Below are 144,179 nucleotides of genomic sequence, written 5' to 3'. Positions count from 1 at the left end.
GGCCTCAGAAATCCTTTCCTTCCTGGTGGCAAAACCTTTCACATGAAAGATTAATTAATCATCAAGGTCTATATTTCAGAATTTTTGGGGCTTTAGGAGCAGTTTTCATCTGCTCAGATGGATTTTGAACTGAGCTTGGAACCCGACTACACAGAACTTTGACATTTTGAACTTTTATTTTAAATCGACAGGAAAGCAGTCATCAAATATTGAAATGCTCCAGGAGCTGGTATTAACTTTTTCAACCCAGGTCCAATGATTTCTGTTTACGGATCACTTTGCAGCCAGATATCCCTCATTCTCTGAGTTCTTCTAGGCAAGAGTTTTGGCTGAAAAAAAGCTGCAGATATTATCTCTGTTATTGTGTCATTTCAGTCACAGAAAGGTATGGCTCTCCTGCACCATAAATCCCAATTAATCACCAAATCCCTGGAGTCAGGTCTTGAGAATTAGGCTTCATAGTAAAATGAAGGTACTTAAAGAACTTGAACCATAAGAAATTGAATGAGATACAGGTCCCGTAAAAAAATAAGACTGTTTTAACTGGTAAGACTACAGGGTCTTGTGGCAACCAGTTCCACTCATAAACTCAGTGTACCTCATCATTCAAGGAAGCAGAGCAAAGGGTTCCAAGCTGCTAACTACACATGTACTGCTATTAAGTTAAGGAGACTTCTTCTCTGGGGACAACAAAGCACTAATACAAGGAATTAGAGAACACATCTTTTACTGAACTAAGCAGTGGGATATAAAAAAACAGTTGGTGAGACTTCTCTAATTTAGTATGGCAGGTACATCACCTGAGATTAGTCCTTTCAAGAGATCAGTTTGGAGATACTCTTGAGCAGCCACAGATACCAGGTGATGCAAAAACGGTGCTGCCGCTGCAGCTGCTGTGGCTGCTGCTGCTGCTGTTAGGCAAAGACAGAAGCAGACCTGGAAGCAGGCTTGGAAGCAGACCTGCATTAGCACCTGGATCTCAAATACTCCCCAGCCCCCCAGATGCAGAGACACTGGAAAAGGTTCAGTCACGACAGGGCTCTATCCCAATGGTGCCCCAAGGCTCTTCCACTGCTGTCCTGGCAGGGACCTCACTGCCATGTCTGGCTCTCTATCTCCTTGCTTTACTCATCCCACCCATCTCTCAAGACAATAATGACATTGGGCTGACATATTTTTCTGGGAAGTACAGGCTCTCAGCACTTATGCCCATTGCTGTAAGGCAGGGAATAGTCTTGGCTGCCAGGGGAGGCTGAAGGTATTCCCAGCTCTGTTTATGCGGCAACAGGGTTTTCAGGTGCTTGTTCCCCAAACCACTAATTCAGCTCTAAATGGTGTAAGCACAGCCTGTTGGCAAGAGCATCTCAGAGGTCCATATGGGCTGGGCAGAGAACAGCAAGAGACTGGAATATTTCTCAGGGCCTGGCACTCTTCCTGTAGTTCCTTGCATGTGCTCAGTCTTGGATTCCCTAGAAATCAGCCCAAATTATGCCTGTAAAACAAACTCCAAAACCTGTACTGCATGTATGAGCTATTCATAGGGAAGTTTGCTGATGTTCCCAATGATGTTCTGGGATTTTTTTTATACCATACAAAAATTTTCATTATTAAATAATTGAAAAGAACAAAACAATAAAAACTCGTAGTGGTATATCCTTCTCAGATGAAACTTAAAAAAAAAAAAAAAAGAGAGATTTGAAAGAGTATTTTTGGATGCTTTTTAACTCCCCATATTTTAACAGGACTGCTTAGGCTATGTGAAAGTCAGTGCTAACACAAACTGTACCAATGCCAATACACCAAGCTAGGCGATCCTCAGCTAACTCCAGCAGCTGCTGGTGCCATATAAACATACTGTCAGCTGTTTTCTCAATTTCCCCAAAGTCCCTTTTGCCTTGAAACCTCCGTCTTCCCAGGATCGTCTATGTTTAAACAAAAATATGTTTTCTGACTCCTAACAATGACATCTTAAATAAAATAACTTCCTGTTATTCTGATAACAGCTACCACCCTTATTTCCATAGCTTTCATCATTCACCTTTAATCCTCTTTCTTTCTTGCTTGTCATTATTTGTCTTTGCCTTTATTCTTTCTGATCACTATTGTTATCCAATTTCCTTTCTTCTTTCATCTTTCCCTAGCTCCCAATGCATTTATGTCCTGTCACTCTATGATTTGGTTTTGACTCCCCACATAGCTTTCTATCAAATATAGAACTTTGTAACTGACTTTACCTTCATCTTCCTACCTTTTCCCCCTTTTTTTTAAGTCATGCTCTGAGGATCAGACAAAGACCAGCAGTGCAGGCAGTTGCAGACTTTTCTCACACAAAATCCACAGGGCACAGCTGCTCAGTCTCTTTTCCTGATGAATGGAAGAGCAGCCTTTGGCTTAGTTTGTTATTCATATTAGGCTGGGCTGTTATCCCTGGAGGATAACAAATCTCTCTTACACTGGAGCAGGCTCCCCAGGGAAGTGGCCACAGCACCAAGCCTGCCAGAGTTCAAGAAGAATCTGGGTAACACTGTCAGGCACACGGTGTGATTCTTGGGGTGTCCTGTGCAGGGCCAGGAGCTGGACTTTGGTGATCCTTGCGGATACCTTCCAGCTGAGATTATAATTCTATGATTATCTGCAGTGTGCAGTGCCTGGGATGTGGGAGCGCTAATTGTAAATGGAGTAGATGCCATCATAGTAATAATATCAGGAATTGGGTTCTGGCTTCACTGTCAGGCTTTGGCTCACTCAAGTGATGTGGGAAGGGCTTGGAAGACACATCTGAGCTACATGAGCTTATCAAGCATTTATTTATTCTTTTACTTAGGCTATTAAAAGCGAGGGGGAAAGTGAGGTAAGAAAATATCCATAACTCTTAAAAATCTTTGCCATGCATTTGAATAGCAGCAAAGTAATGATCAGAAGTGAAAATTTCCACCACCAGTCTAGTAAAAACGGAACCAAGGTAATCCAAAATCACTTCAGAGATTACTCCATCCCAAGAATCATTTAGTTTAACATGAGGTCCATGACATGACCTGATGATATGTAAGAAAGAAGAGGTCAGAGGTCAATAAGATTTTTTTTTCAGTTTCTTCCACAAAATTTTGGTATCTAGGATGTATCTGTCTTACTTCATTGAATTTGGTATTTTAGCCCAGTTGGCAGTATATGACATGCAGCTATTTCTGAGGGGAAGGATTGCTCTCATGCCAGCAATTACACAAAATGGAATAAATTTCTTCTGAATAAATGAGGGAATTCCCCTTTCTCCTTTTTCTCTTCCCTAAGGGAAATGGCCTTCCAAGTTCAGGGGTACACTCTGAAACAGATCCGAAATGAATATTTAATGCACCTTATTTGGCATTCAAGATAATGGAAAATGGGTCATCAGCTTTATCTGCAATTCTAAAAATTTCCGCGATACCAAGTTACTTAGCTGAAGTTCTGGAGTACAGCTGTATTTCTCTTAGTTGTCAAACATGGCCATACTGAATGATGTCTTGTGCAGTTCCAAGAAAAAGAGATCGTATCCTTCTCTTGAGAGAAACTTGTCCTGACAGAGGTGTCAGGGACAATCTAGTTCACTCAATTCAGGATTCAGCTCTTTGTCCCTGAAGCCGTTTGCTCAGCGGAGACAGACAACTCCAAGATGTTTCTCGAGAAAATTGAGCTCACAGACTGTGAGATTGGCAACAGACCTGTCCTAAAATACTCATATTTGGGATGAAATCCCACTCGCCTGTACATTAATCATTCTTTGGGCTTAAATAGCTAATGTCAGCAAGGCTCAGACCTAGAAGGTATTGCCCAAACAAAGGGTCTGTGCTGGATTGCACCCACTGACTAAATTCACTATCCAAACACACAGGACCACAGGCTCCCCTGATCTTGCAATCCTCAGTCACTCTTATCTGCCATTTTTGTCCTTGTTCTTGCTGCAGCTCTCTTTCCTCTGTGCCACTGTCTCAAACAAGGAGTGTTTGGTTACAGAGAGGTTGGGTTTCAGGGGCTCAGGTTGCAGAATTGTTCACAGACTGAAGAAACTCCCTCCTTGTGCTAGTAAGCACCGACTCTGTAACTCTCGCTGATGTATTTTCAGGAGCTGTAGAAGAACAGAATGACTGTAGGGGTCTGCACATATGTTGTTTGGGTGTAGAAATCCACCACCCAAATACAGGAACATATGTACCTCCTGGCTGAGCAGGCAAGCCCTTAAAACTTATGGTTTGATTCTGAACCGATACTGTCCTAAAACATTTGTAAGAGTTTTAGGGTGCCAACTTCAAGCACATGAATTAATCAACTGAGTTAGGCAGGTGGCCTCCCTTTGCAGCAAATGAAAATGAGAAGGTACCCCTTGAGGGACCATCCCAGACCTAAAAGCACTGTTTGCAGTAGCCCTGTTGATGGGAGCTGTCCTTAGAATGCACTCATGGAGATCAGCACTGTGGGCTTGTGTTGAAGTAGCACAGTGATTAACCAACCCCTGCAGTGGGGGGAAGCAGCCAGTGCAACACACCCAAGGGTGAAGAACAAGAACACCATGTTCCCCGGAGTCTGTGGGTCAGAGCTGGTGAGCTCTTGTCTTGGAAGAGGGCAGGTTGCAGGCATGGTGAGGATGGGAAGGATGTGAAGTTAAACAGATGCTTGCCTGTCTTTTAACCTGGAGAACACAGTTCAGTGTAGAGTGCTCATTAGGAGGAACAACAGTTTCCTCCTCCAGCTTGGTAAATCTGCTTTCACTCAGACTGCAAGCTCGATAAAGTTATTTGTCCTGTAATGAATACCAATTTAAACTTTCATGCAAAATTTTGTACTGTATAGTTGTCCTGCTGCATGGGGAGTAAGCATGGAAAGCATCTCTTTGCATTCATGTTTGTGCAGCACCATGTGCCAGTGTTTTCAGGCTGGAAGTAGGGTTCTTGGCCCTGCAATAATGAAAGCAAAATTGACATTATTTGTTTTGTGGTACTGCCTCTAGGCCTCAATCAAAAATGACACAAGACAACAGATGGAGGCAAGTACACGGGGGAAACACAAGACAAAACATTTATTCATTTAGTAAGCATCGGCCACAGTGCACCAGCTGCTTAGGTATTAAATATTTTGTAGGCATCATTGTATAGATATAAAAATCATAATAATTGTTGTTATAACCCAGCCTATATGAGAGACAGAAAGGGTTTTTTCAGACTATTGTACCATGGGAATGGAAAATGTGGCCATGAAAAGCAAACATTTCTCTAAGTGTAAGCATTCAGTCATTCTTCAGCTGTAAACGTTACATTATCCTAGATTGTGTTGAAGCTGATAGTGGTGTTCTCATTTAAAAGCTGATAAATGTCATATCAGAATTTTCTGACAAGTTTGTCTGGAGTACACAACTGGTTATACTGTCAATGTTGGCTAATTTTACATCTGTTCAGATATTTAAACTGTTTTGTAAAGAAAATTTACTCCTTCCAAAAACACCCCAAACATATTAAAGTGTCACTGGTACATGAAACATATAAGAAGGAAAAATGGATAACTAATTTCATTGCAGACTTTAGAACACTATTTTAAAGATGAACTTATGGAAATGTGGAGCATGTGATTTTATATTTTATGATTTCAATCAATATTTTATTGATTATATTTGTGAAGCCTGGCTAAAACAGAAAAATATTAGGCCCCAAACTTATTGCTCATCAACCCCTTGAATGGCTTGGCTGTTTTGCTGAGTCCATGGAACCACAGGGAAATTTCCAGTGAATTTTCTTTTTTCAGCTGGAAAAACCAAAAGTGCTCTTTTTCAGGGCAATGTTCCAAGATTGATTAAATTCTTCACAGGGTTATTTTCTCAGACATATCATTTTATTTCTGCTGCAATCACAGGAGAAGAGTTAGGTGTGCCTGATTTCCACATTTCTTTTCGTGTCAGAGGTCCATGCTCATGCTGTGGGTGGCCCATCAGGTATGACTATTGTGTATGATTCCCATTTCCAAAAGTTAAGCTGAAAGATGCTTCCCTAATATGGAAAGACAATGACATTTAGTTTCGGCCCAATTCATTTATGTCTAAAGCAAATATATTTTCCCAGGTGATTTTTCTGCCCACTTACCTTGTTTGAAGCTTAAAATTTCCATTTACTTGCTCTTAAATTTTATAACTGTTTTCATCTAAGGTAGTTTTTGTCATCTTCTTTTTCGTTTTTAAGAGACAGAAAACATTAATGGAAATTATTCCCCCTAACTATTCATGGATGACCTAAAGCAATTTTACAGGAAGCACATGAAGCAAGTGAAAACATATGGAGTGAGGAGTTTATGTATGTAGTACATGGTATGCTTTGCCAACATACAGAACATTTATTCATTGTTCCAGCTATTTCTTCATTTTTTTCTTTTTTCTTTTTTTTTTCTTTAAGAACGGGAAGAACGACAGCAATATTGAATTCATTGAATTGGTTCCATGTGTGTCAAATAATCTGGAACATATTTCCAACTAATATAACAAACCACCAACTCCAGAGAAGGCACATCACATAAGGCAGCAGACTTTGAATCTTTGCAAACACTAGGGAAACATGACATGAAATTTGGAACTGCTTATGGTAACTTTCTCTCATCAATAAACAATAACAATCTTTCAGGTACTAATTATGTGTTTTGACAGCTGACAAAATCTGTAAAGTCCAAGGTATATGGATCATGTGAGATTCAGATGTACTTTTTCTTTATAAAAATCAAACTGTAAAATTTGCTATGCACTCCCTAATATTTTCCTTAGTTATGTTTTTTCTCTGAAAGTGACTCTCTTTTTAGGACAAATGGAAGTAGCAAGAACCTTGGCTTGTTCCCAAGTGACAGAATGTTTGCACATTGAGTATGCAAGTGCGAAGCATTTACATGTACTTGAAAGTGAACATATATTACAGTAATTTTAATCTTTTTTTCCAAATAGGTATTTTTTTAAAATTCTTGTCTTTCATTGGTTTTAATATGTACTTTGGAAAGGCTGAATGTTGGAATATCTATAACCTCCCCTCTTACAGCTTGTCCCATCTCTTATTCTGGCTGACATCTAGACTAAATTACCCAATAGAGGGGCAATTCCCATTTTTGAATAAATTCTCATCTTAGTGCTGAATTAAGGCTTCAGAAAGACAATGGCATTCCCCAGTAGTGCAAAATAAAAGCTGAATACATTTGCCACCAATTAAATGCTGGGATTTTGGTGGATGGAGTTAATTACTTAAATTTCTGTCTCATGTTTACATTATCAGCACCTGTCCTTTGGAATTGCAGCCTTGTTACACACACCAAGCAGTCCAAAATCTTCCCCTCATGGACTAAGAAAAATTTTTGAATTTTGGCCTGAATTTTGAATCTGCTGGATTTTTGACAACAGAAGAGTTTTTTGCTCTTCAGAGCCTATTGAGATGGTCTGAGTAAACTCTTAAGACTCTTCCTGCCCATGGTAATTGCTCCCCACCATGAGGAAGCCAAAGTCTCCTTCAGCAGGATATGATCTGCAGTTCAGGTTACCACAAGGGGTCAGTAGAAATCAGTGAGAAATATTCCCTCTTTCTCCACCCCAGAAACTAGGGAACGCTCGCAGCCACTGTGTCATTCCCTGTTAATTTCAGGAATCCAGTGAGGGAAAACCAGACGTGATTTTTTTTTTTCCTTTATAACCAGACAGCTTTTCCCACTAAAATATATGAGTGATTTTCTAACATTATATAGAAGTTTGCTTTTGATCAAAGCTAGCTGGGGTTCAAAAGCGGGGCTTCAATAATTTTTCCAGGACAATTTTTCTCTGTATTTGTTCATTACATTTGTTAAAATGAGTGCTTCAAACATAGCACAGATTCGTGATCAGGAGTAAAATTTTTGTTTCTTCCAAACTAGGTTTTGAAGAATTACTCTTTGTTTCTTTCTAAGCTAATAAGATTGAATTTAAAATAAATTTAAAATTGAATTAAATCATATGTTCTAAGGAAGCAGTTGAGAGCAGTTGCACATATTTTCTCTCCAAATGTTTATGTAACTCTTTTCTATTTTATTCATGACTGCCCCATGAAAAGTATTCATCACACTTGCACTCTTCTCTCTGTATCACATTCCCTTCATTCCAAAGGATGCTGGGGAAAAGTGGGGAAAAAATAATCACCAATTTGAAGTCTGATTCTCTGTCACTTCTGTGACAAAGCTGTATGCCTAGGGAGCATTACAGTCATAAATGACAGCAAATTAAAGACCTGCCTACACCACAGTGGGAACCTGCATCTCATAAACTTTACCAAATACCATCAGACCATTTTCCTTCAGGCAAGTAGCAGGTCGAGCTGATGTCAGTTAATCTTATACTGCAGTGGTACACTAGGCAGCGTTCATGGAGCCCTTGAAATTCCTCTCACCTTTTCTTGCTGCAGCCATTCATCCTGAGCAATCCAGACATAATGCAGGGAAATTGATTTGGAAATATTCAGACTTTAATTTATTGCAGACATGTACGAAAAGGCTCAAAATATGTTAAAAAATAAGTCCAGTAGTTGAAGCTGTCAGGGAATTATGGGTTTGTAGAGTCATTTGCTGGAAGTATTATTGTACTTTGGTTAATTTATATGATGCAGACAGAATAAGTGATAGAAAATTAAACTAGATGGGGAATTTTGCCTCCAACAAATAAGAGTTTGGCTAGTCCTCTTGATGATTCAGAAAAAAATTTCCATTGGTATCACTGTGCTTTGTGCAGAGCTGGTGTATAATGAATGTTCAGTGTGTTGTGCAGAAAATGTATGCAGAGTGAAAAAGGCTGATTTTTTTATGCATATTGCAAAACCAAAGCAACATTACTCTTTTAACCCAGGCAGTGACATTCCCTAAGCCTCTTGTGGCTAATATGTGCAGCAAGCAGAGGCTCTGAAACACCATTTTTCTTTTGCAACATTTGCAATTCATTATGACTGTAAAATGCATGCTCATCAAAAACAGTTTAAAAAACTTAATTGCAGCTGAAGACATAAGAAGCAGTAGATTTAGAGTTGCATTCTGTTTTGTGCATTGAATGTTGTGGGAATTCCTGCTGAAAATGTGGCAGAAACTGATCCCAATCTATGTTGGAGGGCAAAAAGTGCAAGTTCCTGCCACATGCACTGCATGAAGCTCATCAGCCGATGGCAGATGGAAGTGGGATTGGGGTATTGGGATGCTGGTTGCAGACACTGTGTTCAGCAGAAACCTGTAAGAAACTGCTTCCTTCCCTGCTCCCAAGAGAACCTGGAGAGTCACCTCTATGGATGGTAGTAAAGGAAAACTGAAAATAAAATCAGGAGGCCCTGAGCTATTGGTGGTGAAGAAGTGCTGTGTCTGCCCCTTGTAAGCAAGAGAGGTGCACAGACAAAGGAAGTTATGTCTTGGATTCAGAAGATAATAAAATGGCTTTTATTTATAAGAGAAAATATTATTTCATCTTTTTTTTTCTTCTTTTTTCTTCTTTTTTTTTTTTTAATATGATATCCTAGAAACCTCAAACCTAGATTTTTTGGGCACCAGAACTCGTTTCCTCCACTGTGCAGAATGTCATTCTTACTTGTGAAGATCTCCTCAAAGTCATAGGGTTCAAAAAGCTTTTTGAGGAATGGTTGTGTCTGGAGGCCCAGAGTGAGACTGGACCCTTGATGTGCTGCCTGATGTAAGCAAATATTGCAGGTGATAGCTCAGCCACTACAGACTGAGTAACCACTGTGGAGGCAAACTACAACCATCACCATGCAGGCGTGGAGAGCGGAGATACAGGTAATGACTACATGACTTGCCTCAAGTCACATCAGAGCTCAAAACTGAACTCCAACATCCTGAATCTCCCTTCTGCCTCTCAGACATCCTGTCTTTATGTGCTTACTCCTGGAGGCATGATCCTGACTGACACATGTGGCCTGACAAATGCACCTGACCGAGGACAGACATTGCGCCGGTGTCCTCAGGAGGGAAGGTGGAAGGGACCTCTGGATTGGAGCTCCAGCGTGCCAGGTGCTGAGAAAGGAGCTCAGGTTGAAAGCTTCAGAGAAGCTGTGAGGTGAGGGAAAAAAAGGAAAAGTTTATACTCAGTAGGGGGGGAAAAGGAAACTTGCTTGATAAATACAAACTCAAGACATATTTAGAAGCCGGGTATGCAAGCTGAACTTTCCCTGGGGCTAATTGCTGTAATGGCATGTTAAATAAATCCTTTCTAAACTTGGCTGTACCACATGAACTGCTGAAGCTGTTTAAATAACGAAGTGCTCATGGACAAATTATCAAAAGTATTAAGCAGAAAAAGGCTTTAATTTAACTGGAATTGAAATACACAGTGGCTTTTTTCCATCTAGTTATTGTGACCATCACAAATCAGTTTGGTTTTTTTTTTTCTGTTGATCTTGGGGCTTCCTCTCCTTTTGCTGTCCTGGTTAACCACAAATACAACACATGCTTTTCTTCTTTGCTGTTTTGTACTGTTCCATGGCAGACACAGGAATGTTCTTTCTTCTTTATTGAGTAGTTGGTCACTCCTGGGCCTTTCCTTTTCCCTTGTGCATACTCAAGACAAGGCAAAGCTGCTGGGAAATAGAAGATATTTATGAAATGGTAGTCTCCATGGCCAAGCTTCTTGAAGAAGGGTACTTCAGCTGATGCGTTAGAGCAGTCTGTGCCCCAGTTAAATCTGAATGATGGTGGTCCATTCTGAGAAAAATATAAAAGAAAAAAACTAAGGAGTAGAGGATATTTCTGCAATCTAAAATTCTTAAATCTGGAAAGTTTCTCTCATTCTGGGAATATGGAAATAACTAGATTTCTATATACAAATTTATATGTATAAACTTACAAATAAGCATTAGCTCATAATTTTAGATATCATATATATACAATACATAAATTTATACAACCTTTTTATCTATTAGATATGCATGAATATTTATATATTTTATAGAAATATGGAAATAACTAGATTATCGGTCACAGATTTCCTGTCATGCTTATGGTACTGGACAAATGACTCTAAAAAACTGCAGAGGCTCAAAAGGCTGATTGCTCCTGAGGACTAACAGACTGCTAATGGAATTCTATATTCTTTTCAAAGGTTTCCCTAGTCAATGAAATTATAGGAATGACCACCCTAACTGGAGAACCCTTGCAAAACTACCTAGTAAAAGGAGGTGCTTTGTACAGGTTCACCCTTATTTCTTACCTGTCTGGTGGCCACTTGTGTTGCTATAATGCAGTGGAATCACCATTTTTAAAATGTCCACATGAAGGGTCTTTGCAAGTGATAAGAAGGAGAATCTCTTCTGATATTCACCCTCATGATCGGACATGATGTAGTCACAGAATATCTCAAGTTGGAAGGGACCCATAAGGATCATCAAATCCAAATCCTTACTCCTCACAGGACTACCCCACACTAAACCATGAGACTGAGTGTCCTCCAGACAGCCTTGGTGCCGCTTCACACAGCAGAAACCCTGCAATGTCTTTTAGTGTTCAGAGACGCCTTTTATTTAAGTAAATATAAGGTAAAATTAGGAACGTATACATAAGCAATGTGAAAATGTAAGTTATATGTGGTGGCTTTTTTATCTGGGAACATACACAACATTTCATTTAATTCTTTTGATAAAGTATTTCCTTCAAGTGTTTTCAAAATACAGGAGAAATAAAAGTATATGATTCTTCTAAGCCTTAGAATAATGTGTTTACATATCAAGGAACCTCTTTCACAGAAATCAATATCTTTTCATTTCATCTGGGGAAAAATAATATTAGACACTTGTTGGTTCTTGGCATTCTTAACACTCGTTTGCAAAGGGAAACAAAAAATTTTACAGCAGCTTCCAAGAAAGCATATTATTAGATCTTAATACTTAACAGCATTTCCTCACAAACATTGATTTACTGTTGTTATTGTTGTGAGTGCATCCAGGTGGCCATATAGTTTGAAGGAAATATGCAATTAAATTGATATCACTAGATTGTACTTGGTACATTTGCACCTGGCTAGGTCTCAGAGTGAAAAGCAAATCATTTGACTTTTCTTCAGAAATGGGAAATTCAATTCCCTCTTATGAACTTCTTGACGGTTAACAACCATCAGGAGTGATAGGGAGGGAGACTGCTTCTAACTAATAGGCTTCTGGGAGGTACCATGGGGCCAGCAGAGAGGTAGACATCCTCATTTAGATTCCCAGGCACATTCCAGAAAACTGCCACTACCCCAGGCATGGTTTGGGCTGAGTTAGGGGCAAGAAGAGAGTGTGAGGCAGAGGAGCTGGGTCAAGGCATTGTACAGCTCTGAATGTGCCCCTCAAAGTGCTTCCCACTTCCCACTTCCAGCAGGGGTCTGGGCACTCTGAACCAGAGGGCCAGGCCCCTTGACAAAATGAGCTATAGAAATGATTTTCTCTTCCTTCTCCCCAGAGGCAGCTGCAGTCAGTGGATAATTGGTTGAACATGCACTTTCACCAGGAATTTTTTCCACGCAGAAACTGTATATAAAGTATTGATGAAAGCTTTCCTTCACAAACCATTTTTTTCTGTCTGAAAAATGACTTCCTCTAAACATGCCCAGCCAACTCCATTGTGTATTTGATAAGATGTGAATGCATATGCATTTTTTTTTATTATTATTAGACTTTTCACTCTGCTGACCTTTATTCTGTGTCTGTTCTAATATCAGACTTGCAAAGACCATGTGCTGTGAATATTTAAATATCTTACCTAGAATGCATTAAAAGAGCCTGAATTTCAGAAATATGGGCTGTGGTTTCCCAACATGAGCCTCATGTAGAAGTTTTGCAGTCCATTTGAGCTTTCAGGCAAGGAATCTCTCCAACCATTTTTACATAGGTTGCAGCAAGGACATGAATTTTAATTTTCTCTAAACATCCCCGTGGATTTTAATTGCAGAGTAATAGGATGTGATATTCTTTCTTCTTAAAGGTTTGTTCTTACATCAACATTGATCACAGTCATCAGAAGTCCTGTCCAAGAAACAATCATTTAAACCCAGCCTTAGCTCCGTGGTCTCTGGATGAAAACCTCCTCAGGTGTGTGGTTATGGCACCTTGTCTTTCATCCGCTGCTGCAGGGAATGTCTGCCCACACCGAAGGACAGTGGGAGAGGATCAGCTTTGGCAGAACAAAGCTCATTGAAAATTCATGTATTTGTTCTTCCTGTGGGACCGTGACCCTGCTGATAGAATGCGCTCTGCGGTGCCGCAGCCAGACACGGAGCAGTCCGAGGGCAGGGATGGGTTACACCACCTTGGTACTACCCTCAGCCATCCATCCTGGCTGCAGCTGCAGTTTGCCACCTGGGCCATGCACAGAAATGAGGCTCCTAGGGCAGGGGCAGGTGGCATGGGATGAGGTGTCACTGGGCAGAAAGGTCAGTCACTCCTGCCCGTGGGTCTGGGCGCACAAAGACCACGTGTGCAGCGAGCCGGAGCACATCGCGCTTCCTGGCGGGGCTTCAGCTCACAGAGTTAACTTTACTCAAGAGAAAACTATGCCAGATTCTGGCCTTTGAAGATTTCGGTAAGCTCCTTTTCAGGGAAAAAGGGTTGCCAAGTGGGATTTTTCGTGAGTCGACTGCTTTTCAAAGATCTTTGTGAAGGGGCTTGGTTAAGGGCATTGCTGGGGGAAACCAATTATAATTTTTAAATATGTTAGACTTAAATAAACATTTAATTAAAATAAGACCAGCTTTTTCAGCCATTGCCTGTCTTCTCCTGTTTGTAGAGTTGGGGAGTTCTGGGGAATTCCTGATACTACACATTTTTTGAGAGTGTCAGCAAACTTCTCAAACTAACCTTCAATACTTCCCTCCCTTTCTCTTCCCTCCCTTGCAACCCTTTTCCTCAGACACTTTAACCTACTTTTTAGTCTCTCATTTTTCTTTTTTCCCCCATTTTTGCAATATCAAGTTTTCTTATAACCTTTTCCTCCTTCCCCATTTCTCCCTGGTCCCTTTTCCATACATTTTCTCCCCCAGTTCAACTGAACCTCACCACAACCCATATTATCTCCATAACAGCCCCTTTCTAATGATGAAGGGAAATACCCTGGAACATCAGCTTTCAGCAGCTGGAAGCCATGAGGGTATCTGTGACATGACTTTTCATTTTCCACCTCAATCTGTATAATACTTCTTCAAAAGTCTGCCTACCTTTGGAGGCACCAAGAGATGTATCTGGGCTAGCAAGGGGAAGAATGAAAAAAGAAGATGATTTCATCACTTGAGCAGCTCCAAACCACTGTATTTATTTATGGCATTGTCATCATTGTTACCACAACCGAGAATGCTGCATTAGACGCTGAATGTGAGACTTTGCACTTATTAAAACCTATAAATATCTTTGATAAAAGCAAAGAGAAAATATTTGCCACACGAGGATTTTCTTTCCAAATAATTCAACTGATATTAGTTTGACCTAGGTTGAAAGTCCCCTCACCTGCCAAAATGATTTAATTCCAAATTGTCCTGCTCTTTTTTTCCCCTTTTTTTCCCCCACTCTTCTTCAGTGACTTCCAGTGCTTGCGTGCCTGCTTGATAGATATGATTAAGGATCACCATATCACACTGAGATAGACTCTAAACAGTATTTTCATCCCTGTTTTGCTGAGACACAAACATGGTTTTGTGCAGCAGCTTTACACTGGCTGTTACTGGACTGTCCTGGTTTTGTCTAGAATAGAGTTAACTTTCCTCCTAGCGATGTGTTTTGGAATCAGTATTGGAATAACACTGACCAAACACTGTAGAGAGCATTAAGATGGTTTAGTTGTTGCTAAGCAGTGCTTACCCTAAGTCATGAACTGTTCAGTTCCCCAGCCTCTACCAGTGAGCAGGTGTGCAGGAAGATGGGAGGAGTATGGGCAGAACAGGTGACCTGAACTGGCCAAGGGGTATTTCACACTGTAGGACATTTTGCTCGGTACCTAAAGGGGAGTAGGGGGTGGCAGTGGGGCTCATTGCTGCTGGGAACAGGCTGGGCATCAGTAAGTGGGAGGGGAGCAACCGTAATGTGTGTCACTTGTTTCTCTCTCCTCACTACAATTGCTGGGCTTGTTCTATTTTAATTTATATCAATTATTAAAGTGATCTTATCTAATCCTGTGGGTTTTACCTTTTTCTGAATCTCCTCCTCACCTCACCAGGGTAGGGGGGGAGTGAATGAGTGGCTGGGTGATGTTTCACTGTCAGGGGAATTAAACCACAACAAAGACAGGTATTAACACAATAAACCATTTTAATTTTTTACATGGCTTCAACCACACACAAAAATACATCTTAGCAAACACGGGAAGCAAAAGCATATGATTACCAACTGCAAACAAATAATCAAATTATAGCTTTAGCCTTTCTCACAATTTAGAGTTATGGCATTATTTGCAAAGTAAAAAACTAATATCTAAAACTGCCCAATGAAAAGCTCCAATTCTATTGAAAAGAATGAGACCAAATTCTTATATACAACTGCCATGCACATTTCTACTCAAATTTTCCTTTCTTTGCTCCATGTTAAGCATAAAACAAGATTTTTTTCCCTTATTTTGAAGTATGCAAAACGTACCAAAAATCCTGCTGACCTTAACTTCTAGACTTCCCTAACTTTTAAATGTTTGCTCTTATAAGTGTAGTTTACCACCAATCTCAGCATTCTTATCCTTGTTCTGTAATTTAAGTTTTGGAGATATTTTGCTTTACATCTGTGGGTATTCTCTGAACAATCACTTTTCCACTTGTCAATTCATTCTTAAAAGCAGAAGCTCTTTTTAAATTTTCATAATGTACAAAAGTTACTCCAGGGAGATTCAGCAGACTGAGGATTCAGTGGCAGTCTAAATTATCTGGATCAGGTGAGAAAGTGTCACACCATGAATGCCAGCCTGCTTACAAATTCTGTTTCAGCTGTGAGCAGACTGCTCAGACTAGAGGCATTTCAAAAGCAAAGAAAACATTTAGGTCCTACTAAAGATAAACAATTTCTAGGCATCAAGAAAAAAATGTAAAATCACATTCAAATTGACAGGTTCCTCTGCCAGTTAAAATTCTTCAATAGAGCTGGCAAGATAAGCCTGGGTGGAGATCACATACAATGTTGTTTGTGAAATGGATTTGATAATGGTGCTCTGAATTTTGGAAAGCTAATAGTTGCTAGAGCGGATATTTGGCTGCAGGCATTGTTTTCTTCATTTTCACACAAACAGAAAAATTCTGTAAAAAACCCAATGTGATGATAATTTTTTAGGAGACCTATATTTAGCTATAATAAAAAGCCCAAAATATTATACTTACCATTAATCTTCTCTACAACATGAGACAAACACTACCAGTTTCTACATAACTCCTGTCCCTCCGATAAGGATTAAATTGTGCCATCTGTTAAAATGCAAAATGTAGCATAATTTAAAAACTCATATAGAAAAAGACGTGAAGCATAACTCCCATTCTCCAGTTTCAAAAGTAAATTGATCTGTAATCAATGTGGGAATTTTTAGTCACATTCAGTCTTTCAATCATTTCAATTTTCTCTGCTTTTCAGACACCATTAAAATACAGATTCATTGTTCTATAAATGGAATGAAATTATTCATTATACCTATTAATATACATATGCATTACCTTGAATTGCACACATTGGTTATTACATAGTTCAGACAAATCACTAAATACTTAGTATATTGTATTACTTTTTTCACCTATGGAAAATAATGCAATACATGGCATTTACCAAACTACAGAAATTTGATACACTAAGCATGTCTGAAAGAGTCTGCCCTGTCTGATCAAAAAATCAAATTAATGATGCAACCATGTAAAATGTCTCCTCCTAGTTAAAATTTTCATCATATCTTAATAGGCATTTTATATGTCAGGTCCATCATTTAGAGGAGGTAATTTCCATACAAGCTATGAAAAATAAAACCAAACCCCAAACCATTTCTCTTGTATTTAGTTATACAGGTCTTCATCTCCTATCTACTTCTTGCTACCAAGAATTCATGCATGTGAGTAAAGAATAGCATCCTTACACTGTTTTTAAGACTCTAAACATTTTCCCCAATGTAAGGAATTAATAGCCAGTGGGATTTGATATATCTTGAAATATGAATAAAGACATAGATCTTTATCTGAGAAATTAGACCTTGTATGCCATATGTTTTTCAGATTTTTATATCTTTCCATTTTGTTATAAAAGTTTAGAGAATATTATACCCATCTCTGAGGACGTGTTTTATTTAGCTCTAAAGTGTCTGCATTCATATTTCACTTACAACACTTTCCAAAAATACTGCCTTCAGCAACCTGAGAGCCAAAACATAGGGGTGGCTTCAAAAATGGGAACTATGGGAGTTTTCTTTTACCACCCCATAACTGCATTTCACTCTTATCAGTCGGGAGATACCCCTCTACCCCACCTCACCTCCAACATTTCCGATGTTTCTTGCAAAGCTGTAAGTGATGCTACTGTTTGTGAAACCAGGCTTTTAGATGGAGAACTCTGTGTCATGAACCACAGAACTGCCTTTATCTATTAAAAGGTCCAGTGGATTATAAAACCACTAAATTTGTGCTATATTCTGACTGCTGGCAGAAAGGCACCTCAGTCAATGCTCATGTGGCTCTAAGATTTTGTCCTTAAAAGAAGAGGTGATGTTGGCTAAGTTTTGTCTTAGGCATGTGCAGTAGTGGCAGATGTTCTTGGCAATTGTTAAATGAGTGCCAGATGGTAGCTTAGAAGTTTGACCTTAAACATTTTCTCTCCTTCAACCATAATTTTTAAATGAAGAGATGTGTAGAGCTTGTTAAGTTTTCTCCAGGATTCAGACTGAAGATAAAATGATGAGGCTCATCAAGAAGATGGATGATGATATTATCTTGTCTTGAATTCATCGCAAGTGAAGTTTGACAGAATCATCTGTTCACCATTATCTATAAAAAGATTTTAAGGGAAAGGAAATAGCCCGGTAATTGTGTTCTTTTTACACCTCTTAAAAACAAAAGAAAATAAATTTTCTGTTTGAATCTTTTATTCATTGTTTGATAAAATTTCATCTATTTATGCAGATTATTTTCTGCTAGGCTGCTCAGGGTAAACCCTAACATGATGTGTTTATCCTAACAGAGAAGAAATGGCTGTGCTCGGAGATTTAAAGAACTCATGTAAAACTTCCTTTCTACTTCAAAAGACGATGGACATATTTTTAGATCATTTTCTACTCTTATCACACTAATCACCAGATAGTTTGTCAGAGATTGTAAGAAAATTCATCTCCATAGGAAGCTTTATAATTTAGAAAATAACATCTTAAATCATCAAACTCTCCTCCCTGCTGGACTTATTTTCTACATGCAAGGTTAAAGGAGGATAACTCATTGTTCATTTCCTCATTAGAAAAGAAAACAGCATGTCATTGCAGTAAAACTTCTGTATGCTACTTCTAGAATGGGCACATGTAGTGAAGTGGGTGATTTTTGAATGCACAATGAAAGTGTGCTGTAAAATCATAATCTGATTTAATTTTCTCCGTTAATTTCTTTTTGCTCTAATGCACCCACAATTCTACCATTTACACTGAAAATTGTACTCCAGAGTCACATTTCCTCCAGCAGAGAGCAGGTAAAACTCCATCTCAGAAGGGCAGCAGGCTCAGGGCAGGAGCTGAATCCTTTTGGGGTGCAGGCACAAGATCAGAGCTGTGGGGGCACAACCTGGCTCTGCATACCCTGCTTCCCTCCCATGGGTATGATGGTGGTGCAAGCAGACAGGGCTTATCCCAAAGTGAGCTTAGAAACACAGTGGAAATGCATGCATGGACAGGACTCTTTATTAATAATGCATCTGGTAGTTTATAAATAAAAATAAAAACATTAGTTATGATCTGGACTTGCAGACTATGGCTAACTTGGTTTCCTCGTAGGACAGTGTGACCCACTTAGCAGACAAGAGGAACACTGCAGATGTTGTCTACCTACAACTTTGGTGAAGCCTTGACCCTATTCTCCACAGTACCCTTCTGGAAAAACTGGTTGTTCATGGCTTGGATGAGGAATGCTTCAGTGAGTAAAAAAGCCACCTGGCTGGCCAGGCCAGAGTGATGATGAACAGAGTTAAATCCATTTTGTGGTCAGTCACAAGTGGTGATCCCCAGGGCTCAGTATCGGAGCCGGTGCTGCTTAATAACCATCAGTGAGTTCACAGAAAGCACCAAGCTGGGTGGGAGTGCTGGTGTGCTGGAGGGCAGGAAGGCTCTACAGAGGGATCTGAACAGGCTGGATTGGTGAGCTGAAGCCAATTGTACGAGGTTGAAAAGGCAAAATATTGGCTCCTGCACTTGAGTCACAACAACCCCATGCAGAGCTGCAGGCTTGGGGAAGAGTGGCTGGAAAACTGTCTGAACTAAAAAGCCCTGGGGGTGCTGATCGACATCCAGCTGAACAAGAGCCAGCATTGTTTTGGCCAAGAAATGCACTGGCTTGTATCAGAAATAATGTGTCCAGCAGGACCAAGACAGTGATTGTACCCCTGCATTCAGCACTGGAGAGACCACATGTTGAATTTTGTTCAATCCTCTTTACAAGAAACAAATTGAGAGGCTGGGGGATATCCAGAGGAGAGCAAGGGAACTGGTGAAGGCTCTGGAGCCCCAGTCTTACAAGGAGTGGCTGAGGGAGCTGGGTTGTGTAGCCTGGAGAAAAAGAGGATGAGGGAAGATCTTACTGCTCTCTACAACTACCAGAAAGAAGGTTGTAGTTAAGTGGGGGTAGGCTCCTCTCCCAAGTAACAAGAAGTAGGACAAGAGGAAATGGCCTTCAGTCACATCAAGAAAGCTTTAGATTGGATATTAGGAAAATTTTTTCAATGGAAGATTTACCAAGCACCAGAAGAGACTGTTAAAGGACTGAGATCTCTGAAGCTATTTAGAAGTCTTATAAATAAGGTGCTTAGGACAGGGTTTAATGATGGACTTGGCAGTGGTGGGTTAAGTGTTTGACTTCATGATTTTAAAGGTTTTTTCCAACTTAAATGGTTCTATTATTCTATATCCTACTGCTTCAACCATTTTTGGCACCACAACTTCAGGGCCCAAATTAATGAATTTTAGAAGAAAGAAAGTGAAGGCTAAATAAAGCTGGTGAGTAAAATCTGAACCTTCAATTGTAAAATACTTCTAGGCCCTTCTGAATGAATAAATCTCTGGAAATATTGACTTGGAAATATTTAAAGGCTGCCATTGATCATATATTTGATCTATAGATAATTCAAGATCTAATAATGCATCCTATTAAAGCTGATTAATGTAATCAGTAGCTTTCAACCTGACTGAATATTGAATATTGCTTAATATAGCAATAACTCAAAAGAGTAGGGAGTTATTGCCCAAGGTAAGTGGAAATAAAACCATGAGGCCAAAAAGGATTCCTTAAACTTAATTACAAAACTGTGAGGCTGTATTGATTTATGCAAATGCCTATTCCTGTATGTGCAGGGGTACATTTCACTGAGGGAGGGACCCTGGGAGCAGGGAGAGAAGTTTGGGACAATCCCAGGTGGCTGAAACAGGCTCCTTGGTGCCCATCATCCATGCCTCATGACTGCACAGAGTAAAGGTTGGCCCATAACACCCAAGCAGCACCCGGATGTAACCTGCAGGTAGAAAATTTTCTGGTCTTTGATGAAATATATGAAAAGTACAGTTAATTTAATCCCCATCCACTATAGACAAACTCATCATTGGGTTCAGACAAACAAAATTAATTCTTCTTTTCTGCCTTTTCTCCCTAGAGTTGTCATGAGGTACAGGCTAAGGTCAGCTGACTGCTACAGCACAAGTGAGTGTGACACAAGTTTTGCCGGTGCAGAAGGGAGAAAAAGCAGTTTGTTTCTCTTTTCAAGTTGCTGGAGAAGGGAAGTTTGTATATCAACAGTCATGATGAATTCATCTTGTGTAATTTGAAACCAACTTGGTCCAAAATTGTCCAGAAGACTGTTAAAATCAATGTAACTATGGAGTGAATAATTAGAATTCAATCAACAGGGAAAGGTGATGATTCTTAAGATAGAGAAATCAATATATAGTATGGCAGAAATCATAAATTGTAATGGCTACACACAGAAGGCAACCTGCTCTGTACTTTTAAGATTACAAAATAAATACATCTTTTGCTCCCTCTGTGGGTATCTACCCAGTACACGCAAAGCTCTCTCTTGCTGTATTTATTCTTTTTTTCATAATCACAGAAATTTGGCCCATGATAAGCAATTTTAATGTTCCGGTCAACTTTGGGAAAATGTTAATTTAAAACAAAAAATCAAATAGACACAAAGATAGCTTTCTTCGTGCAAATGAAAAATTCTCTCATACAGATCACTGTAATAATTTTATTAACCATTAAGGTAAACACAAAGATTAAGTCAGAAGGTGGCATATCAGAAAAGTTGTTCTGTTGGTATTTCAGGGATTTAGGGCCCTGACTAGAGGTTCTAATAGATCTATAATGGGCCTAGAGGTGTGGAGAGGATAACTAAAATGGTTATCACCTCACGGTAGCAATTTGGGTGTACAAAGTCATTAGAATTTAAGTACAAAGTGTGCAATATCTGAAGCTGTTAAAATGCCCTTCTTAGATTTCAGGAAGAAAGTATTGAGAAGCAGATGTTGGCATCAAAGCTTCACAGTAAAACTTTGACACAAGCTTCTATGGTTTATTTTTGGGTTTTGATACAAATCCCACTTACAGGAAAACCATGTGAAATTATGAGCAAATATATTGCACTATCTCCCTTAAGCTGTCTCATTGAAGATGAGCAATAGTAAATTTGGGAGTCTTTCTGAGCAAGGCCCACCAACTCCTGTTGCTAAAATTAAGTCCTGAAGTGTAGCAGAAAAGCAAGAAAACAAGATACTGGAATAAAATAAGCAGAAAAGAGATAAGAGAAGAGAGTGACATGTAGTATGTTGACCTAAAAAAATTGCTAAGTAATAGATTTTATTTCTGTGATCTGTAGGTGATCCTCAGTTCATCTGCACATGGTTTTGCTTATAAAAGAAAAAATCCATTTCTCAATCCTGCAAGCTAAGCTTAGCAGCTCCTCCATCTGCTGAGCTACAGTAGCAGGCAAGCCTGTACTCTGTCGCTGGGTGTTATTTGTGTTCAGGCTACAGTGTAAGGTTGCAGTTGCAAGCAGTGACTTCTTTTTTAGCTCTCTGCATGGGAATTTGTACCAGGGACCTCCAGACAGAGGCAACATTTTGTAGGTGGGCCCTGCCATAGTTCCTTTTTTCCCCTGGGGACTGGGAAAAAAAGATCAGTGGGTTGCAAGTGGGTGCTGAATTTCTGTCTTGGGCTGGTCAAGCGATGCTTTCCTTTAGTCCAGGGTGCAAAGCCTTGCTTCTCTGCAACCCATCAGACTCCAGTTCAGGTCAGCTGCATGACTATAGGCTGCTCTGAGCAATCATGGGGAGTTATTGCCTATCCCAGGACACCCCAGGTTGGCATTAATAGTAACCTTTTTAGTAATCAAATATAAATCTCAGTTTTGGTGTGTGTCTTCAGTTCTGTCCTGCAGAGAAGCATTTAAACTCTTTATGAGTTTCTGCCATTTAATATTATACTATATAGGATCAGCTTGCAAAAAATAAAGTTTCATTGGCAGCAAGTTTCTTTTTTATCACTGCTAAATATCGCACTGACAAGACAGATAATCTTCCCTGATTACTTCCTTCATGTTTTATTGGAACATGCTCCTGCATTCATTCAGATATTTAATTTCACTATTGATGGCTTCTTCCAAAAACATAAACAATTCTGTCTTTGTTTGAAAAAAGGTTTATATGATATCCAATAATTGCCTAAAGTGGCAGCAACCACTAGCTCAATGCATTCTCCAAGGTTACTGAACTCAAGAGCATTTTCAACTACTAATTGTTTTTCTTCATGCTTCTTCATTTTTCCTTTAGTCTGGTAATTAATTTCATCATTCCTTCCTCAGGTTTTCATGTTCACACACTAATTTTCTTCCTCAAGCTCCTGAAATCTTTTTGTATACCTTAACCTTTAGATAGAGGCACAGTCCTCCTGAGCATGCACCCCATTTCTTATGTGGGGGTCTGCTAAATGAGGTAATTCTAGGGCTGTCCTGTCAGACTCAGAAGGGATCCTGCAGATTTACACAGGTATGATTAAATGTGGGGTTAGTTATTCATGGTTAAAATGCTTTTTCCCTTGCAGTTCCATTAAGCACTTAGCATTTGATTGCTACGTGTAATGGTAAGCTCTAAACTTGTTACGCTGGCTTCCTGGCTGGCCACTATCTCATGGGAGAGAGCCTGAGGATCTCTTCCTTCACTGCTTGAGAAAGGGATTGACAACAGCTAAAGGGAAATTCTGAATACTCATAGCATCAGCTGGGCTTACACTCCCTCTGAGAGACAGATAAATGTCTAGGTGCTCTCAAAGAGGATGCAGCAAGGAATTGCAGTGGCTGCCACTCTGTGGAAATAGTGACTTGGTCTCTATGAATGTGGAGGAGGGTGCTGGGCTGGGTGATGGCAGTGAGACACAGCCACCTCTGGCCTCAGGACTCTTATCCCAAAGGTTTTGGCAGCATTAACCTGACAGCTACTCATGCTCATGCAAGAGAGCACAGACATGTCAGAACAAAATGCCCTACCTGTGCCCATTAGAAGCTCTTAGTTGGCAACAGGATCTCATTCTCCCAGAACCATAAACTGCTACTTTTGCCATGACATGTGTTCCCCATGGGTTTTGTAATAGCTGTGTGTAAAGATTTAAAAATATTTACACTGATTTACAAGATCGCTGTAGGCAGTAAAAATCAGAAATGTGAAATTCGTTGACCTGCTCTGATCAGTGCTTAATATAACATCAAATGCAAAAGTGTGTATTTTTGGAAGACAAGACATTTCATTTTCACATTTAGAAGGAAAAGGTTTGTCATAAAGCATCAGTTTTTGTGGTCCTGGTGACTAGAAGAAAGCCATTTGGTCTGAATGTTGAACCTACCCACTGTAAGTTACCATACATGAGACAGATGTGGAATACATTTTATCTGTTCACTTCAGGATACTAAATTGCATGTACTTGATATAGCAGCTTTTGTTGTCAAATTATCCCATCTTTTGGTGGTGGTAGTGGTGGTGACAGAGCTAATGGTGGCAGTTCTGGCTTTCTAACACTAAGCTAGGGGAATAAAAGACCTTAGTAAAGCAGAAAGTGTGAACATAACAATGCAGAAATGAAAAAGGATGTTCAGGGGCAAGTGAAATACCTGAAAGGTGTTGTAATTCAGCTATTGAAAATGACCAGGTTTCGTGCTCTCATCATCTTAAAGGATTGAATTCAGTCCTCTTTGATGGCTTAGAAGTCTCTTTTTCTATACAATGTAATCTTTACAAGCAGCTGCTACAGAATGCACCATAATGAAGGCAGGTGCTGAATACAATATACATTTAAGTTATAAGGTGAATTTCCTACACTTTATTTGAAGTTGATCTATCAATTGCAAACTATGATCTGATGTAGATAAATGAGAGGCCTCATTTTGCTGGTAGGGTGGCAGAATGGAAATTGTAACTTCAGACTGCAGACCCAGAATGGTACTACAGCACTATGCATACACTTACTAGGGACCAGGAGGCCTGAGCAAACTCTGTTAACTCATTTATTCTGACTGCCTATAGAGGATAAATTCCCACTATATTAAAAACATATTCTAAAAGTATGTATACAGATACTTAGAAAGAAAACATTATCTGAAGGAAAAAACGGCCCCCTATTTCATTTGCTAAATATAATTTATTTTCTTTACTAAACCCTCTCTTCTCTCGCCCATCCCAATGTAAATTGGCAGTTCGTGATAGTAAGATGGTAATTTGGTGAGAGCCTGAATTTTTCCATCCTCTAAGTTCCTTTTGATGGTTTGGGGGTTGTCCACTGTAAAAAGCTGATTGTTTCACAGCTGGCTACCAGCAGCTGGCAAGTTAGCCCACCTGGAAAAAGAGATGTGGCAGTAATTTTGTGTAGGTTCTGGATTAGGAGAAGAGGAATCACAGGTGAAAAATCTGGCTGCAGACACCATGGGAGTTTCATGTTGCAGAGCTCTGAACTTCTAGGTTAATAAATCCAAACTGTAGTGAGAGAATATATTTGCTTCTGTGCCATGTATGGACCTCTGACAGCAGGGTGTCTGTGGGATTTGCTAATAATGGCTTCCCTGTAAGCTACCTAACATATGGAGTTTTTTTAACTGTAGATGATCCTGAAAATCCTGACTACTTCAATCTATTTGCTTTTGAAAACATAACTTGGCAGTCAGTGTTATTACACTGACACAAGCAGCAACTGTGCACCTCACACCAATTTGAGATTAAAGAAAACAAACAAAAACTCCTGCTATTTTAATTCACTGCTGGAAGTCTCAATTGTTTTTATAAGTTAAGTTCTTTGTTGATGACTTGCAAATCTTGACAAACAAAGGAATACAGAGATGCAAAAAGACTTGGAGATAAACGCATCATGTATTCTTATAGACTTGCACATTTGTTGACTTTAATATGTGCAATCAAAAAATAGTTTGATGACAAACAACAAGTGTTTGTTCAAGGATGTTCCTATGTGTGTACAGGGCCCACATTTCTTGCAGTTTCTGCTCCTGTCTAACATTAAAATGAAAAAGACTTCCAGCTCTACTGACCAAAACTTCACAGTTTATAAACAATAAAATAAATAGTGGTATCTGTGCTTTAGTTCTACAAGTACTGTCAAATATTTGCCATGATGACTGTAAAGTTTTCCTAAGCAACATATTTTGTACCTAAGCATTTAATTTTAAAGGAGTAATTACAAAACAGCATTTTTTTGTAAAGCAAACAAGAGAATAACAGGCTGCTTTGTTTATTCTTTATCTGTTTTCCTATAGTAATTAGATAATCTCAAAAATTACAAAACAGAAACAATAATGCTTTTCTATTTTAAAAATCAGATTAAATTCCCAAGCACACCTTTAAAAAAAATACTTAGAACAAGTATAAACAACCACTCCATTTGTACAGCCCAGATCAGGTGTGTGCTGGGAAAGGCACCTGAGAATACATCCCTCAGGGTCACAAGTCCTGCCAGAAAACCTTCTCCAGTGTGGGCATCTCTCCATGTTTCCACAGGTCTTGCCAGGAGGCTGCTCCAGCAGAGGCTTCCCATGGGGTCACAGTCTCCTTCAGGCATCCACCTGCTCTGGTGTAGGGTCCTGCACAGGCTCTGGGTGGATTTCTGCTCCACCATGGATCTCCATGGGCTGTAGGAACACAGCTGCCTCATCATGATCTGGACCACTGGCTGCAGGGGAATCTCAGCTCTGGTGCCTGGAGCACCTCCTCCCCCTTCTTCTGCACTGACCTGAAAGTCTGAAGAGTTGTTCCTCTCACATATTGTCCCTTCTCTGTTTTCCAGCTACAACTACTCCTGTGAAGTAACTTTTTTCCCCTTCTTAACTCTGTTACCCCAGAAGTGCTACCACTGCCATTGATGGTCTCAGCCTTGGGCAGGGGTGGGTCTGTCCTGGAGTCAGTGGACATCAGCCCTGTGAGATGTTGGGGGAAATTTCTAGCACCTTCTCACAGAAGCCATCCCTGTAGCCTGCCTCTCCCTGCCCCCAAATATTTCCATGCAAGCCCAATACATGGTGATAGATCACATTCCCCTCTCCAGATGTGGAGTAACAGTCTCTAGCAATCAAAGTACTGCATGAATGTATTTGTGGAAGTTCATGATCTGTCCCAAGTTACTTATTAAGTGTTCTTACATTTCATTCTGAAGATGGAAGGGTAGGAAATTATGATACCATCTGGAAAAGATGAGTTTAGTACTCACAAGCCTAAAGAAAGTCCTGGAGAATGGGTTATTTAAAGCATCCTTGAGAAAGTCACCTTTGCTCAGCAAGTTACAATGAGACAGAGGCAGAAAGGAGGTGGCTTGCACTGGATTAATGAGTGAGATAAATTCATTGCAGAATTCAGACATAGGATGAAGGATGATTGCTTCCTATTAAAGGAACAATATACTGTGAGCTGTGGTTTCCTTAGTAGGAATTTACCATGGAACATTCTCACAAAAAAGGCAGTGAACTATCCTGTGTCCTTTGGGAAAAGAGCAAGAAGAAAAGCACATGAAATAAACTATACTGGTTATGAGGAAAACTTTCCTAAAAATAAAGAAAAACCTTCCTGTGAAACCTAATTACTGAGAGAAAGTAAGCCAAATCCTGGAGAGCATGGTTTATATACAGTTGAGCTGAGCCGAGCCAAGGGAAATTAGCAGGAATCCTATGAGATGTGTTAGGATTTTATGATCCTGAGGCTCCATCATGGCATTCACTTGCTTTATTTTTTTTGCAGCATTTTGCAGCAGTGGGGCCTGAGGGCAGGAGAAATGACTGTGGGTATGCGACAGGAGGGAAATGCCGCTGGCTAGAGAATTTTCTGCCATTACCCACGTTTCCAGAATTGCTCCAAGCCTAGTTCCCAGCCTGAGCTGACACAGCTTTTCCAGAACTCTTTCTCTTTGAACAGTCCAACATTAGAGGTATGTTAGTTTTCCCAGGCTACTCTTCCATTTAGTGTGTGAAGTTATACACTTTAGTGTTTGGAAAGCTTGATCATGCTGTAATGAAGATGCACAGTTTTATTGCCCATGCATGCTTGCATGCTGCTGACTCCCAAATTCATCTCATATTTCAGTCTTAATGAAGAGTTTCAAATTCATGAGGATATTCCCAGAATGAGGATCACAATTCCAAACAACGACATGGCTAGGAAAGGGGTTAAGAGAAGGAGAAGTGCAGCTTTATCTACCCTGCTAGTTGTTATATTAAAGAGCACCACTTGATGGTCAGCTCCATCAAATGCTGCCAGCAGATTTAGCTACATTAGCATTGTTAGACTAAAATTTTATATCTAAAAGAAGATGACCCACCAGGGCAATCACTGCTGTCTCAGTGAAATATTTTCATCTAAAAACCCAGCTGTGAGAATATTTTTTTATATAAAATAGGCAATAATGGGTGAAGCACCTTGGTTGTGCCCCCTGAAAAACTGTCTTTTGTTTTATACGTACTTCAGCTTCTAGCTAAAAGGAGGTATGTGGTAAGCAGTAAAATTTCTTGCAAATCTTAGGCTGGCCAGCACGTGTCCTATACCCAGTATAGAATATTTGACCTCATTTTCCTTAGACTGACACTGTAATAATACCTTGTGAAGGTGCAAAAGCATGGGACAGTGCCAAAACTTGGCCATATGTGAATCATTAAACAACAACCAAACACTTGAAACTGATGTTCACATGAGGTTCTGGATAATGTTTTAATCTCTAGTTCTTTTTCTGTCTCTTCAATACTATGGTTGTCAGTCTTCCTAGTATTTATTCTACTTTCCACCTACATTTGTCCCAGAATTTCTCAGGAACTTTTTTTTTTTTTTTTGGCACATATGAATACCATAATGTCATAATTTGCTCAGTGTTTGATTCCAAGCTATCAGAAGGGCTTCAAGATAGGTCCATTGGTCTTAATAAGCAATGCAAACATTCAACACAATGCTGACACTGGTGAAGAAAAAAACCATCCTGTTTTATTTCATTCAGTCCTCCTTTAGCTTCAGGACAGCTGCCAGATTGTCATGTCACTGTATTTCTGCTCTTTGTTCCAGGTATTTTAGGATGCAAGAAGAACCAGACCATTGGAATTACACGTTTACTGGTATGGTGTCTTATTTCAACAGATTGTGAATTATGTTGGAGGTACCCCCAGTTTCATTAATCAATTTGTTTCTCTGTCAATTTATATAGACAGCTTGTCAACAGATGTTGAATTAGTGCAGAACTCTGTACTGTCAAGCGTGGTGGTGGAAATAAGGGAATTTTGTTTGTCTCACATTCAGGGGATGTGTAGAGACCAAAGGGCAACATGTAGAATCTACTTCTCTGATATTTAGTAGTCACTTGAAAGATAGTAAAATTGGTCTAAAAGAGGTTTTTGTAAGGTTTTTTTTTTCAGTCTTTGTAATATTTGAGAGCAGTCAATTGTAGCTGAGAAATCCAGACCCCACAGTTCGGATGGAGAAAATCAGCAGTATCCCTTAGTGAAAATTGGAAGACAAGAACGTCACCTTCAAGATCTGTACAGTTGATTTTAAAGCATTTAAATCACACAGTTAAGGGTTTTTTTCCAACTCATTTTGTGTGGCCACTGTGATACCAAGAACTGAAAGACCAAGGAAACTGTCTCCCAGCTTAACACTCTGGTACAAAAGGCTATTCTATTCCAGGAGGCACCATAATCAGGCATTATTTGGTGGAACAAAGATGAATGTTTCCTCTTCTCTAGAATAAGACAAACTAGAAATTACAATGTTACACAGCTTTTACAAACATATTGCAAAAGGCCTGGAAGAACAGGCTTCTTTTTTTTTTTTCAGAGGAACTTCCTCCTTTATGAACCACACTTCAACAGAATTTAGGAACTCATTAATCCATTTGTGCCCTGTGATTCTGTGGAGGGCATTCAAACCTTGTTTTTGTAGTGAGATGAGGCCATTTTGGGGAAAGTGTGACCTCCTGATTTTAGATGGGCTATCCAGAAGACAGCACAGGACAACTCACACAGGACAGGATCACAGGAAACCTGCAGTCCCACCTGCAGCACATGACTGGGTCAGCCATGGGGTCAGGCCAGGTTGCTCAGGGGTCTATCCAGTCTTGTCTTGAAAAGGCTCTATGCATGGAGCCTGTAAAACTGGATATACCTTCTTTAAGATACAAATGCATCATATAACAGCATGAATGCTCCCACAAACCCTACTCACCCAGAGCTAGGGCAGAGAGAGTAAGAAAAGGGGAGCTAATCTCAACATTTCCATTCACACCTGTTAATGGAATTCCTCACCAGTCACTCAAATACAGAATTAATTCACTTTTTTTCAGAAATAAATTTTTCAGGACATCCTAAGGCATTTTGTAGCCCTGCAGCACTTGACAGAGTAGCATCTGCTATGTGAAGAACATTTTGGAATTGGAGTAAGATAATGTACCGACCTTCAGAAAAAAAAAAAAAATTGCTGCTACTGTTTACTTTTGGCTGTCTTCTGAGAACTGGAGCCCATTAGGATAAAATAGCTTCACAGTCAACTCATTGAAGTGTTTAAGTCAAGTTTTTGGAAACTGTTTAAAACCAAAACTTTGTAATAGCTGAAGAACCACAGACATTTTGAATTGCCTAATATTTTTTGAATGAGCACACAGCTTGGTTAGAAATGCTTTGATAATTACCCCAGCATACCAGTTACTGAGCAAATGAATTTTATACTAAGTTGCTAGTAGTATTTTTTTAAAGAACAAAGCAAATGCCCTATAGCAATGCTTGGTAGAGGCAAATTTTAGCCTCCTTACTGAGGAAAGGGGAATATTTTAGGTGGTGTATTTCTAGCTAATTAGCTGAAAATGAAAAAAGCTCAAGGAAATAAAATGAAACTACTTGCTGAATGGTTTGTACCCTGGAGCAAAAGACACCTTCATAATGATAAAACGTTTTTAATCACCAAAGGCTTTTTTAATGGGCTCTATATTTATATATACCACACTGAAACTATGCCAGTGTGGCCTGCCCTAAAAGTCAGTGCAGCAAATGATAACAGCACTTGGAATGAATTTGGCTAATCTAAAAATGTCTCTGAAGGTCTAATCCTTCCCCTTTGGAAAAAGACCAAGCCAAACAGGCCCTGCTACATGAGCCAGGGTCTTTATATTAAATTTTAATTTAAATATAAGAATCTCAAATTTTGACTCCTTGAAATGTGTGTATCTGTGCAGATAGCCGCACTAGCTTTGCAGAAAATTTTGAAAAATGAGAAATGAAAACCTAGGCTGGGTGGAAAGTTCAGCAAGTGAGGGGGGTTTCTTAACAGATTACAGCAATGATATATATGGTTTCTGCCCCATGGTTTGAGCACCCACAAATTTAGGAGCCGTACACAGGGTACAGTCCATGGAGATGCAGCCCTGAGTGTGGGTTACTGTGACCCACCTATCTACCTACCCTCCACACCATACTTTCCTCAATGGCTCTTCCTTAAAATCTACACAGGAAGTGTGTAAAGAACCTAAATTGGTCTTATAGCAGAGTAAAGGTGGTTTTATTTCAGCAAATTGACCTCTAATTTTTGGCAGGTTGCAGTTTGGATTCACAACCTGTTACCTTTCTTCTGTTAGTGCACTGACCGCTCCTCTTCCTGTGAGAAGGCATCACCACGAGGCTGCTGTCTCAGTGCTTTCAGAGGATGATACTGCTTTAACTCTTGAGCTACTTGTCTACCAGAGTTCATGGGAAACATGCAGAAACCTGCCAAGAACAGAGTTTCAGATGTAGGCGCTGGCTCCACACCAGCCCTGCTGCCACAGACAGACTGCCGCCACCCTTTTGTAATTTGCTTCTTTTTTGCTACATGTCAGACTTCAGAAGGTGCTGATTACAAGTACGTAGTTGATGAGCTTCCTAATCCAGTGTCTAATTTCACCTGCATGTTGAATTTTTAATCTTTAATCTGGTAAAGATTCTTATAGCAATAGCTGGACTATACCCTCTGCACCAGGACAATCTGTATGGAACAAGTATTATCAAAACTAAGTGCACTAGTCTGGAGTTCTTTGTGGTTTGGGGTTTTACTTGTTTGGTTGGTTTTTTTACTAAATTGTAAAACAAGACTTGGCCTTTATCCCAAAGCAATTAATTTATTCCATTAACTGAAGAAAAATAAAAATAAGGACGTCTGATCTAGTCAGTGTTATATATGTTTATTGAGTTGATGGATACAGCCTGAGTAGATCAATCTGAAGAAATATGTTTGCTGCATGTACTTACTGAGTGAAATTAAATCTACAACACCCAGAAGGTTAATCTGTATATCCTTACTAGAAGCTTCAGTGACCTTCATTACAATCTTCTGAGTGTATTACATCAGGAAACTAAAATTCAGTTGGCATGTTGTTTTTCTCTAAAATCTCACTGGCCATCAGGGACTAATAGAGCCGTAATTTAAATATGAGGCTGCATTTTTTGTTGTCAAGGCAAATGGCTAACATGGGATCACATCCCTGCCAGGTTGTCTGAAAGGGGAAATATGCTCAATTCTCCTGAAATAGCAAAAAACTGCCATATTCTACTTCACACTCTCCTTCCTCCCCTTTTACTTCTACTAGGCAGCCAGACAAGCTACAGGTGTGAAGGATGGTCATTACTCACTAGAACTTTAAAATGAATCCATGGTTGACTTTAAGGGAAAAATCTTCTCTCCCTAGGCTTTCTCTGAGCCGCTAGGTGCTATAATGAACTTTGACTGGGGAGACCCTTAAGTGAGATAAACCAGAGAGAATGTATAGCACCACGGTGAGGTTATATGTATTCACACAGCCCTAACTAAGCAGGGACAGGACAGTTTAACACCTGGATTGAAAATCCAAGGGAACGCTCCTGCACACAGGTCTTGGCTGCCCACGGCTGTTACAGATCCTGGAGCACTTTTCAACGAACATCTAAGCTTTGGATAGGGTAATTACACTCTCTGCCTAGTTAACCCTCCTTGGAAATCTGAGCAGCGCCCACCTCTCTACCCTCAGCTCTGAAACGCTGGATTTCAGCTGGTGGGCGTTGTTCAGCTTCCTGCCGAAGGCGATGCTGCGCTGGTTGGGGAAGTGATCCCTCCCTGCGTGCTGTCTCAACAGTGAGTGAGATGATTTGAAACCTGTTGGAGTAAAAGATGTTGCAAAAACATGAATGGTTACATTACTGTTACTCCAGGAGAGGCCTCGATGCCATAAGTGAGCATTGGGGCAGCGAATCAGGGAGCATTTTAGAAGCATCTGTCTGCTGGGGTAGCTCTAGGAACACAGCCCTGCAGCGAAATGCCTAAAGGAGAGAGACACAGAAGTCGTTTGAGCGCGGCTTTGGAAAGTCAGAACTCCTCTGTGCTTACCTCACTTTAGCAAGGGCTAAGAGCTATTTCTTCAAGGACTCCCCTGAAGAAATGTAAGCAAAGCGATATTCCCGTTAAAGAGAGATAATGCCATTTATCTACATGGTTGGTCTATTGTCGCAATAAGCAGATAAGGTTTGCAAGGCACACGTGAAGCTCCAATAAGCACTAATTAAACATTTTTCTCTGTCATCCTGTTTCCCATAGACGGCAATAAAGTTTCTACACTACCTGTTTTAGTAGCTAATTAAAGCTACGAGTTGCCTCTACCTGGCAGCTTAGACATATTTATTCGCTAGCGCAGGGAGAGCTACCCCTGGATATGTAGCAGCAAACAAAACCTTTGAGCAAAGCTCTTCCTCTCCGGGCGGCGGGGAGGGAGCGCTATGCCACGGGCGGAGCGGGGGCACACGGGGGTGCCCGGGGGGACTCACCTGCCCCGCGGGGACCCGCCCGCCGCGGCCGGGGGTGTCCCTGCCCGCCGGTGCCCCTCCCCAGCCCGCCCGGCCCCAAAGTTTGGCGAGGAAAGTTTTGTGTGTGGGCGCCGCTGCGGAAGCGCCTCCCTGGAGCGGCGGGAGCGGCGGGCAGGTGAGGGGCTGCCGCCGGGCACCCACCTGGGACGGGCGGGAGGGTGGGCGAGCTTGCGGCCGGATCTCCCCCGCGGCCCCGGCGGCAGGCGATCCCCGCCGGCACCGCCCAGACCCGCGGCGCCGGGACTCGGAGCGGCGGAGCCGGAGGCGGCGGCGCGGCCGTCCCGGTGCGTTCAGCGCCGACCGGCCCTGGGGGATGAGGGTCGGCCCTGGGGGATGAGGGACAGCCCCGGCCCCCGGCGTGTCCGTGGCGAGGGGGCTCCGGCGCCGGGAGCGGCCCCGAGGGGTTGCGGCGGTGCCCAGAAGTTGAGGGGATCGCAGAGCCCCCACTGCGGCACCGCGCACCGAGCAACTTTTCTGCTGACTCCCTACACCCACACACACCGGGAATCGGGAATTCTTGGCACGTCTCCAAAATTAAAAAATGGACTGGTGTTTTGCCTGTGCGTTTACCAGCAGTAGAGTGAATGACTGGGGTAGGCTGCGAGTCTTGTTGGCGTGCTGATAGCCCCTCGGTTCACTGCAGTCCGTAAACAGGACCATGTCATTTCAACAGTTCAAAAAAGGGAAGATCTGGCTTTGACACAGTGCTTTTGCTGATGTTCCTTATCCTGACGGTAGGAAGAAATCCCACCTATAATCCTGTTAGAAGACTGAGAGCCATCAAGTTGCTGTCTTGTGAGCAGTGTTTTTGTTTAACTTCCCAAAATCTAGGTGACTTCCATGGGACTGCTCGCTGACTCCCAGGAGTGCTTCAGACAGGTAAGAGCTAAGCGTGCCAAACTTGCCGTTTTCTGCTGAGGTCCCTCAGTCCTGACTGGCAAATGTTGCTGAGAATAATAATGATTTTTCCTTTTTGAAGCATGTCCAGCAGCTGTAGGATGAAACCCTTGAAACTGAATACCCTGGTGAGCTGGTGACGTTCCAGACCTGATGCTTTCAGTGTCTTCTCTGTTCTCTGTAAGTAACCATAACTTTCCATGATGCTGATGTGTCAGCCTGCACTCACATGGGTAGGTCAACTTGGCATTTAACTGTTCTTAACACAAGCTTAATTTTTGTTTGTCTAAAACTTCAGCTTTAAATTAATCTGCAGGTGTCTGAGGCAAGTTGCTATGTGCATTAAACTGACATGATCTGAAGTTTAGCAGGATTTATGGTTGAGGAGCAGGACCAGGTAAATGGTGTGCGTGTTCTCAGAAGCAGAGTCTAACTTATGCCCATTGTTTCATTTAAATTGATTTTTTTCCTTTGGAAATATATCAAAAGGATAATGAGGAACTAGTGATGTTAATAGATTAAAATGGCAAATTCAAATGCAAACCATATTTTCTTTGTCGTGTTATTAATTTTGTATAGTATGTTGTATGCTATAAAGTGCATTTAAAACAAAATGTAATTGCTATAACAACATTGTGGTCTGCTATAAAGCAAGAGAAAGTGAAGTTGAAAAATATTAAATATGTACAAGTTGACTGGGTGGGAAGTTACTTTGGTGATGTTGATGTTTGGAATTTCCTGACTGCTATTAAAATTTCAAAATTTTAAGCTCTATTTTTTAAAGGGGCTTTATTGTTTCATAATTGGCAGTGGGTGAGTAAGAACACTCACTTTAATGAAAACAAGTCTCTCCTTTGAAGAGAAATCCCTATATATTTCATAAAAAAATATTTCATTATTTGTGTCTTATGGAACTCTTACAAAATTCTCTTAACTTGATTTGCAGTGTTGGTAGGTAGTAATCTTCTGTTATTGCCAGTAATAAAAGTTGTGCAGGCCAGATGGTGTCTTCAATTATACTTTTACACAGCCTTCTTATAAGCAACTCTTCAGCTGAAGAAGTTGCTGAGATGTCAGCAGGACTGATGTAACAGTGGGCTCGTATGCTGCTGTCTATATACCCCTATTAAATTTCTGTGGACAGGAAAAACTCCCTTATGGGAATTTTGGTTTGTGCTTTGTTGTTTGCTTTTGTTTTGTTTATCTGGGGGGTGTTTGGTGAGGGGTTGGTTGGTTCAGTGTTTTTTAATTTTTACAAAGTTTCTCAGCATCACTGTTTGACTATCTTGATCTGCTTACTCAGTTAATTCAAATTTCTGTAAGGCCTTTGACCTCACCCAGCGATAGCACTCAGCTTAACTTGCTTGGAGATAGGAAATGGCAAATACCGTATGTTTATTTCTAGCAACCCCTGTAATAAACCAGAACAAAAAGTAGTACTGCCTGATATGAGGAACTGTGCAAGCATTGTTAGGAGCTGGAGCTCTGCCTTGTGCTAGTCGTTGTGAAGCCAGAAAGTTGAGATGTGGGCAGTGGAAAGGTGATCCTGGAGGATCATCTGCGTGTGAAGTAGGACATGAGCTAACAGATGAGAAGTGAGGGAGGAGGGGGAGCGTTGAAGTGAGAAGATATCCTTGCTTCCTTCTACTGACTGAGCTGAAAGTAGTCTGGGCCAGTGTCCAGCCGATCATTCCTCACTGCAAAATTGTCTTGCCATGATAACTCCAGTGGAGGTATCCGGAAATGTAGTGCTTCTTGAGGTAAAGATGGAGGGAAGAAAATTAAAAACATCAAAAAAACCCCAAAACTGTGCAGTCTCAGTAGCTTTCTGTGTACTTTTTCTCATTTTGTTTTCATTAATTCAGTTGTGTCTAAGGAGATACTGAGTGGGTGGGAATTTGTAGTATCCCACAGTAATATGAATGTTTTGACCATTATGAAGATTGTCTGGGATTTTTCATCTGTGTTTGCTGGATAATCCTGAATCTTGATATTCTTTATTTCCAGGTGAAAGAAAAAAATCTGAAATTAAAAGGAAAGGTTTCTAAATAGGCAGCAACCTAATGTTTTGTATTTGTATGTCCTTGATTTTGAAACTAGGTGATGGTGAGGGTTATGGTGGCAAGGAAATCTAAAGTTAGTCAAACATACTGACCAGATGCTATTGGTATTGTGTGGTCTAGTAGGAAGGAGCCAGGAATGGCACCTGAGTGCTAAGGTGCCTCTCCTCAGCTGCAGGTATATTTGATTGAAAGGAAAAAAAAGTTGGATGATGAAAGGAGGAATCGTGCCAAAAGCAGGAGGTACACTCTTCCCTGTTTTTGGGTGACTGTTTTATTTCAATTGTTCTTGTGGGCTCTATACAGGAATGTACCTATTTGATCCCAAAACACAATGGGGAAAATGCAAGGCTTTTATATCAGTAGAATGAGGATTCTTGAAATTCTTAATATTTGACAAATGTTAAACAATTTGGACTCAGAAGTGAATGACTATAGACCTGTAAAATTTCTTAATTTTTCTGTTTGTCATCTAAGGCACATAGTGCTATTTTCTGCCAGATTTACTGCTTCCCCATGATGGATAAGGATGTGTAGTAGTCTCTCTCCAGTACTCAAAAGAACTTGAAATTTTGGGGTGCATAGCTTGAGTTCAAACAGGTGGGGACATTGGGGTCCATACATCCCAAAGAGATGGGGGTGATGTTGGGCAAAAGCAAGAGTCTAGTTCAGCATCGATGGAAGGCACAGAGCAGTTTCTCGGGCTACTTTAGTTCTCTCATAGCAAGAACCACCCACCAAGGATGGTCAAGGTATCACCCAGAGGACACATGTCGCCCAGAACTAGAATAAAAAAAAAATTCATAGTTTAAGTAGGGATGCTGAACCTCTGTCTGGATATGGCTGATCTCTTTTGAAAATACTTGGGTTGAAAGTAACTGCCATGAGAAACCATTTATCTTGATTAAGGAATATTTGCAGGTATTTCCTTTTGCCCAGGTTGCCTGAGAGTGTAATCCACGAGCATTGCTTTTTAATACAAAAGGAGCAAATTTGTCAGTGTTGTGCAGACATTTTTCAAGTTCTTCTAGAAGACTCACAGACGCAGACTTTTTTAAATGTCACTGTAACTTTTTCATATTGGGGTTACAAATCACTGTGTTAAATAAATTAAACTACTCATTCAAGCTGAAAAGCCTTTAAAATCTTATAAGGTAGCAGAATAGTTGGGTTTGTTGTATTTAGATTCTAACCTGAGCTAAAATCAGTAGTCTAATTTAAAGTAATGTTACTCTTGTTTAAAACTAATCTTAAAACTTAGTCAACATGTAAATGAAGAGCACAGTATCATATAAATTAAATTTAAATAAATTAAACTAATTGCAAGCAGTGTGCAAACTCTAGATAGAAAGATAATTACAGTGACTGTGATGGTGGAGTGAGTCTGCCTTAGGGTGTGTTTGGTAGTTCAAAACGAAAAAAAAGAAAAACACCTTGAACTGCTGTTTCCTTTTACAAACTTCTTTTCACTCAAAACCGAAACTAACCTTAGTAGAAAAACATCTGTTCTCTTATTAACAGATTAAATTGCTTAAAAGTGCTCCTTATTTTACTGTGCATTTTCATCATCACCTTTCAGGGCTTGTAGGTGGTGCTGCATGCAACCACGATGGTGTTTGGGCAAGGTCAGCTCTATATCCTATGCTGTCATGGGTCATGGATGTATGTGATACCTGCTACTGCTAAAGGAAAAACCATTGGCACAGTTTCTTGGTAAATTCTTTGTGGGCTGTAATTTGGTTAAACTTGATCAAAAGTGCTTATGTTGGTGGCAAGAGCTGGGCAAACAGGGAGAATGAGAGCAAGTGGCTGGAGAGAGCAGCAGTGCCAGCCTACAAGCGTCAGAAATGTTCATGGAGATGTGGTGTGAGATAATTTCCTTTCAGCATCGTCCATGTGGCCTGAGAAAGCTTTCCTTGCCCACTCAAGAATGCTGTTTTTCAGAAGGAAGGGCTGAATATATGGGAGCTTTGTGTAGTCAGAGATAGAAGAAAGCAACATCACAGAAGTGGGCTTATTTGGAAGCACGCACTGTCACTGCGTGTCTGGATTCCTCGCCTTTTTATTATGAGAGAAACTTGCAAATCCCAAACAGCAAGAAACTGATTCCTGCTTTCTAGTACCTCTAATTTAAGTAATTTATTTCTAAGATATATTCAGACCCTCATATCTTTTTATTTGCTGCTTTTTTTTCCTCCTAATCCAGATGCTGTCAATGTCCTGTTACATGAACAACACAGCTTTTGTTTGTGGGAAACAGAAGAGGTTTGTATTTGTAGATTCTATGACTGGTGGTTCTTGAAGCATTGCTTATGCTGGGAAGCTTCTGTCTCATCAGCAGAGTGACTTCTAAAGAAGTGCAAACAGTGCATTTCCTGCAGCACTGAAGTTAGGTGCAAAGCCCTAAGTAGCTTTGTAGCATAGATAAAGAGCACTACAGGTCTGAGAGTACTGAGACCACTGTAAGAAAAAAATGGTGTAAGTGATAACAGCTAATGAAGATCTGGGTGTAAGGAGGCTCCACTACCCACACCTATACAAAAAGCATTTCACAGCATTCCCCAAGCATTTTCTTGGTTTTTGCCCAGTTTTCACTGCTTCCTTCCAATCCTATGAATCATCACAATAGCTGCAAACAGGTGCTTGTATAAGCATATAAGAAATTTCCTCTCTGTAGAATCAAAGTAGAAAGAGCAAGGTTAAGAATAAAGCCTCTGTCACCTTCCTTTCATGTGCGTGGCTTGAACCAGTTGCTTCATGACCCTTAGAAAAAAACTTCAGACAGAACATTTACATTCTGTTAATGTCTAGCTATCTGTCTTCTACATAACAATTACACATAAAATGATTAATATTTAAACCATGGCTTACATTTTCTGCAGGCAAGTTTGTGCTTAAGAGAAGTGTATAGTTTAATGGCATGGAATTGGAAAAGCATATGAAAAGTCCTGAACAGTTTTGTTGTTCTTGAAATCTTTTGCATCTTTCTAACATAGTTACTTTGTTCGTGCAACAGCTGTTTTTAATGGGAGTTCCTGCTAAGCTTTATGTGTACTGTATTTTTAGAAACTCAGCAATTATAGATGTAACAGTGCTGAGTTATTAAAAAATACAAACTTGTGGAACATGGAGTACTTGTATGATTCAGAATAACTGTTAAGCAGCCGTATTTTCTTTTCTGTGTATTTAACAGATTTATCTTTCAAATATCTTCCTGTTGGCTGTATTCCTTTAAAAGCTTGAGTTTTTCCTAGAATTCTATGTGTTAGTTCATCAGACACTTCTGTCATATGTACTGACAACAGTGTCCATTATGTTGAATTTTAAGGCGTTTTCTTTTCCTGTGCGGGCCAGTTTCAACAACAGCTCTTCAGCTTCTAATAATGCACTTTCAAAGTGAGCACATTCTTATTCAGGTTAAGGAGCTGTCCTCTAGTGATCCATGTTCTGATTTTATAAAATGAATTTTATAACCCCTTTGTGGCACGTGGAGGGTATCAGGCAAATCACTTTCTCTGGGCTCACTGCTGTTCAATAAAGAAATCTTTTTGATAAGTTTTTACAGTTGAGCTCATTTCCATTAAACTTTGTGGCAAGAATTGAGTTCCTGACAAGTCCCTCTCCATATTGCAAAACAGAGCTGAATAAAAAGATGAGCCATTAATTAATTTTTCACTCTTTTACTGATACCATCTTATGGTGATATTTCCTAATCGTGCAAAACTCAGTTTGGGTTCATATTTGAGGGTGAACATCATTGTATGGACTCCTCGAAGCACAGGCTGAGCCGATGCCGGGGCTCTGCGAGCCGAGTGGTTGTGTTGTGGGGTGACCCATCCTTAAGGACACATGATTACACAGTCCAGAAGCAGAGATGCTGGGCTGCCCATCACAGGGGGCTGGCAGCCTCTTGGAGCATGACCCAGCCACCTGGGAGGCTCCAGCTGCTTGCTGTAGCTTCTCAGCTGTGGTGGTTGGTGGGCAGAGTGGGGCATTGGTGTGACACCCAGGGACCTCATTTGGGTCATCACCTCCCTTATGACAGCAGGTGATGTTTGCTCTTCTGGAGGTGGAATGGTCTTTTCAGCCACTTTGAGAAATGCATCTGCTTGGACTTCATCTGGGGGTAGAAAGAACATTGAGACTGTGAGCAGAAATATAAGCATTGAAAGCAATAGCTTGTAAGAGTTCCAGCTTGTATATAGTATGCTGTTAACACGGTCTCTGGTGAAGAATAAAAGTGTAACACGAGAACAACCTCCCTCTCTTGTTATTCCAGGTGGGTGTCTCTGGGGAAGACATCTCTGCAAGAAGATGCAGGCATGCTGAAGACTTCTGAAAAGTGAGCAATGAATCCTTCTGAAAGCTGAAGAGAAGCCCCCTTGTAGGGTCATGAACCTAAGACAAGTGTTCGTGTCTGTACTGCTGTTTGGAGTAGCTGGTCTACTCCTCTTCATGTACCTGCAAGCTTGGATTGAAGAACAACATACAGGTACACTAGACTTTCTCTCTTGTTTTGTTTGGTTTTTTTAAATAGTTGCATCTATTATTTTAAGATGACCATAAAACCTATTGAGATCACTTGAGGGTGGAGTCACTATCCCCCGCACCTCTTTGGAAGTAAAACAGCATTGAAAATAGACTTGTTTTAATTGCTACACTTCATTAAGAAATTTCTTCAGTCGCATGAAAAGATGCCCCCAGCTGACACAATACCTAATCGTATTGTATCTGCTTCATTTGCAAAAGCAAGTGTTGCAAAAGCATTCTGCACTTCCAATTTAGAAATTATTCTCTATGATGATTTGTTGTGGGTTTTGTACATTACAATTTTTGTAAAGTAATTTTTGGAGAAAAACTGCTGTGTTTTATAGACAAAAGTGGTCTTCTAAACAGCAGTGCTCATGGAATCATCCTTTCCCTTTCTTTTTTGTTGTTGCTTGTTTGAGACTGGGCTTAGAAGTATTTTTATATATAGCATCAGTCATATAGCAACTTCAGGTAAATCTGTGTTAGCACTGGCTCAGGATTACACTTCTCAATTGTATTTCTGTTGTTTCCTATTTGTGATGTTTTGGGTTGAAACCCAGCTGAATCTAGATTCTCTTATGGACTAAACTAAACCACGTTATTTACCTCATCCCCTATTGGAAGCTCAGTAACCTTCCACAAAATGTCAGTAAGGTCCTCCACTGTTTTGCTCTGCAGGTCCACTTCTGTTATGCCACCTTATTGAGGGCATATCCTTGATTTTACTTGTATACTTGTATTGGGGATGTTAGGGTTTTGTTTTCAAGGTTTGGGTTTGGTTGGGGTTTTTTTGGATTGCTTGGTATATATGCTTGGGGTTTTTGCCACTGGTTTTTTCTTTATTTGTTTCCAGCTTGTTGAGTCTTGACTTTTAGATCCTCTCATCTCTCTCACTCAGCTTCCATTTCCGCTGTAAAACTCCTATTTTATACTATGTTGATATCATTGTGAAGAAATATATCTGTTAAACCACATTAGTCACTGGCTTTATTGATTTGTACTGTTATTCCATGAGCTGCTAGGCTCCAGTATGTTTTAGAGAGCAGTGTGGAGGGGGAAAAACAGTGCATCATTTCTGCAGTTGTTTGACAATGACCTTGAGGTTTTTTCCAACTAAGTGCCATGATCACAGCATTAATTCTGGCTTGTTAATTTTTCTGCCCTGTCCCAAAGTATTCACGAGCTTGTATTAATAAAACTGTTGTAAGAGGTTATACAGGCTCCTTTTGGAAAGGTTCCCTTGTAATCAGTTGTTGAAAGGTGCTGGCAGAAACTGAGCATGAAGCAGAGGGGGGGTCTTCCTTGAAAATCACTACTGTTGTCAGGAATGTTAAGGGTAGATATCCTTGCTTTCAAGGTAGTTCAGGAATTTAGATGATGACTGTAGATTATTGATTTATTTGCTTGCTGACATTCTTCACATTCCTTGCATCTTTTCTTGTGCTGTAATGAACCTTTCTTTCCTCGCAGTACTTCTTGTTGCTGTTTCTCATTGCAGTTTTTTTGACTCCTTTCTTTTGTATGTATTTCTCTACTATTAAATAGAAACAGGAAAAATAAAATAAAATAAAGGTTGAACTAGGACAGACTGTTCTTTTGGCCAACCAGTTGCTTTCTTTGGGGTTTTCTTTGATCTATTGCTATAATCTTCTTCAGGAGAGAGGCTTTTCCTTGCACGCATAAGTCATTTCCAGGTGGAAACATTTCTCTAATAAAATGGAAGCTATCAGAGAATAACAGAATGGTTAGTGAGCTTAAAGTGTGACTGCAGTTTTGAGTACCCTTCTATCTCACTGGACTGCTGTTGTGACAGCACTTCATCAAGACTCAAAAAAAAAAAAAAAATTTGGCATTCTCTACTGTAGCAGTAGAGAATGTATATGGTCATGTACATTGGCAAGAGCATGGAAAAAACTCATTCTTTGGTGTCTGCTCTTGCTTCTTCTTCCAATTTAACATTTAGAGAGCCATTCTTTTTTATTTCAAACACCTGTATCTCCCCTAAACCTTCTGCAGTGCAATTCTCGAATGCTCTGCTCCTGTATGCTGCTTTAGAGTTGATATGAAATAGAACATATTTGCATATTCACAACATACATTACTTTAGTTATGGGCATTTTGCAATTTTTTTTCCCTCTTCTGCTCTGTTTTTCATATTGCCACATGTTGTTCACTGTGGCTTTTTTGGGGATGAGCCGTATCTGGAGAATCCTAAACTGACAAGTATCTTTGCAAGGATTTTATGTGTTCCTTTAATCCTCTCACTAGCTGCACAGCTGTAAGACAGCTAGTTTTAATCTACAAGTGGCTGAGCATGTGAGGTGAAGTTCTGTTAGGAAACGGAAAGTGTGCCTCGTGCTTCTCAATTGCCATGCTCAGAGGCTGTAGAGACAAGTGTTTGTTGTAGGCAGAGCTATTTTTATCCTCCACAGTGCCCTGCTCAAGACCTACAGCATTCATGTTTGCATTTGGTTGCTGAAGGGATGGAAAGTTGGATGTGTTTGAGTTAAGGAAAGTATCTGTTTTGCACCTGTGAAATGCTTCTCCTTACCAACCCGTTCTTCTGAATATCCAGAGCCTTTATAAATCACAATCTCTGGAAAAGATAGTGAATTTTACTCTTTTGTGGTTTGTAGTGTTCATGCTTATTTCTCAGGCTCTCCTAACTGTGGTGTGAATTATTCCCAGATCTAGATTTTTTGGGGGGGAACTGAAAAATTATATGGTAGTTTTCAATTCCCTTATTAACATTTGGCCTGCTGTTTTAAAGTTGGACTGTTTTCTTTCATACTTGTCATTCTAAATGCCACTTTTTCTAGCTATTTATAATTTTTCACACTAGGTCCAATGCCAGTTTTTATTCATAGTTTGCTTTCTCTCTTTTTATGTCTCTTATTTTTACTTCCTGTTCACATCCCTGAGATCTCAACTGTGATTTCATTCCCCTGTTTATTTTGCTCTGGACTGATCTTATCCAAGCATGTTTTTCTTTGATTTATTTTTGCAAACTTCCCTCATTACTCAAATGTATCCAGCCCAAGAACACCTCTAATTTTTCATCCTGTCCATCTACTCCAGATGCACCTGCAGGCTCAGCAGCTGGATGCACTTCTCAGCACAGCCATGTCTTCTGCTCCCTCCCACTGTGCTTGGACTCTTCAGAATATTTCTAGTCATGTTTATCATCCCTATACCTTAAAAAAGGGAAAATCTTTCATTTAAAGATGTCTAAGGAACAGCTGCTAGCTACATGGTTGTCCTCTCTGATGGCTTTTCAGAGACATTAGCAGACAGAGAGAACAGGGGAGTTTCTTGGTTTGGCTCTGGGCATGGAGTGTATAAAGACAGGATGATACATCTTTACTTCTGTTGGGTAGCTTCAGTTCAGCTCCGTGGAGTAATTGGGAACAGACTTGTCAGTAGTCCAATGTGAGCATCAATCAATATGTACAGACTACATCTGGATGAAAATTTAATTGACAACATTGGTAATGTGGTATATATGGAGCACTTCATGTTCTCCATATGTAAATATATTCATTGTATATAAATTCACATACATGAATGAAGCTTAATGTGAATTCAGCTGGATCCTACAGCTTTACTTGACAGTTCTCCACATGGTCTTGCATTAAGCAGTGCAAGCATCAAATATTGTGGCACTGATTAAGAAGCAATCACTATTTGTTACATGCTTAGGAATTTCCAGCACTGTTGATCTTATTCAGATGAAGCAAACTGCTGGGTGTCATGGCTGATGTTGAGTTCTGTGCCATGAATTACCTGAATTAGGGGGTTGTGGGGTACAAAGGACACTTGCAATTTAATCCTGAAATATTAGAGACATGAGTTGGAGTTTTAAGATAGGGGCTCTAATTTTTTTTACTTTAAAACTCTTCCTTTTTAGGGGGACTGAGGTGATTTAGTGTGACTGATTGCTACAAAATAATCTGAGAATATCTTTGTGGTTAGAACTATATGCTGGGTTTGTTGTTTGGGGTTTTGCCATGTGCTGGTTTTTTCCCTTCTCTCAAAGTTTGTGTAATTTTTTTTTTTGTGATGTATGCCTAGTAAATCCATGATTATGAAGGACTACTTTAGAATAGTGTTATCTTGCCACTAATTAAAAGGCTGCTCTGCCCTCCCTTAGATTTCTCGTTCCCGAGGATGAAAAAGTCTGCATCTCCTCTTTCCCAGCAGTTTTGTATCTCACCTTAAGGATAACAAGAATTTTCCATGTGCTTTCCCTTCCCTTTGCAGAGTATCAATTCTGTAACATCAGTGGTTGCCCAGGCATCCTTCTGCTGTCAGTGTGCTTTCCTGCAATTTTGTGCATCTACCTCCTGAAAAGCTTCATAACACAGACCTTATACCCATTCCTCAGGCCACAGGTTTTCCTTTTGTAAATAAACAAAAATTCAGATAAAAATCACCCTTTAAAAGAAGTTTGAGCTTTCATGCAATTCTTTGCATGAGCTTTCACAATTTAATCTGCTATTGCTGTAGCCATCTGGCTACATTATACGTAGCTATCCATTATACATATTCCTTGGCACACAGAGGTGGGCTTTTTTCCCCACCTTGCCAGATTTTGTAATCCAAGGGGGTCTTTTGGGTCCTTTGGTAATCTGGTGAGATAATTTGAGTCCATGGGGTGCCTTTCTTCCTTGGTACTCTTAAGAAACAACTGAATATGTGTGTACACATGATAATATTTACTCTTTGTTGTTTTTGTAGGTTGATTTTTATTTAAACTTTGTCTAAGTGAAGAAACATTGATGTGGCCTAAAGAATCACTCATATGTGATGATTTGCAAAGGCACCTATTTCATGAAGGTCATAGTGTTTCTAGACAATCATCATAAAATACATGAAAGTAATATATTTGTAGAAAAGAGGTTTGTAGCTAAAGGTGAAAAGAACACTGCTCAGCAATGGTTATTAATTATAAATTATTTAATTCTTCTAGTAAGATTGAAATATTTCTTCTGTCAAAGTCCTGAGCAGTTTATGGGAGTCTTTCTAAGTCTGCTGGAAACATCACTGGCATGGCAAACAAATCTTCAGGTTTACAGTGCCCAGTCACTAATGAGGCTGATGAGTCTGGGTGAACTTAGGTTTTACCCTTCTGGTTGGAATATGCTGTGTTTTGTGTGTGAAATGTTTCTGTTTCTTTGTTTTGTTTTATTTTTTAAATCTGGCACATTATTGAACTGAAGCACAAAAGAAAGAAGATTCAGTAGGATTAGTAAATGCTGCTTGGTGAACAATTACACAGGTATTGAGATCCCAGAAATGCTACAAATTTTTTTTAGGTGAATTTCTCCATTGTAACATAGAATGGATTTCCTTTTTCCACACCCAACTTTCAGTAGATGAAAATTGTAGGGGGAGAACAATTGCTTTTACAGGAAAAAAGCTAATAAGAAACAGGTGGAAATTCATATTTTCTTAAACCATAATGGTCTAAAAACACAAGTAAAAGTTGAATATAAGAGAAGATGGTTTCCTGAGATACTGATTGTAGACTCTCATCCTGTCTTCTGCAGTTTCAAATCCCAGAAGAAAAAAATGCTAAAATTTCAAATGTTTATAACACTTAAGTCTCTATTTATCTATTTCTGAGGATATTCTTCCCAGGTCTGGCTGTTTAGCAGTCATTTAATTCATTTTTTTCATTCAGTCATTTTCATCTTGCATTTCATTCATTTTACTTTTATCATTCCTATAGCTAAATCCCATTTAATTTTATAAGTCCTTCTGCTTTAGAAGAAATTCCAGCTTCCACCTTCTGGTGGTATAAAGCAAAATGGGATAAGGTTTTGGGGCTCCTCTTAGCTATGTATTCAATTTCATGTTTGAGTGGTAGCTGATGACATTTCATGTGTTATTGTGTGTAAGCTTTGAACAGCCCACACCACCTTGTTCATACCTAGACCACAGAGATCAAGTTCTAGAAGGGTGCAGAACATCCCTTTATTATACTAAGGACACCTGAATATTCTCTTTCTTGCCTGTTCTCCATCAGAACTTTAAGAAGAGGATTCTGTAACTTTCTTGTATCTATGGGAATGTAACCAAATTCACTTCAAAATCTGAATTATAGTTACCCCTGGGGGGCTTTTTGGCTTCATTAGTGAAACACTTATGAATTGGGGTATCCTCCTTCCTGGAAAGGCTGAGTAACAGTAATGCTGTTTTCAAAATGCTCTTTTGAATTGGATAGAAAATGTGTAACAGGTGCTCTTCATGCTGTTTTCCAGTTAGTCAGACCCTCAGAGAGGAATATCTGCCTGATGTTCGGAAATGTGATTTTACAGAGTCCTTAGCAGTCAATCTTTCTGTTAAGTAGCTATGCTTTTTCTTTTTTTAACGTGGTATATGAGTTTTGGTTTATTTTCCAACTTTTTTTAGATTTTCTCACAGATGTGCTGTCATTGAGTGAAGTGGATAGTTTTCAGTTACTGTCTACCATTGTTATTGCTTTTAGTAACATTTGGTTCATGGCACTTTTTCAGTTCCAGAATGTCCTTTCCTTAAAACCTTGTCATTTGGGCTGTACAGCCCTGCAATCTTGTCTCTTCTGGGCATGGACTGTATGATGCAGCACCATTTGAGACAAACATACAGTCTTACAGAGCAAGGGTGGAGAGGTATTTTTCACCTTGCAAATCATCATTTAGATGTAACAGTAGAAAAAAATTGAGATTACAGAATCATTAAGTTTGGGAAAGACCCATAAGATCATCAAGTTTGACCTAACAACCACATTGTCAGCTAAACCATAGCATTTAGTGCCATGTCCAGTCTTTCTTGAACACCTCCAAGATGATGACTTCACCACCTCCCTGGGCAGTCAGTTCCAACTCTAAAATACCCTTTCCATGAAGAAATTCTTCCTGATGTCCAACCTGAACATCCCTGGTACAGCTTGTGGCCAAGTCCTCTAATTCTGTCACTGGTTGCCTGGGAGAAGAGATCAATCCCCATCTGATACACCATCCTTTCAGGGAGTTGTAGAGGGTGATAAGGTCTCCCCTGAGCCTCCTTTTCTCCAGGATAAACAAGCCCAGCTCCCTCAGCTCCTCCTCAAATGACTATCTAGGATTATGATGAAAAGATGAATATTTTTCTTTTCCTGGCTTGTTCCATTTTCCTTACGTGCAGTGCACATTTTCAGAGGAGTGAGTGGTTGCTGCTGGAGTGTATTTAAGGCTGCTTACCTCTGTGTCTGATGCTGAACTGCTTTGATATGTTGCTTGATTGCAAACAGTCCTGTTAAAACATGTGATGTGGTCTCTGCAAAATTCCAAGGAAAAGCTTTGGTTTCTTACTGGAATTAAATTAGAAAATATGGTGTTTGTTTTAAGGGTGAGTATATACATATAGGTAAAGTATCCCCTTTATTTTCCCTTTTTTTTTTTGTGGGAGTAGAGACTGCTGGTAGGAGAAATATTTTAGATGGAAGCCTATCTTCTAACCGCAGTCAGTTACTGGGGTATATGGAGAAGAGTTTATATGGAAGAATTTTTTTGGTATTCACACTCAAGAGCCTTTGTTTCTGTCTCTTTCATTTTACTCATTTGGTCTTACTGTAAACAGGTTATTGCTATTAATTTGGGATTCTTCTAGATCATCTTGCAATGTGTGAAACAAGCATTTAAAGATCAGGAAGCTGAGAGGTTTCAAGTAATGGGAGCCATTTTAGTGTGCTAAGGGTTAATTTCTGCCAGATGATGTGTATGATTTAGCTAGAAAAAAACATGATTTGTGTCAAGGAGCAAAAGGCTCAAGGAAGAAGAGAAGTGCCTTTAACGTTTTTTTTAATATGATAGAAACCGGTTTTATTTTTTATTTTTTTTTATTTTTAAAAGTAATCATTATTTCACAGCAGCATGAATACTGGCTGGGCTTTTAAGTTTGGGTCCCTACTTCTTCAGACAAGTGTCTCACTTCTTGTATTTTTTTTTTAAATTTATATTAATAGCATATTCAAAGAAAAAGAATGTTTCTACATTCTACAGTATTCCTGTGCAAAACATTTCCTATCTGTCAGTTTGAAACTGGGAAGATGCATGACACATCAGCATAGAGTGTTTTTCTTCTCAGCTCCTTCAACCTTGAGCCTTGTGGCTAAATGTGTGGGAGTGAATGTTGCTGTTTGCAGCCACAAAGAAGAGAGGGCTAGCTGGGTGCTATCAAATGTTTAAACAACAACAAAATCTAAAATAAACAAACAAGCAAGCCCCTTCCAAAACTCCCAAATTTGCTCATTTCTGTTGAAAGTCAGGGTAAATAATCAAATCAGCTTGAAGATTCTGCTTTTCTTAAAACAGTAAATATTCATTACTCAGGAAAACTGAAAAAATGCTGTATTTTAAGCATTGCCCTGTATACTGTTGAAACCATTCCCAGGCAAGTATGAGCCTCACTTGATGTAAAATGATGGGGAATAGAATATCACACACATCCATTGGCTTAGGATTTTTTCTGGTTCGATCTTGGTTTAGTGAAGAGGTGCAGCAGCAGCAGCATTCCCTACTGGAAAGTCTGGAAAGCCATACTTTGCAGCAAGTGCAACCTAGAAAATATTATTGCCCTCAGTAGTTCTTTAGGAACTCTCACTCCCCCCATTCCCACTCAAATCACCAAAAAACAATTGTTTCCTTATCACTTGAGTCTCCCCATGGTAACAACATCCAAGACTGTCATTGGCCTCTGTTAAACCTGTGTGGAACCTGTGTTCTAGAAGTGGAATTTGTCCCTCACAGCTTTGTTGTTTCAAATGGTTTTGTTTATATTGACTACCCAGCTTTCTATCCCTCAGTCGTGACAGGAATTCACAGCACATAGCTCTAGCAAAATCAGGCTGAGTAGGCACAGATTTTGTCTCTTGGCACCATCTACAAGGTAAAATGACATGAGTTATCAAAATATTTGAGGAATGATAGACTTTTTTTTTTCTGGACAAAGGTAATAATAATTTTCACGTTTACAGTTCCATAATATTCTAATTAAAAACAAACAAACAAAGCTTGGTCAATGTTAGACTTTTCCAAATGAGCAATGATTCCTTTTTGTTTAGTTGAGTTTTTTGATTGGTTTGTTGGTTGGCTGGGCTATTTTTGTTGTTGTTCAGGGATGCTGAAGCACAGAAGGTCCTGGAATGGCAGGGATGGGATACAGTGTTGAGTCAATGGTTGCAAGGAGTTCATTTACCATGGACAAAATCTCCTATGAGCCAAGATTAATGAAGGGGGAAGGAGGGGAGGAGCTCTTAAGCAAGTCATTGGCTTTGGAAAATTGACTTTTTTAAGTAACAGTGATAGTGAGGCAAAACTTGTCTCTTAGCGAAGAGATTCATTGCCTTAGAACGTAACAGATGAAGGCCTAAAAGCCACAAATTTGGACATGCACATCAGGAGATGTCTTCTGCATGTCATAGGCACTGGGTAACATCCAGGAAAGTAGCTGAAGATCAGCAGTCTAAGGATAAGAATAATCAGAACCAATATTAAATTTCACTGTGGGTGCATGCCAGATGAAAGACAAGGTGTTAGGTGATTTTATATTTAATGTGATTGGAATGGAGCAGGTCATTTCAGTACTAATTATAGTCCAGCATTAGAAGAACTTGCACAGCTTTGTGTACCTGTGTAAGGGCATAGATGGAGGAAGAAGCTGTTAAAGGTTTGCAATACTTTCTGTGACAGATGTGGTATAATCTGGGCCTAATACAAGCATGCACTTAGGATCAGCTCAAGTGAACTTGGGGTTGTTTAGAGTCGTGTTGTTTGGCCCTGGGTGTGGGCATATTGCCTCTCAGTAAATTATATGCAGGAGCAATGAGGGTTTGGAGGTGTTTGGCTTTGAGTATGGTCAGCTAGGGAGATGTGGTGCGTGAGTTCTGCTAGCTGCAGCTGGAAACATTCTGTTGCGTTAAATAGGAAAATATCAGTGCCTGATGCTTTGCCATTCATCCACAAAATAGCTCTGTTAAGAAAAGAAAATATGTCCAACAGGAAATAATAAGTATAGCAAATGTTGTTTGCAGACACACTTTTGATTATACTTTATATTCTTGCTTAATGTTTTAAAGGAGCTGCTTCTTCCTGGGAAGCGTGGAAAACAGTTGTTCTGGAATTGTTGCCATCACCCCATAATGTTTCTGTTGTTCAGAGGTGTAGGTCATGAGAGGTTACTTTGACTTTGGCCTTACAACAATGGCAGAGAAGGATCTTTAGTTAGCAACAGCTTAATAGAACTGGGTAAATAGAATTTCACTTTCTGGTCCTCTTGTCTGTGCAAAATCTTTTTTTTATTCCTGGAAGAACACTTAGTGGCCAAATAATGCAGTGGAATCTGTTGCAATAGTGTTATTTCATTTAAAAAAAAAAGAAACCTACTGTATATTTCACACTACAGTTTTTGAATGAATTCTGGAAATACAAATTAGGAAAATACATAGATGCATTAATTTATTTTTTCTTTTTTTGTTTCTGTCTCTTTCTTGCTCTCATTAAGTAGTCATTAATGCACAGTATGCCTTGTCCACTACTGAGAGCTAACAGGGAACCATCTGCTAGCACAGGTCATGGTATTTCAATTGTGTGTAAAATGCAGCCTGTTACTTTAAACATTATGCATATAATTCATTAAATGTCTTTGCTCTAAGATGATTCTGTGCTTGCAGTCAAGAATTATGGAGCACTTTCCAGGAAGCACTTTTGTTCTTGATGTGGGGCCAATGAATCAAGACTTCTCATGAACTTCATCTTGATTTATAAAGTATTTGGAAATGCTCAAGCCAAGTAGCTCTACAGGACAGTTGTTAATAGAGGTGACAGATATTTGTTTTCCTTAGAAACTGAAATTTCTGTGGGAATATAAGATTCTGAGATTCTCTAACCTTTTCTATCTACCAGCAGTCCTCAAAGATTGTAAATGTGAAATTCTGACACTGGTGAAGAACCAAATCTGTCGTGTTCTGTGCTGGGAAGAAAAGAAGCAGCTCAGGCAGGCTAGTAAAGGGATGGGAATTTATTTGGATGTGTTTTTATCTTTTTTACTCTTTTGCTGTGGGAGCTGCTGGATTATTAATGCAATAATAAAGTCCATTAGCTATGAATAGACTCCTAATCACTAAAGAAATCACTTGTAGGATCAGAATCATTAGAGTGAGAGTTGACTGACTGGCCCCCAGTTAAATTATATCCAATGAAGGAACAAACTGTAAAAAAAAAACCCACTATTTTTTTTTTTTCCCAGTGAGTATTTGATGGGTTTTCTTCTTCCTCTGTGCAATTTTATGTCAAGGATTTGTTATTTTTCTGATGGCAGGTAGAAGACAATGAAGAACATCTCAGAAAAACCCCTGGCTTTGCTCCTGGATTTCAAATTACTTTCACGGGATGGGGGCCAGCACAAAGTATATGTGAAATACAACAAATAATATGGACTTTGGGGATTTTTATTTTTTTTTAATTTGCTTTATCCTCTCACAGATGGCAAAATTAATTTTACCCTACTTCTTTTCTGTGGCAATCTTTCCACTTCAGCATGCCTATTTTGAAGATGAACAGGTGAGACTGGGCTTACGAAGGCTGAGGTAGTTGCAGTGAGGTATAAATACTTCATGATTTATTTAACCTTTGAGCAGAAATTTCTTTCCGGTAGAATTAATCTGCAAGTAGCTGAGGTGTGCTACCACTTGAGTTATGATTGATCATGCAATATAACAGAACTCTATTGGCATCAGGTTTAGGACTGATGTACATATAAATATAATGCAGATAAAGCTGCCAGATGCTGTGACTGACAGGTGGGTTCAAGGTATTCTTGGAAAGAAGACTCAGCCTTGACTCTCCAGCTAATAAAATGTGCATATTGGACACCTTGTATTAATATTCTGTGAATAAAATACAGTTGAATGACAGCTGGGAAGCAGTTTAAGCAAAGTATAGTCTGTGATGACCAATGCACACACAAATTAATAACTCATTTTCTGGAAAGTTAGAAGTCAGTCTCGGTATTTTAAATGATCTATCCATGTGGACTAGTATCCACTTAAGGCAATCATATTAATTACTTGGGGGAGGTCAGATGTTTATTTGCAAAACTTTGTTGTCCTTTCAATTTTAATTTGGGGCTGAGGACCAGGTATTTTACCTGGGTCAGAGGGCTACCAGAATGTCTAGCTCTAGAGCTGGTAGAACACCTTTATGGCTTTGTCTCTCCATAAGAGCCAAAGACCACATAAATGATCAAAACCATTTGTTCATTCTGTTCAATGTGTTTCTTGACGCTGACACATTCACTAACAAATGTGCTTTGTTCCTGTGTATCCCCTGAGGTAAGCCATAGAAAAACAAGAGCAACTGATAAAAAATGGCAGGGTAAAGCAAATGGTTTCTGGAACCTTGATGATAGGAAAAGAGAGCATGCCATAGATGTTTAATTCTAACTTCTGTTATGACTTCTGCTGCAAGAAATGTGCTAAACTTACTTTTTATTATTACATATTTGTTGTACATGTTTATATTTTTCATGGTTATGTTTTACTTTTCTCAGACTACTGCTTGGCAGTTTCTATTACTAAAATATTTTTGTCCTTTAAGTATGTTGTTTCTCACATATCAATCATTAGTTAAACTCTCTATCATAAGATCATTCTCTGGTGGCACCATCTAAAGAAGGCTGGCATCACACAATCAGCCATTCATTATGAGTATCCTGGCCACAACTGTGCTTTTGCCTTGAAAAAACTTCTGACATTTCAGATTTTTCCAAAACTCTGTTTCCCACTGATAATTCTTTTCTTGCCCTCCAAATATGTGGAAGCAGCTAATGTGGCTGCAGTCTGTAGAAGTTTTAAACAGGTGGATTTGTAGGAATAGTATCTCCTTTTATAGTGCAATTTAAAGCTATCTTCCTCATGTTAAGATAAACCTTAGCCAAAGAGATCTGTGCTTCAGAGAATAGGTAGAATTAATGAAGATTTCTTGTGTGAAGAATACTGAAGTTTGACCAATTGAAAATACCCAAGTGTCTGTTCCTGCTTTTTTTTTTTTTTTTTTTTTGTTTGCCTAAATAGTCTTTTTCTTTTTCTTTTGATGTTTTCCTCTGATGTGATATTGCACTTGCACAGCAGTGCTTGTGGCACAGAAGTAATGTTTCAGGTAGCTCTATTGCTACTGACGGTCACATTTTGTTTTTCAATGAATAGCCATAAAACTGGGTAAATAATTATGTTTGCATTTGATGCAATGCCAAATACTGGATTATCAAAAATGCTCACTTGAAACTGTACCTATCTAGGAGTGTTTTCCAGTTACTAATAAAATAAAATATTTTTTGTGGGGGAATGAGGTCTAATCTTATGTCTAAACATCCAAAGTGACAGTAAACATTTGTACGTGGAGGCCTTGTAATGGTGTAATGCTGTGAGCTGGGGAATGAGGAATGGTGGAGAGGAGGGAAGGCAGAGCCTGAAGAGGAGCTAAAGTAGTTTTGGTGGCGTGACATTCAACAAGTTGAGTCCAAGAAAAAAGCCCAAATCACACTGCTTGGAGTTTTCTTTTCTGAATAGGAAGACAGTAATCAAGTGGGAAGATAGTAATCAAGTGGGTCATAAATACTTTTTTAAAATGAGAGTGTTTATAGGATGTAATGACTTAGCCTTAGACTGCCGTGAACACCAATGAGGGGAGGCATTCAGACCCATAGAGACCTGAAAGTTGTAAGTTTTCAAGAGAAATGCTACTTGAGCCAAGCAAGTATGGTAGCAAGATGATCACCCTCTGTCATGTAGGACATATCAGGTCACTTCTGCCCTCAGATAGCTCAAGCAGAGGCTTAGGAATCCAATTTTCTGTGGCAGACAAAAAGAAGCAATAAATCAGGTCAGGGTCAAAGGTCTCCCCAGTTTTGTATATTGTAAACAGTATTTTGCATCTGCAAACAGTACTTGGAGTAGACTATAAACTAGAGAAGTTTATAATAGTAGTTCAGAGAATTTTCTTTGCCTTTTGTGTTTAAAAATTCATAGGCCTTCTAGATGGGAAGTGTGTTCAGTAGCCCTGAATTATTCCTTCTTCCATCAGTTTGTAGTGTTGTCTTAACTGATGCCTTTCCTCTGGGATTCCTCTGATGAGAAATCCAGCCTCAATACTGGATACCACTGGAAGCATTTTTCCCATTATGCTCTTTAATTCTACAGAAATGTTCTCCAGAGTGTGTTATCATTGGATCACTGAAAAAAAGTTTTCCACTTTCTGTCCCTTTAAGAATGTTATTTACTGATCATAAACTTAAAAAGTGACTAATGGATGAATGGCTCAGCAGAACATCCTGGCTACCTTTTTTATGGTTTTGGCACTTTTCTTGCTTCTCTTTATCAAAAACTAATCGGGAATGATTGATTGTATCACTTCAGCTTTGTACCTATCAAAGTGTTGATAGAAAATTGAAGAATGTTGTTTTCCGATAATTTTTTTTGTAAGAAAGAAGGAGGTGTCTATTTAACTGTACTCATGACTGTACTGGGATTGACTTCACACATGTATAAATAAACTGTCTTTCAAGAAGAGAAATTTTGATAAGAGCAGATCAGAGATATGATAGATGTTTGAGGGGAGAGAGGTTTATGTATTAAGGGCTTTCTTCTTAAAACAAAGTTTAACTTTTTTTTTTAATGAGTAACAAGCAAACTCACTCCTCTGCAAATCAGGTCAGTAACATGACTGAAATGATTAGGTTTTTATTAGATGTATATTTTCTCCATGCATTTGACTAAAACATGCATCTCAGTGCCTAAGATTGAGAGGAAGTGAAGAATAAGTGACAATTTCTGCTTTTTTTGTACAAAGCATCAAGTGTTCCAAATGCCACATTTACTTAATGTTACTTTTACAGTGATTAGAAATTGACCTGACAGTCTGAGTTGGGCAAAACGTTTGCTGGGTAAGGAGAGCAAATAGAATTGTGCGATAGCTTGGGGTTTTTCTCACTATCTGGAATGAAATTTGAGCGTATCAATCAGCTGCAACACCTTTGGGAGCAGAATAACGATTAGGCAGTGTTTGTGAAGCCATGGCCATTGCCCTGTGGATTGCTTGGAGGAGCTAACCTGCTGCCATTCCGTCTCAGAAGAGCTGTCTGTCATCAGCAGGTATAGGTATGCCAGGGCACTTCTGCAGCTTAGGGAAACTGAGCAGCTGACAGCAGCTGAGGCTGTTCTACCCATGAAACCACTGCCTAAACTTCAGCAGACAAAAATTCAATTTTCTTGTCTTAGTCAACAATTAAGGGGGAAATTGGCTGCTCTGTCAAGTGCTCACTGTTGAATGATTTTTCTCAGATGAGACAGATAAATGAATGGGAAAAATAACTTTACTGATTTCAAGCAATTTAGCTCTAATGACTTTCTAAAAGCCCCACAAGCTAGGTGGTCCAAAGAAAGGCTCTAGGAGAAATTACGTAAACACTAAATAGATGCAATCACCTACATTTGCTTTCTTAAAAAAATTCACTTATTTTCCTGGCAAGAGTTTACGGTTGAAAAAAAAGGAAAAATGAAATAGTAAAGACATTTTAAATAATTTTTTAAGAGTATGTTTGGGTTTTTTTATCCCAGAAGAATAATGATGAAATAGCTTAAAGTTGAGTTAATTTGAAAACATTCAGAATGACTTTCAGTGGAAAGTATAATTTTATCAAAGTAGAAACTAAATACAAATAAAAAATAATTTCTTGTTTATTTCAGAAAGAAAATTTTTAAAGTAAAAATTATTTTGTTTAATATCTGACTTTGCTTTTGAAAGAACTTTTTAATTCAAAGAATTATATGATACATATAGCTTAAGTTTAGTGTCCTGTTAAGAATGATTAAAAAAATAGAATGTCAGACTTTTCTTTAGAAGAGTAATTGAGGTTTTTACTAGCTGTAACAAAGGACCCTTTAACTCATGCTGGTATATTGGAGATGCATTATAGATTACTGAGAAAGCAAATTATAATGTATCACTTAATTTATTTGACAAATGTATTTTCTTTAATTAGCTACAGTACTTCATAGACTATTAGCAAATATTTTGCAGTCTGTCGTTTAAAGAATGATTTCTCATAAAGAGACCTTGCAACATCAATCGATTAAGTCTTGATTTGAGATGAAATGTCCTCAGAATTCTGTGAGCAAAGTCTGCCTCTGCAGCTTCTTGAAGTATGAGTTGGAGAGTTTGATGTAGAAATCAAGTTTTTTCCATCCTTTATTAAACCTGTGGGGCTTTTATTTTAATTCTAATAATTTATATTTTCTGATAGAAACTGTGCTGTCTTTTTTTGGAACCATTAGATAGAGGTCACCTTCCATTGTAATTCAATTCCTGAAAGTTAGAAGAAGACAGCATTCTGTCACAGATTAAATAATCTCCAAAGCAGTTCTAATCAAACATTTTAAAGCCTTCCAAAAGCAATATAAGCCATCTCATTCTGTTATTGCTTTATTTTATGCACTTGTTGTAACAAAATATATCCTCCTTCAAGAGTAAATTTTCTAAGAGGAAGAATTCATCAAGAAGTCTATTTTTGGTCACCATCCAGTTAGGAGGTGCAATAATGTATACTACAGGCTGCTGAAGTGCAGTAATGTTTATTACAGGCTGCTGAATCTCTGCCAAAAGAGTTCAGCTATTTTGTTTGTTAAATAACACAAGTGTAGCTGCTGCCTGAGCACATGGCAACTGTTTTGAGGGAGATTTCTAGCCCGATGGCTTCCATCAAACAGGCTGTCCTGAAACGGCAAAGGCTCACTCTTGATGTAAAACACCACTTGAGAAGATGCAGAGCATCATGCCTTCTCTATGTGCAGTGCAAAGGGATAGGAGGAGAAAGTGACACATGCACTTGCTTCTCAGGGGTACGCTGACAAGCAGTAGATGGGACTGCAGGTTTATGCACACTTCACACTTTTTTGCCTGACAGTACAAATGCCAGTATGAATTTGACTCCTCTCTTGCTTAACTTGCAAAATGTCAGTCAGTAGCTGCAGTGGTTTATGGAAATGAGGGTAATGTCAACTTACTTCAGTGTTATGCTTTTCATGCTTTAAGCAAATGAGACCACTTTCATAGCTCACTTTTAGTCTGAAAAGTTTGAGGTATTTTGGATTTCAGCAATAACTCATTGTAACATGTTTCCCACGTGATACTGGAAACGATATGACTGTTGCCAGCAAGATACTTTTGATGACTGCTTTTAGCCCTGGATTACAGAATTCCAAAGTGACTCTGGATGATCAAATAAATAGTCCTGTAGTGGGAGGCACTCCTCTTCCTGCTCAGGTAGGTGCTGTTAGCCTTACAGCTCCTACAGAATTTATTTTTTTTCTTTTTAATGGACCCTTACTGTATTATTTTAGCCTCAAATATTAGTAGATTATGCTTGTAGAGTCCTTTAACCCTGAATTTAATTGCAGAAGTTCAAGATCTTCCATGCCCTGTTAAACCATGATGGTGATATATGAATAAGGGAGAAGATTTGTGTTGGTCTAAGGGAATTTATGTAAGGCTTTGTAAATTATGTATGGAGATTCATCAAAGAAGATGTAAAAATATTTCCATTCACAATTTGCATCTTAAGCCTAGGGATGTGAATCATGAAATACAGGAGAAGAAAGAAGACAAGATGTGTAGGAGGGAGTTGAAAGAGAAATGTTGGGGTTGGTAGGCTGATCTTCCTGACCAGAGTGGTTAGTGGAGAGTGGTTATCTTTTTCCTTTTTGTCCTGCAAGATAACGTAGGTTTTCAGTCTTTGTTGTGGTCTACTGCCAGTGGGGCTGGGCTCACACACTGGTTCAGATTAAGGCTGGAGAACAGAGCTCATAATATTTGTTGTTTGGAGTGTGGGCAGACTGGGAGGAACAGGAGCACTTGTCTGGATGAAGCTAAAAATGAGTGGTGAGCAGGCAGGTACAGGTGCAGGTGTGTGGCTGGTTCCAACAGGGCTTTTTTTCTTTCTTTTTTTTTTTTTTTCTTTTATGTTTACAATTACAAATCTAGTTTACATATCCTCTTCTGACCATCTTCTATGGAGTCACAGTCTTTCCACAGGCTTAAGAGAAAGTCTAGAAAGAGTCTGGTTTCCACTGCCTAAAATTAGCCTTGAGAACACCCCTTAGAGGTACTACAGTTTGTGTTCTCTCTCTATAAACTTTTTAAAGAGGGTGTGTGAAGGAAATCTAGCCAAGAATAGAAAGAGGTTTCATATTGCTAGGCTATAAAAAACTGCAAAGGTTTGCCAGGTTCCTCTGTGGTTCTTGAGCTCAGTTAACCCTCTGTACATTGTGTAGTTCTGTCCTGGTATAACCCCAGACAGAAACCAAACACCACGCAGCCCACTCCACCCCACAGCAGGGTGATAGAGAGAATCAGAGAAGCAGAGGTGGGAAAACTCAAGGGTTGAGATAAAGAGAGCTTAACGGGCCAGAAAAGGAAGAAAATAATAATATTGATGAAAGAAACGGAATATGCAGAAGAAGTGATGCGCAATGTGATTGCTCACCACCCTGCTGACCAATGCTCAGACAGTTCCTATGCAGTGGTCCCCAGCCAGCTTTCTCCTTGGTTTACATACTGAGCAGGACACCATATGGTATGGAATATCCCTTTGGCCCTGTGTCCTGGCTGGGTCTTCTATCCACTTCTGCCCCTGCAGCCCTCTTGCTGTCAGAGCATGAGAAGCTGAAAAGTCCTTGCCTTAGTATAAACACTCCTTAGCAACAACTGAAAACACCAGTGTTTTTACAACATCATTCTCATACTAAATCCAAAACACAGTACCAGTCTCTAGGAAGAAAGTTAAGTCAGTCCCACCAGAAACCAAGGCAAGTTCTAGTAAATAGTTTAAGATGCTTTTGAGAGACCAGTTCAGGTGCTGATCAACAAAGTGCAGATACTGTTCTGTGAATATAGGAGAAAAATAATGGAAAAAAGACCTGCTGCATAAAATGCTGCAAGTAGAAGTATTATATGGTGTGTTGCACCCTCTTTCAGCCATTATACATTGAGGAAGTTACTTTCTGTTTCATGGAGGTGGATGGCTTTTCCTTTACATGTAATATGCTTACCAGGTAAACAGGAAAATCAGAGATTCATGGCATCAAACTCTTTTGCCTCCCTTTCCTGTGGGAGAAGGAGCCCTTATTAAAGGTCCTAGATATGGTGGAAGATAACATGTTCTGAGTTTGCCAATGATTTCTTAAGAAAATAAGAGAAAACTTATGCCCTAGTTCCCTGTCTTCAAAGCAGAGGTGGTGCTAGGTCCTATTTTAAAGGCTTCTTCTGGTATTAGAATCCTGTGCTGACAGAGACATAGCATTTCAGGTTCAATGGAAGCCTGTGTCATGTTTGTTGTGCTTTGAGATCCTTCCTTACAAAGGCAAGAGTACATTCCTTACAGAGGGATGAAGCTCTCTTTATTCCACTCCTTCTTAGTAACTCTAAAAATCCTTGTAATTATGAATTTAGTCCTTAGATAGAATTTTGCCACTCCTCAAGATTTATGCTCTTGTTTCATTGCTTACAAAATTCTTTTAACCTTCTTTTACATTATCAAATTGTATTGTCTAGTCAGGTAAAATGATTTCTTGTAAATGACAGTGGTCACTGCATTCAGGGTCAGAAGCTCTGGTTGCAAAGCAGACAGGTGTTGTATAAAATCTAAACTATAAGAATACTTCCTGATTTATCTTAATTTTAGATCTATAACTTATCACTCTGTCAGTATATTTAGTTTACTGTATTTAGAAGCCAAGTCCCTTCACTGTCTTACATTTTCTGTGTCTGTATGTTCTTTTATATTTGGCTTAATAAAGCAAAATTCAAAAAATAAAAAACAACACCCTCAACAAATATTGATTTAAAATATTAATTAATATTGAATATATAATTAAAATCATAAATTAAACATTGAACTAAAAAAATTGCATTTAATAAATTCACAATTCATAAATGTTCAATAAATATTATGTCAATATCTGTAAGGCAGTTGTATATAACCTGAGTATTTACATATTTAAGAGCCAAAAGAAGTGGGAAAATACAATTTATAGTTCGCTAACCATTTAAGCTAGGAATGTATACAAAGGTTACAGGCTTGTATTTCAGCATCCATTCCCACAAAGATGTGGTTGGAGATGTTTCAGTGGTGTTTATATTAAAGGTATTAATGCCGATGACAGTGATCTGACCAAGAGTTGTTTCATAACCTTGATATTTTCTTCTTTACATATCATAGATCTGTATTTTATGTTTACTTCTCAGGTTTAATGTTAATATTTAAACATATTGCATCTGGTATATTAAGAGTCCTTGGAGAGTCTGAATTTTTCTGCATATAAGTTTTTGCCCTGTTCCATTTCCCTTTTTGTTGCCTCTTGTTATCAAAAGCAAAGTAGAAGCATTTTTGATGGGAGTTTTTTGAGCCTCGTATAAAGATTTATGGATTTGTTCATGTTTTCTTTGTACTTGAGCTAAAAACTGCTCAATTGTAGGAAAGATTGTTCTAAAAACTGGAGTAAAGACGGTGGAAAAGGCAGTGGGAGAGATGATAATTTGTGTTAACACAATAATTTGACATGACTACAGATACTTTTTATTATGAAGGAAATACCATCCAAAGAAAAAATTGTTAAATTTTCTGTGCAATATCCAACTACCACCCATAATTCTTCGAGTGTTCTTTTTATCTGAGCTTGACAGATTCATTATTTCTTTTTTTCTCACATTTCTCTTGCAATCCCTCAGGCAGAATGCTCTTTTCTTATAATTTTAATTCCAGAAGCTATATATAATAAGGGGAAGGAAAATATTGAGAACCAATAGGCATGAATAAATAAAGGAGAGCAAGTTAGCTTAAATGCATTAACTTCCCTCGCTTTTCTTATCTTCACCTGAGAGCCTCAAACTACCTCCATTTTGGAGGTAATATTGTAATGATTTATTGCTAGGATGTTCTTTTGTACAAAAAAAGACTTAAAAAAACAAATGTTTACAATATAAGCTACAGTAAAAAAACAGTCCATTTATACCAATAATCAGAGTGGGGAAAAAGCTATGCTTCTTATTAGTGGTCAGAGACACAAAGCATGGCTCTCTGTATGCTTGTGTGCTGTCCAAAGTAATGCCATCATAAAGCCCTGGTTTGTTGCACAACAATTAATTCTGTCATTAAATTTAAGATAATACACACACACACACACAATTATACACACTGTTGTATTTTACACTCTTTCTTGTCTCTTTGATGTGGTTATCCAGCAGGATCTCAGGATGATGTGAAGAGAGTTTTTTTTTTGGTTGTAGGTGAGATGGAAAATTTTTTCCAACTTTTTGGCTTTCTTTTCCAGTTCAGCTTGGGTTTAGCAAAAATTGTTCATGGTTTATTTTCTCTGCTCTGGTGCATCCATAACTTAAAACTGCTCAGTGATTTGTTTATTTTTACTATTTTTGTGTACAAGTGGTTATAGTTCATTATCTTGTCATGCTTACTGAAGGAAAGTGTTTATTCCTTATGAAGCATTAGATAGCTTTTAACTTTTTATATACTAAAAAAATAGCATTAGTGATGTATAATAGCATTGCAAGTGATGCAAGAGTTAGAGGCCGGCAGAACAGAAGTATGCTTTGTTCCCTCTGGCTAATAATTGCAGGGTTTGTTCTCCCACACCCTTGCTTTATGTAGGGAGCCTGCAGAACTGAATGTAAGATATTAAAAGATTTAACTTCTAGTAGTTTAATGGTTGGTTGGCTGACATAAAAAAACCGAGTACACTTTGCTCATAGGTGCTATGGAAATAATGAAGTGTAAAGTATTTTTGTGACTCCTTATAAAACCAAGGAGCAGAAAACTGAGATGGAGTTATCTGCAGATGCTTTGTTATATTGTACTGCCTTCTCCATGTGTTACTGAGCTGCTCTGCAACTTCATTGGAGCATAAATGTGAGGGTACATAGAAACAAAACAATTGCTCTTTATTCTTGCTCTTTTTGTGTCTCCAAACATAAATAATTTCTCCATTCATCACTCTGGCATCTTAAAAATATGTAATTTGGGTAAAACCTCTTAGTAGTGAGTCAGGCTTTCCAAGACACTTGAGATCTAAATAGTCTAAAAAATCACACCCATGTTTAAAAGAGACCTGAGAAGCAAAAGACAAGAAAGTTTGTGCTTGTCTATATATGCACATAAAGTTTTCAGGTTGCTAAATTCCTAACTGAAACCTCTGAAACCTCAGAATACAACTCTTCTCCTTTCTTTCCTTCAGAAGATGGCAGCACAGCCCTTCTCCTCTTTGGGGAACAGTTAAGCCATGGTATAAAAAGTGGATTTCCTAATGTCCTGTTAGTTGTTTTTCTTGTTTTATTGTTCTTTTCCTACATGCTTGTTAGAATGTCTTCAACAGTCTATAGGGGATTAACTGTGTTGGAAAGTTTACTTCTAATATATACATACTGCTATTAGAGTTGTATTTTCGTAGTACTTTATTTTTCAGAGTTGTTTTTTTCTAAATGTCTGTGGGTTTTGCTGTAGCAGCAGTGGAAACTCTCAGCTTGGAAAATTCTGTAGAACACCATAGAAGTTTGTTGATAACACTGATTTACATATTTGATTTTCAGCAGAGTTTCAAACATTACCTGAAGGCAGGTATCAGCAGCATAGATGTTGGTCCTTAAAATTTGCTCTAAGAAGTACTTTTAAGCAGACTGAGTCCTACTTTTTTTTTTCACTTGTTTGATGCACAGATTGGTGGATGCTATTATGGAAAATTCCTTGAGAAGTTGAAAATCTTTGCTCTTTATGCATTTTCATTGGTATTAATGAATATGGAAATAATACAGAGGAATACTGGGAAAAATGGCTCTGAATCAGAAAATGTGTGGAGAGGAGGAAATATTCAGGAGAAAAATAGCTGCAGCTATGACTAATTAAGCTAGTAATCAACGTTACTTTAATAAATATTTTGAAGATATATATATAGTCCATGCGATGACCTTCATGTTTTGCAGTTAATAATTGAAACTAAAGTGTGTTTTAAAGCAAGTCTTAAAACTTGTTTACTCCTAGATTACTGCAGAGATAAAAATCTTTTTTTCAATTATTTTACCATGTGGAAGAGTTCTGTTACAGCCCTCTGCCTGTTAATAACAAATACTTATGGGTTGGAATATAATCATCAGCTCAGACTGCAATTATTCTGTTATGAACAGTTGTACATGGCCATCAGAGCTCAAATGCTGTATCTCAAAGCCAGATCTCTTGAGCCAGTGGAATGGAAGTTTTTTGGATGGGAAATACACAGGGATGCTGTCAGGTGGAACCAGAGGGGAACTCAAGCAGAAGGAGTTTTCCAGATGAGAAGACATATTTCATGAGGGATGAAGATAACAAAGGTTAAGAAGGACAAACTGTATTTTAGATAACTCATTTTCAATTAGAGGTAGAAGAAAAGTAACACTTCTCAAACTTGGAGCATGCCAAGATATCTGGGTGTTGCTGTAAGATGGGCATGGACTGTAGCTCTGGAAAATACACTGGCAGTATTAGCTAAAATCTTGCTTCTGTTACAGGAAACTGGACTTGTTGAAGTGCTGAGCTGCATGCACAGAGCTAGCAGGAGGTGTTGAGACTCCTGTATATCCAAGGAAAGAGCAAAGGGAATAGATCTGAAATGTACTATAGGAGAAATGAGAATGTGTTAAACAAAGCCTACCCACAAGGAAAGGGCTTGTGCAAGACTGAATGCATTGTTGCAGAAAGCAGAAGTATGTTTGATTGGTTAAAGGAGAAGTATAAAGAACATCAAAGGTGGAAAGATGTCTCTATGATGCCTGTGAAAGAAAAGCTATTCTTAGCACTTAGGAAAAAGGAAGTTGTCATTTTTGGCTGAACAGCAAAAAGTTGAATGTCAATTGTAAGGTGAGAAGGGTGTCATGAAAATATGAAAATATCCTTACTTGTGTGGAGAACCTCAAGGCAGTAGGTGTTAGCACAGAATTGAGTCCTTGCAGGTAGGATGTTAAATTGTAGCAGTGATCACTAAAACTGCATGCTCAGCAGAGTGTTGTAAGCAGCTGAGTGTGGGAGTTAAAAGGTCTGGTTGTTAAAAATATGAGCAGTAGGAAGATTGCTCATTAATCCCTTTATATTTCATCTCATTAGGTGAAACAGCAGGTGTGGTGTGTTTAGGTTCTCAAAGAACTACCTGCTCATTAGGAAAATAATTTCTGTTAGCTTTAAATCACTCTCACATACACTTGATTGAGGGATACTTTTTGGAGAAGCGCCTTGCCATAAATTGAGCAGTTCTGGAGGGATACAGGAGCTACCACAATGTTCATGGGCGACAGAAGACTCCATGTGACACTGCCTACATAGCACTTCACTGGCACGGTCCCCATGGAGGGCATTGAAGGATGAGAAGTTACCTTCTGGCTGGGGAGGAAACTATCCACTGCTTTCTCTCTATTGTATTTGGGGATGCTGAGCAGCAGCAAAGGTACCCTCGACTGAATCTGCCCTGCATGCTTTAATTAGGGTGCCTTACATCAGGATGCTAGCCTGTTGACATTGCTGCTTCTTGACTAACTGATGTTTTTTGGTTTCACAGTGCCTGCTCTTTGAAGTTCTCATGTCATCTCAGTCTCTGCCACCCTTATATCTTACTGATGAAGCAGTTCCCACAGCTGTTAAGATGGTATGGTAGCAAAGAAACCTAAATTTAGGGAACAAGATAAAAAATCTGCATACAAAATCCTAGGGTTCCATTCTCCAAACTAGTAAATCCTTTCCAATAAATGCTATGTTTAGCTTTTCCCACACAGGAAGCAGGGTTGTGGTATTTTCTGGGTCCCCCATGGCAGGAAGGAATGAATCTGATTCCATGTTCTTAGAAGGCTAATTTATTATTTTATTATATTATATTAAAGAATACTATACTAAAACTATACTAAAGAATAGAGAAAGGATACTTACAGAAGGCTACAAAGAATGATAATGAATCTTGTGACTCCTCCCAGGGTCCCAACACAGCCTGACCGTGATTGGTCATTAAGTTAAAGCAATTCACATGAAACCAATCAAACAACCATTTGTTGGGTAAACAATCGCCAAACCACATTCCAAAGCAGCAAAACACAGGAAAAGCAAATTAGATAATATCGTTTTCCTTTTTCTCTGAGGCCTCTCAGCTTCCCAAGAAAAGAATCCTGGGCAAAGAGGATTTTTCAGAAAATATGATGGTGACACAGGGTGCTTCTGAAGTGTTGGGGGAGGGGCGGGGAATCAGTCTCTAACTTAACATTTTTAAACTTCAAAAAGTTTAATCCTGAATCCAGGCTGGTTGCCCTCTATACCAGCAAGAATTATTCATTGGCTATTTAAACATCAGCTGACCTGTCCAGGACATCTGGAGGGAAAAACAAAGGTGGCAGTTCAGAAAAGGAAGGCCAAGCCAAAAAATAAGGATGAGATATCAAGTAGTTTTCTCAAAGTGTGCGTGGAAACTAAGGAAAAGAGTATGAAATTAAATGTTAGGTCTGTTATCTATGCTGTAAGGTTCTCCCTCTGCAGTACAGAAGCATGGAATTTGTTCCTATTACAAGAATTGAGGGATCAGGATATATGGACAGGTGTGTTTCACACCATAAGTGTGGCAGTAGTGGTTATCAGAACACTAGGCACAGAACAATTTTAAAATTATTTATTTCTTTTTGGTTTTTTTTTTTCTGGTGAGATGTAACTTCCATAACGTGCTTGTTGCCAACTTCAAAACTAAAATGCGGTTATGCATTCTCAACTATCCTTTTTAACTCCCACAAGTGGGATATTTTGTTACACTTTTTCTTTATAAAACTGTGATAAGCTAAAAATGAGGCTTTTTTGTAATTGTACCTCATTTCAAGAAAGGATGTTTTGGTTTGGAGTTTTTTTTTTAATTCCCTACCCAGCAGAGATCTAAACTAAAAGGACAAAGTAATTTGGGTGGCAATGTGGAGTTAGTGCTGCTACAAAACATTATTAAAGCAGAACTACCAAACCAGAACATATAGTCTTGTAAACTTAAAGCAGTATCACATTTGTCCTGAATGTTTTTCAGTCTCTGAAGAAGTGTTTGGTCTTCTAAATGAAGCTGAGCTTAATGTTCCTTGAATTAATTTTTTCAAAATGCCAGAGTATCAGAACAATTTATTTGTAAGATTTTAAGCAAAACAGATTTTCATTGAAGAAACAACTGTTTGGTACAATACTTACCATAAAAAACAGTGACAGAAGTACAGGTCCTGGATCTTATGATGATAGCAGCAGGACTAGCTTTGTCCTCAGCATTGCTTGTTTGGCTTCATCTCAGCCTTCTCATAGGAAAACATGACTGCAGTTAGGAATCTTAGACCAGAACTGGTGCTGGAAATGTACCTGCTGGCTTTTAGGTTTGTTTTGGGCAGCATTATTGTCTTTTTCTATAAACAATAAATTGAGTATTGATTGAAACAAATTCTTCTTAAGCTAACCAGTACATACTTCAAACCCCAATGCCACAGATGCAGCTTTTGAAAAATCTCTTCCTATGGACTTTAAAATCCCATGCTTAGTACTTATGAAAATGCTGAATGCAAACTTTCCTATGCCTATAATGCTAGTGCCGAAATGAAAGTTAATTGGAAATAATGTCTCTAATAAAGGAAACTCTGAAAAATCACTCTTCTATACTACATCCATTTTTGTACTCCTTTTTGCTGACATATTAATGCACTGCAATAATGCCTTCCAGAGGTATTTTGCATCTATTTTTCGCATGAAAAATCAGGAAGAGCAGTTGTTACTTGGAAAGCACCAATGTAGCAGGAGTTAGAAAAGGAATCCAGTGAATTTCACTGCTGGTCTGTGAAAGTAATTTTTTGTTTTCTTAACTCTGTAAAGGGTGAAGATTACTTTCATTATTGCACCCATGTGTGTTTCTGGTGATAACCAGAATCCAAGCCAGGAATCTGTATTGAAAACTCTATAACACTGCTTACTGTCATTTTGTCAAAGTGCTATGTTGGCTTGCAGGTCCAACTTCAGAAAAAGGCTTAATTTCCCCAGAAACAGAGAGGATTTGCCAGTCTATACTGGTATTCAGAATTTTTGCATTTCAACAGAATGGATGGATTAGGAAGTTATGGGGGCCACCATGCTGAGTACGTGCTGGTGCTTATATGTTTTTAAGGGCTACAACCCAAATTTCCTAATGAGAGTGTGCACCAGATATTGATACACTCAAACTGAATGCTTTCTGTCTTCGGTAATGGAAAGGGATCCTACAGAGAATTAAAATGAGTATCAGTATTCCAAAATACTTGGAAAGTCATTCAAGTACCTCCAGTTTTTTTTTAGACAAGCTGGAACAGAGTGGAAGGGAAACAATTTGGACTGTTTTGCTTTAGTTCCCTAACATGATTAAAGCTGTAACAGAGAAAAGGGCTTTTGCAGATTTTTAAATGAGATAGCTGGTTGAATAGAGATGTTGAGAGAGTCAGAGAAAGTCATCCTGCCATCTTGGAGTAAAATTTTACATGGCCTTGTCTTTGCGAGAATTTTGCTTTATGCTTTCCAATTCCACTGAGTGACTGCTATTCACAGGGTTAAAAGAACCATTTAAGTCACATCTCACTCTTAGGCTGCTCTGTCTCTTGTTACACAGAACTTTGTAACATGTAACTTAAGCCCGTGTCAAGTGCTTGGTAACTCTTCCTAGATGTGGCAGATATGAATGGATATGAATCTTTATGCAGAAGTGTGAATCTTCACGTAAGCTAGAACCAAAAACCTTATAAATAATATGCTAATTTACATGGGCATATATAGTATTTTTCTTTTAATTGTGAGTAATTCATACATTTCATTCCATTTGTGTGTAATCCATACATTTCTTTATTTCAATAAATACTGGATGTATGTAAATCAAACATTCAATATTTATTTCAATGAATATTAGATAATACTCTCATTGCAGAATTATTTCTAATAAAGACATTGTAGTGTCTTTAAAGCTCTTCCAATAGCTATGAGGCAGAACACTAAACCTCAGTTTTAATTCTTATTGTGCATCAGTTATCTCAAAGTTTCATGTTAAAATGAAGCTCTGCTATGCAAACTTTAGACTATACTGGGGATTTTTAAATTATTTTTCTTCTTAATGTGTATTCTGTTACGAGCGCCTTGATTTTATTCTATTTTTTAGCCAGCTTCTGCAAGGTAGTTTTCTTGTCTCAGGTCTGTGTGTTCCTCATGGCACTTTATAACAAAGAGAAACATTAAGCTTAAATGAACATCTCCAGGTAGCCTAGCAACAGGATATGATTAATAATACCTTTCACCTAACTGTATGCAGATAAATGTCTGAAAGTGAAAGCAAATTCAGAACTGGCTGGCCAGAGCCTGGCAGTGCAGTGAGAGAGAAAAGGCAATATGATAATATCTTGTGATCTCTGTTGAAAAAATGAGAGAAAGTAAAAGATATATTTAGTGGTTTATATCTGCCTTATGTAGTAAAATACAGAGTATAATAGATTTTGTTAATACCAATTGAATGGTGTACAAAGAAAAAGTATAAATGCCCTTGCTTCTCATTATTGGTTATCATCACTAATTCATCAGCCATGCTTTTTCATATGTGAGAGATCAGAAACAATCAGTAGTAATTACTGGGCCATCACAGCTAAAATGAAATGTAGTATAAATGAAATGTGGTATAATTTAATATAGAGTTAATGGCTTTATAGTACCATACTAAGAATTTAGGCCTGAAATGGACTTTTGTATTGAGTGCTGTACTTAAAAAATATACAAAACATTGGATATGGCATTAAGCTTGTTATTACAGTTTTCTAGCAGAGAAAAGAAGGAGAAGCTGCAATGGATGATTTGTCTTAAATGACACTGCATTTTTTAGCTTTTCCTCAAAACTTCATGTGTGTATATATACAAAAATAAGAGGACACTGAATTTTCTCTATGCACATTTGAATGTTATGTATTTATAAGATGTTGGGGATATTTACTTTTCAAGCACTCAGAAGGTGTTAGAATATGAGTTGGCCACACAAGCTTAATTCACATTTTGTATTCATTTGGTATAAAGAAGAGACACTGTGGGAGTAGAGAGAATATGAGATTCATTGTATGCTCATTTAATAATAATGGGAAATTGCTGTTTGTATAGGAATAAAATGGAGTAATGTATTTGTGTGCTGAATGTAGAAGAACTAGTTATCTTGAGACAGTCCCATGGACTGGCATAATGTCATAAACATTTGCCTTTAGAGATGAAACAGCCTATTACAATGCAGAAGCACAGATTTCTGTCCTGTGCTTTAAAACCTGCCGAACCTGCTTTTTTTTCAGTTTTTAAATTACTTAATTATACCGGTCATGCCCTGTCTTCTGTGTGAAATCCACCGAGATCTTTATTCCCATTCATCCAAAGGTATGTATTTATATTTGCTCTCAGTGACAATGTGAACCTTTCAGTGTGTTGCAGAAGCTGTAGGGGAGGGGCTGTGAAAGGTTAGCTGCTGATTGTGCTCCTTGTCGCTGTCCTGATGCATTTTCATGGGCTAACATCCATCAGCAATCATTTTGGTTTTCACTTATTTTTTTCCTTCACACAGTCTAATGCTTTGGTGTCTGGCAGTATTCCAGGTTTTGTTGCCAAAACAGAGAGGGCAGATTTTTGCATTTAATAGGCAATTCCCTGGTTTGTTCACAGCTGGTAGCCTACTGTTAAAGTGTGGTAGGTGTTTTGATTTAGCAAGGATGTCTATTTAAGTCCAGACTCCTTTCAAAAGAAAATTGCTGCTTTTCTCTCTAACCAATGCCACCTGAACTTACTACACAGAGATCTTGGTGTAGGTGTATTATGGCATTTTATGGTGTAGCAGAGGATCTCTGACTCATCCTTCTGAGGCTTGTCCCTCATTAGCTGAAATTCCCTCCTGCAACATATCAGGCCTCAATATTTGGCTTTGGCTAGAGCTGAGATTATTCCCTGTTGGAAAAATGCCTCTGTAAGATTCCCCCTGCCTCCTTTCTCCTCAGTCACCACCTGGACCGGTACCTCCTGCTATGTCTCCTCTTAACCCTTTGTGAATATATCACTTAGTGTGATGGCACAAGCATAAAGACATTAGTTTTCTTTTTTTTTTTTTTTTTTTTTTTTTTTTTTTTGTTTAGATAAGCACCAAACCCATAATCTTTGAGAGATTCCTTTAACATGTTTCTCTAGTATTAGTGGAAAGAATTTGCTTAGGAAACAAATGCCATCCTTACTCTTGAGATCCAAGATTCCTCTTTTTGAAATCATGGTAAGTTGTGCCACTGATTTACCTGAGATTTACTTGATGGTGCCCTTTACCTCTGGTTTTGCTGAATGAAATCTCTGAACTCTCTGCTTGTAACCTATCCAAACTAACTGGTTATGCAAGCAGCTTTTGGTGCTTTTACTTCTTTAAAAGTGCATTCAGCAAAGATGGTTCACAGAACTAGTTTGACTGGTATCTGGGGTAATTATTTATTTTCTGAGAATTACAGCTTCTAATCAGTATAAGATATTCATGCAGCTGTTTCTCAGCTTTACTGACCTTCTAGCTTGAGTCAGCTGTGCTTGCTTAAGTCTTTTGCCCTTAAATACATTTTTTAAGTTTTTGATTGAAAATGACCCAGCATAAAGAGAATGAAAATAAAATGCCCCTTTCTTCCTGCACTGCAGTTTTGGTGTATCATTTATTTAGCTGGTGAATCACATTTTTAGCTCAAATAAGAGGGACTTTCATAGGAGTTCTGTAAACTTAAATGAGTTCAGAAGTGATTGTTTTCAGACAAACATCATTTTCCAACCAGTCAATTTTAAAATTGAGTATAAGTAACAAAACAGCTGTGCACTGCAATTTTGCAAATGCATAAGATTTTTTTGTATAATGCAGCTCTGAAACATAGTACATCTAAACAAGCAGAAGAATTCTGCAATTAACAATTACTGTTGTTAAAAAAAAGATATATAGCTGCACACTGACTAAAGCCAGATTTGAAAATTTTTATGTGTGGTTCTTCTCCAGAAGCAGTTGTATTTGTAAAGGGGATGCAATAACGATAAATGAGAGTGTAATTAAATTCTATGCCTTCTGAATAATTAGTAATTAAATAGTGCTCACATGTTCCTTACACGTTACCTAGTTGGAATCTTCACAAGTCATGTGTGGCCTGGAATGTCTGTGTCTCTTTTGTAACACAACTGAGAAAGTGCTGTAAACCTTACTTGAATTTTGAGGCACAGTGATGTATGTGAAGCTGCACCCTTTACGCCTTTTTGTATGAATCATAGTTCTTTTTCTCTTACAGAACTGAAAAGAGTAAGGAGACTTATTTGGCTGAGAAGTGTGGAGGGAATTATAAGTGGGATTTCTTGCATTGTCAGTTTGGCCCTCTCTGCCCTCTGCCTCAGCTGCCAAAACACATTACAGTGTGTATCTCTGACTAAGCACTGAAGTGCTCTGTACTTCCATGAGTGAAAGAGGTATCCCTGTGTTTCAGTTAGCAGCTGCTGTGTTGCAAAATACCCTCAAGATCCCCAGGCTGTTGAAGGAATTGCACCAGCACTTCCTAAATTGCTTGCTACCTGTTAGCATGACTCCACAAGTCATGTGTCTTAAATACAGAATTAGAGCTGCTTCTCTCTTTAAAATCTGTTCAAGGGTCTCCTGATCTATTTGGTGCTGTAACACTCATGATGCAATCATTAATCTTAATATTTTCATTCTTATGGAGGTCAATGACATTCACAGAAGTCTGAACAAATCCATTTTGTTCACTGAACCCTGTTCTACATATCCACAGTGTTCCTGGACGGCCTCACAGAGTCTTCAGTTTCACAGATATCTGAGAGGTTGAATGTTTTCTTCTTTTCCCTTGGAATAGGCAGAAGTGGCATATTTAATAAAACAAAAGGGAAGGAAAAAAGGAGAGCAAACGCAGTGATTCAAATTGCTTCTGCATCCAATTCAGGCTGAACATTGCTGTTCCTCTTTTGTCACTGCCAGTTCATCAGCCTTTGCTTTAATATTCCTCAATTTCAACTGTGCCCACACTGTATTCCCTTTTATTTGGGTGCATTTTCTTCTGGAGTAATCCCTATCATGATTATTTTTAACATCATTTTTATAATGTCTTATTATTAAGAATCACATCTCTTTTGACTTCTCCTCTTTAGTTTCTCCTTTTACCTCCCCTACTCTGTTCATGCTTTTCTTTTGCTGAACACTTTCAGATATTTGCTGTTGTTGCTGAAAATCCAGCTCTAGGTCAGGGACACCAGCTGACCTATGACAGTAGCTATCATCTTTCCACTACTGAGAGGAGAAGCTACTTTTTCATGTGAAACTGAATTGGCAGATGTTGTTACCCTTTCAGCTGCTATTTATCTATTTTATTTATTTTTCCTTGACCTCTCATGAAGCAGCATCATGGCATTATAGCACAGTAATGGTGGGTTGGTTTTGTCTTGGACTATTGGAATGGGTTTGGGAATTTTGACAAGGTTGGTTTCGTGGGTGTTTTTTCTGAGGTGGCTTTTGTTTTGCTGGCTTGAGGAAAATATACTGAAGGAAAAATGTCATAGGGACACTCAGTAAGTCTCAGTGTGTAATGGGGGACTTCAAAAAAGAACATATAAAAAATACATATTAAAAAAAACACATATAAAAAATGCAGTTCCTAACTATCACACCCAAAGGTTCTGTGGACAAAATTGACTTGCCTATTTAAAACAGAGTTTCCAGTTCCTTTACTTTTGATTTTTTTGGTGTCTAAAGAACCTCTACTTGATCTGCAGTGTCCTGAATAATGTCTCAAACCATTTTTACAATTTGCTGGTGCAGAGGGCAGGTCTGTGCATCTCAGCTTAGTAGTAGCAAGGGGAGAGTGTAATCTCTTACAAAAGATCCTCCAGGGAATGGCAAAAAACAAAGCTCTGGAACCAAATAGCAAAGAGAATGAAGAATGTAAATGAATGGTTATCAAGAGAAATAACAGAAAAAAGCACAAACCTTGTGCAAAGCCAGGTCTTGAACTCAGAGCCCCTCAGTGGCACCAATATCCATACCTTCTGTTCTTGCTTCCTTCATCTGTAGGATGTAGGACCTCAGAGCTAAAAAATGAGGCTTGTGATTTACTGTGGCTGATTTTTTTTTTCCTTCTGTGAAGCTTGTGCTTAGCTTGTGACACTTGAGTGGACCCTGAAGTCAAGAGGGACTTTTCATGTGGTTAAAGCCAAGGGAGTGCTGAAGTGCTCTGGCTGGCTGATTTGTAGTGCTGGCTGCAGAAGTGAATTTTAGCACACACAGTTTATTGTGGTCAGAAGGGGCAGATTTAGGATCAAAATTTGCTATACCTTGTGTTCTATTTCTGTTTCTACTTCTTTTCACAAACCTTATCCTTACTGTGCACATGTTTCTTTTTCCATGTCAGGGTCCATTTTTGAGAGTGTTTTGTGACTAGCACTGGAAGAGCCAGTGAAATTAGAACCATAAAAAGCAGGCAAATGATAAGTGCATTGTGAGGTTGAGTAAAGAAGATTATTTTCCTCAGCTTTAATAATGGAACCATAAGCAATAAGACAAATAGGCTTAGAGAGGATAAATCTAGCCAGATTGCTTTTTTTTACCTTTCTGATAAGATTACAAAATAAGCAGATGAAAGGCAAGTGGTATAATACATGCATTTTAGTAAACCTTTTGATACCCTCTTGCCAAAGCATACACAAATAACTAATACATGTTGGCTTGGATAGAAACATGGTCATACAAACTGTAGATGAGTTGAAGGACTATAAATAATGAGCAGTGATGACTGGTGATGAATTGAGACAGGGTGAATTGTACTAATGAGGCTCTGCAGAAGTCAGGATTTAAGCTCAAGTTTTTATTCTTTAACATCTTTATTCCGGCATCTTTTCAGCCTGCTGTTGATTTCCCCCCTTGCCAAAAAATGACAGTGAGGCAGATAAGTAAAATATTGATACCTACAAGGATTGAACTCAGAAGACAAAAACTTACTATTTATGAAAAATGCTTAGGCCTTAGAAGTAGTGAAGCTAAAGAACAATTTCTTTCAAAATTATTACTGTTTCAAGAGAAAATACTTTATTTGCCCTAGTGCTGATAACCACAGAAAGGTGAAGTGAAACTGGGTGACTGAGGAGTAGCAGCAGTGTTCAGCTGGATTTCAGGAATCCTTAACTTAAAGGGAATTTAGTTTTCTGTCAAAGCTGTTTTTCAAGCTGTGGAATGATTTCCTAAAGAGAGCTCCTCAAAGCTCTTCTGCTTGAACCATCACATTGTGTACTGGGGAAAAGAAGCAACATAATGTGCCATTTAAAGAAAAATGGTGTGAGAAACTTCTGTCTCTGTAGTCTTTTCTACAGGTCTGAACTCCAGATAGCTGCTCAACAGTGTCCTCTATGTAGCAAATGGTACCCCCAGCCCAAATGGTCCTGTCCTTCCTGTGGACTCTGAGGCCACTGGGTGTGACACCCAACAGCAGAGCCAGGTATTGGTGGTCATTCCCTGGTGTTTACACCTTCTTTCTTGAAGACATGGGATGAAACAGAAAATGGCAGCATGCAGTCAGTATTTCATACATGCTCTCTGCAGCCTGGCAGAAGTGCTTGGCTTTGATGACCAGGAAGTAGCACAGGCTGAAAAACCAGGTTTGGAAAGTTGTTGCTCAATGATGTTGACAACAAAAATATAGCAGAATGTCTAAGAAGTGAGTCTGTACTAAATGCCATCAAAGCAGCCAGGAATGGATTAGGACTGCTCCAAATTCTTTTGTCAGGTTATTTTCAGTGAAATTTGCATTTCTTGTAAATGTGCATTTCTTGTTATTTTCAGTGAAATGTGCATTTCTTGTAAAAGTCAGCATTGCTGGAAAAACTTTTGGGGTTTTTTTGACAGATTTCCACCAAGTGTTGAAATAATGGTTTCAGCTTTCCTGGAACTTGTTCTCCAAACTACTGTAATGCATAGCTTAAGATGAACACATCTTGTGTATTACAAGTGGTCTAGATAAAAGTCTGTGTGAATTAGTCAGCGGTTCAATAATCAGTATTAGCATTTTTCACCTAAATCTGTGCAATGAAAGGTCATCACTTGCATCTAAATAACTGTATGAAACTGCAGCTGATGTGTCATGAAATAATGAAAATTAAAATGTATAATAAAAATTTTCATAAAGTTGTTGTATGGGATGCTGTGGAAATACACTTTTTAAAATTTCTTCTCATTTTCTGTGCCCAGCAACCAACTTGTTTTAAGTTGCTTCTGTGGATGAAATAGTGCATTTCCACTAGTTCCAAAATGACTGTTTTACTTACATGGGCCTATAGACTATCTTCTCTATGGATTGGGAATGTAACAAGGATATCAAATGATATAACAATAGCAATATTTTATCCTGAATTTACAAGAAAAAAAGGTAAACCAGTTGCTGCAGAAATCAGAATTCATAAATGCAGGCTTTCAATACCCTAAGCTTCCTGTGGAAATGCTATGTTTATTATTACGAAATTCATCAAACTAATTCAGTTATCCATTTCTTGTGGCAGTTGTGATATGTATATCAGCCTGAATAACAAATGCAAATTCTGTGTGCTGGCAGTAAGCAATTAATAGCACTTCTGTACTAAAAGTTTGGGAAACATGGTTGATAACTTTTCTCTAATGATGAAATGTTGCAGGTTCTTTCTGCCACTTCTCGTAATTAAGCCTGTGTGAGATGTAATTAAGCCCTATTATATGTGTCTTGTGCTTCTGCTGCTACTTGTCTTCTTAAATCTAAATCCAAGCTAAAAGAAAAACAAAACTGTTTTCCTTCACATTTTTTAGGTTCAGTTGGAGCAGACTTAGCATAAATGATAATGAAATTAATCAGATGTGAAAATATATCTTTAGTCTTGTGTGTAGCTTGAATTCAGAAAAAGGAAAAAATACAATTAGTAAATGATGTGAATTGCATACAGATTGTGCATCACTGTAATGCCACAAGGAAACTAAATTATTAGTTTGAAAGACTGGCAGGCAGTGACAACTGGGTTGGTATTTGAAGTGTATCTGGTAGTACCATGCACTTTTACAATTTTAATTGCCAAATAAATGATTTGTTTTGTGATAATTTACATTGGCATCATCAGAAGCAGTTGTTCCTTGACTTTGTAATGCAAACAACTTGATGCCTAATCCAGTAAATTAGCATGAAAATTTTACATTTTTTCAAATGGATATTAAACCCATTATCATCCACTGTCATACCAATGGCAGGCAGTAACTGATGCAGTCCTTTTGAACACCTTACCCTTGCATCCTTTGGAATTAAGGAGAAAATTACTACCATTGCTACAAACTTGTTTCTGATTATGCTGTTCAGCAAAGGTTGTCCTGTATTTGTAGTTTCTGAAGAAACTGAAGTACACAATAATGCACAGACTAGTTCTTTACCTCTTTTAGGCTAGAGGGGCTTGTGAATGAGATGCCATTTGAGAGCAGCTGGAGTTGTGAAGTTGTACAATGGCTAGTGGTCAGTGTGCCTGCTTCCTTGAGCAAGATTTGGGAAAAGTCTTCCCAGTTTGGTGTTACGTAAAAGGAACTGCCTGTGTTCATTTTTGTCTTGGCTCCACAACAGGAAAATCACATTTCTTAAACTTCTTTCTCATATTTCTATGAGAGCAAACAGAATCTCTTTTTATGTTAGAGGAGAGCCGAGTCTAGCTTTGGGCCACAGCCCTAAGAAGTGTCAGAGTTCCAGTATACACCTTTCATTAGGAAGGTGCCTTATTTCCTGGAAATCTTTGAAGTGTCCTTCTTTGCAGAACACACTGCAGAGCCCTGGCCAGATGGGGCATGTCTCAATCAGCACCACAAGCTGTGCTTTCCTAGCTAAATCTAAATGTCTCATGGCCAGGAGTGTGTGGTGATCATCAGCCCATTTGCCTGTATTACATCATCTTCTCTAATGTTGAACCAGGTTTGGAAGGGACAAGTTTATAAGGCAAGAAGTAGGCTTTCCTAAAGCAAAAAAGAGTTTATTCAGAAAAAAGGAAATATTATCTATAAGCAAGCTACATGTATGCTCAGTTAAGAGTAGGCCACCTGTCTTCTGCAGCAGGAGAATTAATAAATGCATAATAAATAATACATGTCCTTGTTGTAGACCACTGTGGGTAAGATGACATAGAACCTGCCTTTTCAGTACCCCCAACTCACTCTGATCACTTGTTCCTGTGGTAACTCATCTCCTGATCACTTAGGCTGTAATACAATCTCTAACAAGCCCATGTGGGATGTATAACACTTCTTCTAAAATTAATATAGTAATATTAAAATGTTCAGTGAATCCATGGCATCTGTCACATAGTGCCCCTAGCCACAGTGCCTGGTAAGTGCTTAAAAATAGTATTGGAAAGGTGTTTTAATCAGGAAGCCTCTAGAGGTACAGATTTACCATGATTCATTCCAAGCTGACATGAGGCCATAGGATAAACAATGCAGTAAAATGGGAATAATTGGGTGGGTTTAGACCACTGACAGATACAAGCATGCAGCTCAAAAATAAAGTATTCTACAGGAAGATTATTTGGGGTTAATACTAAATACTGTTTTATTCATTCAAATATAGTGAATATCTACTTTAGCAATGGGAACTGAGTTAAAATTGCACAGACTAATATTTGAGATGATAATTGAACTTCCACTGCAGTTAGTTTAATTGTCTGTTTGGTGCTTTTTCTTTTTGAATACACATTATTTCCAGAAATTAGAGAACAGAAAGAAACAGGTAAGATGCTGTATTTTTCTTCCAGTCCCCTAAGTAGTTTATAATTTCCTCATGTTGGTGTTTTTCTCTTGAATCCTGCAGCAGCAGCCATCCTCAGCTCAATAACTGCATCTCTGCCTGCACCTCACCCATCCTTTTCTTGTGTGGCTCTAGCCCACTTTCTCACACCCCTGCCTCACAAATTTCCAGTTTTCTCAGAAATCTGAGCCAAGGTAGCACAGCTGGACCAGCCCTTGGTTTGGGATCACATGCAGCTGGACCCCAAGGAGGAAGGGTACAGTACTTACTGCAGAAAAACATTTTTTCAGGCCTTGATTGTCCTGTTACTAAAATACAAGTAAGCACAGAGCCCTACAGCAGGTCAGGGATCTTTGTGACAACATTCTCCTTCAGAAGGAAGCACTGATATAGTGCAACTACAGAACAGTGTGTGGGAAAGAAAATTTCACATGAATTTCCTATTTAAATTCATTTCTTTGGAGAACTCTGCTGGCATTATTGTTTTGACAACTTCTGAATAAAAGAATCCTTTCTCAGTTATTCTGAATTTGTCAGAGTCTGCAGCCTAAAGGACAACGTTTTGAAATTATTTTGAAGATTCAGCTAGTCAAAAGAGTAAAAAGTACTCTTTGGTTATAAAGTCATTCTAATCTTATACTCTTCTTCCTGATTTCCAGCAGAAAAGTTTTTTGAAAAACCCCAAATATTTTCCCAAGGTAGGAGAAATGTTTCATAGCTCTCAAAGTAACTGATAATTAGTAACATTCTTGATAATAATGCTATTTTTCAAAAATAAACTAGGACATTGAAATCTGTGTTTTTGTCTAGCAGATGACAAGGGGATTTGAGATAAAAATTTCTGCTACTTTAAAGAGAAAGGAGGAGGATAAAGCACACATATGCAAGCCAGGAGGCTTAGAAAAAGAGGGATCTTTCTTAGGATGACAGTGGAAAGACGAAAGGCCAGCCATGGCTGTGTTCATTCTCACATTATAGCTTCATCCCAGAGCATTTCTGTCCAGCATCCTGTTTTTCTTTATGGTCTTGAGTACTTTTTCTCTTTTTGCAAATTAAATTATCCTTCCAGATTTCTTTACATAAGGAAGAAGATAACTAACACAGGGAAAACTGGGTTACCTGAACCTGTTTGTGATACAGAGACTGAAAACTGGGAAGATGGAAATGGCCAAAAGAAAGATCAGCACATTTTTGTCCAGTCATACCTGGTGTTCCTACCCAAGGGTAGTGGGGCTTGTCTAGGCTGGGCTAACTTAACTCAATGTCTAAATCTGCCATCCTTTCAGGGAAAAAGCAAACTTTTTGTGGTCACATGAACAGAACATTATGTGATCTGCGTTAGATTGTGAACAAAGTCTATATAGAATGCATGTGAGATCTTAGACAGGGCTGGGGTGTATATTGTGCCTGCCTAGAGAACTTTATGTTTGCACATGCTTGTTTCTTGAAAATATATCCTGTTTCTAGCACCTTTTCCAAATAAACAAAAAATGGCTTGTTTTTCCAGATGTCTTCAAAATCAATAAAGTATATTTTTAGTCACCAAAAGCTGCAAAGGTGTCTACCTTCAGTGGAAAAATACATCCATTTTATGACTTTTAGAAGAGTTACCAATCCAGCTGCATTTTAGGGAAGTTTAGAGCCTGGTTGTTAAAGCCATCCTCCTATTTTTGCAGTCTATGTACATTGAAAGCTACCTATCAAAGAATCTGCCTCTTAAGATGGAGATGTGTTTATGATAATGCAATTTACTTGTATTTAAAATAAGCCCAAAGGAATTTTTATTGTGATTCAATAAGAGTATTTCCTTGGAAAGGTGTGCCTTAAAGGTCAAGTGCAAGAGCATGTTTTGGAAGAAACCAGAATCATTTGCATTAGCATCAAGATAATTTCTTACCATAGCCTCTGTGCCCTCTGTACCTTGTTTGAACTTGTTTACCAGAAAAGCACTTATTCCTGATATTATCTTTAAGAAAAGAATAAATTGTCCAAACCAGGTCTGGATTTATCCCCATCAACATCCACTTCTAAACTCAATTTAGGAAGCTCATTGTCCAGAAATGTCATGAAATTTTTGGGAAGTTATTGAGACCATCCTGGATTTTTTATTTAATATTTCCATTCCTTCTTATCAGAAAGAGGAAAACTTTTATATTATTTTTATTTTTACATCTGTACTCTGGGATTGTAACATACAGGTCTCTATCTGCTTCCAATGGCTGAAGCTGCAGTTTATAAATGTGCTTTAAGGTAACAGAGGTGGATTTCTTTTGTTGAAAATGTGGCTCTGGAACACCATTTTTTCTATTACATGCTCCTTTGATGATGACTTGTCCCCATGGCATCACACTGGAGAAGCAACATCCTAAAATTCTTACACTGGGTGAAGGATTTCTCTCTCAGACTAGTAAAAATGACAGCATTTTTTCTCCCTCATCAAATTGACCTCTTTCTTCTGTATCCAAATATAACTCCTCTTGCTTTTTTGAGTTAAATTATGCACAATTACAGCAAAACACTATTCTGAATTTTGTCATGCATAGTAATTTCCTGATTAGTACTTAGGTTGCCTTCACACTTGGGCATTTACAAGTTGATTAAATGCCTTGGTTACCTACTTGGGTAGCAGTTGTTAAAAACTTGCAGCATTTTGAAGGGAGAGGAATTCTTGTTTCTTTCTAAAAACTTCACAGTGCTGTAGGAAAGGTATGAATGCAGGAACCTTGGCTGTAGCAAAGTACCTGGTGAGGGAGCAATTTTTCTTCTCAACTTTGCGTCTTTTTTACAGCATTTCCCTGGTTGGGACCTGTGGTGTTCTGCTCCATGGAGGTTGGGCTGTAGTTGTGTTGGGCAGTGCCACTGTTCAGAGGTACCTGTGATAGGACAGGACTGAAAAGGAAGAGTGGGAATGATGCAGGGAAGAAGCACTGCCTGTGCTCCCTCTTTTTTTCACGCTGTGATGGGAGCTGTGGTGGGATGTCCAGCTCTGCCTTTAGTACCACCATGGGCAAGTGTGTGTCAGTGCTGCAGGTACCAGCATTTAAAAGGTCAGTCTGTCAGCAGTTAAAAAATGTACTCCTCTATGAAAGTGCTGGCTCAGTTATCTGTCCCTAAGAAATCCAGGTGTAAAAGCCTGCTTTGAGGAATTCCACCTTCTACTTTCCTTATCAAGGGTTGCAACTGAGGCTTGAGAATGCTTCATCCCTCCTACCTACCATCCCAGAAGTGCCATCTGTTTATTTTCTTAGGAAGCTAGAAAGTGTCTCTCCTTCCCATAGAAATATGTAGTCTATACTGGTTAAAAGGAGAAAATACAGAAAACAACTTATGTATATGTATGTGTGTATATATATATATATATATATATATATATATATATATATAAAAATACATGAAATGAATTTTATATATGTATAAAAATACATGAAATGGAAATAACAGTCTCAGATTTGAGAGGGCTTTATTTTAGCTTGCTGCCTTGGGTTGTTTGGTGAGTGGCATATGGAGCTGATCTGAGATCCTTTATGTGTGCTTCCACCTTCTAGCGTTGCAGAAGTCTGTGTGGGGTTTGGGTTGCTTTTTTTAATTTCTCAGCCTTTCAGGAGAATTGATATCCCTTCCACAGTCTATACAGCCTGGCATCAATATTCCATACCTTGCCGCATGTATGTGAAGTTGACTGTCACTGGAGACAGAAGTTCTCAAAGTGTTACTACTCCCCTTGCTGGTGTGTTGTAGCCATGGCACTCAGATACTTGGCTCTCCAGCGGCAAGCTGCTTCTTCCTATTTGAATTCGTGAGGATGATTTTATGAAGAGACAGAGACAAATTTAGGAGTATAGGCTTTTTTCTCCTTTCTTATACCGTGTGACTATTAAATTAATAGAATGGCTTTCACATGTCTCTTTGATTTATGCAGACATGGATCTCAGATATGTGTAGATTCGTCAGCACAGTTTTATTTGTAGTGGAAGCTATTTAAACAGTGGCATGATAACTATTTTAGCTGGTTTGTTTTTCAGAACAGTTTATTCTCTTGAATGAAAAATTTTTAAAAAGGCTTGTAGACATCTGGGTAAAGATTTACTGATATTGTTGCATTAAAGAATAATAATAATTATTTTCCAAAAGTTAAAAGCTGGAAGTGTTCAGTATGGTAAAAGTGTCTTTTCTTCTGGCCCCATGTAACTGGTGAGGTCAAGTGTTGCCACTTTCAGGTAAAATCAATTCTTCAGCATGCAAATAGAAAAGTCTGTATGGCCCTTTTTTCTCACTGTACAACTCATTAAAACATTAATTTCCAGAAAAGAGATTATAAGTAAGGTAGACCAGGTTTTTAGGAAAAATTTGATCTTCAGAAGGAACTTGCTGGGGTTTTGCTTCCTTTTTTTAATATGTTGGCAAAAAAGTTACAGAAGAAACACAGATCTGTATTTCAGGAATTCACCAGCTGCAAGCCAGAATAATGATTTCCTCCTGCATCTGGTGTTGCACTGAAAAAGCTTTCATATGAAAAGCTGTTTTTCATGTTTTCTGGTTTTATATAAGCAGGTTTCTTTTCTGCCCAGTTCTAATGGGCCCTGTGGAGCCAGAGCGAAGTTCTGCTGACTGCAGTTATCTGGTCTGCAGCAGGTAACCAAAAGCAGATTGCAAGTGAAGAATGCAAGAAAAAAGCAGTAATTCGTGGTCCCTTCCCCCAGGGCTCCGCCAGTTCCACTTAGGTAATGCTCTAATGATGTTACAGAGTAAATTTTCAGGGAAAAAATTATCCTTCTTCTTTGGAGGGCCCAAAGCGGAGAAAAGCTGGTGATGTTTGTTGGAATGGCCCTAACATGTAACAAGGCTTTAAGGAAAGGTGAAGGCAGCTGATTTTCTTTTATTTTTAAATTGAGAGGGTGGATCTTTGTCTGAGGATAGCAGCTTGGAGACCTAGTGAACCGTTAAAACAGAACTAGAGTAGGAAAATACACTTTGTGCTCATTGTGCTCATTGCCCTGTGGACAAGATAAAGCCAAATGCTGAGTAACAGTGGATTGAGGTCAGAACTTGACATCACACCTCTGGTTTATGAACATTGAGTCTGAGATGCAGAATCTAATTCTTAGCCATTTATTTTCATTGTAGCAAGCCAATCCTTTTCATTCAGGGTGCTTTGCCTCCTTTTGTATGGGCACTCCAGATGAGATGTCCTAACCATGTAGGTGCTTGGCAGGGAGCTTTTATGGTTAAAACAGGTGAAAAGTAGGGGGACACTGTCACCCCCATCCTATCATCTGTCACCTCAGTACTATATCCTGCAGGGTACACTGCTCTTACTCTGCTTTTTGCAGCCCATCTGTTCCTTATGCTTATTTAAGAGCATTCTTATTTAAGGAATGACATTTTCATTTTATAATTAAAATCTAGGTTGGCACTTTTGATTGTTTTCCTGTCTGAATTTGTATGGCCTACTGGAAAAAAATATTGAAGAGATCTGTGTTTGCAAAGATTTCTGTTTGAGTGGGCTGCATTACTTCTTTATACTTTTTTTTTTTAAAAAAACAGCCAAAAACCCCTCAAACATTTTAAAATTAACCACCCTAAGCCTTAATGTGGCTAGTTGAAGGCACTGTGGGACTGTAATCCTGAAACACAGAACTAATTTTCTTGTTTTACTATTAAATTAGAGGATTTTTTTTTAGTTAACTAGAATTAAAATGTTTCAATTATGAATAATGCCAGGAAGAACCAGCACACTCGAGTGGGTTTAATGAATTGCATGTGTTTTTGCTGCTCTGTGAACGTGTGTGTGGTGGTGGAGTTTCTGAGAGCTGTCACAATATATACAGAAATGCTTGTTTTATTTATGATGTATTAATTTTAACTATCCTAGCTTTTTTGTTTTATGAGCAGGGTTTCTGCAGAGCCCTAAGATCATTTTAATATGTTCAGAAGAAATTTCCACAGACACTGAACTGCAGAGCTTTATATCTCATGAAAGTGTAAGAGTAACATGTTTCTTGTCTACATTTATTAGCTTTAAGAAGGCACTGGGTGTTTCTGTCATGACTGAGAAAATACTTAAGGGTAGTTTATTCCTTCCGTTGGGTGGATAGGTCATTTGCATTTACAATCCTTGATATTTCATGGCGATTCTAACCAATATTAGGCAGTGTTGAATATGGACAAAGAGGCAGAAATGTAACTACTGCGATAAAACTTGAGAACAGGTACTAACAATAAAGCTGTGCCCTTTTTTGGCAGTAATTTGAAAGGTCAAATTGTAATTCAGAGCATCTTAGCATTGGTGTTCGTTGTTTTTAAGGAAGAAACGTTTCCTTGGGAGATTTGAATTTACTTCAGTGCCTTTTATGCTGTGTACGTTAGAAAAATTTGTCTCTTTTGCCGTATCTTTTTCTGGTTTATGAGCTCTTTTTTATCTCCTCTAAGGAACTGCTTACTGAAAGGCTGTATTTTAAACCTTCAACTTAATGTTCCAGAGGAATATAGGAGTACTTCTGACTAAATCCCCAGTTTTACAGTAACTTGAGAGCACGCTGGCAAACTGCTTTTCTAGCTAACATTATTGATTATCTTAGTGCAAAGACAGTGAGTACAGCAAAGAAAATTAATGTGGTAAGGTTATGAATCATTAGAAAAACCAGAAAATATAATTCATGTTCATTAAGTGTGAAGACAAAAAAAAAAAAGCATGTTTTCATTGAAGTGTTTTCATTTTTTTAAAAAATGCGTTGCAGAGAACAGTATTACTTAAATTATTCATTGTTGGTCTTTTAAAAAATGACCGAGAGCCATTTTACAGACTGAAGTGTAATGGTCAGTGTGAGATTCTCCACATGAGAAAGCAAAAGACAATATTTGAAAAAATAAGAAAACTGCTTGTTACAGAAGAGCAGAGAATAATTTTGAAGTGGTATCCAAAAGTCTGATCATGGAAATGCTATGGGGGGGGGGGGGGGTGTGTATATGTGTGTGTATATATATATATATATATATATATGAATGTATATGTGTGTGTGTGTGCATTGTGTGCATACTACATTGTTGTTAGTATGTAATGTATTAATTTCTATATTATAACATAGTATAGAAAATATATAGTGTATTTCACATATAGACTATAATAATAATAATAATAATAATAATAATAAAGTTTTCTTCTCTATTAAGAATAGCCTGTAAATCTTCAGCTTTCACTTAAAGGAGTAGCAGTACAAAGTAAAGACATTGGTATCCTTTCTATGATTTCTCTAATTTCACAAATTTAAAAAGATTGAGGGACAAAAAATTAGGATTTTTTCTTTTGCAGTGTTTCTTTGCTTTCTAAGGACTCGTTTATAAGCCAGGATTCCCTACTTAAATGTTTGGAGAAGACAGTGGAGCAGGTGAAGCTCCATGCCTGCCTTTTAGACATGTTTGCTCCAACATGTGGGTGGGCTGTTCTGGGGAAGGAATGAATGATTTGAGGTGGGTTCCAGGGTGGGGTGAGGGATTTGTAAAAAAGGGCAAGGGTTGTTGGGCTTGCCCAGAGTTAATTCTCTCTTCTACTTTGCAGCATCACTACTCAGTGGCAGACAGCTCTCAGAAGCAACAGCAGTTCAAGGACTGTTGAGTAATTTAAACAACCCACCACAAAGCTAAAGCTAACTATATGTCTCCCTTGACTTATAGAAATGATAGCATTGCCTTTGATCAGGAAAATACTCATCATGTTTCAGTAAATAAAGTGTATTTTAGACTAACACAGTGACTGGTGGTTGTTTATTATTATTATTATTATTATTATTATTATTATTGATTTATTATTATTACTATCATTACTGATAGATTTTGCCTGTCACTTTTGCTTTATTTTCTTTAAATAAAACAAAACAAACAAAAAAAAAAAAAAAAAAACACCCAACCAAACTAAAAGCCCCACAATGTTTCAAATACTGAGACCCAAAACTGTGTAACAAATGGAAGTGACTGTGAAAGTTATTTGGAGTAGGACTTTGTCACTAGAGGGCACTTAGTCACATAAAATTAGCCATCTATGGGTTGGGTTGGGTTTGGGTTTGGTTTTTGTTTTTTGTTTTGTAATAGCTTCTTTCTCTAAAATATCTTCTAAAATATTTGTTTATTTTGCTGGATTTTAATTTTGATTTAGGAGTATGCAAGTATAGCCATAAATATCTATAAACCCAAGAGTACCAGGGCAGTGATCTGCAGTGAAACATTTCCTCTGGGACAGGGGATAAACAGGGAAGCTAAAGAGAAGCTAGAGTGTATAGGATTTAGTGCAAAAAACAGGCTAAAATTATACCAAAAGGTTGCTCAATTAGTATTAATTTAATTAATAAAACCTGAAGTGGAACAAATTACCATACTTAGCAGCAGGGGTGTATAATCACAAACACAGACACAGTTCTCAAGTATCAAAATCCCTGCTGTAAAATGACAAATGAAAAATCTCCTGTTATTGAAAACAAACAAAGCCAGAGCCCTCATTTGCACACACCACTCATGAAGTACATTAGGTAGTAGAGTGCACTTTTACAAGTGGGTTTAACATACTTGGCACTTCACTGTAGGCCATCCAGCTTATTAAGCTCCACTGGTTTGCTTTGCTGGACACCGAACCCCAGTCATTTCCCATGGGATGCTTAAGGCTCACTGGCAGCCTGGCCACTCGAGGGCACATTGGCAGCTCTTGGCACACCTTTAAAGCTGCCTTTGTGCTGGGAAGTTGTGCACTTTACCTCCTGGCTCCAGGGTTCTGGTAATTTGCCATGGGACCTTTTTCTCTGATGAATAAGCAATTCCAGCAGGCTGGAGGGCTGATGCCCCAAGAGGTGTCCCAAGAGGGTGGGGTTTGCTTTATTTTTTTGCTGGCTGTTACTGCCAATCACAGAAAGAAGGTACTCAGGGACTGCATCTGCCAGGCCAGCTTAATGCTGAGGCATGCAGAATGCCCAGTATTGATTTACACATGCTTCCAGCAAGCGTGGCATGCAGTCATGGTATGTCTGTTTGTCAGCTCTGTCCTCAGCTCCTGACCAAAGCCTCCCATAGAAGGCCTTAGTCCAGTGTTACTTGGGGTTTTTTAGCTGTCTGGGAAGTCTGACAGGTTAATTATCAAAATAATCAGCTGTTGTGAGTGGGTGGAACCAGGGGTGAATATTCCAGGTGTGAATGAGTCTGTGAATGGGAAGGGATGGTAACTGCCAGACCATTGTTGATAGAGCTTGTGAAGAAGCAGAAGCAGTGACAAGGACCAAATACACTGGAAGCACATGGTTTGTTTTATTTCTAAGCCAAACTACATCAGGTTAAGCCTTTGCTGGAAATTTAGGCTTGGAAATTTAAAGAGTTTTGAAAACATAGTCAAGTAGCAACATATGTAAATTGCCTTTTCTATTTCCCTATATCTCTTGCCTTAGATGGAGGGAATGCTACTGTGGTGCATTTTGGAAGACATGCAGGTGGGATAATAGAATTGTAACAGCTTGCCAGGATTTCTTGTGTCCCTTCTGTTCAGAACTGTGGCTCATGATTAATGGACATATATATCCAGGGCTGCAGCACTGCCTTGGCATTCATGGACTTGAGGCCAGGACTGACTCCCTGAATGCCATTTGCATGGCTTCTGTCCCTCCACAAATGGACATGGAAATATTTTCTATTCTCTCAATCAGAGAAAAAGTTTAAAAGCCCAGAGGTTAATGTACCCCCTAGCAAAACCCAAGGGAGTAATTTCCTGTTGATTTTCTGTTTCTAAGGAATTTCAAGCAATCCTCTTGGGCAGAACTGAGAATTTAAAGTGCAAGTCAGAGTCAATAACTGTGGATTATCACTTAAGCTGAATACAAGGTCAAAACCATTGAGACAGACTTTTTCTGGGTCCCCATTCATGGTGCTGTCTGTCTGCTATGGCTTATAGGAACTTTGTCCTTGATGGTGCAGTCTTATCTGTGTAGGCATCAAGGTCTGTCCCTCTGTAGTGTGTGCCAGGTGCTCAGCTGGCCTGTATAAGTGTTTCACTACACGGATCGTATTGCAGGGCAAGGATTTACAACCTGGACTTCTTTTTTCTCTGTTTGTCATGATGAACTTCACTGCAGTACACCTCCCACCACATTTCCTGGAAAGATATGGTGAACCTCCGAATTCATGATCCCACTGAATGCTAGGAGAAATTTAAAATTACGTTTTATGAAAGCAGGATAAAATGATGCAAACAGTATATATCTGCACATTTTGTAATGGCAATCCCTACACAGACTGCAATGCAGAGGAGAATAACCCTTCCTACTCTTGTAATCAAAGGAAATAGATTAGAAACCAGTTCCAATCAGAGTGGTAAGACCAAGTATTTAAAAAATTGGAAAGTGAAATTTTCTGTAGTTTTGCTGCCTAAGCTTTTTACGTGGAGCAGGCAGAGGGCAGTAGGTGCTAACATTCAGGATCTCTTCTCCATAGTCACAGTGCTGGGCAAACCACGAGGCAGCTCCTCAGCCCAGATTGTAGGTAACCTGATTTTACATGGAAATAGACTGGGAGGACTCACACAATCTGTTAACAGCAACTGCAGCTGCAGCAGCTTAGAATGCTAGAAGTGAGCCTCTTGGTAGGACTTAAAAACCAGCCATGAGAAGAGTGCAGGCATTGACTGGAGCTCTCCATGCAGGTGAACTTTGAAGCAGATAGCTGATTTTGTCTAACACAGCCAAGACAATTAATGTCTTGCACAGATTTTGTTTTCTGCTTTTAAAATAAATGAAATGATAAGCATTATTTGCCATGAAGATGAATCTCTAGAAAAAGAGATTAATTTCCTCCTCTAGACAGAGAAAAAAACATAGGAGGATGATGGTATGAACAAAGCTTAATTAAAATATAATTGTATTTAATCAATGCAGTATAATTAGAAATAATGCTTAAGAGTTCATTTTAATGGCTGTTGGGCTATTTGTATTCTTTAAATTAATATCTGCCTTATGAACAAAACTGATTTCACTTCTCAAAAAGGCTCATTTGTTTTTCTCTAGTGATTTTTGTGTACTTCCAAGGAAGCAGAACCAGTAAACCAGAAAATTGATAGGTGGTAAAAAATTCCTGTGATGCCTTCTTAACCCTTTGTGTTCCCAGCCTGTAGCATAACAGAATGGTCTGCTGTTAGCATCTACCTTAGGATACTGCAGGTCAGTCTCTTGCTCACAGTAAACTTTCCAGGTGACATTGAAAAGTCACTGAGATCATTGTGTTTGTTTCTTTTTCATGGCACACAAAGTCTAGTGCTTTTAATATTCAATATGTCTATTCCTACTATTTCTTGGAAATTTATTTAAATACTGGTCAGTCTCCTGTGGCTGGAGGCTCAACAGGAATGGTCAACAGCATCTGCAGGTGGTGCATGTTGTTATTGAGGGTGTCCAGACTCTGAAGTATTTTAAACTAGTGCTTTTCTTTTTTAACTTTCTTGTGTTGTTAGACATGCACACAGCACAACACTGCCTGAGACCAGAGCTCTGTCTTGCTCAATATCCTAGCAGCAAAGTGAAACCTTCTCACGTTACTTTCTCAAACTCCAGCAGTTTGTGTTTCAGAAACTTCCTGTGCCAGAGGTGTTTTTTGTTTGCTTATCAGCCCCAAAAGGATTTCCCGTCTCTCAGCTTGTTCAGTTGTCCCCTGAATCCATGTAAAGTTTTAGCATCTGTAACATCCCCTGGCAAAGAGTTCCTGAGTTTCCTTTCTCAGTTGCATGGAGAGCTGCTTCCTCATGTTTGTTTTCCACCTGCCATCTGCCTGCTTCATCTGATGCCCCCAGCCTTGTGTTACAATGGCCAGCAAACAGTCAGTTCTGATTCACCCCTTCCATGTCACTCATGATTTTACAGATCCCTATCATATCTCCTCCGGATCATTGCTTTGCCGGGTTTCGTACTTGTTGCTCCTTGTAAGCCACCTTATACTTTCAGTCCACCCTCTTTACTTCTTCTTCAGCTCTGTTACATGAGTGGAAGGATCAGAATTGCAGATAATATTTAAGATGCAAGTGTGTGAATATGCAGAAACACAACAGCTGCCTTTTGGGTTTTCTCTGGTCTTCAATTTGCTTTCTCTTCTGGTGTGCAGGAAGATGACATTTACACAGAAGTTTTACCACCCCGTGATCTCATTCCTGGGTAGCAGTGTGCTTGTAACTCAGTTCAGAGTCCACTACTTTTGAGTCTAAACTAAGCTTTCCCCTAAAAGATTTCTAGTGTCATTGTGCCTAAATTGCACTTCATATGTCATTTTATTATGATCCTACTCTCAAAGAAAGTTCTTTAGCCTCCATCATTTCTACCCCAAATAGCTTAATGTCATCAGCAAACATTGTCTCTTCATAGTTTGCCCCCATTCTCAGGTGATTTCAGAACAGGCTGAAGAACATCAATAACCACAACATGAGGCAGCAGGACTCCACTGGAGATTTTCTTCCACAGTGAAACTGACTGTCCTCTCTCATATTCCTATGCCCTGTTTCCTATCTTTTCAACAGTTGCTTTTCCAAATCTGTGCAAAGGTGTTCACTCTAGTTCTGTGTCTGCTAGGTTTCCTTAAGAAATTTTGTGAGAGAAATATTATCAAATACCTTTTGGAAAGCCAAATAGATTATGTACCCAAATATTTTTTAAAAGGGAAAAAAACAGAGTCCCATACAATGCAAGCCCTAAAAGAAAATAGCAGGTTGTCAAGAGAGTTGTTATTAGTGTGCTTCTGAGCTATTCAGTCATTTGTGGCAAACCTGGGTGTTCTGATGCTGAGGGAGCTGAAGCAGCTGGGTAGATAAGGACTCTGAGGATATGGAATTATAGGAGGTTTAAGTTGATCTGCACATGAGCTTCCCAGATGGGGACTTCTCATTGTCTTCACTGTTGTTTCCAGCTCGGTGTCTTGATCTGCACAGCTGATGTGGCTGCTCTGAGCTCATTTGGTTGAAAATCAGCCCATCAGGCCAGATGAGAATTCTTAGCTGAGTCAGGACTGTGATGTGTCTTGGCCCTGCAGTGCAGTTGCACTGGTGGCCAGCACATGGGAGGAGGAAGAGCACATCCCCTCAGCTGCAGCAAGGGCTGGGCGTTGGGAAGCTCAAACCAATCATAAAAGCAAACCCTAAGAAATGTTGTTTGTCTGTAGCTTCGATAAAGGGGTATTTTTAGCTAAGATTATTTGGGTCTTGGGTGTGTGTAGGTGGCTGCATGATGGCATAAGTTGTCCAGCAAAAATATAGTGGTCCACACTGGATTTGTAGAATTGGTCTAGTCTCTTCTCAGAAATTAGAAATAAAAATGAAGGGATTTCTTTATAACTTTTTTTTTTCCTGTCTGTCTTGCTTTCTCCTGTGATTGATGAGCCTAGCTTCCATTTCTACAGTAAATTTGTTACTATGCTTAACCTAAGCTTGGTTCTATACAGTTGCAACCAGCGGTGTTTCAGTTTTAATGTGATTCTGGGAGCTAGTTCTCTGTAATCCATGGAACAGCAGGTATTGAAAGTAGGAACATTACTGATATGCTTGTATGAAGAGAAGAAATATGAAGCTCTGAGCTGTTTGCATCTCTGTTCTTCCCGAGTCTCTGACTGTACATCTAATTAACCAGCCATTTAACAATATTAAGCTTTTCTTTCACCCCCTACTAGCAACATCAATATGTAAAAGTAATTTCTCTGAAGATTTGCATCTCACATGCTTGCAACATTTGGACCTAGCCTTTAAATTATAAACAAACCACAGTATACAAATTATTTTAATTATAGCAATAGATCAGTATGTTACTGATGCCCAAAAGTTATGTGGGGGGTGGATGCTCAATTATCACATCTTCTTTTTAGATCCCTTGGAAGGCAGGAAATTCGGTCCTCTCAAACTGCTTTTTACTCTTTGCTAAATACTTAAGCAATTGCAATTGGTGGCTTTAGTCCAAAATAACTTCTAATCTGAAGATAATTTTTCCACATTTCATTTGTGTTTCTTTTCACATTCTTTAATCAGATTTCAGATAATGTATTATGTCCATTAGAACGAAATATTAATAATTAGCTAAACAAAAATATGTCTTTTTCCCTTAGTCTATGGACATATGTGAAGACCTTGTCCCTGCAGTTAGCAAGAAGTCATTGCCAAGTTGGAAATCACATATAATATTGGCTGTGTTCTCTTGTCAGAAGAAAAGAGAAACGTCTCATCCTGAGTGCTCACTTCATTAGAAATCAGTAATGTACATGTGAATAAAGTCACCATATTATGGGACTGTGTCTCTTAGTACTTGCTGAAGCTTACTTGGTCAGTAATTCTCATGCTGTTTCATGTCAGGCTTGCAGAATTAATTGTAATGCCTGGAAAAGAATGCAGTTCACTAGGGAAGAAAAAAAAAGGTGGGTTCTTTCTGTCATAGAAAACCATGCTGAATCACTTGGTGCAAAGGACTCTCTCAGAAACTTTTCCACCTTTGTAGCTGACACATTAATCTTGCCCTCCATTTGGGGTATCATCAGAGCTGCAAGTAATAGTACACACCCATGGTTTGCAACCAGGACTGGGTAGGCTTGTTTCTTAAATCAGTCCACCAGTCATGAACACAGCTGCAATTTCAGCTGTGAATTCTGCCTCTCCTTGCAGTGCCTGGCATGGCACATCCTATGGAAAGATTGTTGTCTGAAGGCTGCTGTGTAAGTAGTAGTTGTCAGCTGCGTGGTCACGTTCTTCTCATAGGTCTCTGCAGAACTGCACCTGCACATTTATGGATGCAAATTATACCTCAGTACCAGCTTTTGGTATGTACCTATGGTCCTTTGCCAGCACCAGCAGTCTGTTTTGTGGGCAGAAATTGCTGGCATATACAAAACCTGCAGATGTGGTTTTAAAGCCTATTTTACCTTCTGTGCATGAAAAGGATGTGCTGTATCTGAGACTGTCTACTTAGACCCTGCTCAAGTGATCAAACTGATACGTGCAGTGCGGCATTCATGCTTTTGGTGTTGGGGTACTTTGCATTTTCTGGGTACAGAAAACCTTACTGCTGTTACTTTTTGAGTCTCTGCTTAATTAAAAAGAATAATTTAACTATGTTTTCAGTGGCATATGTTGAGTTCAGTTCTCATAAAGATTCTCCCAGCTGAACTTGCTTCATCACCGCTGCTGCTTTCGACTTCTGAGCATTGCCAGTATCCTCATGGGTGTAGCAAGGATGGCACACAAAGGGAGGCACAACAGGCATTCCTAAAGTGAGCAAAAGGTCCTCCCAAGCAGAGTATGGTGCTGTTTGTGAGGCTTGGAGCATCAAGGTGTTTCACCTGCGGGCAAGGAGGCAGCTGCAATTATCCATAGTGGGTGCAATATATACCCAGTTGCTACACAGCTGCCCAAAGCTAGTGGCAGAGCAGATTGCAAGCCTGAGCTACAAGTTTGGCTTTAAAGCATAAACAAGCATAAAAGAGTGTTTTTTTGCATAATTTTAAATGTACTCTCGTACAGAGTATTAGAGTGGTGAATGGTATCTTGATGAATCCTTTACAGACTGGCCTTCTGAATTGATTTTAGGTTTCTAGGGAACTGTTGTCATGAGATCTTGGTTAAATAATAGCTGACAGTTCTCTCTAACAGGAATTTTCTTTTACTTCTACGCACAAAGTATTGTATAATTTTTCTTTTCCTTTATCAACTACCCTGAATGATAGTTTGAATTTTCTGATGTTCAGAGAACGACTTTACATGTTTTTATATATCATAGCACTTTTCTTGTTGAGGATTGCTTTTGCATCATTATCAGCTATTCTTATAAAGAGCTCCTTAAAATATCCTACTTTTTGTGAAAAAAAAAGTAAAAAAAAACAAAACACAAACCAAAAAACAGTGCTAAGGTTGTGTATGAATAGAGTCAGATAAATGTGTTATTTAGGGCTACAAACTATCTTTGCCTAAGAACCTTATTTCTTTATAACAATAAGAACTGAGGGTCCATAATCTTTTCTTGTAGTGGAGAATCTGTGGGAAGAAGAGGTTCTACCATGTTCTAGACAACAAAAATTGACTCGAGTTACATTACTAAATAAGTAGCCTTGTTTGATAATATAATCTCCTTTGGTAATATTGAAGTAATGTAGTCATAAATGACAAGCATAAAAACTGTGTATCCTCTCATAATTTACATTCGCATATTGGAAATTGATAACTTAGATAAATTGCTATTACCAAACTATAAATCCATTTCAAAACTGAATCTGTAGCAGTGGATGAGCTTCCTGCCCTCTTTTTCCTTCCCCAAGTTCTTTTGAGTAGCATAAACCTGAATCCTTGTGCATCTTGGATTCATATTATGTTCTCAGTCATGGATGACCTTTTACAAATGACTTCCAATAGCTGCAGCTGAAGTCAACCACAAGATTTGGTCGTAAAAGGTCATATTCCAGTTATACAAAATGTAGATAAATTTGCACTCCCTGCAGCAACTGATTGCTGTAGGTTTTTGGCTTGTATCTGACCAATTTTAATTCAAAGCCATGCATTAGAAAAGGTTATGTTCTAGCTTTTGTTTCTCTTTGCCTTTCTTCACCTAATTTTCTTTCACTATAAAATTATTTGGTTTACAGAATTTTTTTATTTTTCCAGTTGTTTAAGTTCTATTTAATTAGGTTCCTGTTTTACCTTTTCCTTTTCCTCTCTCTTCTTTACTAGTGGATTAATTACAGGTTATTCCTCGTAAATGTGAGTAGTGTCTTTCTGTTACTCTCAGGTTCTCACTGGGGAATATTCTACTTCTAGCTGGAATGATTTCAGAGAAGTTGTTTGAGACCATTCTGCTAAAAGCATGCCTTAGAGTGTCACATTTAGACCTTAAACAAAGAAACAGGGAAGATTTAAACAAGCACAGTTTGTTAGTGTAGACATAACTCAGAATGAGTAGTAAATTAAAAGAATATTTGCTCTCATCACCACTGGTCACTTCCTGGCCTTATGTTGTACAGACAATTCATCTTCTTTTTATTTCTGAAATGCAGAAACTGTAGACTAAGGCTTCCCATGGTGACTTTGCTGTGGGACTCTACTTTGTAATTGGTGCCAAAAAGCTGGATTTTTCCCTCCCTGTTTGGGCTTGCTGTGTACTTAACTTGCTTACACTACTGATTCACACTAGAGAAGCTTTGTAACTCAGCTGTTTGTGGTGCAGTTATCCTGGCAGGTGAGTCAAAATAAGTTTCTCTGGGCTTGTGTGCTGCTTCCCATTGGTACTGGAACCTTCATATGCCATTTCCAGGATGTTCTAATTAAGATTATATTGGAATAGAGTGCTCGAGAGGTAGAGATCAACTTATCTTTGCTACCAGTGAAAAACCAACAGTTGACCGTGATGACAACCAGGATGATGGCGACTCCATGAGGCTTTGCCTTGAGGTGGTTAATTGGACTGCAAATTTCAACTGTACTCATATTCCTCATCTGGACAGGGCCAACCATATCTCCTTAATATGAACAGAACCCAAGCAGGAGCCAAAACCAAAGCCAGATTACTGCAATATTTCAGTCCACTGTGAGCCCAATGCAAAGGTTCAGCTGCCTAAGACCATAGCAGGGTGTATTAAAGAGAGAACTGTATGTCCACAGCTTTATTTCTGTGTGGGGTCTGAGCACGTCGATTCAAGCTCCAGCTGCTCTCCATGCTCTTTTCTATCATGACAGTTCTTACTGAGATGTACTTAGAGTAAAAAACCCAGAGAGTTTCCTTTGGTTGGAAAAAAAAATCAGTCATGGCCATCCAAGGCCATGTTGGTTGGAGCTCTGAGCAACCTGGTCAAGTGAAAGGTGCTCCTGCCCATGGCAGCAGGGTTAGAACTAGAATATCTTTAAGATCTTTGAGGTCACTTCCAACCCAAGCCATTGTATGATTTTCTGACCCCTCACAGAATGATGTATTAAGTATCTTGAAATAGGAAACTGCAACAGATGGACAGGAACAACTTCCTTTGTGTCAAAGCCTGGAAATCTTTTTTTTTTTTTGGAATACAACTGCATAAGCAATTGAGCTTGACATTGGAAGAAAAAAGGTATTTTAACAGATTATGTGACCTACCCTCCGGATTATCATAACATAAAGCAGCGTAAAGTTCCACACAAAACTAGCAACATGAAAGGGGAGACTTGTGGTTTGTATGAGCTCAAATGAAAAAGCAATGGCCTTTGCAGTGTGGGAACTGAGAATTTTTACCATTGGATTTGGATCACATTGTGATAGGATTTCAAAAAATGCACCTACTAAAGACATAATTAACTGGTCTTTGCTTGCCTATTACAGATGAATAAGAATGTGTGATTTGCTCCATTCCGTTCCTTTAAGAGTGCAGGAATGTGAAAAAAGTAGTGAAGCAGTAGGGTAAAAAGAAAAACAGTGTTCAAAGCAATTGCATAGTGAGCTGTAAAACAAATTTGAAACAAACTACTCTTGTTGTTAGACACAGGATGAATGCCAAATAGGCATTGAAAATATGCACCATGTTCAGCTGGAAACCATCCAAATCATGATATCGATATTGTGTTGATGTTACAATCAAATACACGATCTGGCATGTTTTCACTATCTCAAATCTTCCATCCTTAAAGGAAAAATATGACAAATTTTTGCTTTCCCTTTTCTCAGTTACAGAAAGCACAGCCTTCTAGAAGAAAACTGGCAAACAAGGCTGCTTACTAATTCCATTAGTGGGCATCCTGGCAATTCTGTCTCATTTGAAAATTTTTATCACTGCTGATGAGGCAGAAAGCAGGTAAAACTTCAAATTTTTAATTAGTTTATGTTGTAACATCTCGTCACCCTAAGTACAGTTACACAATGTTAGTCAATGCAGGATTTGGTCCAGGAATGGATTTGAGTTATACCCCCACCTCCTTTTTACGCTCAACAGAATTAATGAATGGGAGTCCTCAGTCTTATTAAGACTAATGTTCCTTTGTCAGTCCAATTCTTTTTTTTTTCCTTTGGGGTTCCTTCTTGTTATGACTTCGTTAGGTGGAAACTCAATGGTCTATGTTAATCAGCACAAGACATTTGGCTACTCAAGCTTTGGTAAATGTTTAGTTTCCCAGGGTCCTTTGAACCTCCCAGGGAACAGTTCTGCATCCTTATTAGAGACTGACAATTAAAGGTCTGTTTTCATATCAAAAGTAATCACGAAAAATTAGCTAGGGAGACCTTGGAATGCTGTGAGAGTTTCAGTGTTTTGAGATGGCCAACTTTCCTTCATTTGCTTCAATCAGTATCAACTTGGGTTTCTTTTTATGTTTCCTTCTGCCAGGGCAACTTATGAGTTGGCATTGTGACAACTGAGAAGGATTATGCAATACCATGAAGATGTGATTAATATATTTTAGGCTACTGTAATCATATTCAGTTGCATAATTATCATAGAGGTGCAACAGTAAGCTAAACTAGGTTTTGAAGGCAATGGTATAAATGAGCATTTTCAGTTTATTTAATTCCTTGTTAGAAGGAGGAGGAAAAGATGTGCAGGTCTGCAAGAGCTGTGTTGCTTGCAGACTCCAGAGATTCTGCTGATAAAACGTCGGAAATGTATGGTTCTGCCCTAAATATTTTAATCTTTGTGTGCCTAGTTACAGGCTTTCACAGAAGATAATCTGTTAGTGCCACACCTTGTCTGTTATAAGCCTGAAAAACAAATCTGAGTGTTTCTTCCCCAGGCCCTGGTGCCATGGGAATTTGCTGCAGAAGTTGATCAAAAATGAGTGCTTTGATTTATTTACACTTCTCAGAATCTGTGCTGGTAGATCAGGACTGCAGTAATCAAAGTGGGGTGGGTAACAATTTAATAGGTTGCATATGTGTTTAAATCTAGAAAAATAAAGTAAAAAGATTAAGTTGGTAGGGTTTATTCCACAAACTGGAAAAGCAAAACTAAATTGGTATTAGAGCATCAAATTCCCTCTTCACTAATGATTTTTTAGAAGTACCATTCCCAGTTGAAGTTAAGTGAATATGGCTGTTCCAGATTATGCACATGGCAGTTTCAGAGCAAGGCTGAGGGTCCCCTTTGCCCCCTAAGATCGCCACACTATTCTTTCTGAAAAGCCTCAGATACCTGGGAACAGAGAAACAGACTTAGCCTTTCTGTTCATCCCCTTCCTTTCTGCCATGCCACAAATATTTGTAGAATTATCTGGAGACTTAAGGAAGCAAACTTTTTATTCCAAAGCTTTTATTTTGACATTTATGAGGGTTGCTTGAAGTATATATAAATTTGGATTTGGTGTTTGGAAGGGAAAAAAAATCCGCTGTTGCTAGGTCTTATAGCAGTCACATCACATAAACTGGCAGATCTCTATACTTAAGGGATTTTTCTCTCTAATTAAATGCAGTAGTAATGTCTTGCCTTTTGAAATGAAACTTTTGTTTTTTCATCTACATACTTACAGAACAAACATGCTGTCAAAATCCTTAATGTATCCAACTATTTGAACATAAAGAACAGCATCAAGCTGTTATTTGTTCTGTTGGATTGTACTCATATTTCCAATCTGAATCTTTTGTACCTGGTGATCTTAATTATATTTGAGCTGGAAGTAGTTTAACATTAAAGGGAATTACAGCAGATTAATCTGCAAACCTGCACAAATATGCCATTCCTTTGGATGGAGGTAAGCAGGGCATGGAGTGCATAATTACGTGTTGTTCTCTCTGTAGGCTGTGTGAATAAGGCTGAGGAGTTGGTGTTGCCATTCCTTGTGACAGCAGCAGCTATGGCTCGCTCTCATGTCTTGCAGCTGTCAGTTACATTAGAAAACATACATTATTCCTCTCAGAAAGGTAATCTTTTAATCATGGACAATCAACCAAACCAAAACAAAAAAATTTAAAAAACCAACTTGCCCTGGAAACAGGAATTAGTATACTAATTAGTGTATAAACATACAGAGAATTCTTTTAAACAATGTTGTTGTAATTTTTTTTTCTAAAGTGATATAGCTTGAGGTCAACCCAAGAAGGCCATTTATCTCAACCAGTCACCAGCCATTACACTTTTTGCAACTAGAGAGACAAAAGAAAATCACTAAAAGTTAATTGGAAGAGGTATGTTTCTCCAGTCCTGATGCAAAATCATCGCTGGGGTCCAGTTGCAGCATTTTGGCCTCAGTTAGCATGCTAGGAAATCACAGTGTCAGCAAACAAGAATCATGGTTCATACTGGTAAATACAACTTTTGAATCACAAAGTATCAGTTATTTGCCTATGATTAAGGCCTTTGGGTTTGCTTGTGACTTTTTTCTTGGGTGGCACTGTTGAGCCCTTTTAGGAACAATTTGCAAGATGACAGGTAGAAAATTGAAGTTTCAGAAGAAATATAGGAGAAGAGCAAGCTGCTTGCAAGCAGCCTGAGTTGCAGAAGGTTGCAGGCTCTGGGACTGCACTGGCTACCTACTGGGCAGCTCCCATGAGAGTTTTCAGACGGCAGAAAATTTCCCAGTTAGTTTGATGTTGTTGCATAAGCTGCTGCCTCATTGCAGTGGCTTGGGAAAACCTGTCAAAAACTTTAAGTTTAGCATGTATATGTCTACCAGAAATGAAACTTCTTGTAAGTGTCAAGTATTACCTGCATTTCATGAGACTGATGCAGGTATTGCCTGTAGGACTGGCTGACGTGTTCTGACAGTTCTGGTTTTGTCAGTGTCCCATTGCTTCATGTCCTTGAGTTAGGAGCACTCTCTCCAGAGGTGTTTTTTGAATCCTGCTGGTGAATGTTGATGGGTTGATGGTTGCCACAAATGATCCTCCTCAAAACTGAGAGTTCCAAAAGTAAAACACAGATTCGCAAGTAGTCATTATAAGATAATTCTGGGAATTTAGGGGGAGAAAAAAAAAACAACCAAAAAAAAACCCCAAAGCAGGACAAACAATGCCCTCTTTCAATGGCCTTGTCCTGCCCTACAATTATCTTCTGGCAGCTGGAAACTGAACCCCCTTTCAACACTGGAGGCATCATGTTTTTTCACTGCTTTTTGTGATGTTTCTTCTAAAACAATTGTACAATACACACCAGGACTTTGCAGGTTTCCCCATGTAATGGTGTCAATACATTTCCACCCTGATTTGTAGTCTGTCTGTTATTACAGACCTTGGTCCCTTCTGAGCACAAGTGCTGACTCTGCCAAATGCACATAGTTGTTCTGTGATGAGGACAAGGATCATCTAGCGAATAAATGGAGAACTCAGTATTCAATTTAGTGGTGACCTTGAATTTGATCTCTCTTCTATCCTTAACAGCCCAACAGTCAATCTCTGCCCTGTTTAACCCATGTCATCATTGCTGCCGTATCATACAGCCACTTCTGCAACTGCCTTTCCCTTGATACTGTGCATTTAAATCACAAAAAGAAAAAAGAGAGAACAAGGAAAGAATTACCATAAATTCTTCTTCACCTTTTTCTTAGTAGTGTCAGGAATGGCTGCACAGGTCTTTCCCAGTCTTTCTGTTCTTTTTTCTATATTTGTCTGAGGTAGAAACCACAAGTTTGATTGATAATGCAATTTGCATCTTGAGGCATCACTGGAAATACAATGGCATGAAAGGCTACTCTGGCAGAGCACACTTTTCCCTCAGGGCTGACTTTAGAAACTCATTGATGTCACTTCCTTCCTCAGTCAGCAAGTGAATTTTCACTAATTCTCAAGACCAGCTGTCCATGCTGTCAACAGAAAGTTATTAAAATTCCTTTAAAGTGAATCAAAATAGCCTAAAAACAAATGTACTGGGAAACAGGAAAGCATCAGTATTCAAAGTCCACAAACCTTTGAGCAAAATAGTGTTGATCTAACCAGAGATTTCAAACCCTCTGCTTTCCTAGCAACTTGTATATCATTAGAGAATGCTAAAAACACACACCCCTTTAATCTTCTATTACCAACAATCTATTTGGCTAAAATATTTGTTACAAGAATAAATCTTATTTCTCCTAAAGATGAACTCAGTGAGCAAGGGAATACATTTTAAGAAGTCTCCCCTAAACGACAGTTCTGTGGAGTTTTTTAAAAGCATAGTTTTTATATTTAGCAAATAAAAACACAACACAAGCATGCAGGAAGTAATTATCATAAGAGACAATCTTATAATATAGCCTAAAGTAATCATCTTCCTCTGAATAATCTATAATGCTTCCATTGAAAACAGGAGTAGTCTCAGGGATGGGAAGGGAGGATCATTTTCCTTTAAGCAGAGTCTTTATACTGTATTTTAACACTTTAAATATTTTCACCTCATTTTAAAAATTCTGTTTGTGCCACACTTATCAATATGGAAAAGTTTTGTTGAAATGGATATCCTTTCCAGGGTGGGAGGTGGCAGCCACCCGAGCCAGGCAGGCTGCCCTGACAGTTAATAGTGATACTGACAGGTTGTAAGTCCTGTCCTATCATTATTATTTTTAAAAACCCTCAGGGTGCACGTAGCCTAGCTGGATAGGCAAGCGTGAAATTCCTGACTTTCCCCAATATGTGTGGACAGTCTCCAGTAGCAAACTGATACCAGCTGCCCTTTTGACATCTAGTACATGGGAGCAGTAAATGAAGGAAATTACTGCCCCTTTTGGTCAAAAAGCAAAGAACAGGTTTGAGGTGTCCTTGCTCCTAGAGTCCCAGACAGTGTAGAAAAGCAGTGTTCTGTCTAGGTTTTGATTTTATCTCCAGGATCACACTGAAGGGCGCTGCAGAAGAATAAGGAAACAAGACCATAATTCAACTTGCCACTTTGTGGATAATATTAGGATAGAATTTCTCCCTGGGCCAGCTGGTACTGAGCCTCAGTCTTGACACAGGCATTTAATTTTATTTTAAGGTAATGGCAGAAGTTGCTTTTCTCCTCCAGTGGTCAAATCGTGAGTTGGATGCTGCCAGTCTCTTGGTCACGTAGTATGTCTTGCAACATGAAGAGGCTTCATACTACATATTAGAATTTTTTCCTCCCCTTTGAATGTTTAAATATTTTGTGGGTTCCAGGTTAGCAAGATTGGCTGCCTATCTCAATCTTCTTTTATAAGAGAGGCTTGTGTTTCTTTAATTTTAGGTGTATTTCCATTTCAAACTGTCAAGTAACTTCTGCATGTTAAATTCTGTTTCTTAATTATAGGTTTTGATTATTTTTTTATTAATTTACTGTTTGTTGCTCTACATGTCCTCTATCATATTGATTAGAATATATGCAAAGTATTTTTTTTCTTTCCCTTTCAGAGTCTGGAAAAAAACTGCAACGAGAGACAATTAATCAGGTATTTGCAAACTTTCATACTTTTTTTTGTTAACTTAATTTTTCAGACAGTAGAGTGGTGGCAAGTAGAAAGGAGAACTTCACAAGATACTCTAATATTAGCAATACAGGTGTGCTAAGCAGCACGTGTCAGACAACTTGCTGGCTCTGCAGATGTGTTGAATTCACAAGAGTGGCCATCATTTTGATCTAAGATTTGCCATGTAAGCAATTCAGTTCATCTACTTCCCGTGTTGGTGCTGAGGACAAAGCCCAGAGGTAATTTGTTCATTGGTATCAAATTTTGTGGCACAACATTATGCCTTTTTTCCCTTCTGTTTGCTAGTATTCCTTTTAAAAGGCAGAAAGTAATTGATATAAAGCCATGTATTTCAGGTTTTCTTAGGTTATTTCTGCCATGAATTTTCATTGAGGCTGCACTAAACTGTGACAGTGCTTGCAGAGGCGTTTTCCGTCCTGTCTTTATTGCTGTATCAAGAGTAATTACATATGAAAAAACCTTTATATATTATAATTTGTCATTGCAACATCAGGAAAAGCATATAGGAACTAAACTGAAAAAAATTTCTAACCAGAAAGAGAGGAGGAAACCCAGAGTTTGCTTTCCCCAGTGACGTGCCCTTGTGGATTGAAAGGACCCAACTCCACAGGAGCAGTGTGTTGCTCGTCATTCTTTGGCTTCTTGTCCTCTTGATGAGTGCTGTGTCCAGATGGCATATAAATGGGCATCTGGATTGTTTGTGAGATTTATTTTGAAATGCCACTTGAAAAGCAGTCATTAAAATATTTGCAGCCCAGCAATTACCCTCCCTTAAGCCACCTTCCTTCTAAGCTATATATCGAGGCATTGGAGTAATTACATCACAGTTATCTGTGAACTGATCACCAAGATGAAGGACTAACCTGACAGGGGAATGACCACCTAAAGCAGCCTGGTTTGGGTCTAACAGCAAGTCTTCTGCCATGGCTGAGCATGGCACAGATGTCAGTGTGTCACTTTCAGTGGCCTGAGCTAGCACCATTCTTCACCAAGTAAACCCTTGCATGTCTGGGCACTTATGGGAAGCCTGGTCCTGTGGCACAATGCAATATGCAGAGTTTTTACAGCATTCTCATTATTGAGAAACTGATGGATAGATATCTGGTCTAGAATGTGGCATTGCATAACAAAGGAAAACTTTCACTTTTTAAAATAACTGTAGAAATATTTTGGAATTTAATGGGAGTTATGTGCTTTAACTGAGAGTTTATATCCTAGAACAAATCTAATTAACTTTTATAACTGAAACTGCATTTTAAAATTAGCCTGAAATCTCTTGCAAAGCCACTTTTGGGAGTCCCTGTTGGCCAGAAGGGGGGGCACTTGTATTTTTAAACCACAACTTGAGGCAACATTGGCAGTGTGAGAATGGTTGACTGGAGACCTAATTCTGCACATTTTCTGTGTTACAAAATCTGCTCGGTGCATGACATTGCCCTTTTCTGAGGAAGAATGTATTGTGATTTAAAAAAAAAAAAAAAAAAACTTGCCACGTTTTCAAAGGGTGGATAATGTGCTGTACTTTGTGTGACCAGTCTTGGTCTTTTCCTGCATGCCACTGTCTTGCCTTCATTGAATGGTTCACCTGCTCTGTCTCTCTGCAGTTAACCTAAGAGTATCTAATTTTGGAAGAATATTATGTTGTCTTGATATGCTGAATGTATCTAAATAAAGCTGTAAAAAGTTGATTTGTGTACATTCCATTTAAATGGGTACTACTTCAGCTGGTGATGTCCCACTCCAGCTGGATATCCTTTGGATTTCCAAGAACTGGAAGAGTATTTCAGAACAGAAATCAATTTAATTTTCAAGTTTTTCATTTAGAGCACAATTACATAAGCACTTCATATTTGATTTGTACTTGTATCGGTTCAACAGAAATATTTAAATGGGTGTTTCTCATGATGGAATATCTGTAATGGAAGGATTTTTTTTATTTTCAATACTGAAATTGAAATTTTATATGCAGGGTAAGATCCTTTAGTCCCCCTTAAGTTCAGTTCAGCAACAGTGAGTTAAACTGGCTGCCAGTAATTTAAGTGAGGGAGAAGCTCTCTGCAGAAGATGGATGATGTTACGACTTGACAGGAGCGGGAGTGCAAAGGGGCAAATAGCAGGAAATATCTTGTTGAGAGGTGAGTGAAACAGAGAGGGGATGGAGAAATGATAAAGGTGCTGTCCCAGGGATCTCCTGCTGGGTAAACCCCTGACTGTCTGTGTGCATCTGGGTCCTCTCTAATCTTGAAGACCACTGTGGTTTCTGTGTGGTTCTTAGCTCTTCTAAAGCCTAAGCCAAGTTTAGTGAAACATGACATAGAAAAAACACTAAGGGAGTATCTGCTTCCAGAAACCTTTCACTACAGTTGTCATCTTCACTAGCTTTTGTTCCCTTTAATCATAAGTCATCTGCTGGTTTTCCTCAAACACCATTTTTGTCATTTATGTATATAAATATGTATATTCATTTAACAGCAGTGGTCATCTACCACCAGCAGTCAACCAGATGTAGCACACACTCTGCTTTTCAATACCTGTTTTTAACTGCCTTTGCAACTTCAAGGGTGAGTCCTGGCACCAATGTATAGCATGTTAATGACTGCTGAGGAACATGGAAGGAAACAAGAAAAAAATCTTGTGTTTCTATGTAACAGTATTGGCAGAACAGCACATTGCAGACCACCAATCGAAATGTGTCTGGGGAAATCCTTTATGTTTCATCCTTAATGCCCATATTTGCTTGTGTTGTGGTCTTAATATACACTCCTACATACAGTTGTGTCCAGTGCCTCTGAATCTCTGAAGGACTGACAAGAATATGTGTAATTGCATTTGGAAGTTGAAGTTGCTTGCAGAGTCAGACTTTTGGTATAAAATCCCAATTGTGTTTGAGCTCAGACTTGAGCCTGTCCCTTCTGCGAAGCTGCAGCTCAAGTTGGGAGACTCCACAATATCTGTCCCCCTGTTGTGTCACTGAGGAGTTTTTTGTCAAGGCAGACTCTCTTGAAGTGGCACATCCACCCCTCAGTCAGTGCTCCGTCAGGGAGTATTCCCCTTTCTGTTCCTGTGAAGCAGGAACACAGAAAGAATAGTGATGAGGCAATGTACTTGCTAGAGCTGGCGTTGGACCATGGATTACTGCAGCTCTGACATACTGTCAGTATGGGCACACCTTGTGCCAAAGAAAAGAAGTCAAAGATAACTCAAACCTCTGTTAAATGACAGTGTAAGTTTGTTGCACAGACCATGATGAGGAATATGAATATGACCTGAAGGTTGCTTCGGGCACATGGTGTAATAAATCTATATTAACATGATTGAAAACTTCACAGTTCAGACCAAACTCCTTGGTTGCCCTTGTGCACTGCTGTAGTTTACTCCAGTTTTCTCCTCTATCCCCTTCATCGTCTCAGATGACCTAGCTAAAAAAAACTTCAGTCCATTTACGCCAGCTTCCAAGTCCTGCCACTTTGAGGTAATCTGATAGGTATGGTCCTTCCTTCTGTTTTCTCAGTTTGGGATCACATTCCTCAGTGTTACATACTTTATTCCCCCAAAATTAAGAGTTTGAAAATCTATGAGAGAGCTAATGCATTTAGCCCACTAAACAAACTGAACTATTGTTTCACTCTCATGTGCTTTATAGAATCACTTAAAGGTTGAGGTTGGAAGGCATCTCTGGAGATCATCTTGCCTAACCCCCTACTCATAGAGCAGGTTGCCCAGGATCACATCTGGCTGGACTTTGAGTACCTTCAAGAATAGTGGTTCCTCTGCTCCTGGATATTCCTGGATGCCTGTGCTTGATATTCACACAGTAGAAATGTATTTTGTTGTATTTATATAGAACTCCTTGGATCTCAGTGCCCACTTCCTCCTGTCCTGTCACTGGACATCTCTGAGAGGAGTCTGGCACCATCATTTTTACTCCTCCTACTTCTTCCCTCCCGGGTTATATACGTTGATAAGATGTCTCCAATACTCCTCTTCTCCAAGCTAAACAGCACCAGCTCTCTTGGCCACTGCTTGTATGTCACATGCTCCTAACCTTTAAATACCTTGTTGCCCCTTCACTGAACTCACTCCAGCATGTCTACCTCCATGTCCATTTATACACTGTATATATTCCAGTATGCCCACGTCTCCTGCACTGGGAAGTCCAGAAGTGCACCCAGCACTCCCAGTGTGTCTGTGTCTCACCAAGACTGAGCAAATGTGAAGGATCACCTCTCCTGATCTGCTGGAATTGCTCTGCCTAATGCAGCCCAGGAGGCTGATGGCCTCTTTTGCTCTGAGAGCACATTGCTGGCTCGCAGGCAGCTCGCTCTCCAGTAGCCTCAGGTCCATTCCTGCAAAGCTGCTTTCCCACTCTGCAGCCCCCAGCCTGTACTGATTCCTGGGGTTGTTCTTCCCCAGCTGCAGGACTTCGCATTACATTTTGTCAAATCTCATGAAATTCCTGTTTAGCCATTTCTCAAGTCTGTTGAGGTCCTTGTGATTGGCAGCACAGCCCTCTGGTGTATCAGCCACTCCTCCCAATTTTATATTGCCTGCAGACTTGGTGAGGGTATGTTCTGTCTCATCATCCAGGTCAGTAATAAAGATGGGGGACAATTTTGGACCCACCATCGACCTTGGGGCAGTAGTGAACGGCCTCCAGCTGCATTTTGTGCACAACTGTTTGAGCTTGAGTTTTCAGTCCAACTCATTGAGCACTTACCTAACCTGTACTTCATGAAGGTATTATGGGAGTGCCAAAAGCCTTAGTAAATTTGAGATGAACAAGATCCAGCACTCTCCCCTTGCCACTGATTCAGTCATCTCCTTGTACAGGACTATTAGACTGGTCAGACTCAATTTCCCCTTCATAAATCCATGCAACATGAGATTTAGCTGGAGGACAGTCACCAGTGGAGTACCCCAGAGGTCACAGCTGAATAAATACCACTTAACTTCTTCATTATGTACGAGGATGATGGGTTGGAGTGTACCCTCAGGAAGTTGTCACAGGATGTAAAACTGGGCTGAGGAATTGCTGATACAACAGAGGGTTGTGCTGCCATTCAGAGGGGCTTCAACAGGGTGGAGAAATGGACCAACAGTAACTTCGTGAAGTTCATCAAGGTGAAATGCCCCTTGCTCTGTCATGCTCCTGGGTAATGAGGCGAAGCTGATCAGCCTGTCATTTCCTTGCTATCCAACCTTAAAGATAGGAATGGTGTTTGCTTTCTTCCAGTCCTCAGGAAACCTTCCCCAGTCTCCATGATCTTCCAAAGATAATAAAGAATAGGTTCACAGTGACATCCTCCAGCTCCTTCAACACTCATGAGTACATTCCATAAGCTCCTTGCTTCTGTTCCATAAGGACTTGTTTCTGTCTAGTTTGTTTAAATATTCCCTAAGTTGATCCTTCTCCACCAAAGGAAATCTTTCTTGCTCCAGGCTTGAAGTGGGGCTTCACCAGTGCTGAGTACAGAGAGACAAACCCTTTCCTAGTCCTGTTTGGCCATATTTTTGACTCAAACCAAGATTCTTTGATTTGTATCAAAAATACAAATGATTTTGATACAAACCAAGCCCTTGGCCATCTGGGCACACACAGTGGCTCAGATCCAGCTGCTATTAACCAGCACCCCAGGTCCTTTTCCACTAGACAACTTTCCAGCCACTCCTCTTTTCCCTGATCCACTAGGTGGGTCCCCTGGTAATCTTCTATAGGTTCTCATTTGCTCACTTGTTTGAGGTAGACAGCACCAAGGCCTGTCTGGTTGAATATGAGATCCTTCCTGCTCCCCTGCACATTTTGTATCAGTAAGCAGAAGCTGCATTTTTTAAAATTGATTTTTACTTTTTATCTGATATATTATCAGATAAAATCAGTTGGGAAAAAAGGTTCAGTTTTTCCCTACACATAACATTTTCTTTCTTCCAAGCTGATAAAGGTTGCTTCTGATAAGATTCTCTGCCCCCTTTGAGTTCAGATTATGTAAATGTCCTTCACTGATTAGTTCATAATACATAGTACCATGATGGTAACTCTCAGAAAAAAATTCAGGAGGAACTATTATTTAAATAAGTACAGCAGACACTTTTAGGTGACAACCTTCTCCGTTCCTTGTGGAGGAAACTGTTTCTCAGGCTGTATAGATAGGAACATAAGTGCAGTGTCTGAAGATCAAAATATATTAAATTTTATGTAGAATTATTCTTTTTGGGAAAAAGCCAACCAAACAAACATAACAATATGCAACAGATTGAACGCTCAACAGAAGTATTAAAAGACATGGTGAGAGGTTTGAGCAATGAAGGGCAGCATGGACTGGGAAGTTGTGTGGCAATCCCAGTTATCAGATTTCTGTCTCTTCTTGCTCTGTAAAATGGCAAGGTTTTTCTACCAGTGTTAATCAGAAAGTAGGAATCACAATATTCACATGGGCTAGGCAATTATTATCTTTCTGTGGTTTACAGACATGGAAAAACAAAGTGTGAAGGTCAAGGGACTTGCATAAAACCAGACACTGTGGCTCTGGTGGGCACAGCTACCCTTAAACACCTTTAAGTGCTGCTCTTATAATTCCTATGCTTCTGGGAGGGATGGTGCTTGAACTAGTTAGGGTTTGGGAGGGATGGTGCTTGAACTTGTTAGTGTTTGATCAGCTGTGGCACTGCTTGCCTATGAATGCATATTGGGTGGATAGCCACACAAAAATCTGCTACAGAATAAGCTAGTGTATTTTCTTTTACCTGGGATAGACATGACAGCCCCATTCAGTGAAACAGGGTCAGTCAGTGTGAGGATGGAGTGTACAGTGAATAATGCCCTTTGTCTGTTTTTTCCCGCTGAATAGTGCACAGTCTGTTTTTTCCCACTGTAATTTATGAATGCAGTAATTACTCAAGTACTATTTTTTCTGTCTAGAAATTAACACACGAATTTGTTTAAAAGTGTACAAATGCAGGCAAACACGTATTTGAGATATTTGCCTACCTAGAGTGCATTTACATTTCTATTTCTTTTTTATTTACCAATAAAGTCATCTAATTTGAATTAAATGCTAATTTTGATTGAAGGGAAAATGCTTTGAGACCTCTAGAGATCTTACTGTGTCTTCCAAAGCAATTTGGGAGAAATTGAATCCTTCATGCCTGAATATACATTAATATTCTTCATTGAACTTAGTTTCATTTGAAACTTTTCTTATTATTTCTAAAACAGCAAGATGTCTTGTTTATGCTGGAAGATAAGTGTGTTTACCTGCAAACAAGATAGAGATGGATTCTGTTTACCAGAAACAAAAAAACCCTGTGAATTTTGCCACAGCCACTAATGTGAGGAATTCTGCTTTGTGTGCAGAAGAACAGCATTAGATTTCAGGCCTCTATTCTCAAAGCACTTGCTGGGAAATGGGAGCCAGGGTTTCAGTCCAAGTGTGCAGGGTTGACCTCCAGGATTAACACCCAGCAGTTTGGTCAGCTTCCTGCAAAATATGTCTACTCGTGCAGACAAGGAAATGGGTACAGGGTCTCTCCTGTGCAGGCTGGGTGCTGATCAGCAGGGGCTGAGACATGGCCCCTCTTTGAATAAAAAATGTTGGTGTCCCTTTTCTTAAGAGAAGAAAATAGATGTTGTCTGAAAAATGAAATGCACTCCAAAATTCCTTCTTGGCTTGAGTTGTGAACATGCAAGAGACACTATTTGTTTTCAAAGACATGGTTCAAATACACTCGAAAATAGCAATTTTGGGAATTACATTTGTCAACAGTAGGAACTGTTTAGGTGATTTGGCTTGCTTCTGTGCTTAAAGTTATGAAAAAGTAGGCCCATTGGCATTACTTAATGAGTTAAAATAAGAGATCAATATGTAATATACAGGGATTGCCTGAAAGTGTCATCTTCAGACTTAAGCTCCCTCTATACATAAGGTAAACCTACTTGTTACGAAGCACTATGCTTCATAAAATGAATATTGCATGCTTAGTTTAGTCCATTTCAAATTTCGGGTTGTTTAAAGTGCTTTGCTGTTCTGTATAGAAATGTGAGTGAGCGTTGGTGAAGATTTCTGGCCACTGACCACAGTGTTTGACTTAGGTTTTACTGATACAGAGGAGAACTGAGCTCAGAATTAAACAATTTGAACACACCAGTTTACCTGTACCCAAAACAAGTGTTGCTAGGTAGGAAGGAGGCTGGGCTAAATATGACCAAGTGTTAAGAGATCCATGACCAGAAAATTGCTTTTTATTAAAAGGGCATCTTAGTTGCACATCTAGGCTGTCATGCACTCCATGCAAATTGGCTGCAGACTCTGCCCCATCTCTAGCTGTCAGGTCTGCAGTGGCTGTGTGCTTATTTTCATGTCTGTAAGTTACAGTGCAAAGAACCAGCATCATAAAACTGTTATCAGGAGGCAAGACAAGCAGCATCAGCATTGCACTATCTGAAACCAATTTATTATTGCTGTCAAGTGACCTTCACTCTTATTTATTTATAAGGGAGTGGAGTGCTTTTTTTCTTTGCTATACTTGGTTGCAGTTGTATTGGTGAATCTTTAATCTGTCACCCAAAACTAAGTTTCTGATAATAATAGCATCTTTATTGCTACTCTTTCTATTATTTATGCCTCGATCTTTCTTATTCCTCCCATTCAAAGCATGATTTGGAGAATCCAAATGCTTTGACTGTGAAGGTGGAAACAGGAGGGAGTTAATTCTAGATTTGATCAAGAATTGGCAAGTAAATTAGAGCCTAATTTCCTTCATCCAAGTTGCTGACCATGTGAATCGGCTTGTGGAAGTGGCTCGTGCAGACTGTCTTGCCTCATTAGCATGACTTTGTGCTTTCTGTAGATCAAGACAGGGCAGGGAGAGGAGGGGAGGCTGGTGCAAAGCCAGGAGTTGGGTATCCATGAGGTCTCAGCCAAAGACAAAAGGATTTCTCCTGTCTCCTTATTAAGTACACTACTATATTTGTGATAATGTTACTGTTTATCTTACCCCAGTGGGCCTCTCCACTTTCCCCACTGCCTATGGGGCCTGGGTTGTTCTCTTCCAAAACCATCTCTGGGCTGGGGCTCTCCCTTCAAATTTTTCCACACCAATCACTGACACTTGGCCACACCATATAAAAAGAAAAAAAACTCTCTTTCCCTCTGCCCTTTCCTTCTTCACTATCGTGGTCTGTATCCTTGCCATAACTCCAAGTCACCGTGCAATGAGATGCTGGACTTTCTGCTAACAGATCTAGGGGCAATAGTCACTGATTTACAAAGCTGTGTTTTAAAAAGCAGTATTTAATATTACTGGTATTTGTTAATTAAAATTTACCTGCAGTATATTTTTTCTTACTATGATCAGTTATTCTATTTTGTGTCTGGCTCAGAGTTCACAAGGATCTCCTTTGAACCTAATTGTAATTCAGCTACAAACTATGAGGTTTGCCTCTTAGTCTCTGAAGGAAGTTCTGAGTATCTTGTATACTCTTTTTTCTTATTTTTTTTCCCCTCAACCTGTTTAGTAATCTTAGAGATGCTTGGTACAAGTACATGTGTTTAAGGGATACATATCTCATAGGAAAATGTGGTGTCTGTGTCAGTAAGGTCTTGCCTCTGGCTTTTGAGGAATGTAGCATCAGTGATATGCCCTGAATAAATTAGATAAGCCAAAAATTCATGGCTCTGCTGGGAGGTGAGGGGTTAGTGCTGCCTATTATCTTTGGAGTAGCTGATACAAGCACAAGTGGTGAATCAAGAGGTTTATCTCCACTGCACAGAAGGTGAAGCACCTCATCAGCAAATATTTTCTGTTACTTGTGGGCAGCCTGAATAGTCTCTCTATTGGAAGATCCTGTGGGAGTTTGTTTAGCTCACCAACATTACACCAAACATCTGCTATGTTATGAGACAGTTCTGAGGATATTTATATGTTAGCTCAGATAGCATAGTAGTAGTAGAGGAGTCTGATCATTCTGAATTACGTTTTCCAAATAGTCTTCTAGCACAAAAGAGGTTAGGACAATCTCTCCTTTTGGCAGGCTTAAGAAAACTTGCACATACAAGTACAGCTCTTCATGTTTGTACAGCTGAAGTGAGGTAGTAAGAGATACAGGCTTCACTGGCTTGCTGAAAATAGGAATCATGCAAACTTTTCCTCACATTTGAACTGCACACCAAGTCTGAGCTATCCTCTGATCAAGATACTCTTCTAAGTGTGCCCAACAATTATCATGGAATCACAGAACAGTTTGAGTTGGAAGAGACCTTTCAAAGGTCACTTAGTCCAATCCTCCTGCAATGAGCAGGGATATCTTGAACTAAGGCAGTTTGCTCAGAGCCCCCTCCAACCATTATGTGAAAAACTTGAGGTTTTAGGCTGAAACTACTGGTTCCAAAGATTTCAAAGACTCACAGACTCCTACCATCCAAGTAAGAGGATGTTTGTTTTATAGTCCTCCAGTATTCAAGCAGCCTTCCACTAGAAACCTGAATTGAGAGACTCATCTCTATATGCTCCTTGATCATTTTAGAGTCTGAGTGTGAACTGGAAAGTGAACCTTGTCTTAAATTACTCTTTGTCAATTTTCTGTAGAAAGATCCTAGGTAAACAGGTAAGTTGGCAGCAGAGAAAAGCACAAGAAAACAGAATATTTATTTCCTTTGCTATTCTTCATGCTATGTTTTCTGTTGGGCTTATTTAATTTTATTATTCTTGTTAGTAAAACTGAATATCCAGCACTAAGGCATTTAGGAAACATAGCACTGTTTGCACTGCAGGCCATTAAATCTTTGTAAATCAGCCCTGGAATATCAGCCTTTCCAATACATCATTATCTTTTTGCATGGTGAGTTGCTCTAATTGCAAACTGCCTAGATGAGATCCCACCCGTGCATTGTAAAATCTCCACAAAGCATAATTGGATGAGTCTTAACCATTCTTGGCTGTAGTCAATCTCTTCTACCTCAGTGGCTTGTGAAGGTATTAAAGGAAAAGACAGCTTCAATGTGTATAAAAGAAGGCATTGGCTACTTATTTTTACAGTGAGGAGAAATGCTTCTTTGAATGGGGAGGGGCAGGGAATCTACAGCAGTAAAAATGTAAAAAAAAAAAAAATTTAAAAAAAAAAAAATCCGTGAACCCATTAATGACTCTAAAATGCCTTTTGTTTCAACAGCTTCACTGAGTTGCCTGCCAGTACCCACACATCATAGAAATGCTCTATTAAATTCCATTTTTGCCTCGAATTTAAGCTCATTTTTAAATTTGCATTCACTTCCAGCCTAGCTAAAGTGAGACAGTGCCTTCTACTCTTCTAAATGGCCACTTCTAGTGGCTCATGGCCACTTCTTAACTTTCTTTCAAATGTGCTTATGCAAACTGAGGGTAGTTTGCACAATTACTGGCAAAAGTACAATAATTCCCTGGGTTTTAGTTCTCAGACTAAATGTATGCAGCCTGCTGCACAGGTTGTCAGCATGTCTTAAGGACAGCCTTGCATTGTTCCAAGGTAACCACAGAGTTCATCTCCCATGTTGGGCAGCTGGTTCCCAAACTTAGCAGCTCTTTGGAAAGCCATAAATGGACGTTCCTGTCCTTGGACACTTGGCTCAAAGAGTTTGGTAAGGGCTGTCGGCATGGGAAGATCCGGATCCAGAGTCAGTGTCTGACACTGCCTGCAGGCTGCCTGTTGGTTTTCAGAACAACAATGCTCGCAGCTTGCAGGATGGACTATTAGGAATGCAGATATATGGACATGGATGTTTTTTAAAAGTGTTTATTGGTTTTGCAAGTTTTTGTTTACCTGTTATTGCTGTGGGAAAAAAAAAAGATATAACATAGAGATGTTCAGATCTTTAAAGTGTCATAAAATGCACAACAAAACATCACTGACACCAAGAGCAAGCCAAAGAAGCCAGCTCTCTTTATGTAAGACTGGTGTCATAAAATATTTAAATCCTTTCAGAGTGTGTGGCTTTCAGCTCTTTCATGCAGATAAGTGTCAGACTGTCAGGCAGCTTTGCTTAAGGAACATGGCACTATCTATTAAACAATTTCTCTTAGTTTCCCAAGAAAACTGTCTAGTTAAATATTTCTCATAAAAAATAAAGCTTGATTCATCTTTTCATTCATCTTGCCTTTATTAGGTACTTATCTAGTTACTCAGGCAAGTGTATAGAAAGGTTTGGTCTCTTTCTTTCTTTTTCTTTCTTTTTTTTTTCTTTTTTTTTTTTTTAGTTAGAAAACTTACATGGCAGTGTACCAGCCATTTATGCCTTTGGAAACTATCACTATCTGTCCCTATTCTTAGAGCAAGTTACAGCCAGCATTTGCTGCAAGGACACTATCCATCATGGAGACCATAGAAACATATATTAGCCAACATAAGTGGGATAAGTAAAGTCTCAGAGAGAAGGGGAAGAGGAAAGCAACTAATAACATTTTACAGATTCAGATAACTTCTTGGTCCTCAGATCCTCCTGTATCATTGCTTTGGCCCTAGAGTTTTGGGGTTTTGTTTGGGTTTTTTTATTTGGCTTAGGGAGGGAGGGGTAGGCCTGTGGGGATTTTGGTTTGGTTTGGTTTTCTTTTGGGCATTATTTTTTATTTTGCTTTCTGTTTGAACCTTTTTTGCTAAGTGATTCTTTTTCCTTTTGCCTCATCTCACTAGGAAGGAGCCCCTTCCAACTGCCTCCAACTATGCATATGTTGTTCCTTTACATTGGTACTGAGATTTCTCTGAACAGCTCTGTCCATCCTTCTCTGAAGTTTTTAATCCCACAAAAATGTTTTAGTAGGGATTCCTACAGCTGCATTCACAGTTTCTGCAACTAAAATACAATCCTCTTCTGGTACCATCTTGGGTTACCCTCGAGGCTTGTCTTGGATCCCAGGCAGATTCTTTGAAATGGAACCAAATCAAGACCACACACACAGTCTGTCCTTTTCCCTCCTGTTCTAGTGGAACTGGGGCATCCTCCACTAGTTCAGGATGACAGGATGGCTCGAGAAGGCTGAACTTTCCTATGAAGTATAGGGCTCATTTTAGTGGCTTTAGTTCGAAATTCAGATGGTTTAAGTTTCTTTGCACAGAAATGAGCTTCTAAATTCAGTAGACATACCATAGGAAGTCATGATGTCATGCCCTCTCTGAGTTTTCTCTGCATTGGGGAACACCAGTACAGCCATGTATCATTGGAGACTGTCTTCTAAATTTTCAAAATCACCAGAGTTGCACTGATGAGCTTACAACTTTTAGTTACTTTAGCACTGACATGATTTTATTCCTACTTCTGTTGAGCCTTGTACTGTGTAGCTGGTTTCTGAGTATCCTGTATTTTTCATCTCACCTTTTAAGTTCCAAGTTTCTCTTTTAAGGTAAAACCATTTAAATTATTTGTAAGTCTGTGGTTCTGCAGTTGCAAGAATGGCACTTTGCCATTCCCTGTGATGCTGAAACTCCCACTGGGCTCATAGTCATACCCTGATTTACTACTAGCACTGCTTTCTGTTGTTACACACTGACTTAGCTCCTGAATTATTTCCATCCTAGGGCAGAAGGGATAAATCTCTAGACACATATGTTTCATTTGTTTTAAAGAATAAAATATTAGACAGAATATGTTTTTTAAAAATATATTAGAAAAGTGGACCACATCAAATCCAATGAATTCAAGTATCGTTGTGCATCTCTAAAAACACCAGCATGCCTTCTCTCTCACAGACATACAAGTCCTGAACGACTCTCTTCTTTTATTTGTTTTCACCAATACAAAAATCAGTTCAGTGTCGTAAAGACCTGCTTGTCAGTGGCTTGCAGCAGTAGAGAAAAGCCTGATCCCCTGGGTTTGTTTTTGTTATAGGAAATTATTACACTGCAACATATGCTAACTTTTCTTGGAACTGCTTGTTTTTTCATAGGCTTTTTTCAAACTGGAATTCAAATTGTGTTCTTTTCATTACCATTTCTTACATTATTCCTCTGAATTGGCCTATGAACTTTATCCTCCCCCAAATCCACATGTATGATCTGCCAGTCCAGAAAACAACTTTCCAGTAAATGTTTAATCAGTTTATGCCAGAAAAGCCTTTTTATTAATCTTTCAAAAAAAATTAGGCTCATGGAAGCAGTCAGGTAGTCTTGTGTTTGTCCATCTAACCATTTTTCTGTTACTTGCAACAACATGTTTAAAAACCTGTTGACCAGCAGCCTCCTTCTCCAGATGTGTAATGAAAATAAGCAGATGTAGAGGTGTCCCAATGCAGCAGGCTCGCCTACTAGCAGGAGAAAAAAAGTCTACAAGGCTTAACAGATACATGAGAATCCACTCAGGAATGAGCAAGCAGAAATACCCATATTGCAAGAAATTCTTCAGTCAACTTGCATGATACAAGACTCTGAAGAATCTGACGTCAAAACACAGATGCAAGCTTTGTGGATTGCACAATGGCTGAGGACATACAGAGAGATGTTTAGGAGGAAAGTCTCATCTTTAACATTCTTTGCAGGGTCACTAGTTAATGTTTAGTTAGTTGGTGTCATTAATGTTGATGTTTAAATAAATCAGATGGAATAGGCTCCAAAGGCATCTATTTTTCCTATTCAGCTGTGAAAGCAGCTCAGGTGCAGGCACCTGTGTCACAGACACCTGTCTGTGCACTCAGTCCAGTGCATGCACTTCCATCATCTCTCTGTGTGCAGGTAGGAGTAGGGCCATTTTGGAGGGATGGTTTGGTCTGTCACTACATCCTGCTCAAACCAACTGATGTCAACTGGTTAGGGGCCCTGGTTTTGTCCCCTACTACCACTGGGGGACAAGAGCTGCTCCAGTTCTCAGTGGTGGGAGTAGATCCAACAACTGTTACTGTGATTGTGCCAGGGCACTCCAGAAAATGACTGTGCAACTCCACCAGTGCCATTGCTGGCACAGGGGATAATGTATTCGGTAGAGAAAAGTGCCAGGCCACCCTTACCAGGACTATCAGCCCCCCTGTGTGAACCATTTTTGATTTCTTAAGAGGTGTGACTTGAGCTATTTATTTTTGTAGGAAAACCTACTGTGTGCTACCAGGTAATCCTCAGAAGCATGTATCTCAGTAATTAGCCCAGCTTGTTCCTAAATTAGGTGTATTGATCAAGCAATTGCAAAGGGGACTTTTTAGTACCAGATGTGGCTTGGTTATGAGCACACCCCACCATCCTTGCTGCTGCTGCAACATGAGTGGGCTGGGCTAGACTGTCACTGTGCTCTAAGCTCTGATCCTTTCCACGTTTGCAGGATTTCACGCTCCAGCCTCTGGGGATGCCAAGGAAAGCAGCGTGGAGGAGAAGTGCTCCTGTGGGCCTCAGTAACCAGGAGATGGCTGTCTCAAGCAGCAGGCACTGGCGGGGCAGGGCTGACCCTTTCGGTGTGGTGGCTGCCTCCACGGGGAGCCGGCTCCCTGAGCAGCAGAAGACGAGTGAGTCCCCTCTCAGCTGGTTCAGAGGGCTGTATTTACCTCCTGCTCTGCACCCATTAAACAAGACGTTTGTCAAGGGTGGTGAGTGGCAGGACATAGACAGCGCCCAGGAAAAGCGCAGGGCCTTTCTGCAGGACTTCTGTAGGAAATACAACAGCAGAAAGAAGCTGCAAACCCACCTGGTGCACCTAGTGTCAAGAATTTACGTAGAGGACAGGCACAAGGTTCTGTACTGTGAAGTGCCAAAAGCAGGCTGCTCCAACTGGAAAAGGGTCCTCATGGTGCTCAGCGGACTCGCTGCTTCAGCAAACAACATCTCCCATGATGATGTGCACTATGGAAAGCACCTGAGGAAACTGGACAGTTATGACCTAAAAGGGATCTACGCACGCTTGAACATGTACACCAAGTTTATATTTGTACGTGATCCTATGGAAAGACTGGTATCTGCCTTCAGGGATAAGTTTGAACACCCAAACAGCTATTACCATCCGGTGTTTGGGAAGGCAATAATTAAAAAGTATAGACATAATGCAGATGAAGAAGCACTGAAAACAGGATCGGGAGTTAAGTTCAAAGAGTTTATCCAATATTTGTTGGATTCCCACCGACCAGTAGGAATGGACATTCACTGGGAGCAAGTCAGTAAGCTCTGCTATCCCTGCCTCATCAACTATGATTTTATAGGAAAGTTTGAAACCCTGGAAGAAGATGCCAATTACTTTCTGCAGCTGGTAGGTGCTCCAGCCAATCTGAAGTTCCCTAAATTCAAAGACAGACATTCCTCTGATGAGAGAACAAGTACAGAAGTAGTGAGGCAATATTTAAAGGAATTGTCTAAGGAGGAGAGACAGCTGACCTATGACTTCTATTACTTGGATTACCTAATGTTCAATTATACATCACCACTTGTATAGCACTAGAATAGCTTCAGGCTTCTACTAGATACTTATCATGTTGGGATTCAAAACAACTACTTTGATATCAGCCCTGAAAGGAAACGAAGTTACTGCTAAGTAGAGTTGTCTTGAATTAGTGGGGATTTTATAAGCTAGAGTGATATCAATTGATACTAAATTACGGAGAATGCAAAGAAAAAAAAGACCTGTAAACAGCATAAATTGCACTAAAATGCCTGAAAAAGCTGTTTTTACCATTATGGATTATTCTATGGAAGCAGTAGCTCAGACAGCTGTTGCATTAGCTTACCTAATGTTCTTTTAATGGTTTGAGGAAAAAAATTCAGAGTGGAATGAATCTTTTTTTGGTTTGTTTGCCTTAGAAATGGGTTTTGAAAAAACTTTTGATTGTATTTTTACTTTCTGTCACTTATTAATAAAGAATCATTGGCTAATTTTCTAAAATGTTTACAGTGTTCTCAGTTGCAAGGCTTGTTTTTTTGATTACTATTAGACTGTAGCCAATTTTAGACCTGACTTTTTTATTGAAGGACGCTCTTGAATACAAATGCATCAAACTAAAAATAACAGAGCAGCTCAGTTGATGAGCAGAGTAGATTTGGGTAAGCCTGTGAAGGACCCGTCCACTGCCTCATTTTGATTGATGCACTGGAGTTGACAAGTTTGACCCTCCTTTCTGCTGCTGCATTCAACGAAATTAAGATTTTAATGCACAGTGGATGCATCATTACACATGATACCTGCATACTGTGGTCCCAATATTCATGGTAGTCTTCATTTGTGGCGAGATGGACTAAGTTTCAGCCTGGCAGCTCTGGGATATTCTAAGGTCTGTACTGAGAAGCAACTTCAATGCAACTGCTGTGACCATTCTCAGTCTGCTGGGGTCTGGTTACCAACCCAGCTGTTACAGAGAAGGTGTGTGTGCCCATTGCCTCCCAAACCTACAAACTGGCTCTGCCCTCAAAGCTCCCTGAAGTCACCTGTGTTTTGCTGTCCTGCCTGCCTTGCCAGTGGTCACCAAGCCCAAGGAATGGGGTGTGTGGTACAGTTTTACGTGCTGTAATGGGTATTGGTAATTTGTCCTAGGGGAAGATGTGTCCAGAATCCCACAGTCCTGGTTTGAAAAGATACCTTCTACCCTTCTCTTCCCTGTCCTCCCACAAGTGCTGCCTGACCAAAACATGCAGTTGTTCCTGCAACCTGTCTTGCCCAGTGGCCAGGGTGTTCCAGGAGGAGGAGAAATCTCTGGAAAATCATAGGATCATAGAACCATTAAAAAGACCTCTAAGATCATTGAGTCCAACAGTTAACCTAACAGTACCAAGTCCATCAGTAGATCAAATCTCTAAATGGATAGAGAAAAATCTCTATGCCCTCCCACAATAAAGATGTCTCCCATGCCTTTCTTTCTGAAATGGTTTGGTGCATCTTGCTCCAGTGCTTTGATATAGCAAGTTGTAGGGTGAGGAAACAGCCTGACAGGAAAGTGATGCAAATAAAATGTTCTTTTCCTCTGTTCCCAAGCATTGGTCACAACTACTGCTATTATTGTTTTCTTTTCCTTCATCTCAGAGAAAGCGTGATGTACGGATTCAGTCCTTTCCAACCGAAAGGCCAGACCATTTCCTAGGTACCCTCACTGCTTGATTCTCTCTCAGTTTTCTCCTCAGAAGAGGAAAAAAAGCCACCTCCAGTCTCCATGGTGCCAGAATATGATCAAACAGGCTCTGCACGTCTCTTCTTGTGGCAGGACAAGCCACTCCAAGGAGAAAAGGTAAAAGCACACTAGGCAGCCCAAGCCAGGGGTTGTTCTGTGGCTAGCAACACCCATAGCTTAAACCATCCTGTTCCAAGGACAGAACATGAAGCAAAGAGGAGAAGCAAAAAGCTATCTATCAGCATGAGCTGTGGGGAGATGCATTTGCTGAGCACCAGTGAGAAGTTGCAAGGATGCCTTGGACAGGTAAACACACACATTGTAGCTTGTGTGAGCTGTTGCTGTGCATGGGTGGACCCACAGGTGTTAACACCCAGATGTGTTTGGGAGGGGACACCTGGCAATTGAACCTCCCCCACGCATGCTTCTCCTCAGGTGAACAAAAATCTCCCCCTTTTAACACAGGATGGTGTTCAACTCCCACCTTCCCTGTCAGAAATCCCTCCTGGTTCTCCTGTGGGCTCCACCCCACATCTTGCAACCCAAGACAATTAAAGAAGACCTCCTGAAAGTTTTGATTTTGTACCGTGCAACCTTCTAAGTCATGTGAAAACTGCCTTGGATTTGACCTTGGTTTGACCTCTTGATTCTCTGCTTTGTAAGTATTGGATTCAACCTCAAATCCTGAGTGAATCTCTCTTGCCTTACAGGAAGACCAATGAATATAATAAATTTAAATAAAAAATAAATGTCCACCAACCTTTGGGTGTACATATAATTGCTTTGTCTTGTCTGTTGTGGATGTGTGTTAATCAAGTGATTATTTACAGACAAAAAAATGGCACACTAGTGGTACTAGTATTTTCAAAAAAACACATGAGGAAAAAAGTGCAACATGCTAATAAAGAATGGAGGCTAATTTATAGATGAGTTTGGTATGAATACTTTAATTCAGAGAAATAAATTAATATTAGTAAATGAAAAAGTCTCTGAAGAACTTGAGCTTCACACTGAGTTCATTTTAGTGGCAAACTTTCTGCCTATCTGATCAGAGAATGACAGAGATTTGGGGGAGCAGCTTAAATTGCATTGAAAAAGCTGCACATTCTCATAAGATTTCATCTACTGGTGGGTCTTAGATAAAGGTATTGTTTGAGTCAAGGAGGGGGTTGAAAGAAATTATCAGCAAATATTTGGTTTCTGCAAATGATACGGAAAATGACATTGATTTGCATACATCCATGGACATGGACATCAGGTCCCCAGACTATCATCTCGAAAATCTGGTATGATTTGCATTTGTGATTTAACAGGGGAGGACACTAGTTAAGGCCTTTAAAGCATGTATGTGAGCAGAAGTGTAATTGTTTCAGCTGCACTGTTGTTCTATGGCTCTAGTGAAAGTAATTTAACTTCTTTGTACGCTCAACTTCAAATTTCATAGCCCCTAACTGCATTTAAAAATTCATTTTTTGAAAATCTAACCGAGACTTTTGTAAAGAAGAGCCTCTCCATAGTGATGTTCAGCGACCTAAGGGATTCAGATGATCTCAGTAGCAGAATCTAGATTGTACTTTGCTTCATTAACCACATTTTGAAAATCACCAGCCTGCTTTGCCAGGAATTAAGTTACATGATTTAAAATTAACATAAGAGTTTAGCATAATTGAAGTGGGACTGTGATATCTGACTTATGGGATTATAAGAGATAAAGGCATAATTTGCAGCATAAAAGATAACCTCTATTTTTAAAAGTAAAATTGAAAAGGTCAAAGTGGGAGGCTGCATTGTAACTTTGTTTATATTTTGTAAGAATTCTGGGCAAAAACAAAAACTGAAGGTCATCCACCATAAGTAGCATAAAATCTCATCTTCACAACTGCGAACAGATGTTTGTTTTACTCAGAAAATTACATATAATGTATGCAGAAGAGGAATGAAAATACGCTCCACAGCATTCACTGAGATTAAATCTACACTAGAGATCAGCTGTGGCATGCAGAGCCTCTTTTAAGGAGCTTCATTACAGTAAATGCTTTTTAGTTATGAACATTTCTTCATTTGAAGATCTCTAAGCACTTCTCTAATGCAGGTCAGTTGTCAGAGCAAGTCAAATGTGCTGTAAAGGCATTACAGGGAGCCTGTGGGAGGGCTGGCATGGCAGGAGAGTGCTCCCTTGGCTCATGTGTCTCTTCCAAACACCAGATACTCATGCATCCCTCCTGAAATTAATATTTGGGTTTTGGACCCTAATGTTCTACATCTGCCTTCTAAAATGAATCAGTATTAATAAAACCAAAATTTTTAATAACAAAATTTTTAAAGAATAAACAAAATTTAAAGAATTAAACTTCACAGGTGTGCATTCCCAGATATTGATATATATACATCAACATAAGGCAACTTCTTTTTTCCAGGTAAGATTTGGCTTGCAAAGCTCAGACATAGCCATTGTGCCCAACTCTTCTAAAACTGCTGCTAGACTGTTGCTTGCTGGAAGTCAGAGGTGTGCAGCCACAGAGCAATCAAACACAGCACATACTCCCGGAAATCTCCTCTGGTGGAACTCCCCCAAAAGGCCAAACTTATTGGAGCTACTCCTGCCTCAGGCTGTGCTATCTTGGTGATGTGTCATTGGAGATCACTGCTTTAATTTTAAATGGAGTTTAAATTTAACTGAAAATTGCAATGTGACACTCTGCAAAAGTCTGAGAGGAAAATATTTTTCTAGTGCTTTGTATTGTATATGTGGCTTACATACAAACATCTTTGTTGTATGTGCCTTAAGGCTAACAATACATCAGAAAAGTCTTTTCAGCTGTAATGCTAATACCAGTTTATCAACTTTATAACTCCTGTGATGCCTTCAAAACTATATTAATTTGGTCTTGGAACATAAAGTCTGAAATCTGACCATAAATCAGTATATTTCATTAAAAATATGGATGCATCTGTCCTGTATCAACCAATTAATGTACAGTTCACAGGGCAGGGCAAGCACATACACTACTGGGAGGTGGAACTCTCTGATTTAGCAAAAAACATCTGTTTATATCCCCAGGTACCTGGGATTGCTTTTCCTTTGGAAATGTGTACAAGTGGGTGGATTCGGGAAACAATCATAATATTTAGCTTAATGAGCATGTCTTAGACTGTTTGGTTATCATAGAAATTTTATGTTTTATGGGAGAACAGTTGTGCTTTTGGTAAAGCAGCTAATTGAAGCGAGCTCCACATGTCTCTTCAGTGTTAGATGTAGCTCTGCTTGTGGCTGGAGTGACCCACTTGAAATTAAAAGATCTGGATTTTCATCCACGTTCTGTAATTTCATGCACGTGTTGGACAAACATGAAATGTTATCTGTGTTGGCGTCCCCACTGGTAAAGTGGTCCTGTAAATGGAAGGAAATTATACCATGTGTCTTCTCCTAAAATCATGAAACTGCGTGGCTAAAGAGCAGTTGTTAGAAATTAGGTATTAGTAAGGAATTTAACTCTAGGATGTTCATTGCATTCCTTATGCTTTACTTCCAAGGGCTTGGAGGAAGCTGGGGACTTCCCAGCTTTGCTCCAGCTGAGAAACACATCATTCAGCTCTGTTCTGGGCAGTTGGCAGCCTTAAGAATGCAAGCTCTGTCTCAAAACACTGTGCATCTGTCAAGGCTATCCAGGCACTGGCTCAGCATAAAACCAGTGCCAGGATGACTGACCAGGGGAAAGTTTCCCTCTGCTTCCTTTGGGAGAGCAGACAGGATGAGAATCTTGCTGTCTCAATTTATTCAGAGCCCAGATGAAAGAGAAGCTGTTTTATTTTGGTGTAAATAAGTACTGTCGTATTTCTTTTACTGCAGCAGCTGTAAATGAAGTGATGCTCAACTAGAGGGTTCTGCAGAAGCAGTGGATCCCATCCGGATATGCAAACTCCTGCCTTGTCCTACACACCAGAGCTGCATGACCCAGTAGCCAGGGCCATGCTCTCTCACCCTTCTCTGAAGTCCTGCCACCCCTTGTGGCAGGCTCCAGTTCACCTGGCATGCTAGAACATCTCAGGATTTATCCCATCCTAACTTAGCCACTGTTTCTGTGACCCTGTGGAGGCTACAAATAACATGGGGATGGCATTGAGACAGACTATGTTGCTTTCTTCCTTTTGTCTTCAAAAAATGATGTGACTAACCGTGAGAGAGGGGAAAAGACTCCTTACAAAAGGAAAGGGAAAATCTCAAGGCTGTGACCATAACTTTTTTTTTTTTTTTTAATATGTGTAATTGTCTCTTCCTTTCCTGTCTCCTCAGACAGAATTTCCCTCCCTCTCTAATTATGTCAGCACAAATGGGTGAGACCAATTGCCAGGTTGCTCTCGGCTGACAAGTGTAAGCCACCTCCAGTCCAGCACATCTATGTTATCATGGCACTGAGGCTGCACTAATGAGCCTGCCTGAGAGTATGGTACTGTCAGCACCATCTGTGCACACGTGTCTGTCCTGACTTTGTCATGCAGAAATTCCTTCTGTCTCAGGGTTCGGGGGTTTTTCTCTCACATTCCTTGCAGAAAACACATTTTCCACAAAAGCTCACAGTACTGCTCATCTCCCAAGATTTGTGAATTTTGAGTGGCCTGCGTAATTTGCATTCAAGAAACAGCAGTCTGAGATAGAAGGTGTAGGAGCAAAGCAGGTTTATCAGGGCATTTCAGCATACAGAGAGGTAAATCAATACTCAGTGGATTCTAAATACATGTCAGTAGGATATTAAATGATAAAGGCTTAATTTTCTCAAGGTAGTTACTTGGATGTAAAAACTGGATGTCTGCAGAGTAGGACCTGCATATTAAATTATCTAATTTTTGACAAAAGCAGATGCACACAGAGACAGATTCTTGAGTTCTAGGAATGATAATGTTAGTGTTCATCAGAGAAAAAAGGTGTGCTTCTCAGTGTATTCAGAAAGCTGAGTTCAACTGCATAGCTCCCTCCCTACAACTTGCATCAATGCAATATAAATGCATACACATGTTTTATAAATGCATGTGCACACAGTATTTGTATGTCAGTCTTATAACCCCCAGACAAAGGTTTTGCAACAATGGTAGCGGGAGCTACATAGTTAAAGTCCTGCATTTGACTTTAAACACTTTAAATGTGCATGAAGATGCATGCACATAATTTGCTAGCATGTTGCAGGACCGTGTTATTCCAAGCAAACCTAAACTACTTGCAGGGACTGCAATGTTGTCTCTTGCACAGCCTTTCTTTTTGCTTCTTTAGCTTGCTTGGGGCAGGATGCTGCCAGGTCTGTGGGCCTGCAGTTTGCCAGCTGAGCCTGCTTCTGGTCATGGGTACAGATGTGGGGTTTGGGAAGAGGTTTCCTGGTGGGACACTTGGTAGGGGGGGGGAAGAAGGCAGGGGTTTACAGAAAGGCCTGCTTTCAAGGAAATTATGGTGTTACCCCCATAGTGCACTCCAAGCCACAGACACAAGCTGTCACCTTTGCTATGACTTCTGCTATTCTCTTAAAAAAGAGAGAAAAAAAAAAAACAAAAGTGAAACAGAAAAGGGACAGAGGAAAAACCTCTAATGAGAAGGGGAAATGTTAATTGTGGCTGGAGGTGACAATGAACAATAATAAATTGCAGCTTTGCTATTGTATCTCTGATCAAAGTACTCTCAGGCTGCAGCAGAGCAAAAGCTCAGCTCCAAGGGAGGATGATGTTTCTCAAAATCCTCGTGATCCCTGCAGGTCCTCCTGAAGAGCAGAGAAAACACAAACACTGAACCAAAGTTAGATAAAATTTTTCTCTGTCTCAGACTTGCTGCCAACAAGGCTCCTGTTTCTCCCTGTATCTTTTTGTCTCCAGCCTAGTGGCTACAGTGGGTCCGAGACAATGTGCTCCCCTAATGGAAGCACTCTTACCAAGCAGAATCTGGCCCACAATCTTTTTGCTGCATTGCTTTATTTAAAAGTGATGCTAAGATAGAAATTTTCAGCTTAAGCTGATATATGTTATGCTACTCAACCTGCAAGTTAGCAGGCAAAACTTTATAGGTGGGCTGAGCCATTGCTGCTGCCAGGCACATCTGTGGGAGTTGCAAAGGCCACCTCTGAAAAGCAGAATGAGGGATACTGCTAAGTGGATACTCCTAAGTGTTGCTGAAGAACCCAGTTCTTAGGAAGCCATGCTTAACATACTTTCAGTATAAAAATATACCCCTAAACATACTTATAATTGGAAGAAGCAGAAGCTACTTTGCAGAACCCACACCTTTCTGAGAAAGACATAGAGAAAAAGAGGGAATAATTTAGTACATTTTCCGAGATTCTTTCTAGAATTTTCATTTTTACTTTCTGTGCCACGCTTGGTCCCCAAGCACCAAAGCATTTCTTAAATTTACCAAAGGAAAACAAGCTCTACCCACTGACACAGTTATAGCTAAAATCTGCTCTCTGTGCTGCCTTGGTTGCAGAAACAGGCACAGGCTGAATGAGAGAAGCTGAGAACTTGTTATGTAAAATCTACACCAAGTGAGCTTTTCTAGTGCTATTATGCCTTGACCCCTTATTTTGGCACAGTAACAAAACCACTGAGACTGGACAGTTATAGGGTTTCACAGGCTTTTTTTTTTTTTTCTTTTCCCTTTTTGGCCTCATAACAAAACCCAAGTGAATCAATGGTGTGCCCAAAGTTCTGAAATAGTCTAGGACTTTCAGTATCTTCTACACAAAGAAACAGTGGGGAAAGATTTGTCTTTTATTTATTCATTACTTAATCAGGGCAGACTACTGTCTAAAAATACCTTGCTCAGGATCATGATAGAAATCTCTCACACATTTTTTAAGTTGCTTGGGCTACACTATGATCTCTACTGTTTTACATTCACATTGTTTTCTCTATGTGGCTAAAAAAATCTCCATTTTTCCCAATAAATTATACTTGCCTGAAATTCAGGTGATCATTTTCCCCTCCAAGACTTGATTTTTGTTCTGCTTCAGTATCATCACCTGAGTAAAAAATAAAAATAATAAAAAAGTAAATAACTAAATAAATCAAATGGGAAGGGAAGGGAAGGGAAGGGAAGGGAAGGGAAGGTTTCGGGAAGGGAAGGGAAGGGAAGGGAAGGGAAGGGAAGGGAAGGGAAGGGAAGGGAAGGGAAGGGAAGGGAAGGGAAGGGAAGGGAAGGGAAGGGAAGGGAAGGGAAGGGAAGGGAAGGGAAGGGAAGGGAAGGTTTCGGGAAGGGAAGGGAAGGGAAGGGAAGGGAAGGTTTCGGGAAGGGAAGGGAAGGTTTCGGGAAGGGAAGGGAAGGTTTCGGGAAGGGAAGGGAAGGGAAGGGAAGGGAAGGGAAGGGAAGGGAAGGGAAGGGAAGGGAAGGGAAGGGAAGGGAAGGGAAGGGAAGGGAAGGGAAGGGAAGGGAAGGGAAGGGAAGGGAAGGGAAGGGAAGGGAAGGGAAGGGAAGGGAAGGGAAGGGAAGGGAAGGGAAGGGAAGGGAAGGGAAGGGAAGGGAAGGGAAGGGAAGGGAAGGGAAGGGAAGGGAAGGGAAGGGAAGGGAAGGGAAGGGAAGGGAAGGGAAGGGAAGGGAAGGGAAGGGAAGGGAAGGGAAGGGAAGGGAAGGGAAGGGAAGGGAAGGGAAGGGAAGGGAAGGTTTCGGGAAGGGAAGGGAAGGTTTCGGGAAGGGAAGGGAAGGTTTCGGGAAGGGAAGGGAAGGTTTCGGGAAGGGAAGGGAAGGTTTCGGGAAGGGAAGGGAAGGGAAGGGAAGGGAAGGGAAGGGAAGGGAAGGGAAGGGAAGGGAAGGGAAGGGAAGGGAAGGGAAGGGAAGGGAAGGGAAGGGAAGGGAAGGGAAGGGAAGGGAAGGGAAGGGAAGGGAAGGGAAGGGAAGGGAAGGGAAGGGAAGGGAAGGGAAGGGAAGGGAAGGGAAGGGAAGGGAAGGGAAGGGAAGGGAAGGGAAGGGAAGGGAAGGGAAGGGAAGGGAAGGGAAGGGAAGGGAAGGGAAGGGAAGGGAAGGGAAGGGAAGGGAAGGGAAGGGAAGGGAAGGGAAGGGAAGGGAAGGGAAGGGAAGGGAAGGGAAGGGAAGGGAAGGGAAGGGAAGGGAAGGGAAGGGAAGGGAAGGGAAGGGAAGGGAAGGGAAGGGAAGGGAAGGGAAGGGAAGGGAAGGGAAGGGAAGGGAAGGGAAGGGAAGGGAAGGGAAGGGAAGGGAAGGGAAGGGAAGGGAAGGGAAGGGAAGGGAAGGGAAGGGAAGGGAAGGGAAGGGAAGGGAAGGGAAGGGAAGGGAAGGGAAGGGAAGGGAAGGTTTCGGGAAGGGAAGGGAAGGTTTCGGGAAGGGAAGGGAAGGTTTCGGGAAGGGAAGGGAAGGGAAGGGAAGGGAAGGGAAGGGAAGGGAAGGGAAGGGAAGGGAAGGGAAGGGAAGGGAAGGGAAGGGAAGGGAAGGGAAGGGAAGGGAAGGGAAGGGAAGGGAAGGGAAGGGAAGGGAAGGGAAGGGAAGGGAAGGGAAGGGAAGGGAAGGGAAGGGAAGGGAAGGGAAGGGAAGGGAAGGGAAGGGAAGGGAAGGGAAGGGAAGGGAAGGGAAGGGAAGGGAAGGGAAGGGAAGGGAAGGGAAGGGAAGGGAAGGGAAGGGAAGGGAAGGGAAGGGAAGGGAAGGGAAGGGAAGGGAAGGGAAGGGAAGGGAAGGGAAGGGAAGGGAAGGGAAGGGAAGGGAAGGGAAGGGAAGGGAAGGGAAGGGAAGGGAAGGGAAGGGAAGGGAAGGGAAGGTTTCGGGAAGGTTTCGGGAAGGTTTCGGGAAGGTTTGAAGGTTTCGGGAAGGTTTCGGGAAGGTTTCGGGAAGGTTTCGGGAAGGTTTCGGGAAGGTTTCGGGAAGGGAAGGGAAGGGAAGGGAAGGGAAGGGAAGGGAAGGGAAGGGAAGGGAAGGGAAGGGAAGGGAAGGGAAGGGAAGGGAAGGGAAGGGAAGGGAAGGGAAGGGAAGGGAAGGGAAGGGAAGGGAAGGGAAGGGAAGGGAAGGGAAGGGAAGGGAAGGGAAGGGAAGGGAAGGGAAGGGAAGGGAAGGGAAGGGAAGGGAAGGGAAGGGAAGGGAAGGGAAGGGAAGGGAAGGGAAGGGAAGGGAAGGGAAGGGAAGGGAAGGGAAGGGAAGGGAAGGGAAGGGAAGGGAAGGGAAGGGAAGGGAAGGGAAGGGAAGGGAAGGGAAGGGAAGGGAAGGGAAGGGAAGGGAAGGGAAGGGAAGGGAAGGGAAGGGAAGGGAAGGGAAGGGAAGGGAAGGGAAGGGAAGGGAAGGGAAGGGAAGGGAAGGGAAGGGAAGGGAAGGGAAGGGAAGGGAAGGGAAGGGAAGGGAAGGGAAGGGAAGGGAAGGGAAGGGAAGGGAAGGGAAGGGAAGGGAAGGGAAGGGAAGGGAAGGGAAGGGAAGGGAAGGGAAGGGAAGGGAAGGGAAGGGAAGGGAAGGGAAGGGAAGGGAAGGGAAGGGAAGGGAAGGGAAGGGAAGGGAAGGGAAGGGAAGGGAAGGGAAGGGAAGGGAAGGGAAGGGAAGGGAAGGGAAGGGAAGGGAAGGGAAGGGAAGGGAAGGGAAGGGAAGGGAAGGGAAGGGAAGGGAAGGGAAGGGAAGGGAAGGGAAGGGAAGGGAAGGGAAGGGAAGGGAAGGGAAGGGAAGGGAAGGGAAGGGAAGGGAAGGGAAGGGAAGGGAAGGGAAGGGAAGGGAAGGGAAGGGAAGGGAAGGGAAGGGAAGGGAAGGGAAGGGAAGGGAAGGGAAGGGAAGGGAAGGGAAGGGAAGGGAAGGGAAGGGAAGGGAAGGGAAGGGAAGGGAAGGGTAAAATATCTTTTTTGGCAACAGACTACAGGGACTTTTTATGCATTTTATACCTCTTAATAGTTTTGGATACTTGGAAGTATCTACAATTTCTCTGGTAGAGAGAGAACTCTTTGAGGCAATGCACATGGCATCTGGGTGACCTTTTTAGAATGATTTACAAATTTCTGACTTTGTACAGCAAAAATTACATTGTGACATTGCATGGAAGTGCCCTCCCCTGCCTTTTGTACTAAACAGATTTGGTTTGGAAGTCAAAACTAACTTTTGAAGAGACCATTTTGCAAATTCCACTCTGCCCCACTGAGGCCCAGGCTGGGTGGTTTTCCATGCCCTCCCACACCCCAAGAAGCAGCCAGGCTGCAGTGGGAGCACGGGGGATCAGGGTGCCAGTGAGGCGTGTAGCTGAAAAGAATCCCTTTCACTGGGCTGTTGCTTCTGCCGTGCTGCGGGTGAGACAAACGTGCTCATGTCAGTCAAGTGTGCAGGGTGACACTGAAAATCAGACAGGAATTGGACATGTTAAGCTTTTACAAAAGGGGTCACATTAAACCATAAACCCCTCAGAAATCTCCCTTTCTCTGGTGTGCATTCTTAGAAAGTTACATCTATTTTTAACAGGGTTCAGACTATTTTGACCTGGAGAGGTGTCCTAGAATCACAGAATGGTTTGGGTTGGAAGAGGGCCTTGAAGATCTTCTAGTTCCAACCCTCTGCTGTGGAATCCCCACCAGCCTTGTCTCCTTCATAGACACTAATTCAGTACAAAACCTGTCTGCAAAAAATAGTTTTCTACATAAAACTCATGAAATCCACTTCAAACACAAACTTTCAGCAAGGCTATGTATCTAAAACATGAATGCAAGAAAAGAGATGACTGATGAGTTTAAAGAGGTAAGTCATGAAGAATGGTATCAGACTAGTTATTCTATATTAAGTCTGCTAATAAGGGCTAATAAGACTTTTATCCCCAAAGTCTTCTGCAATAAATGTATTTTTGTGTTAATTTTAGTTAAGGGATTGAATAGCTCCAATTGTCTTTTCTGAGTTTGAAACTTTTCTCCTAGTCCAGCAAAAATGCAGCACCTATATCACTAGCTTGATGTGTTGGGGTGTTTCCAAAATGTAAACACAAAAATCTGTCAGAAATCAAGCTACTGTTCTATAAAAGATTCTGAGAAAAACATGCTATCAGGTTTTCTTTAGAAGCTTATGGACAAAAGAACTTGTAAATATTCATAGTCAGACCTTCCTTTTTTGGTTAGTTCAATGAAACATGCACCACTGCATGGGAAAAGGATCAACATCTTCACATCTGTGCCCTGAGGTTTCAGCTTTTAGAGGGTACTAGTGTTGAGAGGAAAGATAACCCCTGTAAAATACACAGTATTAAGACAACAGTTACTGTAGTAATCTACAAAGATAACCTGAATGATCCGCAGCAAAACTTCCTTTCTTGAAATGTGCTGCATGAGCCCTTTCATGGCATAGATTTCCATTAGATATATAAATCCTATGAATATGAAGCTATGTATGTATTAGACATATTTTCATCATATTGTATACAAAAAAAAATAAAACCAACTTGGACAAAGAACAAATTCCTAGCACTTGGCCACATGTCAAATATAGGCCACTGAGGTTCAGCCTTGCCCAAGAAAAAGAAGAAAGAAAATGAACCACACAATTTAATCTTTAAAATCTCATAATGGTTGACAGAGGTAGCTGAACAGAGCAGTGTGTTTCAGTGTTTCTAGAGCCTATGCTGCTATTCTGAGTTATATTTTTTTCCAGCATTAGCACTGTTCATTAGCCACAGAACAGCAAATGGGTTCAGACCTGGCTGAGAGATCTCTGAAAGTACTTAATATACTAATCCTGTTGGGGGATCTGAAGGGATCACTGTGAGGCGTCTTGTGCTTTAGGGTTTTCCTCAGCAGGTAATTCTGGAGGTAAATATAGAATCACTGCCAGCATAAAATGACTTAAATCAGTAGATTGAGAAAAGGTTGGCCAAACACAGCAGACTGGACTGTGCTCTAGTGTGAAGCCTGTCAGACAGAATGTCTGCAAAATTGCATGCCTCAGAGTGAAACAAGACTTATCTACAGAATGAGGGCCATATCCCCAGAAGGTCTCAGGAGCTACTGTGGAAGAGCAAGAAAGAAGGCTCTCTCAATGCAATGCTGTGGCAAGAATGACTAATTCAATTCCCAGGTGTGCTAAAAGAAATGCCTTCACTGCAGAATGTGCCTTCTGGGAGACCAATATTAAATATGCATTCTAAAAAGAATGTTGGAAAAGTGGTGAAGGCACAAACAAGACCTGAAAAAAAAATAAAGTTACTGAATTTTCTTTAGAGGGAGAGACTGAGAGCTCAGTCTGCTAAGCTTATCAAAAGGATGATGAAGAGTTGAATTGCTCACATTATATAAGTATCCTCATGGGGAGACAGTAGAAGTGTAAGAGGCTTTTTAATCTGGCAGATAACAGCATAATAAGAAGCAGCATATGGCAGATGAATTCATACAAATTCAGTTTAGAGACAAAGACCATTTTTGGTGATGAAAATTATTAGTCTCGGGAATAAGCTACCAAGGGAATGGGTGGATTTTCTTTCCCATGAGTTTTCAAATCTAAGCAAAGATGCTTTTTCAAAATATATTTAACCAAATATAAGTTACCAAACTCATGAAATGTGTCTTGAGGTAAAGTGAAATGGTCTACAATATACAAAGTTAACAGAACATGTTATGTTACTGCCTAGTCTTGAACTCCACAATTCTTTGACTGATCTTCATTTCTGTAGGAACCTGAAATGGAGGTGAGGGAAGAAGCTGAGCATTTCCAGCTGAGGAGCTTAGAAACAGCAGAAGGACTGTAAGGGCCAGCAACACAGACTGGTCAGGAAAGCATGGCTGGATGTTATAAAGTGTATCACACTGGTGTTTAGCACTGTATAACAGTGGTGTTTATCAGCCATTTTCTGTGGCTGATTAAATCTCTGAGTGCTTAACTGAATTTCAGTGTCTCACCTAGCAAAGTTAGATAAATCTCTTTGGTCCCACTGGCTGAGGCTACACAGCCCCAGCACACAGACCACCAGGATGATGGTTTTCCCTCCTGGCACATTCAGAGCTGACTGCATCTTGCTCTGTGCTGCTGCTACATGTCACTGTCCCCTCCACAAGAGACCTTACTTCTCTATTTCCGGTTGACCTGGGGCCATTCCCCTAACTTTCCTGTGCCCCCATGAGTGCCCAGGGCAGCTTCCCTGCATCTTCTCTCCAGTTCATCAAATCCTGACAGGCTATGCCACTGAGGCAACTTTTCACAACTGACATTGCAGCAACTTGTGGCAAGAGGAGAGCAGAAGATTTTTTGTTTTGTTGTTTGGGTTGGGATTCTTTTTCCTCCAAGCAAAGAGTCTGTCCATGCCATGTTCAAATTAAACTATTTCTAAAGGTGAAAAACCTCCAGGTGGTTCCTGTGCTACCTAGTTCCTAATTTTGCTTTTCCAACAGTAATTGAAGCCTATTGAGGTGGGGGAGAGGGCAAAGAAAAAGCATTCAATCCAAATTGTCTTGTGAGGGAGGTAATAGTGCAGGGCTAAGGAAGCTCAGCAGTCATTTAAGTGCACAGCTTCTTGTAAATCCTTTCTGAAAAGCCTGAATGAATCCCCCAAATGAATGGCCATTTTGTCCCTTTTAGTTCTCCTTCTCTAGCACAGAACTCAATGTGCAGCTTGTGGACAGACAGATTCCACAATAAATAGAGAAGGAGAGTAAAACTAAACCTACTGGAGCTTGGCCAGCAGCAATGTCAAATCTCTTGACTGATTTCCCAGGGAATTCTTGCTCTAAATGTCAGGAGAACATAGCCCTGCAGCCAAACCTGGACCAGACTGATACCAAGGCGTGACAAAATGAATGACCTAAGTAACAAGATTACACCACAGGAAAATTAAAACTTCAGAAATGTGCAAAGATCACATTTCAGTAATGGTGTTTTATGTACGATCCTTTTAGTAGACAAAGCTTAACCCAAACTTATAAAACATAAATTGGTGAGGGGAGGGGGATTTATTAGTGGCAACAGAATGAAGCTTTTCATCACTCAGGAAAAAAAAAAGCCCGAGAGTTTCTGCAAATGGTTTCTGAAAAGGCTCACAGCCTGCTCTTAAACACTCTTGCTGACAGGAGCCAAGGAAGGCCAAAGGAATTTGGTCTCCTAGGAGTCTGCACCACTTTGAAAACAGCAACTAAGTCCTCCATCACTAGGGCACTTCTACAAATCCTCTTGGAGTCTGTCCTGCCGGTGACAGCAAGTGTTCCTTTTGCTGTGGCTACCTGCAGCCACTCATGCCCATGGAACTGCCAGGAGCCTAAAGAGCTTTGGGATTTCTGATCCTCCATCAGCTGTAGTTGAAATTGGCTGGTGAGTTCCAGATCTGCTGAAAAGGGCAGGAACACCCAGAAGAAAGAGAGGGGAAGAGAGAGTGAAAGAAAGTACAGGCATGTAAACCTCCTTGCTTTTGGAAGCTAAAAGCCTGAAGTGATGCTGAGAGAAGTCAAGCAAGCTGAAGAGCTTAACAACAGCAGTATAAGGAAAGATAGAGTTCAGATCCACTAGGTACAGGTGGAAAAGGACTAAGACACTGAGAAAACATACAGTGCTTCCAAATTGTGTTCTTTTGTTAGGTTTTGGTCTTTCTTTAAATCTGTTTCAGTCTTGGCTGACAAACCCCACAGTCTGACAGAGCTGCCCAGGATGGGTATCGATGAGATTTGCCATAGCACTGAAGGGACTCTTCCCACACTGCTATTCAGTGAGATGACCGAGTCTAGGGCTGGGAGTTTTTCTGCCCCTCTCCCTCATATTGTTTTAGCTGGAATTAGCTGTTTGCACATTCCTCTCTGACTTTGGCAGTGTGCCCTCTCCTCCATAACCAACCAAACTGAAATCCCAGATCCAGCATGCTTCAACTGTCTGGGAAGTTCTTGTTCAGAATGGGGATGTCTTATGTGTTGCAGCGTCTTCTCACCATGGCTTAAGTTCCTACAGAGATCTTTAATTCATGATGCCCCAGAAATTACTGTAGAAACTCAGACTTAATGTTCAGTGAAGGAGAAGCAGAAGCACAGCAAGATTCCTCTGCACATTTGCCCCCACCCTGACATGGATTAAGTTTTAACACCATCTTTAAATTTTTCATAATACTCTTTTGTAAGTTATTTCCTTAACTATGTTGAGCACAGTAGCAGAAGTATTTCCCTGTTGGATAGAAATCCAAAACAAGTTAACCCAAATTTTATAAAGATGACAACATATAAAAAAAAAAAAATAAAACTATGAGCAAACAAACAAAAAAATGAACATATGTGATCCCAACTCCCAACACTGACAAATTTACCCCTGGATAAACTGGGGCATCTTTCCACTGATTTTCAGTGCCATCTCAAGGGATGTCTTCCTTGCCTTCTGTGGTTTCCACAGAACATTGTCTGTTTGTTTGATCAGAGCTGGCACAGTGCACTTCGCTCCAGGTTTGTGCCTGGAGCATTGCCTTTCTCTGTTTTATGTGGCCACAACCTTTGTGTAATCCTCCAGAAGATCTTTCACAATAAGAATGGTAGAAGTGACAGAAGCTATTAATGTTCTGGCTTCTCCGTGTGGCAGTGATCTGCTCTGCAGATCAAAAAGAGCAGATACACACTAACCGCCAGAAAAGAAAAAGCAATTACTGGTTTTGCTAAGTGAAGTTTGTTTGTGAACAAACAAACATGCCAGAGGAGCAGAGTCCACAAGGTGTCAAAGAACAAGTGAGTTTTTTTTCTGAAATCACTGTAGCAGGTTGTGAAGGGCTTTGATTGAAAACCCAAAGACAGCAAATGAAAGAGCAGAGATGTGTAATGATGACTGTACACAACCATCCGCCCACCCATCCCTTGACTAAGCTCAAGACATACACAAATAAAGTAAAGTCTGAAAACAAAAACAAAGCAAGCATCAAGCCTGCAGCTTCTCTTTTGCCATCAAATTGTGTCTCTTGGCATCCTTTATGACACGGCTTTAGAGGAGGAGCAGGCAAATTGAGAGAAACATTTGTACATTATGATAGCCTGTGTTTGCCATAAACTGTGATTGGTAAGCATTTAATATATGGATATGACTTTTTTATTGCTGTATTTACAAATTTGTCTAGGGCATCCTTAATTCATAGTGTTATACATTACATAAAAGCAAGTATAAACTCGCTTTTCACTGTTGTAAATTATTGTCTATAATCTCTGAGCAGAAGCTCAGGGAGGACTTCTGGTCTGTGTTTTCCTGGAGCAGTTCTTCATATCTGGCACTGCTTACTCATGGTTAGAAGGATTATCTGGTACAATGTGTTTTGTACAGGCTGGCTGGTCATGCCAAACTTTGATTTTTCTCTGTTGATGCATGGATGCATGGCTTTACCTGTAGTTTAAACTCATTTTACAGTCAAACATGTTCCTTAGAACGTATGCAATATAACTTAAGCACATACTCTTCTACAGCATGCAAAGGTCTAAACCAGATTTTCTATGCAGTTTGTTCCATTCTCAACCATGTCTTCTTCAAGTGACAGTTTCTGTGCAGTCTCTAATGAAATAGTTGTGCCTGGGGCCGTAGGCAACTTTGTGGGGTTTTTTTATTACATGAAGGGCTGGTTTTGATTGAATTGTTTTCATGCTGTAGAGGCACTGAGTAATGACCATGTGAGTTTCCTCAACAGACAGCATCACAGTTTAATTTAAACACTATTTTCCAGTGGTCTCCATTTGGCATTTCATACTAGTTGAAACTTCATTCAATTTAGCAACTTCAACAAACAAAAACAATATAAGAGCTATATAAAGCTATTAGAAAGCAACCAAAGGAGGGCTACAAGGAGGGTGAAGGACCTAGAGGGAAAGCCATATGCAGAGTGGCTGGGGTTACTTGGCTTGTTCAGCCAGAAGAAAAGGAGACTGAGGGGAGACCCATCACAGTCTAGGGGCAGTGAAAAGCAGGTACTGATCGCTTCCCTACAATGACCAATGATAGGACCCGAGGGAACAGCATGAAGTTGTGTCAGGACATGTTTAGACTGCACACTACAAAAAGATTCTTCACCAAGAGGGTGGTTTGGCAGTGGAACAGGCTCACCAGGGAAGCGGTCACAGCACCAGAGCTCAAGAGGTGTTTGGTCAATGCTCTCGGGCACATGGTGTGATCCTTGGGGCTCTTTTTCAGGGCCAGGAGCTGGACTCGATCCTAGTGGGTCCCTTTCCAACTCAGGACATTCTATGATTCTATGATTTTGTAACCAGTACAGTTCTAGTAAGGTACTAATAGGCATTTTAGATGGATAGAACTCCCTGGCCGCTGAGCTGCTAGGGCTATTTTCCCTTCAATTCAGTGAGTGGCAGAGAAGAAACTGAGCAGCTTTTGAGTCCTCCCCACTGCCAGGCGGCCCCGCGCCGCAGGAGCACAGCGCTGTCGCTCCTCTTTGCCCGGCAGCCGCGGCCCCCCTGCCTTGCTCTGCAGCGGCACATGACCGCAGCCGACCCGCAGCCGGTGCTCCGGCGCCCGTTCCTCGAGTGCCGCCCGCCCGCCCGGCGCACCAGGTAGGGAGCGGAGCGCGGCGCGGCCGCCGCCCGCTCAGAAGCGTCCCGCCCTCGCCCCGGCCCCGGCCCCCGCCCCGGCCCCGGCCCCCGCCCCGGCCCCGCCGCTCACCCGCGCCCGCTGGGGAGGCATGAGCGACGGAGCGGCCGCTCCGCGCCGCGGGTGAGTGCGCGGCCCTGCGCGAAGCGGGGGAGGGAGGGCAGGCAGGCGGGAGACAGGCAGCAGACAGGCAGCAGACAGGCAGGAGACAGGCAGGGGACAGGCAGGAGACCGGGGACAGCCCCCCCCAAACCAAAGATGAGTTCATGGGAAAGCTTGGGAGCGGGGGCTGCGCGGCCGCGGGATGGGACTGTCCGGCCGCGGCCGGAGTGCGCAGCCAGGTGCGGGGCTCCGCGCTGCTGCCTTTCTCCTGCGTTTTTCACTGAGGGATGGCAGCCAGGCAGCAGCTCCCCCTTCCCGAAGGCACTATCGGAGCCTGTCGGTCGCTCTGGAGTTTTAACATCAGAGGTGCGAAGGGTGCAGAGAGAAGCAAACTCACAATCTTTTTCCACATGTTAAAACTCCCTTATCCACTTGCGGTCCTGCAATAGAGGTCCTTTCTCCTCGTGAGAAAGCCCAGGTACCGCACAGCGAAAAAGTTGCGGTACTGGGCTCCCAAGACTCCCCACCTCCTGTGGATATCTATGCCAGTCGTTCATTTAACACCTTTTTGGAAAATGAGGCAAAATGGTTACAAGCAAGCCCTGCGACCGTGCATTGGTTTTTCAAGAGTGGCGTGTCGCCCTCCTCCCTCAAAGTTGGCCGGCAGGTGCCCGATGTCCATTCGAGCTCCAGCCGGCCGTGCAGGCTCAGGTCGGGCAGCGTGGGAGTTAGTTTGCTGAGGAGATGTCCCTGTCAATAGCCACGGCACGCACAAAACTCGTGTGTGACAGCAGTGTCTTGTGGAGTGGCTGGCCACAAGCCTGCGTCCAGGATGTGTGCTCTGCTCCTTGAAATTACATTAGTTACAAAATGAAGAATTTTAAAAATACTGTTTGACTTTCGAAACCTTTGTTATGATTTACACTGTTATGGTTTTTGAAGCCATAATCATGCCGGAAGACCTGCTGGCAACATGATCTGCAAAACCCACCTTGTGTCCTATCAGACACAATTTACTGTGTAATCTTGTATCTCAGACCAGAGAATTTCCAGTCTGCCCACCTGTGAAATTAATGTGTGACATCACATTAAAGTGAATTTATCTAAGGAAAACGTGAACAGCTACTCAAAAAAAAAACCTGTTTTGCAACTTTGATGGCAAATCTTAGCTGCTGAGAGGTCCCATTTCAGTTTTAGACCTGTCACAGCCATCGCTCTGACTCATCTCCAGCCTTTAAATTTAACTGCATGCTGAACAAATAGTGGATGTTCGAGATGGTTTTGATTTCTAAGTTGCTGATTGCCTTTGAATTTAAGTGAAAACCTGGGCTCAGGGCTCAAACACAGTATTAAGCTTTTACTAACATTTATAAAGGCTTTTGCTGTAGGGAGGAAAGGTGAAGGCATTTAAAAGAAAAATTTGGCCCTGACAACTGAGCATTTTGCTTAGTGTTGAAATCATGGAAGAACAGACTGCTTCAAGAAAGGATTTTTATGGATTAAAAATAGATGTTTATACCATTTACTGTAAATATGGCTGACAGAGTTCTATGTAGCATGATGTTCTGGAAAAAGAAAAACTTACGTGGATGAGCCAGCTTTTGTGTTTGAAGCATTTGGCTTGCCTGCAGCATTTCTGCATTTTCAGGGCTGCAGATAATATTCACTGAATTGACTGCATGTGCTCTCAGCTGGAGAAACAATATGAGATCTGTCTTTCACAAGCCTCCTTCTAGTCAGGCCCACCAGCAGCCCAGTAGAAGGTGTGATCTTCCACATGCACGAGCACACACTCACTCTTAAGGTGATTTTCCAAGATGTTCCACAACTAGCGAGAAGCCAACTGCATGATCCTAATGCCATCTTAAACACCTTTTTCTGTCTACTTTCTGGGATGAAGGTGTAATTAATTTGTTGATCTTGCTGTTCTCTGAGTACAGAAAGAGATGGTTAGGCACATTTGAACAAAGACATCAGGAGTCACCATGCTCCACAAACCTCCATTTCTCCCATAGTGCCCTTGGTGGCTGGAAATTTCTCAAAATTCTTGAATATAACACCAGGGCTTGCACCAGGGGAATCCAGGTTACATCCCAGCTGAGCTGAGGCATAAAAGAGTAGCTGAGTGCTGCTTCTCTTGTCTGTGCACTCAGGTCCCAGGTTTCTCTTCCATGGGCTTCACTGTATGTGTCATCCCTATGTTCACCTGGAACATGCCCAGGGAACTGGGAAAATGAGCTTTTCTCAGTAGGGATATAGCACCTATCTCTTACCCAGGTCACTAAGATAAATTATTAGTGAGGAAGCAGGAAGGGAATCAGAAGTAAGCCTTTAAGTTTCATCTGTGAATCAGGCATAGGGTTCAAGGTAAGAACATCCAAGTATCTGTGAGCTTCAGCTTTGAGGGAGGCAATGATTTTGTGTTCATTTTGTACAAAAAGTCTAGTCTGGATGGTTGGTCATTAACTGACTGTTAATATGAGATCTTACAAAAACATCTTTCCATTTATCTTGAGTTGGACCTAAAATCAGAAGATTTGGGGTATTACTTTATTCTCTTTTGAGGTTCTGGCTTCACTTCTCTAGAAGAACAAGTCTCGTTCGAGTGTCTCAGATCCCTTCATAAGCAGTTAACAAGGGCCATTTCTAGGAGAGATCGTAATTGTTCTCATCTGAGAGTCTAGAGAACTGAGATAGAGCTCAAATGGTCTATCCAAAATACAGAGTAAATTAGCATAGGAAATGAGTCAGGGAAACAACTTATTTGCTCCAGTCACAGCATTAAATTGCTTTTCCCTTACTCACTGGAACTGTTAAGAAATTCATGGGCCATTCCTCTTGCAATGACTTGAAAAGGGCAGACATGCCTTTTATGCTTCTTTCTGATGTAACTGGTATTAAATATGCATTGTAGCTCAGTTACCGTAGATAACTGAGCATAAATTCATCCATCTTCCACTTGAAATTCTGTTCCCAAATGTAGCAGCTGAATATTCTTTCTTTTGTTTTCTACTTTTTGGATGGGTTGGATATTTCTTGGTTTTGTTTTTAGAGAAGAATCTTTTTAGCATTCCTTAGAAACTAATTAAAATGCTTCCCTTTTGGCTTATTCTCCTAATTTATTAATACCACAAATAACTTTTCTTTGGTGACCCACTTTCATAGGTATCTGAACATCTAGCAAAATTGTAACTCACCAGGAAGGCTGTGTAGACTAATAAATAGCATCTCCAGACAGGAAGAAAAGCCAAGACACTTCTTTCTTTGCCATGCAGAGTTTTACACACCACACATGCAGAAAATATTGCTCTATTCCCCAGGTCAATCGGCACCATTAGCCCAAAAGAAAGCATTTTATTGATTACACAATTGATTTAAAGGTCAGAATGTAGGATTGCATCTATTTTCCTGCCCGAATTCAATTTCCACCCACTCTCCACAGTGAAGAAACTGCTCTTTGCATAAATATAAATTGAAATACTGGTCTGAGTGTTCAAGCAAATAAACTTTCTCTTCTAGCTCCCAGGGCAACTCCCCAACACTGTGCGGTCATCAAAACCACTAGGCTTCAATACTTCTTTTTATTGAATTATCTTACCTGCTTTGTGAAAATTACAGATTTGTGTAGAAAAAGAGGATACTCACTGATTTAATGAACATGATGATCAACAGGCCCCTGGAAGTGGTAGAGCTATACAGCCTCTAAATCAGAGGCCAGCTAGCATAGAAGAGTACACTTAATTTCATGGTCATTTCAGAATACACAGACGTTGCTTTTTGGGAGCTGAAACTATACAGAGTTATCACAGGGAGTGATTAGTTACCCTGTGTCCTGCAGACACTCCAACACTGGGCATGTTTTAAGGGCTGTCTGCTCTAAGAGGGTAGTCTGTGGTTGTCCCAGCCCAAGGATACTCAGTGTTGCCACCTTCTCTCCAGACTTTGCTGAAGAGCAACCCCTAACAGGAGAGCGTACGGTTTATTTGGTGACTTCTGATGAAGATTTGCTTTCCTTTTCAGTAAGTGTGGACGTCTGTGTAAGTGTGAGAGAATTATGGTGGCGTTTAAAGGAGTCTGGACTCAGCCCTTCTGGAAAGCCGTTTCGGCGGAATTTTTGGCCATGCTCATTTTTGTCCTCCTCAGCCTCGGCTCCACGATCAACTGGGGTGGAGCAGAGAAGCCCCTGCCCGTGGACATGGTCCTTATATCCCTCTGCTTTGGACTCAGCATTGCCACCATGGTGCAGTGCTTTGGACACATCAGCGGAGGCCACATCAACCCTGCTGTGACCGTGGCCATGGTCTGCACGAGGAAGATCAGCCTTGCCAAGTCCGTCTTCTACATTCTTGCCCAGTGCCTGGGAGCCATCGTGGGCGCGGGCATCCTTTACCTTGTCACGCCGCCCAGCATGGTGGGAGGCCTGGGAGTCACTGCGGTAATCACTCCTCCTCTGCCTCTTGAACTAGGCTAGCTCAGACCCTGAGAAAATAGAATCAGTGTCACACAGAATGAGGAGAGCTCAGGTACAGATTTTTAACAGCTTGCTGGTTTATTTACAACATCCAGACAGGGCTTAAAGCTCTCCTTACGATGGGTTTATACAGTGTAATAGCTATAGCTGATCTTTTATAGAAGCTTTCTTTCCTAGAACTTCCCCAAATCTGATGACAGCAGGTAATGTTAATTTACATACAAAATTTAAATAATATATGCGTGAAATGCCATTTTTATATGGTCAGAGGAGGGGGGAAATTAATTCTATGCTATTATGATGGGGGTTGAAAAAACATCAATTTAAAATGACATACTTTTGAAATAGATTGTGGCTTAGATTTCAGCTTTGTTCTAAACTAATAAGGAATGCCATCAGTTAGCCCTGTTGCAGGACTTATTAAAAATGCACTTGAGCCGCACACTGCTTAATTTTTAATTGAAATTTAAATTAATTAAGTCAGGGCTAATTAATGAATTTATAATTGAATAGTAAATTACAGTGCTCCCAAGAAAAAAAAAAAGGTGAAAGGGAAGTGCAGCATTTGCAAATCCCTGTGTAAAAATAAACTATACTTCTGCTGTCTAACTTTGAAGTTCCAGTTGGATGTTACTGTTAAGCCTTCTGTACTCAGTCCAGCAATGATTTTCCATGTTTCTGAAAATGAAAAAAGCATTTAAAAGTTAAAAAAAAAACAAGGGAGAAGGGTGAAGAGGGGGCAATCTGTACCTCTAAAAGTTCATTGTTGTCTTTCACTTTGTACCATTTAGAAATACCATTCATACAAATATAATTTGTGCATGTGATGG

At 39.9% G+C, this 144,179-nt stretch overlaps 2 protein-coding genes across 5 annotated transcripts in view; both read left to right on the top strand.

Moving 5' to 3' along the window:
- The first annotated feature begins 34,522 nt into the window (after nucleotides 1-34,522).
- Nucleotides 34,523-122,080, top strand: CHST9 (carbohydrate sulfotransferase 9). Of its 3 annotated transcripts, XM_059859703.1 has the most exons (5): nucleotides 34,523-34,619; nucleotides 38,706-38,764; nucleotides 40,779-40,991; nucleotides 103,218-103,255; nucleotides 118,561-122,080. In XM_059859703.1, exons 3-5 carry the CDS (start codon nucleotides 40,892-40,894, stop codon nucleotides 119,656-119,658), a joined length of 1,236 nt encoding a protein of 411 aa, XP_059715686.1. In that variant the 5' UTR covers nucleotides 34,523-34,619; nucleotides 38,706-38,764; nucleotides 40,779-40,891; the 3' UTR covers nucleotides 119,659-122,080. The 3 variants fall into 3 exon arrangements, with proteins under 3 accessions (XP_059715686.1, XP_059715694.1, XP_059715704.1); XM_059859711.1 differs by lacking the exon at nucleotides 38,706-38,764; XM_059859721.1 differs by lacking the exons at nucleotides 34,523-34,619; nucleotides 38,706-38,764; nucleotides 40,779-40,991; nucleotides 103,218-103,255 and adding an exon at nucleotides 105,287-105,429.
- Nucleotides 122,081-138,620: 16,540 nt separating this feature from the next.
- AQP4 (aquaporin 4) overlaps nucleotides 138,621-144,179 on the top strand; it is a 12,346-nt gene continuing 6,787 nt past the window's right edge. The window contains exons 1-2 of one of the 2 annotated variants that reach the window (XM_059859681.1): nucleotides 138,621-138,739; nucleotides 142,899-143,313. In XM_059859681.1, coding sequence (XP_059715664.1) covers nucleotides 138,666-138,739; nucleotides 142,899-143,313 — 489 coding nt within the window. In that variant the 5' untranslated portion in view covers nucleotides 138,621-138,665. Of the gene's footprint in view, nucleotides 138,740-138,824; nucleotides 138,900-142,898; nucleotides 143,314-144,179 lie in introns of those variants that run through there. The other variant, XM_059859691.1, reaches the window with a different exon arrangement.

The sequence above is a fragment of the Haemorhous mexicanus genome, chromosome 1 (genome assembly GCF_027477595.1).
Source record: "Haemorhous mexicanus isolate bHaeMex1 chromosome 1, bHaeMex1.pri, whole genome shotgun sequence".
Classification (NCBI taxonomy): Eukaryota; Metazoa; Chordata; class Aves; order Passeriformes; family Fringillidae; genus Haemorhous; species Haemorhous mexicanus.
This window is presented reverse-complemented; position numbering and strand designations above follow the sequence as displayed.

What these genes read in the sequence shown, in the direction of transcription:
- CHST9 (XM_059859711.1), top strand. Translation starts at nt 40,892, where the DNA reads ATGAACCTAAGACAAGTGTTCGTGTCTGTACTGCTGTTTGGAGTAGCT. An exon ending in GATTGAAGAACAACATACAG is followed by an intron (nt 40,992 to 103,217) that starts GTACACTAGACT and finishes TTTCCCTTTCAG; the next exon opens with AGTCTGGAAAAAAACTGCAA. An exon ending in AACGAGAGACAATTAATCAG is followed by an intron (nt 103,256 to 118,560) that starts GTATTTGCAAAC and finishes CCACGTTTGCAG; the next exon opens with GATTTCACGCTCCAGCCTCT.